This window comes from Pelecanus crispus, chromosome 4 (assembly GCF_030463565.1).
Source record: "Pelecanus crispus isolate bPelCri1 chromosome 4, bPelCri1.pri, whole genome shotgun sequence".
Taxonomy (NCBI): Eukaryota; Metazoa; Chordata; class Aves; order Pelecaniformes; family Pelecanidae; genus Pelecanus; species Pelecanus crispus.
Window position 1 is genome coordinate 2,784,026 of NC_134646.1, and position 117,058 is coordinate 2,901,083.

At 48.2% G+C, this 117,058-nt stretch overlaps 3 protein-coding genes and 1 long non-coding RNA gene across 9 annotated transcripts; 3 read left to right on the forward strand and 1 right to left on the reverse strand.

Annotated features, from left to right (window-relative positions):
• The first annotated feature begins 11,763 nt into the window (after nt 1–11,763).
• On the forward strand, nt 11,764–32,970 carry SEPTIN11 (septin 11). Its single transcript, XM_009490875.2, has 9 exons — nt 11,764–11,802; nt 15,574–15,769; nt 18,270–18,456; nt 20,709–20,870; nt 22,642–22,738; nt 24,516–24,684; nt 29,118–29,250; nt 30,436–30,623; nt 32,926–32,970. Exons 2-9 carry the CDS (start codon nt 15,603–15,605, stop codon nt 32,957–32,959), a joined length of 1,137 nt encoding a protein of 378 aa, XP_009489150.2. The 5' UTR covers nt 11,764–11,802; nt 15,574–15,602; the 3' UTR covers nt 32,960–32,970.
• Nucleotides 32,971–47,293: 14,323 nt separating this feature from the next.
• On the reverse strand, nt 47,294–64,462 carry CCNI (cyclin I). Of its 5 annotated transcripts, none has more exons than XM_009490873.2 (6): nt 64,315–64,462; nt 54,632–54,766; nt 50,957–51,031; nt 50,648–50,788; nt 49,598–49,828; nt 47,294–48,984 (listed from the first exon to the last, which is right to left on the reverse strand). In XM_009490873.2, the coding sequence occupies exons 1-6, from the start codon at nt 64,426–64,428 to the stop codon at nt 48,526–48,528; spliced, it is 1,155 nt and encodes a 384-aa protein (XP_009489148.2). In that variant the 5' UTR covers nt 64,429–64,462; the 3' UTR covers nt 47,294–48,525. The 5 variants fall into 5 exon arrangements, with proteins under 5 accessions (XP_009489148.2, XP_075564767.1, XP_075564768.1 ...); XM_075708652.1 differs by having other exon boundaries at nt 50,771–50,788; nt 64,315–64,439; XM_075708653.1 differs by lacking the exon at nt 54,632–54,766 and having other exon boundaries at nt 64,315–64,439.
• A 17,531-nt stretch (nt 64,463–81,993) lies between these two features.
• On the forward strand, nt 81,994–90,113 carry LOC142593441 (uncharacterized). Its single transcript, XR_012831018.1, has 3 exons — nt 81,994–82,025; nt 82,554–82,680; nt 88,601–90,113. It is a non-coding gene; the product is annotated as an uncharacterized LOC142593441 (long non-coding RNA).
• Nucleotides 90,114–96,580: 6,467 nt separating this feature from the next.
• On the forward strand, nt 96,581–104,531 carry CCNG2 (cyclin G2). Of its 2 annotated transcripts, none has more exons than XM_075708794.1 (8): nt 96,581–96,606; nt 97,757–97,895; nt 98,865–99,002; nt 100,029–100,279; nt 100,449–100,527; nt 100,607–100,705; nt 101,624–101,829; nt 102,343–104,531. In XM_075708794.1, exons 2-8 carry the CDS (start codon nt 97,785–97,787, stop codon nt 102,473–102,475), a joined length of 1,017 nt encoding a protein of 338 aa, XP_075564909.1. In that variant the 5' UTR covers nt 96,581–96,606; nt 97,757–97,784; the 3' UTR covers nt 102,476–104,531. The 2 variants fall into 2 exon arrangements, with proteins under 2 accessions (XP_075564909.1, XP_075564908.1); XM_075708793.1 differs by lacking the exon at nt 96,581–96,606 and adding an exon at nt 97,526–97,561.
• The last annotated feature ends 12,527 nt before the right edge of the window (nt 104,532–117,058 follow it).

Below are 117,058 nucleotides of genomic sequence, written 5' to 3' on the forward strand. Positions count from 1 at the left end.
TAGCCGGCTTAATTTGGGCTGTCTTCACTCGCTGCTGACATGGGCTCCTCCTGAGTTAATTAGCAGATGAAGTTGATGGTACCCATACTTTGCTGTCTGCAGTCATGGAGGTCTGATGTATGGGGTTTGGGGGGGGGGGGGGACACACAACACAGGGGACAGGGAGACAAAGTGATGTTTTCTCTACTTTGGTGCTAGCTGGGGCTGCCTAGGCTGACTCCCGCGGGAGATGTGATTTCAAGTCTCTCATTTCCATTTTGGAGACATCCGCTTGGTGGAACATCTCTGTGACTTTGTAAGTGGCTCCTCTGGCCCAGGCAAAACAATAGTCATGAGTGTTGGATTTCCTTCTTGGTCTGTTTGCAGTCGAGGCTGAGGACGTCTTTTGGAGAGGACCGAAATGTTCAGCCTGGGAAGGGAGTTTGGCTGTGCTGCGTAAGAGGCCTTGGTGGCCTATGCTGCATCGGGGACTTGAAGTTCTGTTATGTCTTCCACATTGTAGTTACTCATGAGCAGCTAGAGTGCGAGGAAAGCCTTTTTTTCCCTTTTTGGTGTGTGGGAGGAATAGCTCAACATAGACTCCAGTGCAGAAAATAGGTATGGGGCAGAGTGGGACTCTTCATGTTTATGCGAGTTGGTTTAGAACTCTGGAGTAAAAGGCTTATCTCTGCCACAACCCAAAAATGGGAGCTTTAAAGCTCATCCTTGGATTCCTTGTGACTAGAGCGTTAATCCTTTCTTCTGGTGCTGTATGTGTTTGTTTAGCCATCTCTCTTGTGCGTTTATGGAATTCAAACACTTCTGAGTGTATGTTGGGCAATTGCTGGTGTCCTGTCCAGGGGTTCTTAACGACTTAGAGCATCACCAGGATTGCAGTGGTTGTCAAATGCCTTTGTGATCCTGCCCCTTTGCAAGTGATGGATGTGGAGAGGGCTGTGGGAACATTTCCGCCTGTGGGCTGCATGTGAGAAAAATGTTTTGTCTTGCACTGCCTATCGAGTCCAGAAATGTTAAGTCTCTGTAGCAGTCTACCAGTGCAGCAAAACACGAGGGGGATAAAAAGCCTGGTGTAGAGTGGCCTTCCAGTCCCATCTTCTCCTACTGATGCTGTGTTATGACTGCTGCAGACCTAGATCAGATGTGCTTTCCTCTGGAAGAACGCTGGCCAATTAACATTTTTGGAAAGACTAAACATAGTCTTTTAAGGGAACCACAAAAATTTGGAATTAATGAGGTGGAGGGAAAGAAGTACTTCAGCTAAAATGGGGAATTGCTCCTTGAAGCATGTCCTATTTATGAATATTTTTGTCTAGGCTTTCCCTGTTAAAGGCAGGAAGATGAAGACTTGGTGAGGGCAAATGGGGAACATTGTTGCTGTTGAGTCAGTTGAGAGCTTGAAGTCTACTGAGTAATGTTTCAAAACTGTCAGCTAAATAATTCAATAAACCTTGACCTTTTCCTCTGCATGCAGATTCAGTTCAACTTAATTCCACTTTCGCTCCTGCTGAAGGCAGAAAACTGCATGCTAAGGCAAACAACGTTATTTGTTATCCTTTATATTCTTTGATTGCTGACCTTTTCTCATTAATGATGCATGACTTCTGTGGCACCCTGCAAGAGCTTCACGTACCATAAGGGGCTATGCACGTTCCCTTTTCCTTTTCTAAGCAGATGCATGGGCTATGACTTCACACTCAGAAAATTAGACCATACCATGAACGCATTAAAATCTGTTTTTCCTGCTTTGTTGTTGTTGCCTGCAGTACTTTGTCAGAACCGCACTCAAGCGTATGCGTTGCTAGTGAGAGTAAAAACAGTGGACTTGTCTAAATCTGAAGTGTTTTCTCTGGGCTTTTATTTAGTATCCCTAGTGTCATGTATGCATGTGCATGTTGCATATGAATTTAAGAAGAGCTGGTCTGAGCCAGCTCTTTCAGTCCAGGTGATACTGGGCTGACACTTCCTTGGTGGTGCTGGACCAGTAAAGTTTCCCTGAGGAATTTCAATGCTCATCTAGCACTTGTTGGGACCCTAAAAGTCCTGTTAGGGATTTTCCAAGGAGTACATTTACCTGCGTCATTTAGGTCCTCCAGTAACTCCAAGACCAAGACAAGTTGCCAGTGTGCTGACCATGTGAAATCACATTGCTGAATGATGGTTGGTGTTTTTTTTTTTTAAAAGCAAAGACCTGTTCATACTCGCTGCTGTGGAACCTGGCCGTTGAAGAAACCATGTATGTATGCATATCCGTGTTGTCTTAGGATTTTGATATGAAGACAGTTATTGTGATGAACCTCAAGTCTTTCATTCCGACTGAAGAGAAATAGTAAATAAATGATCTGAAGCTGTATGCTTTTATATACACAGCTCTGCGTGCCCTACTTGAAATGGGGTCTGCGTGGACAGCTGTAGCGCGTCCGTGTGCAGGGCAGCGCCATGCCATGGTGTCCCCCACCTGCCTCTGAGCAAGCCAGCAGGGCACAGCATTAACGCAGATCCTGGTTGTAAGTCCCAGGGCTAATTAATTATCCAGAGCACGATATGGGGCACCTTTCAGTCCTGGAACTTGCTGAATAGGAGCTGACAAAATGTGCCCTTGGTGTACGGCTGTAGGTTTTCAGGAAAGAAAACACAGGGTTAAGGAACTGCAAGCCAGCCCTGCTTGGCTGTGCCTGCACCACCTTGCAAGGAAAGCTGCTGCTTTTTGTGTTTGGAGCGGCCCTTAATTTGATTCAGGTATTGGAACAGTGCTGCCTTGTTACAGTTTTGTAAGCAAGCCCTATGGGCTGCTTTCCTTTCGAAAAATCTCTGTATTTTGCTCTGGTTGTGTTCACACCCCTAACTGGACTGGGGTTGGTGGAAGCCTGGGGAAGGTTTGAGGAAAACTTGGCAATGGGATCAGATGCTCTGTTCCCGGGTTTGTGTTCATTCTACCTTCTTGTGCCTGGGCTCAGTGTCCCAGAGAGCTCCCTGCAAACGGCCTCTGCATTAGTGTAACTGGGAGCCTTGCCGAGTTCATATATCACACCTTCCTCTGTGTCGAGTCCCATATTGCGCTGTGCCTCCAGCTAAAGGCTTTTCGCAAAGTACGAATCCACTTATTTAACAGCCTGGGATGCAGCTGTTTCAGGGCTATTTTAAGTGCATGACAGTGGAATACAGAAGGAAATGGCTGTTGTTGGTTTTTTCCTCTGCTGTCTTGCTGGACTACATCTGTATCTGTGGTGGTGTGGGACTGCCTAGCCAGAAGGGCTGGAAAAGGGCAAAAGAAAAAAGCAGTATTTCTTTTTTTTTTTTGTGTGTGTCCATATAGCAACATGCCTTCCTGCCATCTCCCACTTAGCTTCTGCCCTACTGATCTGAGTTGTTTTTAACTCTTAAGATTACATGTTCTCAAGTCTAACTAAAACTCGACCTTCTGCAGTGCTTGTGGTGTAAACTGGCCTAGTGTCACAGAGCGACTCGCGTGCCGTATTGCCGTGCAGCAGCTGGTGGTCTGCTGGGCTGCGGTCCCCACCAAAAACACTTCATTCAGGGCTGGTGTGAAGCACCCTCCAACTTTCTCGGCCGTACCCGGCTGAGAGAGGATGGCCGGGGATGCTAAAAGGGATATATTTGCCTTTCCCTGCATGTGGCACCTCAGAAGACAAAAGGCGGGGACGTTGCAATAAATCGCACGCTGTTTTTTGAAACGGGAGTGGAGCATTTCAACCTGGGGAGCCTGGCGCTGAATAGGAACTCCCACTTTATTTTATCAACCTCATACAAGCGGTCAAAAAGGCAGTTAGTTGCACGTCGTCCTCCTGTCGGGAGAGAGATTGGCCAGAGAAGCAAAGAGCATCTGGTTCTCATTGGGCTCTGCCTTTGCATGGGCTTCATTCTTGTTTGTCACATTATGTCTCTTTCCCCACCCCCCCCCTTCCTCCTTCCTCTCTCCTCCCCCCTGCCCCCTTCAGTGAGTTTACAAGCCTTGCTGGAATGCACATATGGTCCTTATCATCCCCAAAGTCCAGCTTTTTTTCTTTTCTTTTTTTTTTTTCTTTCTGGTTAGCAGTTTGTGACATCAGGGGCTGCTAGAGGCGTTAGTCACTTTTACTCCAAATAGAAAGGTCCGTGGTTTTTGGAAACCTATGGAGGAAAATGTCTTTTATGTCAGTTCTTGGCATAAATGGAACTGTTAGCGCTCTGAGCTTGTGCTGACCTTTAGCCAAACATTTTGCATGGAAGACAAACGTTCGTTCCCACTCTCTACAGCCACTTCTGAATTGTCAGATTTTGCTGACTTCCCTCTTCCCAGAAGAATGCGCCTGTATCCTTTTTCTCCATCCTCCTGCTGGGTTGCTGCAGCTTGCCAATGTAAGCAGCTCCCCTCGCCTCCCTGCCAGAGCGCCTTGGAGGCGCGGGAACAGCGGCGGCTCTATCGGCTGCGGGAGCGTTTCCTTGCCGCGTGGCAGGGGCTGCGGCTCGCAATTGCAAGCCGTTGGCAACCTGGATATTTGGTGCTAGATGTCAGGGGAGATGGGCCTTGTGCTGCCCACCCACGCTGCATCTGAGCTGGGACTGGGGCAGGGGTTTCGCTCAGGTGGATTTTCCTCTGGCAGGCACGGTCCGTGTGGGCTGCACCTCGGTAGGGGCCGGCTTGCGATGCCTGCTCACTGTCCCCCGTGTCATCCTGCGATTCGTTTTGGGAGCCAGCCTTGGAGAGAGGGTGTCCCCATCACTTCTGCATGTTACTGTGAGCGTGGCCAGCATCACCCGGTCTCTGAGGGTGTCTCCCCTGAGGGGAAACCCCTTGCTTTGTCTCGCTGGCAGCCTCCTTTGTATCTGTAGAGCAATATTCTGTGCGAGGACTGGCAGTACGAGACCCACACGTACCCTTCCCTGTCTGCTGCCGCTGGGTGCTGTGTTGGCCAAATTGCTTCCAGCCTTCCTCCCACAAAACAACCTTTTCTGCTGTCCCGAGTCTCTGGGATTAAAAGGGAAAACCAGTGCGTTCAAGGAGAGCCTTTTAGTGTTCCCCATGACCTCCACGGTTACTGACCGAGGGACCCAACTGTGGCAGCATCCTTTGTTGACAGTAGTTCTTGTTACTGGGAGTAGGGAGACCTGGCTCCTTGCTATTGCTTTACACAGTGCTGGAGGGCTGGGGCAGGGGACTTACTGAATGAAGCACACTGTAGTGAGAAGCTGCATGCCCCTGAGCAGCTACAGCTGGTGCCAGCTTTTATCCAGGAAGAACAAGACAGTCTACTGAGGTCCAGCCCTTGGGGGCAATAGCTGCAGCACTGAGTCACTCGGTGGCTTGGTGGCGGGGGGGGTGGCGTTAGCCATCCAGCTTGCCTACGTCTGATGAATCTTCATGGCTTGCTTGGCATGTGAATCTACAAAATGAGGATATCTCTTCCAAAGGGGTCTGCTCTCCCTGTTGAGACAGGAGAGGAAGAAAAGAAAGGGCGGGGGGTGGGGGGAATAGAAGACCTCCCAGACTTCAGTAGCTTGTGGAGGCATCTGCGCAAGTCTGCAGACAGCCAGCAGCAGCAGCATGGAGACAGGAACTCCCCCTTCTCCGCTGGTGACACTGATGGTTACCCTAGCCTAAAACAACAACAAAGAACTCCTTCCGTTCTTGATTAACTGATTGATCGCTATGGGCTGTTTTCTTGTGGCGTGACTGCGCTAGCGATGGCAAGGAGGGGAAAGGAATTGTTCCTTCATTTTGTGTTCCCCCCCATACTATTATATTTGTGTTCCCTTGTCCGAGAATTAAGGGTTTAACCATCACTTAAGTCTGCATAAGGAAAGGGTTGTGGGTGCTGTTTCAAGGAGCTTAAACAGCGAGCTTGGCTCTGGTGTAGGCACTGGGAATACTTTGCGCCCTGCCGGCAGGGACTCTGGCTCTCACGTTTAACGTGGGGAGAGGGTACGATAGAGCTGTCTCTTACAGGCTGCTCTCTGCTTCTGTGCTCGCTGCTCTTGCCTGAGCCACCTTTTTGTCTGAGCGGACTAAAGTATCTCCGAGGTCCCTGGCTTTGCATGCAGCATCTAAGGTTACTTTAGCAATGTGGGAACGTGCACCTAGTAACGGGGCAAAAATGTGGCTGGCCTGAGCTGCTGACAACAATAAAAGCTTTCAGAATTTCTCAAAGGTGCCTCCAAAGTCGTGTGGCCTCAAATAACTAAACACTTTCTTCATATTTGTGGTTGAGCTCAATATTTTGCATACCAGCTTTTTTCCCCTCTTGAATTTGAGGCTCATTTTTGTTTTCTTTAACTCTTCGGAGGCCGTGTGAAACTGACCCCCGGCTGCCAGGAGCAGTGGGCCAGGAGGGGCTGAAGGGGAGGATTTTGTCGGCAGCCTTAGAGCAGAAGGGGCTCAGCTGCGAGCTTGCTTGGGTTGAGGGAACAGCCATCATCATGGCTAAGTCCTGAGCAAGGAGAGCAGACAGAGGGAATCAACACAGGTGCCCTTGTGGACCCTCTCTCCTCAGCCTTTTGGGAGTGACACTTTTTTTTTTCCCCCCTACCCAGGAGAAGAGCAACTTTGCTTTATCTCAGGTCAGCTTTCAGACACCTTCTGAAGTATAGGGACATGGCTCTGCTTTGTGTTGCCTCTGGAGAAGTGATGCATTTGTAATCACAGGACCCACCTTTACATCCACCTCCCCATCCACACACAGGCATACTGCTGTTGACTCCAGTGAGGAAAAGAAGTTTCCCCTTATTCCTGCTAGCTCTGCCAAGCCACCGTGGCTTAGGAGGAATGAGCTGATTCTCTACTTGCACGTGCCTCGTCAGCCAAATTGTTTTATAAAGCTTCACTGAATTACATCCAGGCAAACCCACCGTTCGCCACAGAGCATCTGTTACGGCATTGCTTGACCTGTAAAACCTTTGCCACCAGGAGCTGTGTATGAAGAAAACCGGATCCAAAGTAGAGTTGACAGGGCTCTGAGATTGCAAACCCTTTCTTGTCTTACCCAAGGCAATTTTTTCCCCCCTTGAAATTAAGAGCACTAGGACATGGGGTCCTGGCAATTAATTTCTTTATAGTGATGGTACGTAGTAGACGCCGTGCCTCTGGAGGCGCCTCTCTGCTTTACTTACCCCTTCCCTTACCCTGCGAGAGTTAAAACCAGCAGCTGCGACAACGGCATCTGAAAGATTGTTGTTGACCCAAGAAATACCAACTGTGGGATGCCTTGGAGGTCACTCTGCAAAGAAAAGTGATCAGCATCTTTCCCAATAAACAAGCATTATTTGTTCGTGTTGCGCTGTAGTTTTTGTAGGGGTTAGCATACAGCTCTGGAGGTTCAGAATCGCTTCCCACTCATGCGGATGGTATGTGAAGAGGGAGGGAAGATTTGCCCTATAACGTGGGGCTCGGTAAAGGAGACGTGACTGTGTTTTAAGGAAGAGTTTAAAAATAAAGACTGCTTTTGGGATGTTTTACGCTCTCTGACATCCGAGCGCATCCAGACACCCAAGTCTAGCAGCGTAGCTGGTGCAAGTTGGCTGATCTCTATAAAAGTCTGTGGAGCTGCAGTTTTATCCGTGCTGATCTGGTCCATAGCTCCTGAAGCTGCAAGCAAGGAGAGGTGCTTGGCAAACAGTTATTCTTTTAGAGTGCTTCTAAGGGGTCCGTGCTTCCGGATACAGCTGCTTGTCTGTTGGTTAATAAGGCATCTCTTAGGGCTGTGTTAATGTGAGTGGCAGCTGAGGGGTTGTTCTAGTCCAGGAGTGTATTTAGGTGCAGTATTGGGGAAAGAGAGGAGTTGTGCTGAACTCAAAGGCATGCTGAGCTCTGTCCGTTTTCCCAAGGGTATTCATCATTTTCCCTCAGAAGACATCGGTGAGGCAGCGTGATGCTATGCCTTTCCGCTTGGGGTGAAGGGCCTTCGCAGCACTGCTGCCTTGCTCTGGAAGAAGAGCCCCGTGGCAGGAGGAATAAATCAGTGCTTGTAGCATTGCTCCCTTGGCTTGTTGGGTGCCCACGGGGGCTCTGGGCTTGACTCTGTGGGGCAGGAGCCTTGGCCTGTGTTGGCCTTTGCCCACTCTTCAGCTGGAGGCACCCACTTCACAGGGGGGCGACTCGCTTGAGACCAAAACCCAGCCCGCTGACCCTTTCAGGAGCTCGTCAGGGCGATTCACAGCCAGAGCAGTGTGGCCATCTGACTTAGCATCCCGTTGTTTTTAAAACACATCTGTTCTGCCAGACTGAAAGCATGAATCACTTGCCTGTTTTGCTAATTATACACGGAGCAATCATGCTTGTTGCTCTCCCGCAGAGGCTTCCTTTCCGTGTGGATAAAACCTGAGCTCACGAGCTCCTCCCGAGTTTGTGGTGGTTTCAGTCCTTGCCCCCTCCCCAAGCAGGCCTAGGGCTGAAGACTGTAGCACTGTTGAGCTAATAAAGCCAGAACTGCCCAGTCCCATGAGATCGGGCTAATTGGTAAAATTGCCCATTGCGGTTTTGCTGATTGGCATCCTTGGCGGACCTGTGCCTTGGCTAACGGTGCTGCAGAGCCCCGTGGCGGGTCCTGCAGCTTCCAGCCCGCTGTCCAAACCTCTGCTGTGGGGAGAGCAGAGAAAGGGGGCTGGGTTTTTCCTCCTTGTGTCGGCCTCCCTGTAGTTACTGAGCAGGAGTCAGCTATCCCCTTGAAGAGGGTGAAAGCAAGAGCAGAGCCTGGCTGCGGTGGTAAGGTCATCAGCATGCGCACCTCTTTTAATCCTTCTTCTCAGAGAGGAGCAGCCTGCGTCTCCCCCCCAAAAAAGTGCCACCTCTCCAAGTCCAGCTGTATGCAATGGAACTGGCTGTTACGTTGCACGATGCTTTCATGTGTGTGTGGAAGGAGATAATTAGAAACTCTAGTCCCTTTGGCTCTCCTGCCTTGTCCAAAATGCGTTTCTGTGATACTTCTGCAGAAATGCACCTATTTTCTGTATGCGCTCTACTCAACGAGATGTGCTGCAGGCTGGGGAATACTGAGGGAGCTGGAGACTTGGATTTGCATTTCATCTCTGCCTGTGCCTTGGGCCTCTGAGCTTTTCATGAGTGTTTTGGTGTTTCGGGCAGATATCAGACTACACTTCTGCCTCCTGTAATGCAGCACAACTTGTGAAAAACACTTGGCATTGAAAACTGTAGAGATAGCTTTTGTTTTTTCCATTGTTGATGTTTGCCACTTGCGGGGGGGGTGGGGAAGAAAGGGGAGGGAACTGAACCGAAGAAGGTATGCAGCAAAAAATAACTGACACAGATGCAAGAGATGAGTCTAACTCCTGTTCCTGCTGAGTAACTGATGATGAAGCAGTACTTGCTTTCCCAAAATATATCAGGGAGAGAGATATCGGTGCTGTGTTGAGAGATGTTCAACACCCACCTCTTTCTGTGAAGCCTGTGAGTCATGGGCACCTACTGCTTTCTGGGATCTGCTCCGAGCTCCCTTCACTTAATCATAAACCCAAACCCACTGGTGTTTTAAAAATACTAACGTTACAAATATGTAATTTAACCCGTTCTCATCATGCATAAATCCCAGGATGTCCTTCAATTGCCTGGGGCTCTGCCAGAAAAATCACTCTTGCAGGTAGATGAGGTGATGGTCTCTTTTGTGTTTTGGGTTGGGGGTTTTTTTGGTTTGTTGGTTTTGGTTGTTTTTTTTTAACGCAACCTGAGCGAAGGAGGCGGCATCTCTTAATCACCTTAAGGTTCCATGGTATGGTGCTGGTGAATAGCCATCCAGCATATGGAGGGATGGAGGTGAGCAGTCTGGTGTATTGGTGCTAAGCCTTCAGACAGGCCTGCTTCAGCTGGTAAGAGAAGGCTCGGGTACCTACTACAGGTATCAAGCTGCGCGTGCCAGCGGGGCAAAAAGGAGCCCTTCGCCCCTGCTCCGTTCCTCTTAGATGAGGTGATGGCACAGACTTAGCCTTTTTTCCTTTGAGATCTTGCCTTTTTCAGAGAATTTCTCTATTTTCTTTGAGTCTGAGTGGTATTTTCATCAACGTTCAGCCCAGATGTAAACATTTCTTCCTGCAGTCAGTGGCTGGTCTGTATGTTTTGAGGAGGGAAGTGGGGATGCTCAGCAATTGTGCAGAGAGTGGGAAGTCCTCCTCTGCTTTTGATTCTATTTTAACAACCAAAGAGTGTCTTTTTTCCGTGTCTGGTCCCAAGCCCACTGATTTTTGTGGAAAAGAAGCTGGTGCTTCCAGCATCTTTAAACCAGGCTGAGGCTGCCCACGGCTGTAATTTAGCTCAACAGTGTGGCCGAGGTGGAGGGACTCTACTGGAAATGTTTGGGTTTGGAGAAAGGTTAGTATCTTAACCTAAGGACAACAAACTTTTGGAGAAAAATGCTTTATGAAATAACAGCAGAGCTGTTCTAGGGCTGCTGAGGAGGTTTGTCTTAATTTTTTTTATCTGTGCTCAGGATGTTGGCATAACTGTGATTTGCCAGGGAAGAGATAACCGGGCTGGCTTCTTTTTCCAAGCCTCTCTGTGAATTACTGTACAGCTGTTGTGGAAAAGTCCTAAATATAATCTCGGAGTTGTTTCAAACCTCCCTCCTGCGAGGTCTGTGCTGCCCCATTACCCTCCACGAAATGGCCTTGGGGTGTTTGATGTTATCAGCTCAGGCCCCCCAGGCAGCCTGGAGGAGGAGGAGAGCGGGTCACGAGGGGTGACTTGCACCCCTGGAGCCCCTGGCCTGGCTTCTTTCCTGCTGAAGGGCACGGAGGGGCAGCGTGGCAGGCTTTGTAGGTCACACAGGAAACACCGGGAACGGTGCCCTGCTTTCTCACCTCGTGTCAGATGAGGTTATTTGTAAACTAAGGCATCTGCAGAGCAGCGTGCATGCTTTTTTCCCTTCCGGTCAAGGCCTGTAAAAGCTGGAAGGAGATTTAGCTGGCTTTAGAGGCGGTGTTGCCATCTAAGCTATGTCCTGCTGTGGCCATGCCAAAGGGTTGCAGCAAAAGGGCAAGAGCGTGGCATTTCCCTTGTACTGCTGGGAGGATAGAGCAAGTCTGAGAGCGCTGCTCCTTCCCTTTGGCAAACTGAGCCAAGGAGAGCGTGAGATTTGGCTCTCTGCTTGCCCGCAAGGGTTTCTCTCAGGAATAGATTTTAGAGTTGCAACCCATGTCACTCTTTCATGTGCTGTTTGGGAGAGCTGGCTTCACTGGGTGGCTTGGGGAAGCTCCCACGCTGCTGGGGGAGTCTTGAAAGGGGAGCTTGGCTGGTTTCTGCCGTAGAGCTGTAGAGTGGACGCAGAGGAGGCAGACGTAGCTGCTTCACCAATTGAACAGGAATTGGTGTGCTTGCAGCTATGATCGTGTTCCGCTGTCTCTCTTGCGGGTGTCTGCCTAAAAAAATCTTTGGGTAACCCTAGGGATATGTGACGCTGTGTTACACATTGGTACAGAATCGTGGTTTATTAGTCACAGGCATGGAGAAACAGTCCGGTGGTGTTTGCATGCCTTGGGGTTGGGGACGTGTTAGCTCCTGAGCCCTGTGGCAGAGAGCTGGATAGAAGCAAAAGGATAGCACATCTGGGAGGCAAACCTAAGACGCAAAGATCCTATGTCCCGAAAACTTTTGTGGTGTTACACAGATTTGACGGGATTAGGCACAGCCTTCTTCCCTAACAGGGGTGTTGCAACTCTGTTAAATGCCTTTCTTCTTGGTCTTACAGAACGATGACCTCAGGAACCTGTCCCTCTCTGGCCACGTGGGCTTCGACAGCCTCCCTGATCAGCTGGTCAACAAGTCAACATCGCAGGGCTTCTGCTTCAACATCCTCTGCGTGGGTAGGTCATCCTGTGCCGCTGGGCGGTCAGCTCGCCCCAAGGGGTGCACACGTATCCACAAATTAGCACCTTCTCCCTCCTGTGAAGGGTAAGATCCGAGCCAGTGGGGACCACAGTGGCAGGGAAGTGATAGTTTCTTCCCAGAGCTGCTCCAGGGTAAAATCTAGCATCCCTCTTTTCCTTTTCTCTACCTCATCCCCTGAGTCAAAACATGGAAACTTCTAGGTGTTAAAAATCTTCTGTTGTGATGGTCCTGCAGTTTTGCTTTCCCCAAGGGCTGCCCATAAGGAACCTGAGCTAACTTGGGAACTAAATGTATTTTTAAAAGAATGTGAACTTAAATCTGCCGTTCTCTGGGTTGGGTGTGGAGGCTGTTTCTCAACAAATTGCATTCCTTCCCTTCCAGGCTTTGCCTGCCTGTCTCGTTATATTCTTAGTTTCTCCAGTTGGAAACGATGCCATTTTTAGTCTCCAAATGATGTACTTGAGAACAAAGCCTGTCACCTGTTCTCTGCTGTATTTAGTCTGGGTGCTGCAAGTTGGTTTTATAGCCAGAGTTACTGTGTTACTTTTCCAAAATTGTTCAGAGGGTGGAATATGGGGAGGCAACTCCTTCTCTTGGCTGTAGAGATACACCTGCTGTCTTGGCTCTCTCTGGATACTGTGCAGTTGGAAATCCATTGCTCAGCCCTAGGGAGCTGTGTGCCAAAACAGCTTGGACCTATTGGTGGGCCTCTTCAAGATGCCCCCAGAAAGTGGTTCTGTAAATTGACAAAAGTGGTGGGGTTTACTCTTATTTTGGCAGAGCAGTCTACAAACATCATCTTTCCTTTCACTGTTCATTTAAGCGTGTCAGAAGGGAATATTCTCCCTTCTAATCAGTTACATGAATTAGCGGGGAAAAAACCCGAAAAGCTCGGACTGTGATTTTTCTACAGCAAGTTGAGAATTTGTCTGCAGTGCAGGGTGAGCCATCTGAAATCTGGCAAACAAACTAGACTTCTCTCTGTAGCTTTGCATGTTGAAGAATGAGGTAAGAGAATAGTTGTGCTTCTGCACACTCAAGCTACCAGCCCTCATGCGACTCTGCTAGCAGCATGAAACCATTTAAAATTCAGCAGGGAACATCCCGATTAGTAGGCAGCTCTTTGATCAAAATGGCGTAAATTAATTGCCTTTTTCTCTTGCAGTAAATAATTCCTCTCTTAGCATGACTTGATATGTCTCCACTAACATAGCAATTTGGTCCAACTTTTTTCTCTTGTTAAATGTGCTGATCAACCATTTTTTGCCTCAAAGTAAAATTTCACACAAACTGCCAAGGAACAGACATCTCCCCCTGGGGGGGGGGGTGGAACGGGACGGGACCAAACCGAAACTTTTGAAGTTGTGTTTTGAGAAAGGACACGATTAACTTTGGCTTTATAAGGCGAGGCTTTTAATTGTGGCGCACGTGGATAAAAATGCTGCAAAGCCCATCTAGCACAGCATGCAGCAGCGCTGCACTCGCATCAGGAGCTCACTAAAATATGTAGCTTCAGAGATTAACAGTCTGTGCCATCAGTTGAGGACTGATCTTCTCATGTGGGTTGCGCTCTATGCGGGCCTGGATTTTGAGCCATAATGTCATGTCTACTTTGTCTTTCCTCTCTTTCATTTGTTCATCCTTTTTTAAAAGCTTGCTTTAGGTCCTGCAGCTTCCCAGGGTAGGAATGCTGTGACAAACATACCTCTGCTTAATTATTTTACTGGGCTGTAAGTAATCACTTACCTTCCCGAGCCTAGCACGAAAATGGTCACAGTCAAAGCCAGGGAAAGGAACTGTCAAGTATCGCAGAACAACAGTTGCTGAGTAGTGGTATTTGTTTCTGTGGACACAAATGCTGTATGGTTCCCTGAGGTCTTCAAAGTGGGGGCTTTGCATACTTTGAGAGAGACTTTCATACGAGGAGAGCTGCATACAGCCTAGAGAGATGCCTGGGGGCAATCCCACATGCAGGCTTCCCTCTCCCACCTGATATTTTGCATTGCTTTTCAATTATTCATTTCTATTTAACTTTTTTTTGGGGGGGTGAGAGGTTGGGATGGGACCCCCTCACAAGCTTGAGCTGCCCACTGCAGTCCAGGAGGTCTGTCCCAGATCCCAGCATCTCTTCAGTTGGAGCAACTTCAGGACGTTACCTCAGCCCACCCTTTGCTCACAGCACGGGTAGCGGTCTGAGAGTGTAATTGCTAAGAAAACACTTTTGACTTAAAAATGAGGTTTAGGCTAATGCTTTCATCCATGTTACTAATTACACTGGGGATTAGTGAACCTGTAATAGTTTTAAAAGTTGGTATTTAAGCAGTGTGCTCTTTTAGGTGGGGTTTTCTGGGGTTTTTTTTAAACTTTTTATGTATTTCTTGGTTTCAAATTTTCATTGCCCAAGTTTCAGTATGGGTTTTGTGCTTCTCTGGAAAAAGGAACGGAAACTGAGCTGGTGGTTAAAAAAAAAAAAAAAAGATAAAACATAGAGAATCAGATATCTCCTTGGGAATCAAACTCACAGTTGAGAAACTTACAACTTGCTTCTGTAAAGAAAGAACTAGGACTTAGCCTACACTATTAAAAAAGAGAATTAAGTATTGCTTGAGTAAGAACAGCTTCTGGCTGTCCTGAATACAGATGTTGCTGGCAAGGTGGGGAGGTTGGGGCTCTTCATGCCATCAAGCAGGAGATAGCCTGCATCACCCGTCAGGTCATGCTGACATAAAAACCACGGGCAACAGGTGAAGACCGCTGGAAGCAAATGCTTTGATGGGAAAGGAATGATTATTTGTCTCTCTTGCACTGCCAGTGTAGCAAGTCCAGTAACAGGGTTCTAGCAGCAGCAGGCGTTTGCTGGTTCATCATGGAAGGAGTCCTTTCCCTTCTCCAAGGAGGGGGGCTCACTTGGCACATGTCGAAGTAACTGTTGTTAAAACCGTTGTCGTTTTATTTTTTAGATTTTTTTTTTTTCTTCCCCCACTCCTTCCAGTTTAGTACCTTCTCTTCAGGGAGTCTCATAAACCTCAGCCCATCCTCTCCAGTTCCTGCTTTTCACGTGGGAAATGTTAACAATAGTATCGCTGGAAAAGACTCTGTGCCTCTGTGTGTGTGAAATAAGCCCCTTTCCTTCCCCAAAATAATGAAAAAATCCCTGAGGTTGGTGATGCTTAGTATCGCTGGTGATGCCCCTTTCTGCATCCTTGCCTGTGATGGTGGTACACCTCCCTTGAAAGCCCAGCCCATAAAGACCCGAATTTCTCTTGCCATTGCCAGCGCAGCAGCCTAGCTGCTCTTCCCCTGCGGGTGATGACTTTTAGCTCTGAAGGCATTTGGTTTATCTCGGCGTCTATCAGGGGTAGCGGCTTTTGCGTAGCAGGGGCCCATTTCGGATTCACGTCCCCAGCGTGCGGTGCTTTGATGGGGTATGTCCGCAGGGCGTGCTGCGGAGACCCAGACGGCGTGACCTGCGGAGGAAATTAGTTGGAGCACAGCAGCAGAAACCAGAGCTGCTGTCCCTTCCCAGTGTCTGCAAAGTCCCTGGCTCAGTCCTGGGGGACTGGTAAAGATGAGGACTGTCTCAGAAGACAGACAAAGTTCCTGCAGGGGTTATTTTGCTTAGCTGTGTGCCCGTAGCCTAATTCCACTGCTACTGAAGTGAATAACCGCTTAGCATGGCAAATGTGCCTGAGAATGAGATGAGGAAAAGGGATGGGACCATACTAACATTGCCTTTGTGTGCTCAGGCGAAACTGGCATCGGCAAGTCAACGTTGATGGACACTCTGTTCAATACGAAGTTTGAAAGTGAACCTGCAACGCACAACGAGCCTGGTGTGAGGTTGAAAGCTAGGAGTTACGAGCTCCAGGAGAGTAACGTCCGTCTGAAGCTGACCATTGTCGACACGGTTGGATTTGGCGATCAAATTAACAAAGATGACAGGTAAATTTTATTTCTGTCAGGAGAAGGAATCGTTGCACTGACGTGCTCCGAGATCAGAAGGGCCTGACTGGGTGTGGGGAGTAGGTCCCTCGCTGTCCCTGAGGGTGTTTCCTGATCCAGGCAGCCAGCATCACTCACCCTGTGAGACAGGTAGAAGCGATGAGAAACTGAAGAACAACAGATAAACTAGACTACGGAACTGAAATTGTCCTCCTTGTCTCTGTCCAGCTTAGTTGAAGTCTCTGCTTGAGTTGAAACACGTAAATATTTGAAAGCATGAGTTCCAATTGCAGTTACATTGCGTCTTTTAGGGAGCTAGAACTCGGATCATAGTTCCCGTTCGTGCCATCCTGTAATGTTCAAGTCCAAGTGGGTTTTACTTTAATGTTGTACCTAGGTGCGGATTTTCACGTTGCACGTGTGAAGTAAATACTCTGGGCAGACTACACAATCCCTTGTGTCCGTCCACATGGATTCTTGCTGTAGTGTTAAAACTAGTCATTCTGTGGTCACGGCTAATACGCTAATTAATGCAGTTCCTATATCTTAGAGCCATACGTTCCCTTGTTGCCGTAATCCCAACTGTCTCTGGAGTGTTGTTTGCGATCCTTTTCCCTGCACTTTGCCGAGTGAGGGCACGCTGCCCGGCACCATGTGCGCTGACCAAAAGCTATTAGGGCACTAGATAGACAGCGTGAGCTCTTTGAAAACACAGGCTTAACATCAAAGTTTCCACCAAGATCCCCGTTAGCGTGGAGATGGAGCAGATTCTGCTTCCTGTTCTATAAGGAAAATTCTATAGATCTTTTTTTTTTTTTAAAAAAAGATTTTACAATGCTTTATGGCTGTAACACTTCCTTGCTGCTTGACTTGACACCAAAACGCAACTGTTGCCCCTGCTTTGCAGCTCCTGCTCCCCACTAACGCTACAGAGCCAAAACCGTGAGGGGCGTGCGCTGGCTGGAGGGAGAACTCTGCACGTCAGCCGCTGCCATATGCTCTCGGGCGAGAACAAAAGCTGCTCGGAGGAGGAGCAGGTGCTCGGAGCGGGGATGCTCTGCAGCTTGTTACTGCCGGGTCACTTTGCATTTGCTTCATTCGGCAGGCAAGAAGAGCCAGCAGTAGTGGTGGTGAAGCCCCTCCAACTTCCCTCTCGGGCAGTTGGAGAGAGGGGCAGTCCCAGGGCAGCAGTGCTTAGGGAGAGCTCTTGTCCTTCTGCTGTGTCTGGACACATATGGTGCAGGCGGGTGGAATTTTCTCTGTGCTCCTGGTTTATGTCCTCCCGGTCCTTTTTTGCTCTGCTTTTTTTATGGTGCTTTCTCTGATACAACCTCCCAATGTAAGGCCTTACTGCTTTCTTTGCAACGTGCCTCTGTCTGAGGTTTTTGGGCTCTCGTGGTCAGAGACAGAATTTCCAAAAGCAAAGAAACCAGAGCAGCAGCCATGTTACAAACCCACCTGGTGATATTCATGATACCCTCTGTGCCTGCAAATTAACAAGCAGTGCTCAGTACTGTCTTCTGGGGCTCTGGTGCCGGTGGCCCTCACGCAGCGCTGGCTGTCTTTAGCTATAGCTCTCGCTTGGTAAATCAAGTAAGAGTCTGCTCTGCTTCACCAAGGGTTTTGAGCAACTGCTCAAGCAGCTGCACTGGCATCTGGAGCAGAGGGGTCAGACCTGAGCCTTGCTGGCTGCCTGTCAGCAGGGTGTTTCTGGAGTACCTGAAAACTCCTGATGATCTATTTCTTCTTCCCAACTGCTTTTGAGGGAGGGGATTGACGCTGCGGTGAATCCAGCGCTCAGGGCAGCGGCAGTGTTGTCTTGGTGCCTTGGTCTCCGTGCTTTGAGAGCTTCCTTGGGCTGGAGGTCCTAAGGCTGCCCTTGGTGGAGGGAGGAAACTGAGAAGTTCCCTTTCCAGAAGCACAGTCAGTCAGATCAGGACATGTTACACTGCACCAACTTTTTTCCTTCAACAAAATAGTCCCCCCTAAAGTACACAAACAGTGCAGCTGCAGCCTGTGAGCAAAGCTCAGGAGACAATTCCTGCAAAGTTCCTTTTATCCCCTTGTGAATCTTCCTTCCTTCTTGAGATCACAAACAAGCTTTTGGACAAGCCTAGGGTAGGTGGCGGTTTCATGTTAAAATTTTCCCGTATCGGATGATTCTCGGTGACGTTGACAGAGCAGCAGCTCAGACTTTAATTGGCGATACTGCAAAATATATTCTTTTTCTGGGTAGCAGCCTTGTGTGGTTTCCATGCACCTAAAGTCCAGGGACTCTGCTGCTTTATTTTGTTAACATGTCCATAATACTATCCCTGTGCATCAAGGGAAACACACACTTGCGAAGGAGGGACTGTAGGTTGGGCGGGGAGGGTCCTAAGAGCAGTGTTTGTCCCATAATGTCCAGAGCACCCATGAAGCTTCCTGAGTGTTGATCAATGGCCTGTGTTGTCCCAGCAGCGAATGCCCTGGTTTTCTGTGCCATGTTTTCTCTCTTCAGCTACAAGCCTATAGTAGAATATATCGATGCGCAGTTTGAAGCCTACTTGCAAGAAGAGCTGAAGATCAAACGATCCCTGTTCAATTACCACGACACCAGAATTCACGCCTGCCTATATTTCATTGCACCAACCGGACACTCGCTGAAGTCCCTAGACTTGGTCACCATGAAGAAGCTCGACAGTAAGGTACTTGCTGCTCGTGTTATGACCCTCGCATGGTCCTTCTAGTGCTCTTGTCATCTTGCCGCAGGCTTAGTTAAACCTGCTTAGAAAAATACTGTCTGTCTTCTAGCAGCGGGGAATTGCAGAGGTGCCACGGGAAAACTTTACCTTGGGCTAGCTGCTAGAATGGGTCATTATTCACTGATTTATAAGCTGCAGAGATTTATTTAAGAGTTTGGGCTCCTACCCTCTTCGAGTCCCATCCCGGGTTAGGAAGCTTGGCCGCTTGCTCCACAGCTATGCTACAAAGTTAGCAATCTGACAGCAGGAAACTGTTTTTATGAGGATGCATTAGGAGACCACCATTCTTTCTGCTTCCCTGTGGGTTAACTCAGCTGAGTTCAGTGACAGGCTAGTTCACAACTGAAAGATCAGTTGGCTGTTGAAAAGAGAGAAAAGTGTGTTTCCCTTCTTAAACGCATAAATAAAAATGAGAGCTTGAACTCTGCTAGTTCTAGTACTCAAAGACACAGTTGCCATCTCTATTTCACTTTGTCCAATGGATTAATTAGGTTCTTGTACAAAACCTGATTTGGTAAGTGTGTATGAGATGAGAAGTACCTCTAAACCACCTTAGGTCATCTTACTAATCAATGAAAAACAAATCAAAATGCTGTGCCTGTGTACTCTGACTGCATCCAGCTAGGCACAAACAGCGATTTGATCTTCTATGACAAATGTAGTGTTGTTCTGACCGTAATCTGATAAACGAGAAGAATCTGAATAAAATATGTTACTCGGCACGTGCTTTTTCAGTTGCCCTCATGACTAGCAAGAATGGGAACCGAGCTTGGTTTAAACCATGTTTTATTAGATACTTGCAAGAAGATTTCATCCCTTTTATTCTAGGGAAAACAACTGAGGTCCAAATGTAAAACCTGAGTATTTAAACAGAGCTTTCTGTGTGCTTCTTTACATCACGATTAAGCCATTTAAATCAGTCCACCTTGCACCTTTTGCTCATTGGATCCTGATTCTGCAGAAGATAAATGATGACAGTGGTTGTTTATTTCCTAGAGTGGCCTATCAATTGGGTTTCATGCAGCGATGGAGAAGGATCCCTGCCCTATTCAACTTACAATAGGGTTACGGAGATTTACCCAAAGGGAGCTAATTGGCATTCATGTTCTGTCTTTTGGCAAAGGGGGATTTAATGACTCCGGGCCATCCTCCGAACAGAATTAAGCGATGTAATATGAGAGGATTTTCAAGTACTGTAGTTAAAATCCCTTCATCTAGGTCAATACCAAATGTTCCTCACTACAATTTCTGTCTGCTGTTGCAAGCAAAAGCAAATCTTGCAAGATCAAAAGCACAAATTGTCCATCTGGAGGGAGCAGAAAGGGGAAGAAAGCAGGATTCCTCATTCTAATGCATTCTTGCCTTCTCCCAGCAAAACCAATGCTTGTGTGGCGCTGGCTGTGCATCGGCCCCTTCAGCTACGCTGAGGGTACCGTGCTGTCTGCCCTCCGCTCCTAGATGGTGTTGCTGCTGCCAGTGTTGCAAACAGCCTGCCTAGGGAAGAGAGTCACTTATCTTTCATTTCTGTGTTAACCCCGTCACACGTTTCCTTTTGGATGGTTGTTGTAGAGCTGTGCAGGGATAAATCAAGCCTAGTCCCGCAGTACAGCGGTGTATGGGAGCGCGTGAGGGCATGCAGGTGGAGGAAGCGTGCCTGTGTTACTGCCAGTGCCCGCCCTGTGTGTAGCGTGGTTGATAGGGTCCATCTGATTCCACCTCCTGTGGGGTAACGCAGCGCTGCTGCCCACCCGGGTGTCCCTGATAACAACACCCGAGCAAATGCCCACGAGAGGCTATTGTCGGAGCGTGCCACTTGCAGTAATCCAGCCTGCTGCGGTGTCGAGGAGAAGTGCCTGGGTGGTAATTTCCTTTTTTTGGAACAGCTTGTAATAATCTATGACAGCATTTCCTGTCCAGCCAATTCAGATGAGAAGGGGAGTACGACAGGACAGGAAATAGCATGTTGCCAAATTGCATTGGACTTCTTTTTAAGGCCATCGTTGCTGCTGCCTGAACATCCTGTTGAAGGCAGCGGTGCTGTCAGCAGCAGCCCCAGGGAAGGTCTTCTGCTGGCGGGGCGGTGGCTGGTGGCACTGCCAGGGCCATTGCTGCAGGTTGCACGCTGCTCTCCGTCCTCTCCCAGTGACGCAACGTGTGCAGTCCTGTTACGTGGAGGTGCTGTCTTTGTCTTGCAGGTGAACATCATCCCCATCATTGCCAAGGCTGACACCATTGCAAAAAATGAGTTGCACAAGTTCAAGAGTAAAATCATGAGCGAGCTGGTCAGCAACGGCGTCCAGATCTACCAGTTCCCGACGGATGAAGAGACGGTGGCTGAGATAAATGCCACGATGAGTGTATGTTTTTTTTGGGGGGGGTTTTGCTTGTCTTGGTTTGCGTGGGCCCATCCTTGGTGGTAGGGCACATTGTACCATGTTTCTTTTGGCTTTAAAACTGCAGTGTAAGCACAGCTATCGGGCTGGCCAGAAGGCTTTTGGAGCTGGAGATACCTGTCACGCGTGGGCTGCCTGGCCTGACGTGCTTCACTGTCTGACAAACGCTTCTCCTCTGAGCATTTTTTTCATATCCTTCCCCTCTTGCAGTATTCCCCTCTCGGGAAAGGAAGAGGATGGGAGGCAGGGCCGTGACGCGGTCAGGGCAAAGGGCTGGGGTTTGGGTTTCCTGTCCCAAACGACCACTTGTTGCTTAGTGGGGGGTGATTCACTCCTGCCTTTGTTTCGCTTTCCGGTGAGAGCGGGGGCATGGTTAGTGATGTTCCAGCTATCGGCAGGGCCGGTGGCCATCAGCAGCCAGGGCTCTGGCTTTCATCCCCTTCCCCTAGCGATAGGGGTGGGATTTGGGGGCAAACAGGGCTGGGGTAGACCAAACCTTTTAGTGGGGTTTACAGAGGGAAGCAACTGTTTCCCATGGGCCTGACTTGTAGTGCCAGGGGAAGAACCTGAGCTCGGGGTTTCTGGCAGTGACGAGCGTCACAGCAGTGCTGAAGGGGACCCTTGGGTGGCTTTAGCAGGGCACGTAACACCCAAGAGGATGTGCCAACCCCAAAGCAAGTGCACTCAAAAGCAAGTGCAAGGATGAGGTTGAGTTATCTGCATTTTTACAGGGAACGGAGGCATCAAGATTAAGCCATTTCCTTGCAACTTAAAGACTTTTGTGAGTTTCCCTGCACAACTGCTTGTAGGTGGGCAATTGTCATGTCCAGCTGGATATCAGACCCTCTCCAAACCTCTGTATTGCCTCCCTCTTTTCCTAGTGTGTGTTGTGCTCTGAGCAGGGAGAAGCTAGCACAGAGAAGGGACCCGGCTCTGCCAGGGTGCAGCAAGTGCAGTGTGTGTTTTGCCTTCCTCTGCTGGGACACTCCTTTGTCGGTTAATCACATCTCCTCTGCCACTTGGCTTCTTCCCCTCCCATCCAGCCTCTGACCACGGCTTGGCTGACACGGTGCCTGCTGCCAGGGCTTGCGCTCAGCCCTTTCGGGTGCTGTTAAGGCAGGGAGAGCGCTGCAGGGGTGGGCTGATGGCAAAGACCGGCTCCCTCCTGGCAGCAGCCACACTTCTGGGAGTAGATCCCAGATTGCCGCTGCCACGCCCGCGGGGGGACTGGGACACAGCTCGGTGACTCAGATGCGTCAGCCTAGGGCTGGGTCGACACCGCTCTTCCCCTTGCTCACAGCTTTGCCCTTTTAAGAGGAAGCATTAGCAGTTATTTCTAGTGGCAGAAATCCCCTGGATTTTTAGTCTGCCGCCTTTGGGAGGACGTACTTCATTTTCTTTTGTAATTGCTTGACAGTTATTTTTCCTCAGTGTTCAAATTCAATTCCAGTTTGTAAGAACACTTCTGTGCTTAAGCTAGTGATGCTTTGTAATTACATGAGAAATATATACATCTCTGTATTTTTTTTGGACTTCAGAATTTTGGACTTTAAGTCTGAGCAGGTTTGTTGTCCAGATGGTCCTGTTGCTCTTTCTAAAACACCAGATGAATTGCAAAGGCGTTTAAGCAAGTTAAATCCAGCACAGCTGCCACAGTAAACAGCTTTCTTCAGAAACAATCCCTGGCAAGGCAACAAAGGAAATCCCTAACTGTGTTGTCCCTTTCCTTTTGTAGGTCCACCTTCCTTTTGCTGTAGTTGGCAGCACTGAAGAAGTGAAGATCGGCAATAAGATGGCAAAAGCCAGGCAGTACCCCTGGGGTGTTGTGCAGGGTATGTTACCGAAAGCACAAATAAGACCTTGTCATCCCGTCTCATTGTGATGAAAGGTGCACTGATCTCTGGATGGTCCTTAACAAAATCTGTCTTGAGAAAGCAAGATCACAGCTCGAAGACTTCTTAAAATCAGGGCTTTGCAACCTAGATTTAGTCACGGGGGGGGTTTGGCAGGAGGGTGGTGGTGTCAGCCTAGCCATTGGCTTTGGGAAAGAGCAGGGTAATGTTACTAGGAGATGCTAAATAACCAGCTTGAAAAATGAGAATGTAAATCTCTGTTCTCTGTTCCTTATGCTTTTCTGCCAGCAAAAAAGCTTGAGCAACGGGAAAGGCTTGGACAGCTGAGTGGTTCGGTTTGGACCTTGTACGCGAACCTGAATACAGACATGTAGCTGGGGGATTTTCCAGGGAGGTCAGCAGGTGCTCTACCCTCCCAACTTGAAGCGGGAGCAGAACTAATTCAACACTGACTGCTTGATATGTTTTGTCCTGGTATTGTAAACTGCGGACATGGAGCTTAAGTATGCAATCCCCCGTAAAGTCAGCCAAAAGCTCCTTTCTGTTGGAGAGCAGAGTCTGGTTAGGGCTGTGTTTGCAACCCAGGCTGTACTGAAGCTGCCACAGATAGGGCTGGTCCTTGCTTTCCCAGCCAGGGCTGAGAAGTACAGCACTGAGTCGGTGGTGGTCTGCTTGCAACTTCAGCTGTGTATCCAGTTGGAGAGTGGCCCAGCAAGCTGCAGGGGAACGTTTGCAGGGCACTTCTACAAAACTCAGAGTTCTTCTCAATAATACAAGCTGACTCTGAAGCAGCTTCAGACTTACCGTCTTCAGCTGTGTATGCCAGAGGATCATACTGGGAATAACTCACAATTAGGAAAGAAGTTGAGATGTTGGGGAAGTCTTAGACTTGACAGGTATCTTGCTGGGTTCTTGCTGTTCCCAGGAAACTAGGACCAGATAGTGAAAGAGATTTAGTTGGGTACCAGAGGGACTTTGAAGATCTGGCCCTGAACCGCCCCTTTGCGGAGACATCTGGTCTGGTCTGAAGAGGAGCAGCTGGAGCACTTTGTCCCTGGAGGCACACTGCCAAGTTGTCTGTTAGCAGAGATGCCTGCTGCTTCCCGTTGCATCCTAAAGAGAGAACTTCCCCTCCTTGTGTTTAAGCATACCCAAACTGTGTGCCCGCACTGAAGCATGCAGTCCTCTGGCACACCGGACCCTGCTCTGAACAGAAGTTGTTATGGGAAGCCAGGTTATACGCTGTTCGTGTGCTGTGTCCCTTCAGTGCTAGGAGCAGGGGTTTAGGGCTCCTTCCTTACAGTTAGCTGGTAGGGAAAGGGTACAGCATCTCTGGTGGGGTCTTCTCATAACCTCTCCTTTCACCACTGCTATAAACTGAGACTTCGTTGCCTGCCTGGGCCCCTGTTAGGTGACTTGGATTCAGAGTGGGTATGAGTGGGAAGTGAAATCCTGCGTGCAAATGGATCATCACCTTGCCAGTGCAGAAATTCATGGAGAGATGGGAGCTCCGTGACAGACGGGCAACACGGAGATCTTGAAAATCCAGTGAAAAGCCTTGAACTGGTGCCAGCGTGTTGGCGTGGGATGGTTTCACCCCCGGTTCAGCAAGGCATTTTGGTGCAGGCTGAGTTGGAGTTCTGCTTGTGTGCCTGAAGAACTCGCAGTCTTGCTAAATTGGAGCCCGAGTCTGGGGAAAGGGGCGACCTGGCTCTTGGGTTTAACGTTCTCTCTGTGGATGGTCTGTCTTTTGCAGTTGAAAATGAAAATCACTGTGACTTTGTGAAGCTGCGGGAGATGCTGATCCGAGTGAACATGGAGGACTTGAGAGAGCAGACGCACACCCGACACTACGAGCTGTACAGACGCTGCAAACTTGAAGAGATGGGATTCAAGGACACAGATCCGGACAGCAAGCCTTTCAGGTGGGAAAGCGTAACTCGGGTCTTGTATAGCCAGAGAGATTGGAGGTTTTGGGGTTGCCGATGTTTGCCGGAACCAGGGAGGGAATAGCCATGGTCGCTTAGAGCAGCTGAGATCTAACGTGTGGCTCAGGAGGAAAACCTTGTGCAATGCAACCTTGCTCTCAGGGCCTAGGATTTATACAGGAGGCGCACAGGAAAAGCTTGGGTGGTTGAGAAAGCCAATTCTTGCCGTAACATTTTGAAAATGTCTGCAACCCTGCAGCAGGGCCGTACAGGCTTTCTAGAGCCTGCAAAATGTTACCAGGGTGCTTGGAGGTGATGTGTTTTGAGGGCAGGATATGAACCATTTCAGATCAACGTGGAAAGTTTAGGAGGAAGAGGCACATGTCCGTGGATCTACCTGCACCCTGTTGCTGAAGCTGTATCGGTTTTCTTTGCGCCCTTCTCTGAGCGTCCCTTGCTCAAATATAAGCCGCCGGCCCTTGCTCGCAAGTGCTGCCTTTCAGTCTATCTCCTACCTGTTATCTGTCAGCCAGTACTAAGAAGTGTTGAAAGGATTGATTTCTAAATGCTCCTTCCATTTTTCTTCCACCCTTGTGCTTGCTTTCCTAAAAACCTGTGAACTATCCAGTCTTAAGTGAAGTTTATGCTCATCTTCCTACTGGCAGTACTATGAGTGTCATGGAGACTTGAGAGAATCTGTTGAATAGCGAGTTTGTTAATCACTTCAGAAATTCCTCCTGACATTTTTTGCCCTTGGAGGGCAGGTTTTGAGATGGTCGGGTGATACATTAGTGCTCCCTTTCCACCACTGCAGACTCAACTGTGTTTTGCAGCCAGCTTGCTCTGCTGCAAGTCAGGGCTGCATGCAATTGCTGGGCTTGAAAAGTGCAGCTGTGTCCATGCTGAGATGAAGGTGACGCATGTGTTGAGGTTACCCAAGGGGAGATGCTGGGATAAATGTTCTTGTTGACCCTCCTCGAGCTGTTCACAGCTGGCCCAAGGTGCGTTGTGAAGAGGGTGCCGTGGTCTGATGCTTGAGGTTTGGCTTTTTGCTAAATACGGAGTTCGTGCTGTCTGACAGCTTTATTGGTCCGAAGCCCAAGTCATTAGCCAGGGACAACAGCTGTGTGGGAATTTGGGAGGGAGTGTTTGTTTTCTCCTTTCACTTCCTGTTTCCCATTCCTCCCCAACTTTTCCCCAATAATTGCACCCGCTGCCTTAGGAGCATCCCACGCTCCTCTCTGCCCCAGGGGAAGATGGTCAGAAATAAATGTGCATCAGTGTGGGTTTACCCCCGTAACACGTGTGCGCGTCAGGAATCGGCGTGCCAATTCCTGAGACGGCAGCCATGCAGCAGGCTTGCGCAGGTCACCACGGACATGTTTCATCTCTGATCCTCAACAGAGGAAAGCCAGGTGGGCTCCAGAGCATATGGCAGAGCGGGGACCTCATGTTAGTCTTTCTGGAGAACAGCACTCTGGTGAGCCGAGCAAGGTCTGCGCTACAACACGGAGTTTGCATCAGTTCAGGGTTTTATTTGTGGCTTGCTGAGATTATGCAGCTGCGTTTCTTTTGCAGCACAGAAACTCTGCTGGAATCAGTCGAGCCCAGTTCTGTTACTAAGCCCAAGTGTGAAGCTTTATTGGATTTCCTTTCCGGAGAGCAATGGCTTAAGATGGGCTCAGCCCTTCCCTTTGAGGAATCTGAGGAATTTCCATTGCTTCCTGTACACGAGGCCTCTTTTGACCAAGCTTTAAGTAGAAAGGAAATGAAAATGTACAGAATTTCTCCATCTGGTACATGCTAGTTCAGAACAGTGCGCTCCGGGTGCCTCTTCTCTCCAATAAACAAACAAAACCCATGATCCCAAGCTGTTTGGTCGAGGCTGATGTATATCTGAAATGAGGAAAACAGTAGCTTTGGTTCTTTCTGTTCTTCCTTCTGAGAGCAGGGATCAAAAGCATGCCTTTCCCCTGGGTCTGGGCTCTGGGAGCCACAGGGACCGCCGCGCCTCAGCCAGTTTGCATCAGCAAGGAGCCTTTGGTAAATCTCAGGGTAAGCAGGGCAAAAGACCCCGGCAAACCATTGGTGCTGCGTAGGCACTTCTGCGAGGTGTGAAAAAGGGGGGCTGGCAATGGTTGTGAGACTCCCCTCCTTGCTGGCAGAACCCCCATTTTTTCCAAGCTGCAGGACGTGAGGAGGGAGCACTAGTGTCCCTGTAGGCATTTGCTCCGTGAAATGGGGTCCTCTGTTGCACAGAGACCCTGCTGCTGTCCTGTGTCTGTTGTAGACTGGTTTCTCTGCTGCTCTGGTTAATTTTCTCAAAATAATTTTTTTTTTTTTTAAAGGATATTATTTGCAAGGGCATCATTCAGTGTGTGGGTGTATGGTGGGGAATCGAGTTACTCTTGTAATCTAGGTTCATATGTTTGTATACTTAAAAAGCAAATTCCCTTGTCATCTTGGCCTGTGAGAAGCTGCAGGGATCCCAGTTGGTTTGGACTGTTATTCCTTAGGGCTGTGAGTGGTTTTTTTTCATATGCAGCCTGGAGTTGCTGAGCCAGTTCCTCTGAGAACTTTGCTTTTGTGGAAGTCGGAGTCGCTTCAGTAGAGTATTAAGTTTGCTGGCTTTAGGTTAGTGGTAAGTTTTTAAGCTTGAAGCTGGGATTTTCGCACTGAACCTGGGACAAATTAACAGCAAGCCCCTGCCACCCTTGCTCCTGCCAGCCTTTTCCTGCTTGCCCATCACCTGGCATTGTGTTTTTCGAAATGAGCTTTGCAAGAAATTGTTAGCAATACAGGATACGATTAGCAGTGTGCAGAGTTTTCCGTTTCGGTCTGTGAGGCTCTGCTGCTCCCTAGTATAGCATGTCACTAATTGCAGATTCAATTTTTTGCTCGCTGAGCAGTGAAGGCTAATCTGCCCTCAGGGTTTTCTAGACTCTAGCCAGACTCTTTAAAGGGTTTATGAATTTAAGTTTCTGTGTCCACAGTCAGAGGATTAAATCCAAGACTGAATTTTAGGGAGGCTTTGATTTGAGTCTCCTGATCTCTGTCTGCTGTGAGCGGTCTGGTTCTTGATTTAGTTAAGAATCTAAAGATGCGTCTTGCCCTGTCCTCCCATGAAAAGATTTTTGTCATTTTTAGAATCAGCATTTTTGCTTCAATGCATGGGAAGCCGGCGTGGTCAGCTGGAATCGTGCAATTCCTCCAGGGTGGCCAGTGCTGTGCAAGAGCAGCTCTGGGCATCCTGCCTGCGGAGTATTTTAGGAGGCAACTCAAGTGCCCATCCGTTAGCACTGTTAAACCCAAGTCTTAGGTTTAATCTGTCAAGTTTTGTTTCCCAGCTCAACACACCCCACCCCCCCAAAAAAAATCTCCAACAAACAACAAAACCAGGCAACAGAAAAGCCACCCAAAACCCCACCGTGTGCCAGGAAAGGCAAAAGCTTGGCTTTAATGGGATTAAGATGTTCCGTTAGCCCAGTCGTTAATGTATTCCTTAGGCACATGGATGCAATGTATCTGTGTGATATCAGTGGGGTTTTCATTTAAAAAAATGCATTTTCAAAAAGGCATCTTGGGGGAAATAGTTATCATTCCCACACTATCATTATGGCTGAAATATCCAAATCCATTTAAGGAATAAAATGGAGAGGAATTTGGCATCCAGAGTTCCTAAGAGGCTCTGAAAATCTCAAGAGGTGCATGGACAACATATTTTGTGTCCCAGATCTTTGCTGCGGTATCTCAGTGCCGGGGAAGTAACGGGATGCCAAGAAGTAGAGGGGGAACGAAGGAATCCAGTAACGTGGCTATTTGGAGGAGGAATGCTGCTGCTCGTTCGCAAAGGCTTAGCCTCCCTTGACAGCTAAAGGAGAAAGAGAGGTCTCCCAAGGTGGCTTTGTTTAGATAAAGCTCCTGATCTGAATCCATTAGCAATGAGTAGTGAAAATCAGTTTTTCTCTGTGTCAGCGTCATGCTTAATGAACTACATAAAGCTAGATTTCATGCTCCCGATATGCCTGTGTCTGTTCCACAAATCTTGCGCTTCAAATGAAGAGATTCAGGACAAACGGTGGGAGAAGTGAGGAGGTGTGACTCAAGCGGATCACAAGCCATGTGAGCGTCAGGGATGGCTGTAGGTGCTACGCAGTGGCTATTTATTTTCAGGGACAGTCATTCTGCCTGCTAAGTGATTTACAGGATCCTGAAGAGTGTGCTTGTTTTTCCTTGCCAATTTGTCTCCCGCTGCTGCCACCTAGCAAGCTAGGACTGGTTTCAGTGGAGGAGTGCGTGGCTCCCTTGTAGTCAGGGACCTCTGAGGAGGTTTTGTGATGAAACAATGCAGTGAGGTCGCCAAAGGCTGGAAACTTGTGTGCTTGAAACACAGTTCTGACAGGTTTTTTTTTTTTTTCCGTTTTTGACAGTCTGCAAGAGACTTATGAAGCAAAGAGGAACGAATTCCTGGGCGAACTCCAGAAGAAGGAGGACGAAATGAGGCAGATGTTTGTTATGCGAGTGAAGGAGAAGGAAGCAGAGTTGAAGGAAGCGGAGAAAGATGTGAGTATATTGTAACTCAGAGGACTGTGTGTGAGGGTTTAGGCTGGGGCTTTTCCGAGAGAGCCCCGAGAAGGTGAGCATCCAGATTCCAACATCAAGCCTGCAAAGGTGCTTGCTGTGCGTCTGCAGTCTCAAGAAGCAGATACGAACTCGGTTTCCAGTCCTGCTGTGGACTTGCAGTGTGACCCCATCACACAAGTCCTCTGCCTCTTTTTTTGTGCCTGTAAAATGGAGCAGGAGTATTCCCTGGTTTGGGGCAGCTGGAGGGGGATATATACCACAGAGCGAGTGGGAGGTGCTGCAGCGTGACAGTAACGGCGGCTGCGGCTACGTACCCCACAGAAATGCCAGCCTTGCTGTGCTGTGGGAGCCCTCTCTGCTCTCTCACCTCCTCAGTGCCACCCAAAGGAGAGAATATGTTTGCTGCTCAAAGCGATGTTGATTTGCAGTGGATCTTCAGCTGCGGTACAGCCAGTGCTGCCCTTTAGCAGTCGCACCTTTCTGGAGACTTTCAGTAAGTAGATAAGGACTTCCCAGAGGGCTGCAGGTCCCACTCCGTGTAGTTGTAGAAGGATGTGACAGAGCTCTTTGAGAGCTGCCCTACCGTCATTTGCTCGGTTGTGTGTAGGTCAGCACTGATTACTGTGGGACAGAGAAAACCTAGGTGTCCTGCTAGGGGAGGGAGCTGTTTCTGGGGCCCCACGGAGGAACGTGTACTTCCACAGAGGCACAGAGAAGAACCCTAGGGAAGAGTATCACCCTGAACAGCCACGTTTTCTTGCTTTGCACGAGCATGAGAGAGTCCGCTAGGTAAAAAGCAATGAGGGATGGAACGTGGGGGTTTGGAACTGTCCAGAGACCTGTTGTATTCCTGCAGCATCTTAAATTCCCATCATCTATGTGTGTGTTTGTTAATTGCTGGGCTTTTTTCGCAAAGTCAGGCGTGCTTGGGACAGGCCGATAACTTGTTATTAATGCAGTGAGGCCTCAGTGCCAGCGGAACCGCTTCAGGCATCGTTGCTGGGCTTTTTTCGCAAAGTCAGGCGTGCTTGGGACAGGCCGATAACTTGTTATTAATGCAGTGAGGCCTCAGTGCCAGCGGAACCGCTTCAGGCATCGTTACTAGTAATCGGGCTGAAGCGTTCTTCCCTTCCCGTCCAATTCTCATTGTCTCTGTCCCGGCAGCTTCACGAAAAGTTTGACCATCTAAAGAGGACTCACCAAGAAGAGAAGAAAAAAGTGGAAGACAAAAAGAAGGAACTTGAGGAAGAGCTGAACAACTTTCAAAAGAAGAAGGCAGCAGCTCAGCTATTACAGTCACAGGCTCAGCAGGCAGGTTCTCAACAAACCAAGAAAGACAAGGACAAGAAAAAGTAAGCGGATGTCACCCACGTCCTTTGTAGGGTTTATTACGTTTTGGGAGGTTGTTTTTTCTTTCTTGCTGCATGTCTGTATTTGCGTTTCCCCATTACCAGACTGGAAACTGGGCTTTTATCAGCCTGATCAAATAAAATATTTTTTTCTAAAGGGTGGGCCAGGGACATGATCTTAATTTTTCTCTAGAAGAGTACCTTCAAATTTTATGTCAAAGTCTGACTGGTATGGGAGAGCAATCGGATGGTGGAGGTTTGACCTGTGGTCTGTCCAGCGTCTTCTGGAACAGCTCTGGGATGATCTGGACTCAGATTTACCTGCCTGAGCCAATATTCTTCAGGGGGGTCTCTGCCTGTCCTTTCTTTCACCCAAGAGTAGCCTCCAGTTCCCATTCCTTAAGGTTATAGTTTTAAGTAGGTTAGAAACCAAAACCACCGTGTTATTTTTACATGGGAAGTGCTAGTGCCAAAAGTGAATACTTGGAAGCTTGCTCTAAAGACAGGAAGTTTTGGGTGTATTGGGTTTTTTTGGGTTTTTTTTTTTAAAACTAAACTACTATGGTACCGTAATTGCAGGTAAATGGCACTTGTGGTTGTATCGAGTTGACATAATAAGCTAAGAAACCCATACCTTTTAGTAAAGGATAATGGCACTGTTTTCTACTATTTTATATTTGTATGCTAGGAATAGAATCCTATACCCTCCAGTACTGTGAGATTCCAGCAACTTAGTAGGCCCCAAGCATATCTGTGGACAGAGCCTGTCCCATGGTCGGTATTTGGAGGTGGGATTTTCAGCTGTGCTCAGTTTGGACCTAACTCTGCTTCCGCTGAAAACTGGAGGAACATTGCCACTGACTTGGGCTCAGAGTTAAGTCACTGCAGAGCTCAGCTGAAAATCTGGAGCTCTAGGTTGATCCCAAGTGACGTAACTTTCTTGCAGCTTCTGCTTGGAGATGGCTATGTTTAGCTTGCTATTAGTGCAAGAGACCCCTATTTATTACACGATACTGGCTACTTCACCGTGCTTTAAAAACCAGAACACAAGGTCCACTTAGAGGTGATACGTACACTGAAGCCAGGCAAACCTTGCAGAGGCGAAGTAGACTGCGCATGGCTTGTGTAGCGCAGCGAGGCAGGTTACCGTAACAGAGGCTGCTTTGAGGCTTCCTGCCGTAATTCCCATTCCCTTCCTCTGTACCTAGTAAGGGGATCCTCATGCAAGTCCTTTCTGGGTCATGTGTGACGATGGCGCTAGTCGATAACTGCAATTGGGAAAGCTGTAAAGATGGTAATGCAGCAAATCTCACTGGAAAAGGCTTCTTAAACCACCCCCCCCCCCCCCACCCCCCCAAAAAAAAAATGACAGTTCCACGCTTCTCTTAACAGCTAAGAGTGAAGGGAAGGGCTGTGTTCCTTAACAGACTCTGGCAGAGTAACCTACTCAATTAACACTAAGCTGTCGCTGCTGGAAGAACCAAAATGCTAGTAGGGATGTGGTGTAGACACTCGTCTCCCTTGCGAACCGGTGAACTTGAGCCAGGTCTGAGCTATCTTACAGCGAGAGCCTGTGAGATTCTGTTGTATCGCATATATGCTAGTATATTTTTATACTTTGGGAAGTTAGGCTGACGCTCGCTGCATGTCCCCTGTCTCTGCTGCTGGTTTGGTGCTCGTCACTTGTCGCTTCTGCCCCTGGCTTCCCCGGGGAAGGTGGGGAGGGCCTAGGGCTAGTTCCTCAGCCGATGTAAAATTGATGTAGCTCCTATGGAGCCGTGCTGCTTTATGCTAACTGAGAACCTGGCCTTTGGCACCCGCTGAAACACACAGAGTGCTTGTGTGCTGCATGCTCTGCTTGGGTAAGGAAATCATTACGGGCTGATCAGTGTCGTGCTGAACTGTAGAAACAGTAAGTGTCCAAGCATGCTGAAATACCGTTCTGCGGCGATGCCTGTAAATAGGATAGGCTGAAACACCGGTCTTCTCTCACGTGAGAATTCGGACGTGGTGACCTGTTTCCTAAAAAGAACAGAAAATTTTGGAGACCCTTTTTCTTATCTCTTAAACAGAGTTGGTAACTTAAGATTTTTAAGAATTCTGCAGTCAGTTTTTTCACCTCTTAGACATAAGACCAGTGCAGTATATAATGGTCTGGGGAGTTCTGTAACTTTTGGTAGTCAGTGTTAGCTACTATTTGCTTCTGTGAAGTTAGCTGGCACGTGCACAATGTTGTGGGTGTGATACATGGATGTTTCTAGCGACCGTGACAAACGCAGTTTCTGCTTTGCTGCTGCATTCACAGAAATCCAGTCATGAGGAACGTGCACGTGTTTTAGTGTGTCCTTTCAGTGTCGCTCCACACCAGGTGCTGTAACTGCTTCACTTGTTCCGTAGTGTCTGAATTACTAACGGAGGCTTTAAAGGGAAATGCTGATGCTTCTGCCTTGTAGCACACCTTGGTTTTTCTAAAGGCTTTAAGTTCCTCTTTGCCCTCTAATGAAAAGCTGCAGTTGATTTAGGTAAGGCTTTCAACCTTTCTTTGTGCTGATGTGGACTGTGGTGGCTCTTGTGCAGTTGCCAGAGGAAATCCTTGCCATGCACGATCCTTGTAGCCTCCCCAGAAAGTGACTCATGGGAACGCTGCTTTCTCAAGGTGGGGTCAGATTTCTCCAACTTGAACAACAGAGACTTCCCGCTGTGCTGTGCAAGCCGGAGGGAAGGCTCGGGGCAAAATCTGCTGCTGGCCTAACTCCATGAGGGAGAACTTGGCCCTCTTGATTTCCAGACTATTCCTGTAGGAACAACTTGGGGTTTCGTACCTTTTTTTTTCATAATCCATTTCTCAGATTTGCGTAGCTTTTGTGTTTTTCATCTAAAATTGTTGCAGCTCTGACCTGATGACAGAAGCGTGCTGCTTTCAGGACAGCACATATGTGTACCTCAGGCACTTGTGTGACTGTAGTATAGACACGTACTCAAGTACTTTCCCGAATGTGGGGCTGAGCATACTTACCGAGCCCCTGCTGGAATTTTGGGATGGGACTGTGCTTCAAACCTGAACAATCTGGAGATGGTTCCTGGCAATGGACTTGGCAAAACCAAATAGGAGCAGCAAAAAATAGCCTTCTGGTGCTTGCCTGTTGTTTGGTAGATGGCCACATGCATGCATCAACACGTGCCGTTGTGTTACTTGCTCATCCTCAACCCCCTCAGGAGCCAGGACCATCTGTTTGGGCTCTGTTTCTGTTTATTTCAAGCTACTTCTGAAAACCAGATGAAAATCTTTTTTTCCAGTTGTCTTTCTACATAATAGTTTCCAGTCCGATGTGACTGGTCTGGCTATCAAGGGCCATGCCTAGTCCCAAAGCAATCCCTGAGCTATACCACACAGCTATAGCCTGAGCTGTAACACATAAGTCAGGGCCCGGCCCAACACCCTGTAAAAAGAGGGGTTTGCTGATGTCCGAAGGATCTGACTTGGTTCTGAAAGCTGACGTGCTGGGAGACATCGTGGTGCCCAGGTTGGAGATACCCGAGTTTGGGTAAAGGCTAAGGGGGACAGCCTTCTGCAAGAGCGCCCGTGTGAAGTCACCCAAACCAGACACCTGCGACCATACCCCCCAGCCATGCACATTCTGAAAAAAAATGAAGCTTAAAAACACCAACCACTGTTGTGGTTACAGACTGGAACCTTGATTAATTTATGTGGTTGGTTGTGCAGTAGTTCTGCCCCCTCAGTTTTTTCTTCTTGCTTTTGCTTGTCATAGGCTGGAGTAGAGCCCAGCCTTGAGGTTTAATTTCTTTATAATTCCATAATCCATCTGCATGCCCACCCACCAGAGCGGGTTGCTGGTGTCGGCTCTCCCAGCTTTCTTTGATTTGTTTTTTTTTTTTATTTTGAGTTCAATTATTGCTAACTTTTTTGTTTTTTGTTCTTTTTTTAACTTGCAGTGCAAGCTTCACATAAAGCCTGTCAAGCCAAGGATGTTCCTGCATTCACCTGCTTTTGCAGTAATGTCTCTGCCATCTGTTTTCTTTCTTTTTTTTTTTTTTTTCCATTTTTTAACATGAATAACTATTAACTCATCTAATAACATAGTGGGAACAAGAAGGAAGAAGGATTGGGTACAGGACCCTATGCAACTGGAAGTTTAGGGGTGGGCGGAGGGGCAAGGTAATGAAAGCATGTATTTTTCTCATCAAAACCAGCAGCAGTAAATCATTCTTGGCCCCAAATTTGAACTAAGTCAGGGCTGGATGTCAGCAGCTCGGGTGAGCGTCGTTGCCTGGATCAGGTCCTCGGTGCTGCTGGCCTACCCAGCTCTCGGAGGGCTGGCTGCGATAGCCCTGTGCCGAAGGCGTCCCTGGGTCCGCAGGAACCAGCCTCAGGGAATTGCTGCTGGACGAGGGTCGCAGCCCAGTCCCCGGTGTGGCTAAACCCTGGCGTTTAGTCCGACCCATGTTCCTTCCATAGCTAATGTGTTAGAGCAATAGGAGTTGGGGGAGAGGGAGGCGGGGGTGTGTGCGTAGATAACAAAAGCGTAACTGACCTTGCATGCCATTACATTTGCATGATTTTTTTTTTTAATAGTTCCTGGTTTTGTTGTCTGACTTGATCATACTAGTTGGCTTGGATTTATTGTCATGTGCTGGCATATTTTTACAGCCACCCTTCCAGTTCAGTGTAGTAGCTACCTGCTGAATGCTGCGGTGGGAACCAAACGGCGCTGCAGGTGCCTGGGAGAAGGACCGTTTCTCATTACTGCTTTCCATGTGTTACTTGCCTGACCGTAACCTTTGAAACCTCACTTAAAATAGTACCTGGTTTCCAACGTGCATGATCTTAGCAAGACTTAGCCCTTAGGGAATCACATGTCTTGGGCCAGGGGCTAAGACATAGCCTTCAACATCCTCTTAGAGCCTTCAGGAGGATTCCTGCACGCACTTAAATGCAGACTTGCGAAGCTGTGGGATCCAGAATTTCATGTCAAGGGAGAGAGGGCACCTGGACATACATCCTCCGTGTTGCCCACCAGCCCTCCTGCCCCAGGGACGGTGTCCCGTTCGGGTGTCCCTTGCACATGCAAAGGAGATTTAGCATAAGCCAAGCCTCGCTCTGTGGCCAGCACAGCGTGGAAATCAGTCTGTTTAATGTGTATTTTCTATGCCATTGCTTTTCGGACAGACTCTTTCCTTTCCTTCCCAAGAAGTGGTAAGCCATGCTTACCCTATGACTTCGGGATTTCTTTCTCTTCTGCTGATGTACAGCCAGCATTTCCGCTGCTCCTAGCTAGGTAGTCTCCTCTTTCTTTCTCTAAAGCACTCTGAAAAATAACTTTTTCCACCCAAGTCTCACGCACTGCAGTTCTTTGCTTGTTTCTGGGATGGAATTTCTTGCCTCTCTGGGGTGGGGGGGGGAAGGGCAGAACTATCACCTTGTCTGAAGTGTTGGACTGGGAACTGTGTTTGGGTCATCTTGCTTTCTAACCCTCACTGCTTAAACATGGCTTTGGGAAGAGGATATCCAAATACAACGCCTTGGACAGACAGCAAAAATTGATTGGAGATAAATAAGCTGGAAATAAAATAGTTGAGCCTTGTCTCTTTTTTTTTTGGGGGGGGGGGGGGAGAGTGGTGTTTGTTTATTTGGTTTTCTGTTTTGTTTTTTTAAATCACACCTTCTGGTCTTATCAACCACTTTTTGTCAGGTTAAACAGGTTTGCTAGGGGGTTGTTTGGAAAAATGAAACTACGGTTATTGTGGCTTCTGGCAAACCCAGCTTTTTAAAATCTTGAGTTATCAAGGAAGAAGTTTGGGTTTTGGCATAGGTTTTTTTTACAGTCACATCATATGCGCATCATTGAATGCTTGTGGCAGTATGCTTCGCTTCAGCTCTCTCTGTGCATGTCCTCTTTTTAATCACCAGTGTTTTGTGCCAAGTAGAAAATGTAACTTTAACATTTATTTGTCCTGCTTCATTGAACAGCCCTTCAAGGGACGTGTGACAGGAAATCAGCTGAGTCTAGCTATATTTTTTTTTTTTTCCGACAGAAAGCTGTGCCCAAGTGCGTTAATATACTTGTGGTCGGGTTTCTTTCTCCAGCAAAAAGCAGGCTCTTTTGGAGAAACTGGGAATAAATTGTAAACTTGCAAAAGTTAAAGGTACTGTTTTGGTTTTTTGCCAAAGGAGATGTTAATGACTTTTTTTTTTCTTCCTTAAACCTGTGGGCCATGTTTAGCTTGTTACTGCTGCACTTCCTTCTTTTCTTCACTTATGCCTTTTTTCACAGTAGCCCCTGATTCTGCACAGAGTAAATGATACACTCAAATCTAGTTGAACGTTCTTTCACCTTTGCATGTGTAAGTACAGTAGTAAGAGACTCACCCTTTCTGCCTCACTACTGATACGAAACCAGTTGTGTTTTTCTGGGGGGGTTCTTTTAAGTCCGCTTACTTACAAGTGGCATTGTTAAAAAGACTTCAGAACTTTCTGCAATAATCTGCTTGTGCTGAGGTGTTGAAAAGAAGCCGTAAGGAACACGGCATCCGGCTCCTGTTGAATGCCTAAAGCAGCCCCGCGCAGCTTCTCTGCATGCTTGAAGCGAGCAAGCCAGCTGGTGAAACAGCGGACGGGCGGTTGCACGGGCAGAAGCCTTGCTTGAGAGGCACTGCAGCCTTGAACGTGCATTAGGCAGCAATGATAACTCGCTGATAACGCTGCATGTTCCTGACAAGGTGGATTTCGAACCTTAGAATAATACAAAGGAGCCAGAAAGCACACCGAAACGTGTGTTTCTGGGACGATGGTGTTCCCAGGGCGTGAAATGATCCCCCAGAATGGGAAACCAAACAAAACCCGGGTTGCTGAGAGGGGCCGTGATTGCTCTGTAGAGGTGGGCACGCGTGCGTCCGGCAGTCAGCCGAAAAAGCGGAGACGAATAAGGGTTTGCTCCCCCAAAGCCTCACTGGGGTTGCACGGTTCCTTTCCAGGAGGGCAGTAAGTAGGAAGGCACCCTTTGAGCTCACGGTCATGGTTAAATGCATCGCCTTGCATCTCCTGTGGCGTGTGGGGCTGCCGGGGAGAGGGGGGGAAAGCAGTGACGGGCACCCAGCCCGGGCTCCTCTGCGGCCTGAAAACTGCAACGCTTGTCACCCCCTCTGTGTGCTTTTGATGGCTTGAAATCCCGTCGAGGAGATGGGTATCCTCGTGTCTCTCCTAAAGCATGTCTTGATTTAACATGAGCAGTGTTTCTCCAGGTAGCTCTCATTCTGCTTCTCCTAAAATGTCCAAGTGAGAATGGAAATGGCTTCTTGTGTGTGATCATATCAGATCTGTCCATTTGAATCCAGTTACCATTTGCCCTTCTAAGATGTTAGAGGAGCACGTATTTGTCTCTTCTCCGAGGACCCTGGTTGCATTGGCAGTATATGATATCCATGACGCTCTCATCAGCGGGTATCAGCATGGAACTGTACAAATATGAAGGGTTTTTTAATTAACGGAAAATAAAGCTGTGAACAGCAGTAGAAATATTGTCTTTGTATACATTTTTAATATCCTGATTGCCTTAAACTATAGATGTAGAACTTTATTACCTTGCTATTTGAAAATAACCCATGTTTGTAACTAAATAATTGTGTAACCTACATACAGTGTTAATGCAAATTATATGTATGCACCTGTTAGATATTGTCACTTTATTTGATGTTAAAATATTTCAGTTTTTGAATTACAAATTGAATAATAACCTTATAGCATAAGCTCAGTTATTTCTTGTATATGCTTGTGGTTACATACACAAATAGTGCCACCACTCGAAGTGGGGAGAGGAAATACATTTTTACCCAAACGCTTGGGTCTCGGCGCGGCCTTCGTGACTTTACTTTGCTTTGTTGCCATTTTGTAACGGTGCGCCAGGAGGGGACGAGGGAATGCGAGGTTTCCCCACTGGCTGTGTGGTGCCTTTGAGATGCCTCGGTAGGTTTGTGCTGGTGTTTGTCAGTCGTTTTTTTTGTGGTGGTTGTGAGCTTGTTGTCCAAATCAGTCGGTGTCTTGAAGAGGTCCAGGCCTCTCTGGTGTAGCTGGTTTATATGGCACCTCCCCAGCGCGCTCTTTCCTTCATGGCTTGCTTTCATTAAAATGTTGTTCCTCCTTTCTTTTTTTTTTTTCTTCCCCCTCTCACTTTTTCATTTCAATTCTGAACCTCTGTTTCTTTTCTTTTCTGTTTTTCTCTTTTTCTGTAGCTTCTTCTTTATGTAACCGTCATCTTGCCAAAAGCCCCCGCACCCTCTCTCCCAGTGGACAGTAGGGCACTGGAAGAGCCTGCGGCTACGGGCACCCCGGCCAGGAGAAGAGCCATCTCATTCTTCCATCACGTCCGCCCTTCTCTCCTTCCCTTTTTGTTTTTCACCTGTGCGTCTGAGGGTGCGCTGTGCTGTGTGTCTCTGTGCGGGATCTGTCTGCTCCCGGCGCGTCTCCGACAGAATTGAGGCTACCGAAAATGACGGAGGTAACGGCTGGAGGAGAGAGCTTGGCCATAATGTGAGATATTGCACTGTGTTAGGTTTGGGGTTTTTTTTTCTTCCCCCTCCTTCCCCATTTTCTTTCCTTTTGCCATAATATGCACGTGTTGCTGATGACAAATAAAACGACAGACTGTGGATTGAGGGTGAGCGTGCATAGCTGGAGGACTTCATTTCTGCCTCCAGAGATCAAGTCTGGCTGCTTTGGATACCACAACTTCATCACAAGTACATCCCACGCTCCTCTGACATGTGTTGAAAATAAGTCCTTAGACCTAGGTGACTTCTTGTTCTCGGCATGCAGTCGCAAGAAGCGGAGATGGCTGATGTTGTGCACTGTCGCGGGGATGGAGCCTGTTCTGGACGGTCAAGGCCTTACTATTTGCTGCCCAATCTGCCTCTGTATGAGCAAAGTGGGTATCTCTTCTTGCACAGCCAAGCTGCACTGACTTGGACTTAGATCGAGGGCTTCATTTTGTTTTCATGAAGCCCAGTTAGTGATTTTTTTTTTTTAAATAATTTTGAACATGGGGGTAGTTGTATAACGTGTTTACTTTGGTAGTTAATTCGGTCAAAAAGTTTGAAAACTGCTGAAGTCTTGTTTGAAGGTAAAAAACAAAGCTTGTAAACCTGGTGTGTAGTGACTTCTAGCTGCTTTCGGGATGGATGGAAGGAGACAGCCTGATCCTCTTTGGATGTTTTTCATGTGGGGTGATGCACTTTTCCTTTTTTTTTTTTTTTTTTTTTTTAAACCGAATACTAGTGATTTATTCTCATCTGTGAACTTTCATCAAGGAATTCACCTTCTTTAACCTGCCGTGGAAAAGGTACTCTGAAATCATCTGGGCTTTGCCTCTTCCAATCTGCGTGTGAAGCGCAAGCTGCCAAGGGTCTCTGCTGAAATCTGCTGGGGTTTTTTCAGAAGCACAATATTTTTCAGCACTCTTCAGTGACGGGGTTAGATTGCTAGAAGCTCCCTCCAGCCAAGTGGCTATTTTTCTAAAGCGGTGGAAAAACTGTTGATCCTGGAAACAGTTGCAACCAACTAAGTGACTTATACCATCGGAAAGAGTATGAAATATTGGCCTTGTGTATATGCTGTAACAATTTACCTGGTATGTAAATGGAATTGCTGACCCTTGCCCAAACTGAAGGGGTACAAGTATTTGCACAAATGTAGCTTAGGACAAAATTTGCATTAATACCAGAAATGGAGCCTGCTCTCTAGGCTTCTGTGGCCTCAGGTGAGACTTGCTGAGGGTCCGCTCTCCAGCCCCCATGCTTACCATGGGATAGCCACATCAAGAAAACTTTTCACATTCAGCCTTCTGAGGACAAAACAGAGTAGCTAATGCCTGACAGGTTGAGGCCTTGAGGGTATTGCTGGATTAAACCTTGCCTGTGTTCATTCTTCTCTTATTCTGCAAAACTCTGGGGATGCTTTGCTAACTGGGAAGAGGTTGCACCACTTGCGGGAGGGGATCCTTTCTGTTCCGGTGGGGCTTAGGCAGCGGTGCTCTGTGTACACCGGGCCAGCCGTGCCTAGCAAAAAGCCATGGGTTGAGCCACGTATTTTCTGAAGTCGGTCATTAACTTTGCAGCCGAGGGCTGTGGCGGGATTGGGGCATGCTGGTCCTTGAGCCAGCCCTGTGCCTCATGCAGGGCGAGTGTCGTCTCCAGCCCGGCGCTCTCCGCACATGAAGGCGGTCGCTGTTTACTGAGGAAATGTCTGGCCCATTAAAATACCCAGTTTACAAGTGCTGTGTCTTTTTTTCAGTGTTGGTGTCTAGGCCAGTCTGCAGCTTCAGGGACCCCCGCCTCAGGCTTGGGGGCCTTGCTGTGGCTTCTCTGTGCAAGCCCCTCCGTGGTAGCCTCCAACTTGCCAAAATACCTTACTGGTTACTCGCCCAGAGGCCAGCCCACCCGTCGGATGGCTCCTGCAGCATCCTGCGTGGTGAGACCCTCCCCACTGCCCCTGTTTCAGGGAGAGAATCATCTCCTTATGTTTCTCTTGTTCCCTAGACTTTTTTTCATTTAAAAATGGTAGTGTGGGTTTATCTGGTGGTAGTAGGAGTCTAGCCTGTAAATCCCATCACTGTGCTATAGCCTCTCTCTTGAAATAGTCACTTTTGTTATTTACTTCGCTATCATGGGTGGGCACAGAGCTATTCTGCTGGGCTCTGCCTCCTGTCAGGTCACACGTGTTGTGCTGATGATGGTGGTTTAGGACCCAGGCTCGGTCATGGGTGGCTGGCCATTATTTATTATAAATTTTATATTTATTATGCAAATAAGAAGGAAAAAAACCTAGGTGGTGGTGGGTTTTTTTAATCCTGGGCCTAAAGAGAGGCTATTGAGTGCTACTGACCCCATCACCTTACCCATGTAGCTGTGCCCCGTGACTCTCTGAAATCTTGTGTGTGCCGGTAGGAATTCATGACCAAATCTGCGGGCTGGCAACGCTGAAGAAGTGTCCTGGTGGATTCCCGTCCACCGGGTCAGCCCTGGGCTTTCCGAGGAGCTCTCGAGACCTCCGCTTTTAGGGCATTTCTTCTGCCCTTCACAAGTGCTGGGCTGTACCGGAGGAGGTTGTTCTTCAGCAGCTGGAGGGGCTCAGGGCTAGGTGACCCACCAGTAGTGCTGCTGCATCAAGAAGGTTTGAAGAGGGCAAAGCCCTGGTGTTGGTTGACTTTTAAGCTCTAAAGGGGATTTTTTTTAAAGCTTTATGTGAAGAGAAGCAGATAGGCAGAAACCAAATGCCAACACTCACATGAACTGCCTTTATTTTGCAGCTCTAAGAGTTTTGCTGTGCTGGTGCCTTGAGTCCTGCATGCAGCTCTGGACTTGATGTCTCCAGAAGGACATAGTGGAGTTAGAGAAGGGCACTAATGATAAATGGGATGGAGCAGCAGCTTGCCAGGTGAGACTGCAAAGGCTTGGAGGCCTCAGCTTGGAGAGGGAAAGGCTGAGATGAGAGTGGGGATCAGCCCTGCTGTGAGCTGGAGGTTGCAGCAGATGTCCTCTAGAGGTCCCTTGCAGCCTAAATTTATTTGTGATTCTGCTTTACAAAGTCCGCTAAGTTGCAATGGCGGTGGATGCTGAGCTGCTAGTTACCTCATCGGCGCAACTGGAACCAGAAGGGTGCTCAGCTAGAAGGAAATCGGCTCAAAGCATGGAGTAACTTTTTGCAGAGCAGGCAGTAAACTTCTGGAATTTGTTGCCCCAGGTTGTTGAGGCAGATGGTATCATCAGAAGGTTTTGGGGTTGGTTTTGGGTTGTTTTTTTTTTTTTTTTTAAAAGGTAAATTAATGGAGAACAGAGCCATCAGGAATTTTAAGGGGCGGGGGGGGGGGGAACAATGAAACATCTGACATCCATAATCTGGTGGTGGTGGATACTGGGGCAGAGGGAGGGGATCGGAGAGCAGAAAGCACGTACGGGCACTGCAAGTGGTGTTTGTAGCGAGACATGCCTGTTGGATCAGGGGACGGGAGCTGAGCTGAGGGAGCGTTGCTGAGGCTTTCCCACGCCTCGGTCCTTCCTCCATCGTGTGCAGCTGTTAGGGGAAGAGATGTCAGCATGGGGAGGGGACAGCAGTGTGAAACCTGTTTTAGGACAGCCCAGAGAGGTTATTTGTCACTCGGTGTCACCAAATGTCCGCAGCAGAGCTGGGAAAGCTGCTTCATCCACAAGAGTGAATCATAGAATCGTTTAGGTTGGAAAAGACCTTTATGATCATCCAGTCCAACCATTAACCTAACGCTACCAAGTCCACCACTAAACCAATTCAGGGGAGAGTAGTAATTTTGTGTTTCCTGGCTTGGTGGCTGGATTATTTTTTAATGAAAGTAAAAACTAGGAATCATTAAGGTGGGAAAGGACCTCTAAGATCATCAGTGCAACCATCAACCCAACACCCCCATGCCCACTAAACCAGGTCCCAAAATGCCACCTCTGCCTGTTTTTTGAACCCCTCCAGGGATGGGGACTCCCCCACCTCTCTGGGCAGCCTGTTCCAATGCTTGACTACCCTTTTCATGAGCGGGTGCCCAAGTTTAAAACCATGCTTGTGGGCTTAACCCTCTTGTCGCTGCTGGAGGGTGAAAATGAACTTTAAAAATCTCCCAAAACCCAGAGCTTAGGAACAGCTTCCAGGTTGGCCGTGCCCCGTGGCACAGGCTGGCGGGGTGCGGTGCTGTGCTGCTGTTGGCTGCCGTGGGCTGGGGCTGGGTCGCGGCGTGCCGGCCAAAGGGGACTGGGGTGTTGACCTGCTCAAGGAACGAGCATCTCCCCCATGTGCAGCGCCTGCAGATCTCATGCATGAGATAAATACTTCAAGAAGGGTCCCCCAGGCTACGTAGGGTGAAGTATCAGTATCTCTCTGAGGCAGCATCGTGGAGAAAATTGTGGAGAGGTTGCTGCTATCATGTCTTCAAAGCAAACCCTTCTGGGGCATTAAGGGAAGATGGGGTGTCGCAGAGAGTAACGGCTGCGCAGCATGTAAAGGTGAGCTGGGATTGTTGCTCGAAGGCATTTGAAACAAGTAGCAGTGCTCTGCTAAAACGTGGCTGCCGTGCACTCGGGTGCTCCTTGGGTTTTGGGGGGACTGTGCTGAGTAAGAACACGCATGGTGTTATGAGTGCAGTGGTTTTATCCCGGTGCTCCTGAGGGAGATGAGGCAGCAGGGAACCGAGCCTGCAGTTTGAAACTGGTTTGCCTTCCGGCCAGCCGTTCACCTGACCCTGTGCTCTGCTGGGCTCCTACCTTGCCTGCTCTGGGCCCCTGCTAGAGCGAGCAGACCCTGTGCTTGGCACGTCCGTGGCATGAAGCATTGGGGTGCTGTGAAGCTTGTGGGAAAGCCACGTGAACATGAGGAGTCACGGGCATCGGGGGATTTTCTCCTGTGGGTAACGGAGCCCTGGCAGCGCTCCAGGACAGTCCAGCGAACGTTCTGATGCTCAGCCCGCTACCATCGTAGTGAGGCAATGCTATGGGCAGGGGCCAAATTTGGACTGCGTCATCGCCCGGGTTTTTTTTTGTGGGGAGGAAATGTGGGAAGTGGTTTTTCTCTCTGGCAATGCAGGTTATTTCCAAATCAGCTGGACCTTGCTACACGGGGGAGCTGATCTTGCTGGGATATGTGCCTCGCTTTCAAAGGCAAGCTTGTCTTTGAGCATCACCTTTTTAGCCGCAAAACATCGTAAATGCGTACACCGGTGCAGCCAGCCACGCAGACATGCGTTCCCTGGGCTCCTTACTGGCCCCAGCTGGCCTGGGACGCAGGCGGCCGCAGCACCAGCAGCAGGAGGAGAGCTGCAAAGCTGAAGACCGCCTCATGACGTGGCTGGGGTCCCCTTGAGAGCCCCGTGTACCGGCCCTGGCCTCCAAGACCCAGGCTGGCCGCTCCCCGAAGCACAACTCAGCAAGTAGACCCCCGGGCAGCAGGGCTGAGCTAGGTCTGGCTGTGTTGCCCATGGCTCACAGCAGAGCTGGGCACCTGCACTTGGGGCATGGGTGTGGCTTTGAAAGTTCATCCTCTGTATCCTCTGCATCCGTATGCCTTCATGGTGCAGCCAGGCTCTTGGGTGTATGAAGATACAACTGGGCGTTTCCTTCGTGGATACGTTCCATACATGGTGGTGCGTTGAAAGGGTGTGTTGAAAACTAGCGTCTTGACAGCAGAGGTAGAGAGAGAAAAGAGACAAGCTCGCAAGGTGCGTTTGCAGCTGCAGACTGGGTTTTTCCTTTTGCATCCGGAAGAGCAAAAGGCAACGGGATGCTGCTGGGCAACGCAGCCCGAGAGCTGGCCCACGAGTGTCCTAGGGGGCCACGCGAGGACAGCTGCCCGTCAGCAGGACCCTGCAGAGGTAGGTCTACCAAACGGGGGCCAGGTTTTGTCTGTCTCAACCTTATTTTTTGTTGGTGGAGTTGCCTGTATCCAGGCATAAGATAATGGGTGTGGATTTGTGCATGGTGCCAACAAAACAAAAGGGCAATCAGCTCAAACTGGGGCTGGGGGGGTGCCTCTGCGTTTGGGGCTCGGGAGTGTGAAAGCTCCCTTGGCAGCCAGGGAGGTTTGGAGTCCTGGGTGTGCGCCTTGCAGGTGCGTGCCGAGCTGGGGCTGGGGCTTGGCCAGCTGGGTGCAGCACAGGAAGGCTGGGAAGGTTTCTGGGCAGTGACACTTCCCAGCGTTGCTCTTAATACAGGGAGAGCCAGGAGTAACGCTGTGTTCATTGAGCGCAGTTCTGCAGGCAGATTATTATACTGCAAAACTAACTTCGTGACTCTCGCAAGCTGCTTCTTGCTAGAGAGCCACCCCATGCCCCTTCGCTGCGAAGAACAAAGTTGTTCCTTTTCCCCAAAGCAACAACAACAAAGGCTCCTCTCCTCTGGCGCGCCTGGGGCCGAGACAAGCTCAGCAGCTAGCGCGGTCACTGCAGAGCTGGCGCGGGCCGGGGACGTGCCTGGTGTGGGGCCAGCGCAGGGCCTGCTCTTGTCCTGTTGCTTTTTGGGGAGGAGAAAACGGTGAGAAGGAAAGCTCTTACCTTCTCACAAAGCGACTCGCAGCCATGCCTGCAGCACATCTGTTGAACTGCTCCAGCAGCACCAAAATCTCTCTCCTTAACGCCTGGCTTCTGTTCCAGCCAGGCCCCTGCCAGCTGGCACAAGCAAGCGCCTTCCTTGCCTCAGTCCCGTGCCAACCCCTCTCCTGGTGCGCGTCTGCAGATGGGTTTGGGCCCTCATCCTCGCGAGCACCTGCTGGCGCTGCCGAATGGGGTAAGGGGGAGCGCGGCCCTTAAACTGGGAGGGGAGGAGTGTGCGGAGGGGGAGAAGCCAGCGGAAGGTGAGGCTTAGGTTTCTTGCCGTGGGATGACGATGCCGTGGCGCTTTGGCCCCCATCTTCTCTTCTTCCCCCGCAATGTGTCTCATACCTTTGGAAGCCAACTAAAATAAGCTGTAGTCCCACAAAACTCTCTCTGCGGTTTTGTACCGCGCAGGCCAGCATCGTCAGAAGAGTTACAAGGGCCCTGGCTCACCCTTCTCCGACTGCGTACGCACCCGGAGCTCTTAGCAGCAAGCGCGCACACAGACTGCCTTCTGTGCAGAAACCACGGCTGCCTGGCTTGGCTGTCAAGGGGTGTGAAAATTACCTGGCTCTAATCTTTCCCGTGCTACTGTTGTCATATCTAGTGTTGGAAACTGGGGCAGTTATTTTTATTTAGAGCTGTTAACGCTGTGTGTGATTTAACTGGAAAAGGTGTCTGCTTTGAAGAGGGTTTGAAGTAGTGAGCAGCAGTAGCATGGAAATCCTGCAGCGACGGGGTGTTTTGCTACGGGTGCGCTAGGTGAAGCCGCGAGGCTGCGCAGCAGCCTGGCTGGAGAAGATGAAACAGCGGGGAGAGAGAAAAGGTCAGGGACCGGTTATACCGTAAGGACGACAGGAAGGGCTGGAAGGGAAGGAAGGCGCACGCCCCTTGGAGAAATGCGGCCTCGGGAGGAGGTTTCCAGGACACGGGCAGGAAGGGAGCTGAAACCCAAGAAAAGTTTGTCACAGTCTGCGCACAACAAAAAGGATGGCACCTCAGAAGACATGAGGCTCCTCCTGAAGTGCCCAAGACCAAAGCCAGCCAGGAAGAAGGCGAGATGACAGAACAGAATCTGTTCTGTAATCTGTGAGCTTACAGGAAAGAGCAGGCGTGAAGCCTGTACTAAGTTTTTCGTCATCAAAAGTGGTTTTCAGTGGAGGGGATGTCAGGCAAGCAGGAATCTGCAGCCAGCCTGGGTATGGGAAACTTGACCCTTCAAGGGGGTGTGCAGAATGACCAAAAAGGAGCCGGTTACAAGCCAGGCGAGATGGAGCGTCCCAGCCGTGCACCGCCGGGCCTGTGCCCGTGCCCAGCCTGGAAGGGGAGCAGCCTGGGGACTGAGGAGGGAGCAAGGAGCGCCAGAGCTGGGCCAACGCTGGAACCGCTGCAGAGGCTGTGAGGCCATGTTGTGCAACTCCCCTGGCACCCCGGTGGCCCGGCACCCCAAAAGCCACCTTCTCGCAGGTCTGGCACGGAGCAGCTCCCTTGCAGCCTCCGGGTAAAACTAGTCCTGGACTCGGATGAAAAGCACAAACCAAGACTCGGAATCCAGGACAACTTTCTTTATTGCTACCAGAAGGCTTTCATCAGTACAATGGCTCCAAATACAATACCTTCCTCAGGGCTGTGGAGAGAGCTTACAATTGGGACAGGTCATTCTGAGAAACAGAGGTTGTAACATTTAAGAGACAAGTTTTTAAAGGTTCTACTCTTGGTTAGAAGTTACATGAACACAAAACTTTGAGGATTAGGGTCTTTTGGTTTGGTTTTGTGGCTGATAATTACACACCTTTCAAACCTCAGGCGTACGTAGCCGCCCCAGCACCTCACCGAGCAGTGCTGGTCACGTTCTAAGCTTATAAAGGTATGAGGAAAAAAACAGACTCTGCAGAATTTAAGGTTTACGCTTGATGTAAGTCAGGCATTGGTAAAAATCCGCAGAGTGTGCAATGTTTCTTGGAGCAAACAAGGAAAAAATACCGGTTTTGTTCAAGTGATAGAAAATCCATTAACCGCTTTCTGCGTTTGAAAAGGCAAACTGTTTTAACTCGGAGAAGTCTCTGTGTAAGGTACAGAGTGGAGTGGCCGGCTGCCTTTGTGTTCTTCTAGAGTACGTTCACACTCCTGTGGTTATTACTGAAGTGTGGAGCAGCTCGGAAGTGTTGGTTTTGTGTATTTTCCTGACTAACCTTTTGTTGAAATCCAGTTTTTAAATATTACCACATTTAAACACCAAAGTGCTAACAAAACAAAAAAGGTCTTTTTCTTTAGAAAGGAAATGGAAAGCTGTCGTGGAGGTTGGGTAGTACAGGACATCATGCACAAGACTCGCTGAGAATTAAAAGAGGAGCAAGCAGAAAGAGAGCAGGGAGCAGATGGAAATCGGATCAGAGAGGTGTTAGTTGGCTGGGAAACCTGGAACAACTCTGCACGACTGATGTGAGCTCTTGGACATGGAGAATGGGTTACAATACACAGGAGCAGAAAAACAGTGGAACTGACGACACTAGAAAGGAACAATTTCTTGCTACTTTTTTTGTTTGGTTTTTGGGTCTTTTTTTAGATTTTTATACTTTTTTGTCTTTTTAAGTGCTTAAATAGTGGAACTATAATTAGCCGCACAAGAAAAAAAATTGAAAAAAGGGTTGGGATTTTTTTTTTCCTGTTTTTTGGCTCCCTTCAGTTCAGCCTGACAAGGTATGGCCCCTTCTCCCCCCACTAAGAACACAGGATGCCAGGTTCTGCATGGTTTCTAGAGCAGCTATGACGGAGCAGGTGGTGTGCACTCACAGCTACATAACAGACACCGGCTGTAAAGGTGGACAAGGGGAAACGTTGCCCTCCTGCCTCGAGACATCAGCGCCACAAACAGAGCCCATGTTTTCAAGAGCCACTACCTCTGGAGCTATGTCTTCGTTGTAGAGACGCTTGATACCATCGTAGAAGTCGTCCACTTCCATCTCTTCCACTTTACGCTTGGCAGAGGCTTGCTTGCAACCGCTGGGAGCTGGCAGACGCTGGTAGAGCGCGGCTGTACCTGTGACTGGCACTTCTGGCCTGCCGTTGTCCTTGGAGAAACCTGGCCCTGGGACAGAGGAGGGCTGGCATTTGAACGCTCCTCTGTTACAGGTCACCAGGGTATGCTGGAGGGGACTGTAGACATATACAGAATTGGGCAGCAGAGAAGACTGCAGAGTGGAAAGGTGATGTGCCACAAGCTCCCGGCAGTGGATGAGCTGCGAGCTATCCATCTGGAGGGGGAAGACAAGCAAAGATACCGGCGTTGCGGGATCGCTGCCACGGAGAGGAGAGGCTGTCAGCCGGGGCAGGGCTAGGGCTCGGAACACGCCGGCCACCTGTGCACCTCGCTTTGCAATGATACGCTGGAGGCGGGAGAAAGGAAGTGATAAAGGACCACAAAGGCCCCCAGCACGGCGACTTGCTAAGATACGGACCCCTGCTCCTCCTTGCACCTCATGGGAATAATGGGGGGAAAAAACCTGTCGGATATTGAAAGGTTTCACTGTGTATTTTTAGCAGCTTGAGTGTTTGTCTTTCCAGTATGTGTCAGACCACCCCTGTATGCTTGGAGTGAACGGCTGAGCAGCTCACTAGGACTTTCTGCCCGGTGTCTTATTTTCTCCCTGGTGCAGAGAGCGCCTCTATACATCGGGGCACACAGCTCCTCTGTGTCACCTACTGGATGCAGTCAAGAACAGGACTTTGCAGAAGTGTCCCAACCAAGCCTCCCTTCAGGCTGAAGCAGAACCATCCTCGCAAAAGCGCAGAGTACTGAGCAAGACGCAGCCTTCCGCAGCCCCTGGTCCCTCCCCGCTGCAAGGTGTGGTGCCGGCACCCCCTCACCTGTGCCTTCTGGAGCAGCTCGATGATGAGAGCCAGCCAGTCGGGGAGCAGCTTCTCCAGCTCCAGGCTGACGATGGCCAGCGCCAGCATGGAGCCCTTGAACTGCAGCAGCTGGTAACAGGCCATGCAGTGCAGCAGCTGCTTGGTGAGCGCTGCCACGTGCTGAGAGGGACTCAGCTTGGGCAGGATGGTCAGTAGCTGAGGCCTGTTGGACACCGCAACTGCGTGGAACTGAGGGGGGAAACAAGCACATGAGGCAGCTGGCGTCACCGACAGGCAACCCCACCGGCAAAGCCACAGCAGACCTCAAGAACGGCATGCGACAAGTCTTCGAAGCACGAGGATATTCCAGCTTAACCGCCAAGGCAACTTCCACGCCATGGGAAAAACCCAAAGCGTTGAACCTGCCAACAGCTTGGCACGGCCTTTCTGGCAGGACCTGCCATCATACACATATCTGCCTGGGGACCAGGCTTCTCGGGGCTCTGCAAAAGGCTATCCCCTGCCGCCCTTCTCTCTCAACAACGCAGGTTCGGTAGTCCAGGTGTCCTAGACAAAAACTCCTCGAGCAAGCGGAGAGGATGAAATTCAACAGAGAACCTCAGGACACTGTCCTTCCCTTTGTCTTATTGTGCATCTGGTTCTCCGGCCATGTCTTTCTGTAGCAGGCACAGAGCACACCCATCACCCAGCATCAGCACTTTCTCTGTGGTTGTACTTACTGGTTTTGTGCTGCCTGGCATTTAGCTTTGAGCCAAGCCACTAGCGATTAATGCTTAGGGGCAAGGTTTTCGGGAGCTGTGAGTCTTAGTGTGTGGTTTAACATGCCTCAAAACAGGTCAGGTGGCAGGCCCACATTTTGGAAATTGCACCCAAAGTGTCACAAGTCTCTGAAATTCTCTGGCAAGGCTTTTCCTTTCAGAAACTACTTGTACGGAGGAATCACGAACACATCCTGAGGTCTTCGCTCCCCTACAGGTCGAGTTTTTGTCTAGGCACCTTAGTTACACCGAGGGACACCAGAAAGAACGTAAATAGCCCCTTACTTACAATATGAAGGAAATCCAGTGGCGTTGCCATGTGAAGATCCCAGTTCAGTTTATCCAGGATAATCTTCTCCATTCTGCGAATTTCAGCTGGAGAACAACCGCAAAAGCTATCCCGAGCCAACACCTTCAGTACTGGAATCCTCTGTAAAAGCCAACGCAAAAAAGAAACTGGAGAACCAATCATTATAGAAATCACACGAAACACTTCATTCCTGTCCTGGCAAGCGTCGGCCACCATGTACAAGCAAAGGCAGGACTGGAAGAGCATATATTCAGACAATGCTAATGTAATAAGAACAAAAAAAATTACCTCATCTTCCTCAATGGTCTTTGCAGCAAGGAAGAAGCAGCTGATTGCAATACAGTTCAAGTACTTTGGACGGGCCTACGGTACAGAAGAGCAGAGAAGTCTCGGTATGAACGTGATACAAAAATAATGCACAATCCTTTCTGGTCAGATATCCTGAGCCCCAGGGTCTCGGCTGCCCGTGCAACGCGTTCTGGATCAGCGGGCTGACCTCCAGCTACGCTACGGCGGTGGCAAGCCGCGCCAAGCAAAAATCCATACTCCATGACGTAAGGCGGAACAGCAATCTGCCAGCCCTGTGATGGTAACTGGCACCCGCTGATGTGCAGCGCTGGAGGGGAAAGAGCTGGTTTTTTAGGCAGCGCAGTAGAAATACGGAAGGAGAGAATCAGAAGGGCCGGCCTGTCACCTGGCAAAAAAAAAAAATTGCCACTCCACCTGCTTCAGGAGAGCTCTGCTGTTAGTGCTGCTGGGGGCCAGACACAGAATAGGAAGGAAGAGAATTTAAAAATGCTGTCCTTGCCTAGGGAAGTATAAAATACCCATAAAACTTACCGCTTGCGTAATTTTGCACCGCAGTTCTCAAAACTGTGGCCCAGAGATGATCGTGGGAGAGCGGGTCCCTTCTACAGTGAGTTGTTTTAGGCAAGGTAAGTGAAATTTGGAGGGGAAAGGGTGATTTTTCATGTGCATCAAAAACTCCTTTTGTGGGCCTCGGTTGCGGGGATGAGGGAGGAAGCAGGATGCATCGGCTGTAAGTATTTGACAGTCCCTGTGATGGACCAGACTAAGCACACGCTCCGAATACGGCGCATCTGCTGGAGCTTTTGCTTAGCAGCGGTCTTTGCCAATTTGACTGTCTGACAAAGGACTTCACTTCCAACATCAGCGTAAAAACCAGAGAGGCACCGTTTCTAAACCTTGTCACAGCCGAGCAGACCGCTGCAGAGCCATGCCCCCACCTCCGGTACCCTGCTGGCAACTGGTCCTCTTTTGTCCACATTAGGAGATGCTGAAAGCAAAGGTAAGTGAAAATCCTGCACCGAATCCGAAACCCTACTTACAGCCTGAACTGTTGCCACGATTTATTCTTGCTAGGTACATTTTGGCAGATGCAACCGAGCAATGGGGTGGGTGAAGGGTGAGATGCTGCACGTTACACTTGTGCAATGAGCTGTCAAAGAAATCCAGAACACTCTTTCCAGAAAGCAACAAGAACACAGGATGGTGTCCAAAGTGAAGATCTTTACCTACATTCAGCCTCAGTTACTTAAAGGACCATGCTATGCCTAGAGCTTTGGTTTTCTAGTGCTATTTAAATTTCAAGTTAAATACATGTAGAGAATCCACACTTGGGGGCAGAGGGAGTGTGCGTGCACAGGTCTGCTTGTGTGTTCAGGTGTCGCTCAAAGCAAAGAGAATAAATTCCCTTAGGGAAAGACTGGAACTTGGTCTTGACCACACAGGCAGGTTCAAGGAAAACTGTCAAGTTAGTGCAAAATAATGTAAAGCAAAGGACACCTTCTGCGTTGTATTCAGGGAAAAGCAGGTGTCTAGAGCAGGTTCGTATCATCAGGGAAGCTTATTTTCCCCTATATTCTTTCCATTATTTTTTAACAGTAATTTTGTCTCCTCTTTTTTCCAAGTGCATCCCCTCTAGAGACTGACCTGGAAGGAACAACTGTGTCTTTTGACAAAGTGTGTTAAAACCCAGTCACCCATCCTGCTCTCCTACAGGAGCTTCTACCTGCCTGTGTTCACGGTGAAGGGAAGGGACTAGTTGTCTTAATAATAAAATCCCACGCGGTAGCGCCTGGTAAGAAAACAAAAAAAAAAGGAGTTAAGCTGCATCAGAGGAATGATGGCTTTATGGGAGAGGAAAACTGGGGGAGGGAACGCAAAGCCCTGAGCTGTTTGAACAACGCTCACCCAGACAAAACACCTTTCCACATTCCTGCTCGCTGCCTGCAGCACGCAGTGGACTCCTGACTCATATTCTCATACCTGCTTTGCAGACTCCTTGGCTGCTGCAAATTACTGGAAGAAAAACTGTACTTGAGGGCATTAGCTGTTGATTTAAATCTATTTCCCATCTCAGTATTTCAGTAAATCAGCTACTTTGAGATTGCCTTAAAAAGAAAAACTTCCATGGCTTGTAATTAAAACATTATCAAGATTTATTAATATTTAAAGGGTAGGTTAATGGATGATGTCGCTTGCATTCTACCAGACTAAGCCACGCCGAAATGCAAGCACAGGGGCTGAGAATACATTCTTCCGCTTAGATCTCCTAAGCTATACTGCTTCCCTAGCAGTGCTGGTGATGAGATTAGACGCACGTGCAGATGAGACTGCAGATCTGCTGAGCATGGGACGTAACTGAGCAAACACGGCAAGAGATAAGGCTACCCAAAGCCCGACTTCACAACTCAAGGCCAGGGATTTCGGGTTGACCCACAGTTTGTTCAGTCACTGGCGCGGGTGCAAAACATGGCCCGAGCACAGCGCATCTAATTTGCCTCTGTGGCAGACTTACAGGGACAGAAGAGCAGCGGATCCCAGTTGCAAGTAGCCCAAATGCTACTTTTTAATTTGTCTTTCTGTAGTTGCTACGGTGTAACAGCCTGAAAACCAAACGGGCATGTATATTCTGCGTTCAGTACAGCAGGAGTGGACAGCCTGTCACTCTGAGGGCCTGCACCCACGCTTGCTTACCTCGCTCTCCTTCACATCTGTCTGACTTGACATCAGTCTTAGGCTTTTAGTCTGTCAGACTGGCTGTCCAGCGGGTAGTAGAGAAGCTACTCCCCCAAAAAGCAATCACCTCTGGCTGTATCTTCTTCCCCCGTTTTTTTTTGCTCATTTCCCTGCATTAGCACACTTGCCAGGCCCAAACTTGTCCTCAAACATTTGTTTCCTTCAGCTAGTTTACTGCTAGCAGGTGCTCCCAGCAATTCTAGGCGGTACAAATGAGATTAAATGCAGTTAAAAGGCCAGAGAAATTAAAAAGTGAGCAGGGACTTTCCCTGACTCTTCTGTCGGAGGGCACTGGGCCTAGGTTTCTGACTGTGGGCTAGTCGGCATTTCCTTTAGCTTACGAGTCAATTTAGGTTAAGGTACAGACTGTTGTCTTTTTATCTAAAGCATAACCTCTACACAGCCTCTTTTTCTGATTGCTTAAAGGAACAGGTACTCTGCCGAGGCAAACTCAACATTCAAACCAGGTTAGGGTGAGCATGTAGTTCTAGAGGAAGGGTGCTTCTTTTCTTAGTTCAATATACATTTAAACTAATGAGCTGCGTTATGTGAAGGAAACGGGCAGAACAGAGGAAAGAGGGAAAATATTCCTGCAGGTGTAAGGAGTAGGTCAGTTCCCCGAGAACTGCGTGTTCTCATGAAAGGAATGGCTGCTTTCACCAGCTGAAAACAGAGTACGGAAAGAATCCACCTCCAAAAGCGCCTGGTGGCAGCGTGCGGTGCCAGATCCACAACCCAAAATTAAGCTCCTGGCGTAGCGCGGGTACCGTGCTATATATGTGTCTGAGAAAGGAAAGAGGGTGTGAGAGCAGAGGGGGGAAGTTAAGCATTTCCATACAGCCACACCACTAAGGCTGTACACAGAAATAGCCAAGTGGGTGGTAAAAATCTGTTTCAGTTTATGTATCTGCAAATATTTACCTTTACTGCAGCTAAAAACCTGTCCAAAAGGCTGATGGCCAGGGCGAGCGTTTCTGGATAAAGGTGGAACTGGTATTTGAGCTTGGCCAGCCACTGAATGACCTCATCCCTCTGCTTTGGAGAAATGGCTACATCCTGTTGGAGAAAAAAAACAAACTATCCTTACACGCAGGCTGAGCAAGTCGGAAAAGACCAAACATTTTACCTCCGCAGGAGTTATTCAGCATGGAAACAAAGCCTCCTTTGGAAAGGGGGGGGGCCTCGAGCCAGCCTGAATGGCCACTTTGTTCTTGCTGTTACTTACCCCATCCCAAGAAATCTGCCCTGGAAAAGACAACTTTCCCTACAGCAGCCTCAAACATCACTCAGAAATTGCACTGTACAGTGGGGGAAAAGAGGAAGGATGTCTTCTTGTTTCTCAGGTACTGATGGGGTGTTTCTCCAGCTTAGCTCCTAGAGATTTGTTTTGGTTTTTTTTTTTTTTAATCTCCTCAGAAGGATGTAGATGCACAGAAATGCCCAGCTTGCACCAAACCAGCGGTGCTCTGGGAGCCAGGCAGGTGCACAGCTCCTGACAAACAGAAGAGGGCAGGGACCGGGTTGGTGTTTTGAGAGGAAAGGTTTATTTTTCCTCCAAATTAGGGGGGTATTTTTAGCTCAGTATATGTTAAAAAAAGAAAATTCCAAACAGCTTTCAAAAGACCTTTAGCAGTACAGATAACTGTGAACTGGGGTAGCACAGGTACAATTTCACTTTAAAAAGTCTGGGTTTGGTGGGGTGGTGTGCGGTTTTTGGGTTTTTTTTGTTTGTTTTTTTTTTTTTTTTTTTTTACCTTTTGGCCCAAGTCACCACTGCTGATCTGTTTGGAGAATGGCTGAATTTCAACCACATGTACAGATGAGTCATTGACACAAAATCTTTTTCTCTGACTGTCTTCAGAAATATTTACAGCTTTTCTATAGCCTTTGAATTCAACCAAGTAAAGGTCTGGTCTCACTTCAGCGGGCATTATTTGGGGTAATGGTGATTACCAACGATGTGTCCAGAAGTCAGAAGCAAAACCCAACGGCGTCCCTGTGCTCTTTTGGTTACCGCTGAGATGTTTAAGAGAAAGAAACAGAGTGAAATGCTGGCTGACCAGTTACTGTGGAAAAGAAAGCAAAGGGCTTGTGCAAACCAACATCACGGCTGGGTTGTAGCTGTCCTCCCAGCAGTAATGGGGCGGGGAAAGTAGCAGAATTTTAGAAAATTAGAACACCCACTATTGATGCAAAATAAATACTTCAGGCTCCATCTACAACTAAAGTACCTACTGTGGGCGTGATACGGGCAGTAATGTGCTTTGTTACAGGGCTGCTGCCTCTCCTGCCTGGGAGTCAAGAACACGTGTGAAAGCAGAGCGCTGTAGGCAGAGCTGTAATTACACTCGGGCCCCCCTGAGGACACCAGCTTCACCCCTTTTGTTGTCACTGGCAGCATGGCATCTTTACTCTGCGCTTAACTTCCTTACAGGTGCTGAGCTCCACCTTCCCCACCAAGGGGGACACAAGGGGCAGGGAAGGTGGCAGGGCTGGAGCCCCGGGGCTCGACGCTGGGCTCTGGGACAGTGGGAACACAGCTGGTTACCGCTGCTTGCAGACACGCATCCTGCCAGAATGTGGCCACCCAATTCCCTTAGAAAAAGTCCATCAGTAACAGTGCTACTGTAGCAGGGGTCTAGTCTAAAGATGCGGGGCTGTGCAACCCAAAGCTGTTTCTTCTAGCTGAGCTAATAAAGCAACACTACCTCTGGCTGCCAAATGTGCCCCAAGTGCTGTATCGGGTGCTCCCCTGAGGAGAACAAAGTCCTGCCTTGTTGTCTCTCCTGAAAGCCCTGACGGTGCAACGGCGTCGGCAGGACTGCGTGTCTGATCAGCTGGGCCACCGGTCTCAGCCGGGACCTGTGGATGCCACTTGACAACAGCGTGGCTTTTTAAAAAGCACCTACCATTTTTCAGGCGAGGAGAGAAAATTGGTTTTCTCAATTCCAAAAAATAATGATCCTTTCTAAAATGGGTATTGCAATTTAAGGGTGAAATCTGAGCTGCGCTAGAGGCAGGACACCCGCTGCCCACAATGTGTTGCGCTCGTTCCAGAAATGCTAGTTCGGCGCGTGCTGGGAGTATAATGAATATACTACATGGCAGTAAGAGTTTATTAAATGCTCCACTAAAAACATCTTTGGGACAGTGGGATGAGGACCTAGAACGTATCTGGGGAGAAAAATGGGCAACGTTATGTTACCTACTGGCTGTTCTTATAGAACATACTTCTCCCGTAGCAACACGAGGCCTGTACAGCTGAACCTAAAACAGGCAGAAAAGGGAAGAGTGACGGTTAAGATGAGGTTCCTTATTGCTCTATTCATTGCGCCTGTTTTAAAATGGAAGGAGACAAGGCTGTACAAAAGGGCTTGTAACCACAGCCGGGTTGGGACAGTGTTGTGGACTGAAAAGGTTTCAAGCTGGTTAAAGGATTATTGCTTAAAGGATTATTTTGGAAATGCAGTCTCTGGGTGAATCCAGCGGATAAGCTCGCCTGCTTAATGCCAACCTGGCCCCACCCTATCAAACAAAATAAACTTGACTTTCAAAACCCGACTCTGAGTTTTAAAATCACCGCACTGATCCTGTCGCAGCAGCTTTGCTGGTGAAGCCAGCAGGAACGGGCTCGGGCCCTCGGCTGGCAACGGGAGAGCTGGGTCATCAGTGCAGGAGCAACGGGGCAGCAGCCTCTGTCTCTTCCCATTCCTGCTCGTTCCCGGCAGAAACTCCCACAGCTCCTGGCGCTGTCTGTCCCAGCTCCATGCTCTTTTCCCTGTGCCCGCCAAAGCAAAAGGTTAGGCCTTCTAAAGCAGCAAGGGTGGGAAGGGTAAGATCGTCTTTCTATGCTGCCTCTCAGTTTTCAGTCCTCCAAGATACGGCCTTATCTCTTCTTACCCTTCACGGGCAGCGTGAGGCTGAAAGGCAGAATTTCAAATGCGTGCACTGCCTTCACATGCCAAGGCTGTAACAGAAAGAATAGCAACTGTACACTCAGTCCCTGGTAACATCAGTCCTTTCCATGTGAAAAAGAAACGGTGTTTAATCTAAACCATTGAAAACCAACAGTGTATCTAAGCAAGATATAAAATTAAAACAAAAAGCAGCCCCCACACAAAGCACCGGTTTCCTTTAAGGTGAAGGAATGACTGCAAAGCGAACTCTCGTCTAGGTATATGCACAGCAGAAGTAAGGCTTCAAAATAAAACCTGGCTGCTTAAGAACTACCTGGGGAAGCAAAGGGAAGGAGGTGAATCTCCAGCTTTTTTCTGCAATAACATCAATCCTACAGAAAGTCTGTCCACTCCAGTCTCCAATGGCAAATAAAAGAGCACAAGGGTGGGGGGAGAATCCCCTCACGCAGGAAAACTGGGTGAGTTTAAACCTCCTCCCATCAGCACGGGGAAAGCTCCTTACGGACAGTTTTAAGAGGCAGGCAGAAGGAATAAGAACTGGTCCGCAAACCCTGCTGCTACTTCCAAGCAGGGCAAGGAGCTTCCCATGCAAATGTATCGGTGTTTTTTCCCTCTCCCTCCAAGGTGTACCCGTGTCATCCTAAGTAACACAAATAAGAAATGCAGCGCTGTATAATTAATTAAGCAGTGAGGTCGCTGTTCCTTAGTTATATAAAATTAAAAGCAAAAGCACTACAGCAGCTGAAAGTGAAAAAAGTCCCTCTGGGCTGGAAAGCACAAGTTCCTTTTTGGCACGGAGGTACTTTCCCACAGTCGTCGCCTTCTGCTGCTCGCAGCCTCCGCGTGCGGCCAGCTCTTTGTTTTGTCGCCGCAAATCCACCGCTGCAGAACGTAACCCCCCAGGGTGGAAGAGCACCAGAGCCTAGCGCGATGGCTTTAATTAGGGAAAAGTAACCCAAGCCCCGCAACGCCGGGCTCCGTTCTCACACAGCAGCAGCAGGTCGCTCTGAGGCAGATCTAACAACCGCCCAGGACCCCCAGCTGCTGCGGGGGGACCCCATCACCTGCCCCCCAACACCAGCCAGCGCAGACGGAGCCCATCCGGGTGCCGGCGTGCTCTCCTCTGGACTGGCGCCCGTGCCGATATTTGCAGGAGGCGCCGCTTGGCTCGCCCGCAGCGGGAAGCCAAGGAGGCAGCCGCACGGAGCACGAGGGATTTTGGAACTGTTTCGCTCGGCAGGAAACACCCCATGGAGCACAGGCAGGACTCTTGCAAAAGCGCCTGACAGAGGTTTACGGAGAGCGAAGAGACGCAGTGCTGCTGCCGCGCCGCCTTAGAGTAACTTTGACAAACGGCCCCGCGCGCTTACAGCCATTCGCTCACAGCCACCTCTCCGTCTACGCCGTGCTTGGGACCGATGGCGACGTGTAACGGGGCAGGCTGAATGTGCCTGCAGAGCGCGAGATCAACCACTGCTCTTTAACGGTGCTGCTTTCCTCCTTCACCCTGCTTGGTGCCTCCGTAAAATAACAGAAGAGGTTTCTGCAGCTCTTTCCTGTCTTCCACCTGCGGAGCGCACCAACGCCTCCATCCCTCGGGAGGCCGGCGGCAGCAATGGACGGAACGCCGCACGCAACGAGCCCTGCCGGTATCGGCACAAAATCTGATACCCGAGGAGCACGACAGGCCCGGCAGGTGTGCGAACCCATCAAAGCTATTCCAAACCCCTGTGTGAGTGACAGACCTCCGGCTCCTTTTCCAAGCCCAAGATGTGATGCTAATTCCCAGCTTTTCAGAGTACAACAGTGTGTGTAAACCCATCCCTTTTGTTTCAGCACGAACGCAAGTAAGCCGCCTTGAAGAACTACAGAGCTAACAGAATGTGTTTGGGACACACATGGGGAAGCAGAGGGTGTCAGCTTCGCTCTCTTCCTTACGTAAAGCAGGGCTACATCACATCGACCTGCTTCCTGCCATTGTTTGCTTGATGCCTTATCAAGAAATATCCCGCCTGTCGCTCCATCGACGAACATGCTTTTAAACGCGGTTGGCGAACGGGAAGCTCCTGTGAAGGATTCCTGACAGGTATTTTACATAACACGGCACAAGGCCAGTCAGCGTGCCGGGACCGCAGGTGACTACACCGAATAATGAAAGGGCAGCGCCGTGCTCACCGTGTCCCTCATTTTACCACTCCAAAGTGAGCAACCGCAGAGGTCGGTAATTCTGCCCAAGGGCGGGAACACAGCGCCCCATACAAAACACGCAGACCCGAGGCCTCCAGCATCTATGATGGCCAATATCTTGTTTGTCCAATTCCCAAATCAGTGTCCCCAGCCCCATTTCTTAGGCAGAAAGTGGCCTGTGAGGCCTTGGCGATGGTGAGAGGCACACAGAGCTCTTGTTCTGCTTCCCGTTTACCGACAGCCGAATCGCCTTGTAACCGTCCCTGACCCGGCAACCCTGCCGCGGGGCCTGCCGCACGGGACAGGAGGGCCGCAGGCTGTGAGTCAGGCTCCAGAGGGCGAGCACGGTACAAATCACCTCTAAGAATACCTTGAGACTTTAGGAAAATGCAGTCTAAAAAAAAAATGTTATCTGTGAACTCAAACATGACTTGATTTTATTGCTGCCTAATCGAGGCAAAACACCTTAGCTGGTAATTTTTTTTTTCTTTAGTGGCTGCTGTTCCAGACAGAGATGTTTTGCTCTTTCCCCTATTTGTTTCTGCCTAGTCCTGCTGCGGGCTCCTCAGGGAGCAAGCAGGTGACCTTTACCAGGACTGGGAGGCTTCTGAAGAGGGCGGCTGTAAACACCGCAGCCAAATCGGTCCTTCCTTGGGTCTCGGCAGCGCTTGTTTTATGCCAGAGCAACCCCCAGACTGACGCCCGCTGGGTTGCTTCTCACTCGTACCCGCTGGGAACTGGAAGCGCTCTCCCGATACCTTTCCGAAGTGGCGTTTTGCAGGGTTTGCCTACAGTTTAGAGCTCAGGCAGCGCGGCCCCTGCCATCTGCACGGTAACGTGCACGAACACTGGGGAGAGAGATTACTGCTGGGCAAAGCAGAAAAGCTGGGTGCGTTAACCTCACAACGTTGTACGAAAATGGTCCATCGGTCCCCGATTCGCCTGCAGGATAAAACAGGCACCAGAAGGTTAAAAGACCGACCCAAGGTCATGTGCTGAGACAGTGGAAAAACTGGAAATAAACTGAGGTCTCCTGATTCCTCAAGAGGTACAGAGAACAAACGAGAAGACAGAAAGAGCGAGCTACAGTGGGCAAGAAAGGAGAAATGAGAGAACTGACACTGTGTTGCTATAAAAAAATAAAAATCTTGGCTTACACACCTCTGTGCTGCAAAGTTACGTGGCAACGTGCAAAAATCAACCTTTGACCAGTCTTTACTGCTTGATTTCTCAAGCTTTAATCCCATGAAGAGTTCAGAATGACATCTGCATATTGTATAACCCAAGAGAGGTGGGGGGGGGGGGGCGGAAAGAAGGGGGGAGAAAAAAAGGCCAAATACGTTCAGAAGCACTAGGAGGGTTCCACCTATTTTTTCCAGGCTGAAAAGCCCCTGTGACATCTGGCTTTGCTACACTGCAAATACCCGGAGCCAGTGGCCTACATTTAATGGAGGGAAACTAAAAGAAATATACGTGCCAGTAGGAAATGGGAGCTTTCAGACAGAAAGTAAAAACAGAACAGAAAAATCACATACATTATCAGTACCGAAGTCCCCAACAGATTGCGCAGCCGGTACTAAAAATGTAAAGTCTTCCTGTTTCTGTAATGATGAGTTTCTTTCTTCCTTTCAAAGATCTCATCTCTGACATGTATTTAGTAACTGAATTTGTTCCCGTTTTGTTCATTAGAACCAAAAATGTCTCCTAAAGAATCAAAACTGAAAGTTTACTGCTGAAAAACAGTTACGGTGTACCTCCAATCTGATCTTTAGATTTTCTGGTAGACGCACTCACATTTTCTCATTTGCAAACCAGATGACTTCATTAAACCCCTTTCTGTAGTCAGTCTACCTTTGTAGCAAGACATGGAAAGTTACGCACGCTCCGAGTTGCCAGATCTGATAGACAGAAGGATGCAGATTTCCTGACTGGCATGGGAAATAAACAACAGTTTGATACGAGTGAGGTTTTAGGCTGCAGCTGTTTTCAAAAGAAGGCAGTAGATGTTAGGGAATATGACCTTCTTCCAGATATTACAGAAAATAGGATAATTCACACTGAACATCCGTGACTGCAACACTGCCAAAATGAACGCTGCAGGAGGGGAGGAACACGTGACGGTTTGAAAAGTCGGGTGTCACAAACTGTAGGAACAGAGAGCAATACGTGACTACAGATACAGGGTTTTCAGCCGCACCGTGGCACTGCAAGTCCGGATTTCCCTAGAGCAGGCAGCTGTGTTTATGTTCGCTTTTAAAATCTGACCTTGGTACATTCTACACGTACGCACGCACAAAGATTTCAATCCAATTTAATGATTATTTACTGCTAGAAAACATTTAATACTATGGCATTCTAGGTGATAAAGTCAACGTCCAAACTGACATGTAGGAAAACATAAAGGAAAAGGTTACAAAGGCAACACAGTTTTGGGGGTGGAAAATCCAGGAGTAGAAAGCCTAGGGTGAGAAGCACAGCGGGCCAGGAAACGCTCCCAAGCACGGACCTCAGTGATACTGTCGAAGTGCAGGGGAGGAGGGAAGCGATCCTTCATCATCATGACATAATCACACACTAAAAGGACAAATTTGGTATTCATCCAGGCCAGACCCGAGGCTCTGCTATCGAGCACAAACTTTACACTGGCTTTAGCCATCAGGCTGTTTCCATACTTGATCTTACTCTGACTTTTCAAAGCAGGCAACAGAGCTGCCTCCCCGGTTTCATATTCGGCAGACGGCCCGAAGTCCCCTTAACTTCTCTGAGTATTTACCGCTGAGGATGACACTTTGCGAGGTGACGTTACGACCCCCTCGAGATCCCTGGCAGCGGGACAACTGCTCTTCACCGCAGACAGGGCTGAGGCTAGGCCTTCTGCTGCAGCGACAACTCGAACGCGGCACAGGTGAGGAACCTCATCTTCAAAGGGCAACAATGCAATCCTGCAAGGGAGGGATTGCTAGGAAGACTGTCTAATGCAGGTGGTGGTTGCTGAGCCACCAGAATCAGCTTCGCCAAGGCAAAAATGCAAGCGCCTTGTCCCTGCGAAATCTTCACACGAGAATCTGGTTTGGTTACACCCTCTTGAGTCCCTAACCTGTCTTGTTATACTGTAACCTTATCTCCCTACATTATAATCACTAACCCCAGGAATACTGCCAGGCTGGTTTACCATAAACCAGGGTCTTACACTGTACGTGCCCGAAGACAGCCACCGCTACAAGGTACTCAACACCCCTCACAACATACTCAACACACTCAACAACCAACGGGTGACAACCAGGTCACTTATTTGGAAACTGAAATGTGGATTCACAAAACTAACAGTGAGCCCCTTAAAAACGTATTTGTTCCTACACAACAGCAGTGGTTTCTCGTTCGCCAGACAGAAAAAACAAGCGCCACGCTGATTAGCTTTGACAACAGCTGACATACTTGCGTGAACATTTTACATGAATCAAGAACAGCAAGACTGGATCTGAGCCCACTGGCGTGGTTATTTCTGCCCAATCCAGCCACAAAGTACCAGCAACTCAACGACAACTGTCCTCACGTTCCATGTTTTGTTTTAAACAAAACTTTGCAGAGTTCACAGAATTTCTGAGCGCACATACTAGACAGACGCCTCCTCCGCAAGGAGCGCAGACACAATTCAGGCTGGGTAAGGCCGTGAGCGACCTGGTCCAACCTCCCAGCTGGCCCTGCTGCAAAATTTGAGCAGGAGGTTGGACTACAGACCCCCGCGCTCCCTTCCACCCTGAATTTTCCTCCAGTCCTGTAAGAACATTCCTCACTGGAACAGGCCAGCGCCTGGCTCTGCTTCCCTTGACACCAGCTTGCACCCTGCTCCATAAATAGTCCTATTACAGTCAGTGGGCTTCTTCCTGAAGTAGACAGTGCCTTACCAAGTCAGATCCTCATCTGGCTTCAGCTGATACGGCTACAGGCCACCCTGCAGAACTAGGCTGATTTACACTAGGGAAGAATCCGGCTCAGCATGGGAAAAGGCGACAAAGTCAGGCTGTCGCTGGGAATATGCTGTTTCAGGGGGAGGCCTGAGCTAAGCTAGCGCTAACGGTTCATGTGAGAAGACGTCACTTCACGCGGGAAGCAACCAGCGTTTCAACGCTGTTATCAGTGAACTGAGTCCAAGAAAATGAAGCTGCTTTTAAGAATCGTTGCAGAGTTGGTGCCCGCTAGAAATGTCCGTTAATTATCCACACAATCTGTAAAACTAGTTTACTTGAGACGCTATATGTACGTTCTTTCACAGGCAACAGCAGAGATCTAACACTGCAGGCTGTGCAAGTGTGTTCTGTACCCCTGATTGCAGTTGTGTCCCTCAAATAAAAAAGTCATCACTTACTTCAGAGGCTAATTTCCCAGGTCTCAAGCAGAAGGTAACTTCTCATGCAACAGATTCAGTTGTTCACATAAAAATACACCAGAGGATAGGCTCATGCCTTTACTAAGGTGAACGATGTGAAGAGGAGACATTACCTGATTGGGCTGAATTTTCGGCACATGTGCTTTCCACATTTGAGCTTCCCTAGAGATTGCCGTCTCCAGAAGGAGAGACAACCTCTGGCTCTCCAGGGGTCCTGAAAACTTCATGGTAACCCTTGGATCCACCTGCCACCCAGCTGGATACAGCTACCTGCAAAACCAAAGACAGCCTGGTGAAATACTGAGCCATGCCTGGCCGGTAAACTGAGCAAAAGAAAGCACAAAGGTGACTAAAGCTGCAAGAAATGGCACAGGCTTATCTGTAACACAGTGAGTAGGTACTGGGCAAACCCACCCCAGGAAACCCCAACCAGTCGGCTCAGATTCAGATGAAGCTGGGTCGAAATCATCCACAGGTCTCCAGCACCTACGTGGGCTGGAAAGCCCTGCCACTTCGAGGTTTTCTGCTTCTACATTACGTAGGCAATCAGGCAAGACCTCTCCCGCTTCAGCAGCACTAAAAAGTAGGGGTGCTTTACGAAAAATACTTGAGAAGAGGGAGGAGCTGTATGACAAATACAAAGGGGATCTCAGTAAGTTGGTTGCCCCGGCCTAAATCTCGCTGAAGTTAAAACCAGTCTACCTGTGACTTCAAGGGAAATTAAGACTGACATTGAAAACATTTTTCAAAAATCCCAGCCTTGGGAGTCTGGTTGGTGCCAGCCTTACCCCGGTACTCTCAGCAGCAACAGGAAGTTCTGTGCAAAACAGAGGAACGCTTGTTCGAGAATTTAAACGATTTACAAGCTGAAGCCCGACAAAAAGATCAATGTTGTCCCTCTCTGCATAGTATGGTTTGTAGCTTCTCACAGAAGCTGCACCCTGTTTCATGTGCAATGCAAACGTACCAGGGAGTTCAGGAAGGGTTCTCTTGGGTCTAATCACTCTGAAAAGACGTTAGAACCACAAAACTTTAGGGCACGTCTCTGATTTTAGATAGGAAATGTGTTTTCAAGGAGGAAAAAAAGCAGCAAGCCCAGTGACAGCCTTTGCAAAGCATGAAATGACTACAAGCCGGGTTAAGTGACGGAGGAAATTTCTGCAAGGCCTACAGCATTCAGAAACACCTGCTTCCACTGGCAGAAGCAATGATAAAAAAGCACGCAATCTAAAGCAAAACACCTCGCTACACGCAAAACAGAAAGAAGGGGGGTTCCCTTGGCCCTAGTACAGCCTCACTCAGCAGTAACAATGTGTCAAGAAACTTGTAAATTTGAAATGAAAAAAACCAAAGCAGAGGCAAGACTTTTTTTTATTGTTTTTTTAAAGACAACAGACTCCACCACCTGCTTTCAAATGGAGAAGATGGTCCGACTGAAAAGGTTATTCAAATTGTTCTCACCCTGCCTGCCATTACTCTGGCCGCAAATTTCTTGACAGTATTAAATCACTTAGGCAAAACAATTCAGCCCTGAAGGGTAAATCCATGGGAAAGTTACTTAAACTTTAAATTCCTTCTGTGAGCTCTTGTGAAACCCGCAACAGGTGGATATTGGCCAAACGCTAACCAGGCTGTTTTATAAAGGCTAGCTTGTTAATACAACAGTTGATGCTGTATTTACAGGAAATAAGGCAACACGTTGAATCGGAGAAAACAAACAAAATTCACAGTGAAAACAATCAGTTTGTTATAAATAATAACAACAGCAGCTCTGAACAAATGAAGATCCAGAGTGCTTTCACAGAGTCAAGGGAAACTTCCCTTATCAATTTACAGGAGTTTTCAGTGGGTGTGATTCACACGGAACCTGCGCCAGGCCTGAAAGCGCCCTCAAGTCCCACTTACAGCCAAGCAGGTTCTAAGTGGCAAATAAACAAACGTCAAGCCTCTCAGTCCTGAACAGAAACCCCTTTTATATTAGATTTTTATAAAACAAATGCTTCCCCGTGAACAAAGGAGAGGCTGTACTGGCTTGGCATTCCCCCACAGAAGGTTTCCAGCCCGTCAGCGTAATGACTCAAGGTGACTGGGGCCATATACAGATTTTTCTGGCTGGAGGGAACACCTCAGAGCCACGATTCCTGAAAGGGCTCAAAATGCTCTGCAGCATCTCTCAAAATCACTTCCCGTCAGCCCCCCAATGGCTAACTGGGTATCACTGTGGACTGAAAAATCCCTATTAAAAGCTCCCCTCTTTGACAAGAGGGGGAGACTGCCTGCGAAGAGGTGAAACTACGTTCCTCTAAACAGAACCGTGGCTTGAACTGCAGCTTGTTTATGTGCATTTACTCATTCTTGCGTGTCTTTTTTTAAACCTCGGGATGATCCTGACCACACTGATCCCACTGGAAATGGGGCTGCCGGAGAAGCTGAAGGGGAAACAGGGATGCACATTCCCAGCTCATTCCCCCAGGGGCTTCATTAGCACCTCATTATCCCCCCATCAGCCACCCCAGATTTCCCCGTGGGCTGGGCTGGTTCCCAAAGGCCACCATCAGTCACCATTTCCAGAGCCATCAGCTCTTCCAAAGGAGGTGTAAAGCCCTGGGAAATGAGGAAAGCGGTGATGAGGGCTGCACCCCGGCACCGATGGAAAAAAGCAGTTCAAACTGCAGGTGCAGGTGAAATATTTATTTTGTCTGGTTGAGCTGGGGGACCCCGCACCGGGGAGCATAGCCTTCCCACCTTGCAACTCAAGAGCTGCAGAAAAGGGGTTTCTCCAGGCCTGTGCAGAGCAAAAGATGCTTTTTTTTTTTTTCTTTATTCATTTATTATTCAACTGAGCCTGCAGATCGTCACTTGCTACGTACCAGGTAATACTAACCGGGTAACATCCAACAGGGTATCAGCTGCAGCCTCTCAGGCCACACCTGGAGAAGACGGCGATGAAAGGCGTGCGCGAGCGCTCGGCGTCGCACAAGGTGAAATACACGCACGGAGAAAAACGGCGAGCTTAGGACCAGACCCAAAGTTGGGCCAAACCGGCGGCGAGGCCAAAGCCGGGGACAGCGAGTTCCTCGCTGCGCGCTTGAGGAGCAAACGCAGTAGCTATATTTATCTCGACCACATCTCCTAATATGAAATATTGATGGTCCTTTCTTCGTTCTGCAGGACAGAGAGAGTAATTACCCACCTCTCAAATCACATGAAAAATTTCAGGCCACAGTGAGCATCCTCAGGCACCTTTTTTTTTTCTGTTGCGACTGACAAACTTTCCCACTGTATTTACAACACAAATGGGTTTCACAGGCCTCTGGGCCCAGAAAAGATCTTTTAGTCACCCTGCTCCCCTTTTAGGTTGTCCCTGTACTGCCTCGACCGGTCAGTGGCCCCAGCAGAGAGCTCAGGGGTGTCCCTGGAGCACCCTTAAATACCAATGGCCCTGCAGGGGACATTTTTAGTGAGCAGTGACAGCAGCTTTTCTTGAGTTGCCAAAGGGAAAACAGAGGGGAAAATAACCTTTCCTTTCTGAACTAGGGAGGTAATTCAGTGAGGGCTGAGGCACAATAACCTTTATAAGGAAAAAAAGAAGAGGAATGACGCGCTTGAAAGTTTCCCTTGGAGCAACAGTGGTGCACAGACTTTTCCAGCACCGAGAGCACGCCAGGCAACTCGCCAAGCACCCCGAGGGCTGAAACGAGTTTGCATCTAAATTTACATAGCTCTTAATCAGATAAATGCATGCCATTTTTAAAAAAAATGCCAGCATGCTCTACATGTATGCAGTGCTTCACAAAACACAAGGAAGTCACTGCAGAGCGAGCACTTGCTCCGAGAGGATGAGAAACGGGACGGCCGGCACAAGCTTTCCAAAATCCAGCGCGTGGAAGTCGGGTGAAGACCACAGAGGGACCGGACTCTCTTCTCTCTGCTCAGACCAAGATGATAAAACCTGAGCGTGGCAGAAAAGCAACATCAAGGCTCACAGCAGCAGTAAAGATACTTGTCAACGTAGCAGGTATCTGTGCAGAGAGCTGCAGTACCAACAGGAGGGCTGAGCCTGCCCTGACAGCAAACATTTGCTCCAGCCAAAAACTTGTACGCGTTTTTCTGCGACCAAGTCCGAGAGACCTGCGACCGGAGGAACTGCCGAAGCTGTGATGGTCACCATACACTAACTCACCCTAGCTTTCTGCTTCTGTTTCCCCAATTTAAAATTAAACTTTAGCTCCAGGGTGGTGTGGTTTGGTTTTTTTTTTTTCCCCCTTGTGGTCACTTTGGGAGTCTTTAAACCACTGTTCAAACAGTTCTTAAAGTTTCTTAATCTTCACTGGGAGACCAACTGGCTACACTGAAACTTTTTAAAAAACAGTTGGAAAGTTAGTAAAGGAGAAGTGAGCCAAGTCAACCCCTTGGCTTTGTTTTGACGTCTCCTGTGAGCAAGGTCACAAGCTGCAGGTTGAATCTTGCTCTGAAATTAGAGAGTCAAAACTTTGGTGTGAGGTTTTCACTTGTGAGAGGCATTAAAAATCACCTGCTTATCCATTAAAAATACCCCGACTAGGTCTGTAAAATGTAACCCAGCTTATAAAGATCTCTCTTTTTGATCCAAGTTTATAGCTAACCTTACTCAAAGAGGTACTTTCAGTTTCCCCAGAGAAGTTTTACTCTGTTAAGTGCTGCAGGCTACAGTTTTCAAAAGCAGTTTTGTGTCTGCAGTAATTGGGGCTGACAGCTACCTAGCCAGAAACACTTCTAGGGTTTGGGGAGGGGTGTGCATCTGTGTAGGATGCAAAATAGTCGAATTTTTTTTTTTTCAGGCTTTGTAATCACTTGCACTGACAATAAAAAGTGCCTCCTGCAGACAAAAGATGCAGTTACAGCAACGCGTTACCCACTGGCAGAACAAGCTCATAACACAGTTCCTGATTTTCCCCTGCCTCCAGTTGCAATTCAGCTGTGCCAATACAACTGCACTGTAAATAGGATCACTGAAATCATTCAGGGCAATAATAAAAACCTCTTTTGTTTTGGTTGTGGGTTGTCTTTTTGGTTTGTTTTGGTTTGGGTTGGTTTTTTTTTTAAATATAGATCATTTCATAAACAATTAACAAGATTCCTAGAACTAGAGACAGCCTAAAAACTGTTCTCTTTATTTTGTGCATAAATCCAGGTGGGTATTCTGGACAAGAGGGGTAATTCCAACAGAGCTGAACCACCACACGCATTTCTGCAGACCTTGTAGGTATTTTCAGCGCCCAGCAGCCAAATCTGTTTCAGCTTTAGCAAGCAATAATAGAATCTTACAGATGACCTGAAAACAGACTTTTCTGGGCGGGGGAGGAAGGCGAAGCAGAAGGAAGAGAGGAAGGAGACCGAATTCCTCCGAGCTCCAGCCAGCCATCTGTGATTTCAAATGATCAAAACATAGTTTGCACTGCTAGAAGAAATCATCTAACTGCAAGTTGCGATTAGAAATTTCAAAGCTGCGGGCGGCGGGGGGGTGGGTGGGATGGATTTTGTTTTTAATTTTAGTAGCTGGGGCTTTCTCTTAGCTTAACTCTTTCCTCACCCAGTGTCAGTAAAGCAGTCTGGAAATTTATGCCGGGCAGAGGTAAATGCCTACAGCGTTGCTTACATCTGAGAAGAAAAAAAGCAGCAGGCATAAACTACTTTTACATTATTCCTGTGCCACATAACAGTTCTAAGAGGACAACATTTCTGTGGTTTAGAGAGTAAAATTCCCCGTGAATGCCTCACTCCTGGAAATCAATGCCTAGCTTTCCATCTTTTCAACTTTCCAAAGCCCAACCTGATGCCATAGCAATAAGCGGAGGGCCGGCGTGGGTGAAGACGAAGTGTTTTGAGTTGTAGAACGTCAATCCTGTTACAGCCCGGTTACTGGAACTAGCTTGACAGAGTTGTGAGACAATATATGAGCTTTTTCACGTTAATGAGTGGGAAAAAGATGTTTGGGAATATAGTTTCAAATGTCAACATCTAAATAAGCAAGTGTATTTGAAGCAACGAACTTGACTTCTACGGAGGGAATACTAATATACATTAAAATAAGAACGCGTTCCCCCATGAGAAATGCGTTCGTATCAAACACAAATATACCACAGGTACGCATATGATATTGCACTTTTAACAAGGAGCGTATTTGACTTGTGTATAAGCCAGCCAACAGACTTAAATTCGGAAAGAGGTAATTTTATTCAGGCTGGGAACCGAAGAGGGCCCTTGCCATTTGTCTGTGTGACTCACCCAGAGCTAACTCCCACAACCTGCTACAAAGGCATGTCTGTGAGATATTTTGGCAGCATCCTCCAGGCAGGCTCATGTACATCACACACTCGCCACTTCTTTTCCTCCAACCAGATTTTTCCTGGGAGCGCAAATAAAGTTGACCTCATTTTAGTGCCGGTTTTCCAAACTGAAGAATTTTTCCAAACATTTTATTAAAGAAACCCACCGGTTAAAAACACAGGTCTGCAAACTGCAAAAAGAGAACGCAGAGCAATGTTTTGATGGGAGGGAAGGGAGGCGTTTTAAGTCTGTTTTGAAACAGAAATCCCAGGGCCTATTTAGCAACTACAGAGGAGGAGCAGGAGCCCTCTGGAGAGGGCTGCATCATGACCAGCAGCAGTACGCTCTTCTCACCACCATCTTCTATTTCTAGTCTGTTCAAAAAAGAAAGCCCAGATGGAATTTGTCACAGCACCATAAACACGTTTAGATTCATAGAGCAGTGCGGTAGAAAACATAAACATCTTCGGTTCTTCACAGTATTCCCTAAGGGCAGCAAAAAAAAAAATCGTGAAGAAAACAGGGGGAGTAATTCAGGGCAAAAAAAAGAAAAAAGCCTGGATGAGGGCATTTTTAAATGGGAGGGAGGGTGCCACAGAGCCACTGGTGACGGCGGTGGTGCAAAGCTGCTGCCTGACGGCTGTCACTTAGGCGGTTTCTGCAGGTACAAGCCTGAGTCGTTCTTCCTTTTCTTTTTTACAGCAGCCACCGCTTTGTAATACCTATGCCTGCTGCCCAGCCTTTTCTCTCCTACACCCGGGGACCATAAACCAGACTAGTTCTAAGAAATCTCTGCTGTACTTCATTCCCCAAGCCTCATGATTGACACCAGGGTTTTGCTATGTAAGGGAAGCTTAAATGGCATTTTCCAAAGTAGGGACTTTTAAAAAACAAGGTGGAAGATGAACTCCTGACTGAACTTTCAGACAATATCACCATTCTTCCCTCCTGGCGAGACAGGCGTGCTTCCAGACCCATGCCTGCCCTACCCCCTTTCTAATGGCTCCGGTTGGAAATGCCGGAGGAGGTTTGCATTTCCTTTTTGTCTCGGCGACTGCCAAGATGAGTCCGTCCAAGCAGCATTTGCCCAGAAAGGCCTTTGGTCAGCAACGGCTTCAATTTTCTGTGCCACAGCTCGCGAGCGATGCAAACAAGCTGTTTCAATCACAGCTCTTTTCCCTTTTGAGGCAGTGCGTGGCAGCATACCAAGTAAACTGGGGATAAAAGGTAAACTCGGAATCCAGCCCTAGGAGACCAGCTCCAGCTGCATAACGTATGCGTTTGATGCAAAGAGGAGATGAAACTCAATATACTTTCATGAGTTCTGCTTTGAGATTTTGGTTTATTTGAACCTAAAAATCAAAGGAGAAGTTATTAACTGATGGAGGCTGTTTGCTTGCACGGATTAAATTAAGCAAAACCAAAACCCTTGCAAACCAAAACCCCTCTATGACATTTTATGACCACTTGCAAAAGAAACGCTTAAATTTTATACTCTTTCAACACCGTGGGCTCATCATCTGGCTGCTGATACGCACGCAAGATGCCTCTTGGAGACGTAAACTCCTCACAACATTTATTAAAATCAGCCAAGGGACTGGGGCTAACGTTTCGGTGGGAACGGGCCCTGCTATTGTTCGGCAGGCAGATCTCAACGCTCAGAAACAGCCGTGCTGCCAGGTCAGGAATGTGAGCCTTTATTGTGTGCACTGGGGTATCGCATCGAGGGCGGACAGCCCTCGTACGGGACGATTTGCGGTCATACGCCGAAAATGACGGTGCTACCTCCTTGTTCAGAACTGAAGCACGAGACAGGTATAAAGCAACTACAAACGAGTGTTTGCCAAAATGACGCCCGTTGTTTTTATGCTGTTTCCAACCTAAATGACGGGTAAATCTCAGAAAGCAACGGCTGAGCCCTGTACCAAGTTGTCTGTACACTGTCAGCAAAGGAACAAGCACAGCTGCCAGAGGCAACCACAGAACCATCGAATCGTTTAGGTTGGAACAGACCTTTAAGATCATCCAGTCTAACCATTAGCCTAACACTACCAAGCCCACCACTAAAGCAGTTAAGGGGAGAGTAGTAATTTCATGTTTCCTGGCTTGGTGGCTGGATTATTCTTTAATGAAAATAAAAACTAGGAATCGTTAAGATTGGAAAGGATCTCTAAGATCACCAGTCCAACGAGACCTTCTGGATCTTTTGGGGACAAGGTCGAGGATCATTAGGGAACACCTGGGAACCCTCTGAGAAACTTGAGGGTGCTGCTCTTGCTAGCAAGGATGAGGTAAGGGAAGCCACAAGGCCATGGGCCTGAGGAAGCTCTAGAAGCTTCTAATGAGCATGACCAGCTGCCCTTGACCCAGGGTGCAGCTGCCCCCCTAATGAGGGAGGGTCAAGCACTGTTTTAGCCAGTGCTTGGGTGAGGTCTATATAAGAGCCAGGCCCAAAGCACCACCACCAAATGCAGAAGCTTATTTAAGAGGCTGCTGTGAAGGGGGACTTGGCTAGATCTGTTCCAGCATAAACCAGTTGCAGGTACAGTAGTGGCACACCACGGGGCTGTTCCCCCAGCAGATGCTGGAACAGCTGCCCCTGCCAGGGTAGAGGTTTTGATGCAGGCAGAGCTTTGGGTGGTGGGTGCAGCCCTCCAAGCACTGGGCTGCAGGGAGTGTCCAGGGCCTCTTGCTGCTACTGGGAGAGATGGCCCTCTGTCCTGTGGGAGGTATGTTGTCTTGAAGGAGCTGTGGTGCCAAGTGAAGGAATTATAGGAAAAAGTAAGCAGGCTGTGCAGCATCAGAGAAGTTTTGTGGGTGACAGACAGGATCTCCTCTGGGACTCGGCAGCTTGAAGAGCCTCAGACCTCATCTGCAACAGAGAAGCAGGCAGTGCCTACCGTCACTATCAAGGTAAGTGAAACCCCTGGAGAAGTGGAAGGCTGGAAGCTGGTGACTTTTGGCACTCAAAGGAAGGTTCTTGCCCCACCTAAGGGCTTACAATTACAAAACAGGTTTACCACCCTTGAAGTTAAAGGGGAGCCAGATGTGCCTTTAAGGAAAAGATACAGGCCACCTGACCCTGAACCATGTAAGGCCTCTAAGAAGGTGTGAGTGACTGTAATGAGTGATTCCTTGGGTAACCTGGGAGGAATACAGAAACCCTGAGCAGCCAAGGATGAAGTTAGGAAAGCCAAAGCCCAGCTGAAACTGTATCTGGCAAGGGATGTCAAAGGCAAGAGGGGCTTCTATAAGCACACAGGTGACAAAGGGAAGACTAAGCAAAATCTGGGCACGGTAGTGAAAGTAGGGGCTGGATGAGCAGACAGCGAGGAGGGCTGAAAACTGGCTGAAAGACTGTGTCCAGAGAGCAGTGATCAGTGGCACAAAGTCTAGCTGGAGGTGGTCATAGTGGTGTACCCCAGGGGACAACACCGGGTCCAGTCCTGCTTAATGTGTTCATTAATGATGTGGGAGATGGGGCAGAGTGTACCCTCAGCAAGTTTGCAGGTGATTCCAAACGGGGAGGAGTGGCTGATATGCCAGGGGATCACGATGCCATCCAGAGGGACCTCAGCGTGCTGGAGAAATGGGCTGACAGGAACCTCATGAAGGGTAAGTGCCAAGTCTTGCAGCTGGGGAGGAGCAACCCCGGGCACCAGGATATGCTGGGGGGTGTCTGGCTGGAAAGCAGCTCTGCAGAAAAGGCCCAGGGGGTCCTTGTGGACACCAAGTTGACCACGACCCAGCAGTGTGCCCTTCTGGCACAGAAAGCCAGTGGTATCCTGGGCTGCCTTAGGAGGAATGTTGCCAGCAGACTGAGAGGTCACCCTTCCCCTTCCCCCTGCTCAGCACTGCTGAGGCTATGCCTGAGTGCTGTGTCCAGTTCAGGGCTCCCAGAATGGGAAAGACATGGGCATACTGGAGAGAGTCCAGTAAAGAACCCCTAATGTTATGAAGGGACTGGAGCATCCCTCCTATGAGGAAAGGCTGAGAGAGCTGGGATGGTTCAGCCTGAAAAGAGAAGGTTTGGGGCGGGGGGAATCTTGCTAATATATATGAACACCTGAAGGGAGCATGCAAAGAAGACGGAGCCAGGCTCTTTTCAGTGGTGCGCAGTGACAGGACCAGAGGCGAGGGGCAGGAAATTAAATACAGGATGTTCCCTGTAAATATCAGGAATGCTGCTGTACTGTGAGCGTTGGCAGAGGTCATGGAGTCTCCATCCTTGGAGATACTTGAAAAGGCATCTGGATGTGGTACAGGGCAACTGTTTTTAGGTGGCCCTGCTTCCGCAGGGGGGCTGGGACAAGATGACCTTCAGAGGTCCCTTCCAGCCTCAACCACTCTGTGATCTTAAAGGCTTTAGGTTCAAAGCAGCATGGTTTTGAGGGCTCAGCTGTATGCCAGAGCAGCTCATCAGTTCTTCAGGCAGCAAATGCTGAAAGCAGAGCAGGAAGGCTTTAAAAAAAAAAAAAAGGGGAGGGGGGAGGGGGCAAACCAAACCTGGCATTATGTAATGTCTCACTGCTAGTCTCCTAAAAGCAACACACGCAGAGCATGATTCATTTCTCCTGTCACCAATATAACTTGGTATAAATCAGCAGTAACTTGAAGGGAGTCACTCTGAGGAAAATCAAGCTCATGAAGTATGAGAGTGAGCAGTAATTTCATAAAATAGGGCCAGAGGCTTTCAAGCTCATAAAAGCTAACTCTCTACAGGCAAGGGCCAACAGGCATTCAGAACCTAAAGCATCTTGCACCACCTTTTGAGTAATGTAATCCCCTGAAACCAAATAAATACAATGCTTCTATGGGCAAAAACACAGAAACAGGATTCAGCAGTAGTTCTTTTTGTCTTTCGGCAGTAGTCAGTCATTAACATAAATGAACAGCAACAAAGCCCAACAAGTTTATACCCAGCTCAACACCCACATCCAAAAAATGTGCAACTACAATGGCTTGATTCCTCCTGACAACAACAAAGGAGAATTGTATCTGAAAGCATAAATGCTCACGAAGGCCAAGATTTTACTTTGCAGATTCTGATTGGCTTCAGGGTAAACTATCAGTGATTACAGCTAATATCAGGATACAGTGTGAGGCACTAAAAAGAGGTAATTACGAGGAAATGAGGAATTATCTGCTGTTGAAACAATAGATCAATTATGAGGTACAGCACAGTAGCTGCAGAGCAGCATTCTTAGGCTCTGAGGGTACTGTCTCCTCTTTCTCATCAACCAAAGAGAACCCACAGTTATAAAGCTTAATTATCCTCCAGGAGCTCAAGCTTGCTGACTAATTAGCCTCTTGTTGAGACAATAACGAAAAGGACCTAATTCCAATTGTCCGCAAAAATAGGATGGCACAGGCACAGTCCTGGCTCTTCCCGATGTACTCATCCTCCCCGCCCAACCCATATGAATGCAACAGCCTTGCTGTCCCAAGTTCTGGACAGCCTAAAACCAACAGTCCTCGGCCAAAAATAAACCCAGGGAAGGAAACTTTGGGAGGTGGGGGTACTGATAAAGAGAAAACAGTATGTCTGAGGCAGTATGTAATGGCAGCCAGTTCTGCTGCTGCTTCCACAAAGCCTGTTGTGCGAAGTCCCCCTTTGCTCCTACCAATGCAAGTACAGACACATTTGCGGTGCTTTCATCGATGAAGACGAAGCTGCATTTGATGGTCACGTTATTGCAGCATCCTTAAAGGAAGCAGGCTTTTCAGCTGCATGGCAGCAGTTAGGGGCAGCTGAACCCCAAGACTTACAGTCAAAATTGTTAGGAAGGTAAAGGTTGAAGTTTTTGGGAGCCAAGTTTGTGTCTAACAGATCGCTGTAGTCAAGAGCTACGCCAGCCAAGGAACAGGATCTTGCTGTATACAGCAAAATACCACCAAAAAGGCGCAAAAGCCTCTGGCAAATGGGTTTATCCAGCACCTCCCATCATCCCGGTGAAGAAAATGTTTGATGTCTGGGCTGATGAGCAAAATGGAGTATCTGCAGTAACATGTTATTCACGAGTGAGCTTTTAGATGGGTTTATTGCATCGCAAGTGCAAATACCCGTTATGGTTAATAAACCAGTGTTGATAATATTTGCAGTTAGCAAACAGACAGGAAGGGAAAATTTCAGACCACATCTGTTTCATACTGAGATTGGAGACACCTGAGACTTTCCTTCCATCTGAATGACTCCACCTTGCTTTTTTGGCATTTGAAAATAGCTATTATTGTGCTAAATTCTCAAAGAAACTACTATCTGTTCTCAGTGAACCAGAATTCCCCTTGAAATCCACCTCCTTGATGGCCAGCCTGGATTTCCTGCTGCTTCATCGGAGTGTCCTGGTGAGAAGTACCTGGGCTTGTACCTTCTCTCGCCCCACGAAGTCATGGGAGCAAAGGAAAACAGCCACAATTTGTTCCTGGGCAGGTTAGCTCTAGGCACCCATTTTGCATCTCACAAGGGAGCACCTTCAGATACCACAACCGTGTTTTACTCAGTCTGGAGATGCATGCCTTGTCCTTTACTCACATTTTGCTCCCTACTTGGGCAACAGAGTCCTAAGGGTTATCATTTGGTGGTCAAAATACGATATCTAGTTTTCCTGAAGCTGCTGGTCTCGCCCAGCCTTTTTAAGCTCTATCTCTGGCAGGCTACGGAGCAGTGTGAAATAAAGTGCAGACTGTGTACCTATCCATTCTATCACCCAGTTGAGATGGATAATTTACATCAGCATGACAGCTGCACCTAATCTTATTTCCTAAAAGGTGCCATGTAAAAACCTGTGACTATATGTGCTCCCAAAAAGCCAGTTCAGCGTGAGGTCAAGATTAATTACTGCTTTGACCAGTGCATTCCTGCAGGTGTGCAAAGGAAAGCAAATTTCACACAGGGCCTGGGGGAAGGCATGTTCCACCACACGAACACCGCTCACATTCTCCTTTTTGTTGCCTGCACCAGGTATGCTAAGAAGCAGCTGAGCACAGAAAATTGGAGAAGGGAAAAGGTAAAAGAATGTTATTGTGGGGGAGATGCTCAAAGCTGTAAAAAGCTCAACACTTGGGTCCACCTACTGACTTAAGTTTATCCCAGGACAGTGACACAAGCAAAGGTAGCAGCATTGAACTGCCTCATGCTTGGACTGAAGTCTATTTAAATTGATAAATGTCTGTAAATACTACTGTAACAAATAATCTGAAAATAGGAAAATAGCCTGTTTTAGAAAGTAAATGTCAATTGCACCAAAGTGTTAATATAAAATGGCAGACCCACAGCTCTGGATACTGCATTGCCCTGGAAAACATAGGTCCCCACACCTGACTTGTCCATTCCCTCAGACAAAGTCACCCCGAGGCCTCTCGGATGGAGGGATACGGACCACTGAGCTACGACTCTTTCCCTAAAACTACACCTGAACCAACCCCAACTCCCCTTCACCACCTGGTTGTGCAGAAGAGTCCAGAAGGGAAGGCTGCGCAGCTGGCCCCAGACTGCGCTCCTGGCAAAGGCCGGGGCACGTGGCAGGGCCGATGATCTTTGTGGGGCCAAGGCTGCGCTCTCCGAGCAGCCAGCAAACCTCCGGCTGCACTGAGGCACGTCGATGCCCTCAACTGCATCCGGGAACGGCCGCCGATGGCGAGACCAGAGCAGAAACAGCCCGCAGGAGCACTGCTCTGCTCACCGCCGGCTCTCATCAACTCCGGCTGCAGCCCCGTCACATCCCAAACGTGAAACTATGGGAAAGCCCAGCCCCAGCAGGAGATGCTCCCGATAGAGCAATGAGAGAAACAATCTCAGAGTATTTTTAAATAACGACCCAGAGCAAACAAAGCACAGGACTCTGCAAGAACACAGAATGGACACCGTAAAAAGAGCATCTAAGACCAGTTCTGCCATATCAAACTATACACAAGCTCTTACATAGGGGTGAAGGATAATTAGAAGTGTGTGTGTATATATATATACACACACACACCATGTGAAAGTTCAGTTCCTGCTGGGGAGAAGCCAAAAGATCAGCTTCCCGCATCCCACGCCAGGGTCTGTGCCTGCACAGAGGAGAGCGAGCCGGCCCTCAGCTTTACAAGCAAGCCAAACTACTTTAAAAACAAAACTGAATCACTTGCAGGAATCCAAAATCAACCCCTCCAGACAAGGAAAAGGTGCCGTGATTTGCTTTTTGAGAGACAAACTCCTACCCAGCCTCACCGTGCAAAATCCGGGCTCCGTGTGTACCTGCACACGCATCCCCCGGCTTTAAATTGGGGCTGCAGCTGGGGGGTAGCCCCAGGGGAGTGGGGGGCCCTGGCCACATCTGCCACTGCGGCAAGGAAAAGGTGAGATACGCTCCGGAAATATTTGGTTAATTTTAAAAATAAAAAAAAAAAAAAAAAATCTCACCCTTTGGTCTTTGAAAGGGGCTGTGCCATGTACAGGCTGTCACAGTATGCTGTGGAAAGGATATTCTGGGAGCACGCAATGGCACCTTTTTAAAATTCAGGCTTGAAGCACTCTGCCTTCTAATACCCTTACTTTTAAGAGCAGGAAAATGCAGGGTTGTTCCTTTCCCCCCCTCCTTCACAGGGTCAAAAGGGGAGGATAAGGGAACAGGTTCTTCTGTGTTCAACAAGTTTTCAGGAGGATTTTTTTTTTTTTTTTTTTTTTTTTTTTTTGCAAGTCTGCTTTTTACCACCGGCATGAAATAACGGACGGTAACCTCACTCCTTTATTTCACCCCTTTGGAGATAGATTTACAAAGCACACCATCACTCTTCTTTTAAGGAAACTTCTTCCATGGCCGGTGGGAGGGCGAAGAAGGGAGGGAGGAGGGCGCAGCGCTGCGACATCCACCAAGACAAGAGAACAAAACCAAATGACGCGCGCCGCGAAGAGCCCCGCGCCGTGACGGGGAGTCACACCTGGGGCACCGATGCGCTGCTCGGCCCCACAACGCTCGCGGGCACCCACGGGACGGGATGGGGGCACGGCGTGCACTGCACACGCTCCCGCTGCTGTTGCGCACCCGCGTGCGACGGGCGTGCAGGCCTTGCACGCGCAGACAGACATACAGACAGGAGTGTTGCATGGCGCCCAGGAGCGTTCCACGCGTAACGTTTTGCACGCCCGGTGCGCAAGGTGCACAATGCACGGCTTGCAGGCTGCACGGGGCGCGTGTGCTTTGCAAGGTCTTGTGCAACGCACGCACTTGCTTTGCACACTCTCGTGCAACACCCGCGCTTTGCACTCTTGTGCAAGGCCTGTGCGTTTGCTTTGCACACTCTCATGCAACGCCCACGCTTTGCACACTCTCACGCAATGCCCGTGCGCTTGCTTTGCACGCTTGTGCAATGCCCATGCTTTGCACACTCTCGTGCAATGCCCGTGCTTTGCACACTCTCATGCAATGCATGCACACTTGCTTTGCACACTCTTGTGCAATGCACATGGCCGCCTGTGCTTTGTGCACTCTGGTGCAATGCACTGGCTTTGCACACTCGTGCAACCTGCATGGGCTTGCTTTGCACGCTCTCGTGCAATGTGTGCGCTTTGCACGCTCTCATGCAACACCTGTGCACTAGCTTTGCACGCTCTTGTGCAACGCCTGCGGGCGCCCATGCTTTGCACACTCTTGTGCAACACATGCGGGCTTGCTTTGCACTCTCTCGTGCAGTGCGCCCGGGCGCCGGCGCTTTGCACCCTCTTGTGCAACGCCCACGGGCAGGCTTGCTTTGCACACTCTCGTGCAACGCCTGCGGGCGCCCACGCTTTGCAGACTCTGGTGCAATGCATGCGGGCTTGCTTTGCACGCCCTCGTGCAACGCGCGCGGGCGCCCGTGCTTTGCACCCTCTTGTGCAACGCCCACAGACAGGCTTGCTTTGCACACTGTCGCGCAACGCGCGCAGGTACCCGCACTTTGCACGCTGTCATGCAACGCCCACACTTTGTGCACTCTCGTGCGACACGCACGGCGGCCGCCCGCCCTTTGCGCGCTCTGGTGCAATGCACCGGCTTTGCACACTCGCGCAACCCGCGCAAGCTTGCTTTGCACGCTCTCGTGCAACGCCTGTGCACTTGCTTTGCACACTCTCGTGCAACGCCTGCGGGTGCCCACGCTTTCCAGACTCTGGTGCAATGCATGCGGGCTTGCTTTGCACACTCTCGTGCAGCGCACCTGGGCGCCCGCGCTTTGCACACTGTTGTGCAACGCGTGCAGGCAGGCTTGGTTTGCACACTCTCGTGCAACGCATGCAGGCTTGCTTTGCACGCTCTCGTGCAACGCGCGCGGGCGCCCGCCCTTTGCACGCTGTCGTGCAACGCCCGCCCTTCGCGCACTCTGGTGCAACGCACCGGCTTTGCACACTCGCGCAACCCGCGCGGGCTTGCTTTGCACGCTCTCGTGCAACGCGCGCGGGCGCCCGCGCTTTGCACCCTCCGGCGCACCGCCCGCGCGCTTGCACACGCCTTTGCACACCGAGGCTGCGGCCGCACCGCACCGGTGCGCTGCACGCACCTCACACTGCCGCGCTGCCTTGCACACGCGTGCACACCCCCACCCCACCCCGCACCCCCGCTCCCGTAGCGGGGATTCCCCCCCCCCCCCCATCCCCTCAGGCCCCGTTCCCGCCCCGCGGGCTCACCTCCCCTGCGCGGCGGCGGGGTGCCCGGCGGGGCCCGGCCATCAGCACCCCATGGCGGGGTGACGGGCGGCGGGGCTCCCCCGCGGCGCTTCAGCACCGTGCGGGCCCCATGTCCGGGGCGGCGGCGGCGGCGGCGGCGGCCGGCGGGCTCATGTCGCCATGGCGGGGCCGCGGCGACCGGGACGATGTTGGGGGGGGGGGGGGGGGGGGGAGGCGGGCCGCCGCCGCCGCCGCCGCCGCCGCGCGGGGGGGGGAGGGGGGGTTAAAATAAAATAAAATACAAATTAAAAGGGAGGGGGGGGAGCGAGAGGCAGCCCGCAGCCAGCCGCTTCCCGGGGGGAGCAGGGGAGGGAAAGAAGGGCCGGCGGGGCCGCCTCCCCCTCAGCCCGTCCCCGCCTCCCGGGCGGGCGGGGCGGCCGCTGCCTTCAGCACCACGGGGGGGGACAACGCCGGCGACCGTTGGGGGCGGCCGTTGGAGGCGGCCGGGCCTCGCGGCCGCAGCACCGCCGCTCCCTTCGCCCCCCCCCCCCCCCCCGCTCCCTCCGCTGCCCTCCGCGGGCACACGCTTCGCCGCTCGCCGCCCACGCCGCGGGAGCGGCTCCCCCCGGTGCGGGAGGCGGCGCGGAGCCCGTCGGCGGGCGGCGGGGAGCGGCGGGGGGGGCGCGGGGGATTCTTTTTTCCTCGGGCCGCCCGGCGGAAGGATCGCGCGGAGGTATATCGCATCTCCGCCGTCCTTCCGCCGCGCCTGCGCGGCTCTGGGGGCGGGTGGCCGCCGCCTCCGTGCCGGCGCTGAGGGGGCTCCGGTTCCCGGTTCCCCCGCCCCGACCCCCGGTGGGACGGAGTCGTGGGTCCCTGCCCGGCCGGTGGCCGCGGAGGGTGAGTGGACCCCCCCGCCGGCAGTGGAGGCGGTCCCAGCGCGGAGCAGGCAGCGGGGAAGGGCCGGGGGGCGGGCAGCGGGCCCCGCCGCCCCCCGCACACCGCTCCCCGCCGGGCAGGGCCGGGGGTGCTCGGCGATCCCCGCCGCCCCCCGCTCCCCTGCCTTCCCTCTGCTCCTTCCGGCAGCCCCAGCCTCAAAGGAGGTTTCAGTTCGCCTCCCTCAGTGACACTGTGGCAGCAAGCGGGTTAAAGCTTTAAAGTTTCTTTAAAAAAAAAAAGCGAAACAATAAGCAAAGGCGTTTATTTACAAACATCTTGTGCGGGCGCTTTAGTAAAAGCGTCGAGTTCTGGCTGCTTTGATGTCTGCACCCGGCCTGTGTTTGCTGTCACCCCTCGAGTTGCCTTATTTACTGCCGTGAGAGATGTAAACAGCAATTTGCTTGCTTTATTTACTTATTTACTTACTCAGGCCTTTCCCCAGCACAAAGGCCTGCAGGAGGGATTTACTCTCCTTTTTCTCCTTTCCAGATGGCAGGCTCGCTCCGGCAGTCCCACTGACATAGCAAGATAGAAGCGCCTGGGAAGTAGAGATACTTTCTCACAGCTCCATTTCTTCCTTTTGTCCGCTCAGCTTAAGAACTGGACAACTAAACTCGTGAGTGTTCAAATTTTTTGTAATGTAATTTTTTTTTTTTTTGTCCCCCCGGAGGGGACTTGAGGTGTGTTGCAAGACTCAACAGTAAAGATCAGCTACAGAATAAATACTTTGCATGAAAATCTTGGCACGGCGAAGATGAGTGGCAAAACCTTGCTATACCACTAGAGGTTGAAATTAACAGATAAAAGCAAGAAGTTCAGAGCAAAGGCAACTCGTTTTCTTTAAACTCCTTCCAGTAGCTGTAGTTATTAGCTGTTCAGACAGCACACCAAGGAGGATTTCCTCTAGAGATCATAAGCATAGTGACATAAATCAAGCGTATAGAGAGCATAGATTTTTTTTTTTCTATTTTTTTCCTGACAAATTAACTCTGAATGAGTTTGCTCAAAATTCATCTGCCATAAGCTTTATTTAACCCCTTCTCTAGTAACTCTCACGCCGATGAAATGCTATTTTTGGTGCAGCAACCAGACTCCTCCATGCATAGGGTGAACTGCTCTTTGAATCCAAGCTTGCTGTGTGCTGCTCCCTTCCATTTTTCTTGTTTTTTATCTTAAAATAGAATATCCCTTTTAGAACTAAGAAGGCACAGAGAAGGGCAAGTCCCTCTGGCATTTCCTCTAGCTTTCCCAATTTCATTCTAATTCTTCTGGGTCTCATTGTTTAAGGATCAGTGTTTAAGAAGCCTGTAAAGCTGTTAGGGTTTTCCAAAATCGGTTGGCCCGCTGGTATTTTGTGGCAGTGACCGAGTGAAGATAATTGAGCTGATGCTTCTAGCTGGGAAATTCTTGCTGGAGGTCTGACCGACACCGTCCCGAGATTGTTCCACTCCCACAGTTACAGCAGTTCTTGCATATTCTGACTCTTTGCTCCAGGGATTTCCATCAGGGCCCTTCCCATTGCATTTCGCATGTCAACGCTGGGAGCCCGAGGCAGTGCGGCACATCCTCAGACCAGCAGACTGTGGAATTGATGGTTTGGCAGGAACCTCTAGTGCTAACATACCGCAGCAGAGTTCCTTTTATTCCTCTTGTGCTGAATATGCCCTCAGCTGCATATGTATGATTACAGTCCTTTGTCCTCAGCAGCAGTAGGAAGGGACAGTTGAGGCGGCACCCAACTGAGTTGAAAGTAGTGCAGTAAACTAGGCAGCTACTGGATCGATACTCCTTCCGAAGGAAATCCTGGGGGCTAAGGAGCGAGTCAACTGGAACAGGAGGCACCTCAGAGCAGGTCATCCTAGCAGGGTGGTCACTGAAGGCCAGGTCTCCCAGGACCACTTCCAGCCTCTGTAGGAGGTGGCCTAGGTCTGAGCACAACCACCCGGGGGTCAAAATAGCAGCGCAGTTGTACACGCTCCGCAAAGAAAGACGCAGCATGTGCCCAGAGCAGCTGAGGGTTATGGTGGGCAGGCTGCCATAAGTAAGTGGCTGCCAAGGCCAAGGGATTTAGAGAGGCTGCTGAGAAAGAGATGGACGCAACCAGCGAGAACTCTGTGTGTTTGGGCTTGTGGCCCGGGGAGGAAGCAAAAGAGGCAATATTCAACCTAGGAAAAAAAATTTACCGGGTGAATGTAATGAAGCGCACCTGGAGGAAGGCCATTACACCATTACGGGCAGGTGTTCCGCATGCAGGGGCTTGACGCAGCCTACAAAAATCTGAAAATCTGGCGCCTTTGGACAGTATAAAGACCCGAAGTGCCGTGTCAGCCAAGGAAGAAGTACACTTCAGGAGCAGGGAGAAGGCCCGTTCATCCTGGGGCGCGGAAATGAAGCGCGTCTGTTTTAAAGACACTTGACAGGACAACTGCGTTGCCACAGGCAGTGGGGTACGCTGTCTGGGTGTGCAGGGGGCTTACAGCGGTCCGGGTTGCTCTGTTCATAGCAAGATTAAGTGTGTCCCAGCCTGGCTCCCAAGAGAGTGCGACGGCATGTGAGCATAACTACGCAGGTGGCCACTGCCTTAACGCAGACAGGGCTCTGGGGAGGTGACAAACCAGTAAATATTACACCAGTGAGAGATCCGCGTTAGTGGAAACAAGGAAATCCCACATATAAGGCATTTGTAGTACCCGACTTTCAGCTTACGCAATGCCCGATTTTGCTACCGCTGAGTGGAGGGAAAGAAGGGAGGCTCCCAGATTCACAGCCAAATCCCAGTATGTGGAAAAGGGAAGGACATGTATCTTTGCAGCAGACATTTCTATCTGCACTGTTTAAGCACCCTTCAGAGGGAAAAACAGATGGTCTTGTGGTTTGGCTCTGTGTTCTGCTTTGGAGACCCAAGCGCTATTCACTGCAAAACTTTTGACCAGTCAGTTAAACCCACAGATGCAAAGGTTAATACTCATTTTCATAGCCACCCAGCTTGCGTGCACGCAAAGTCCAGCACGGGCAAGCAAGCTTGCTGAGTTCAAATATGTATGCAGGCAGCAACTTAAGAACAAGGATAAATTTACCCTCATGTCAGGTTGGTTGTGAGGCTAAATTAAAATATTTTGTAAAGCATTTGAATATCCCGAGGGGCTAGAGGCATGCAAACTTTTTTAATAATAATTGCTGTTTGGATTTAGTTGGTTGAGTTCAGTGTAGTGTGGCAGAGTAAGTCTAGTTATTCCTGTGTTTGTGCTTTGACTCCAACCATTATATAACTTGTCTGTAGTTATTGCTAACCTGAGATCTTTAAAACAGCGAGCAAGCGTTGATCAGCCCAGGCAAGGCAATATTGTTGTTGGTTTAAAGAACAAAACACACAAAACCTTAAAAAAAAAAAAAAAGTCCTATTGTTCTTTTCCAAACCAATCGCAGACACAAAACTTGGTGAGTTGCAAAGCTCTCGTCAGAAAGTCAAATTCATCACGAAAGAGGAAGGGCTTGGAGCGTCTCTGCTGCCTGCCCGTAGGCAGGCTGAGCTTGGGCCGTTGGTAGAGGAAGCCTTCGCAGAGGCGTCTGAGCGCTCATCGAAGCGTTCAGGAGAGCTGTGTATGCTGACAGCACTGAAGAAATCTCATACTGAGGCTTACTCAGGGCTCGGACAGACTTCTTTTCTTGGAGGGAACTCTTTTTTTTTTTTTTTTTTCCAAAGACTGTAATGAAACAGGCTCTCTCGAAGCGGTTTTTCAAAAGCTGCGAAGAAAGTTACACTCTGTTTTCTTTGTCTAGAGGCACAGTTTGTAGAACGATATTGTGGAACACCAGGAAAAGCAACAGAGGGAAACGAGGCAAATCCTAAAAAGTAGTTTATGGTGAAATTACTTGACAAGACTTTGCTCAGCTTCCTGGGAGTAAGTGCTCATCAAATAAAAATCATCCGCACATAGGAACTTTCAAAGAGGAATGAAATGGGTTTGAGCACTGAACTGTCTTTGACCTCTGTGAAAACTGACCTATCCAAAATCGCTAGTTATTTTTGCAAATCTTACCCTTTCTGTGCAATGAATCGATCAATGGAATGCTAATTTTCCAAGTAAGTAGTGTGAAAGTCAGTACACACAAATTATAAGACTGTTCTGCCTTATAAATACATTAGCTATGCTTGTTCCTACAGGCAATAATGATTTGCCCTTTGAAAAAAAAAAAAATTCTGGTATTCCTGAAATATGTGGCAAAGGAAAAAAAAGAAACTAGATGCACGCTCCTTCATTTCTTTCAGCTTAAAATGTAGATTTCCACTGCAGCTGGATAGACAAACCCTGGCCTCAGTGTCACAAACAGAATTCAGCTGTTCCATGCATGAAACTGAAGCTAAATTGTTGTCTTGGCATGGCACAGGAAGAAGCATCTGGCCAGTAAGAGAGCAAGCAGCCCCCTTTCCAAAGTACGCTACGTTGGTTTACTTTTTCCAAAGCAAATGAGAAAAGAAGTAACATTAAATTCCCTGTCCAAATCTGTGTCAGCTTTAGGGGGAAAAAAAAGTTTAACAACAACAAAAAAAAGATAGCTTGCACACTAAGTGTCGCTGATACCTAAATCCATTTTTTAATAAAGATAACAGAAAGAGCAGCCATGGCTGCGTGTAGCATGCACAGTCAACAACTTGTGCAGTTGTGCAGTCTGTTCCGTCTCTTTTAAGTCAGTTGTCAGTTTTAGTGGGCTCCGTTAGTAGCAGCTATCACCTGTCATGCAGGGAGAGGCGGTCTCAGGTACGTAGCCACTTGGTTTTGATTGTAAGTCCGCAGAATCGCATATTCGAAGAAGTCTGTTGACATTAGAAATCATCACAAGCTGAATCGCAGGAGTGCCAGATCGAGTGTAACATCTCCACGGCCTCTTAGGACTTCATAGCTGTTACCACGCTGCTTTCTCACAGTCTCTCGCAACTTCTTCCTCAAATCAGGAATATAAATTATTTGCTAGGGAAACAGAAGTCTTCTGTTTGAGCTGAGGAAGATTCCCTTACTATCTGCTCCCACCACAGAGCTTCTTGAGACACCAAGACACATCCATCCAGAGCAGTGGAATACATGCTTACATTTAGCAAATGAAAATCCTCTTTCACATTCAGTGCTTAATTCAGAGATGAGAACTGCAGGCACTAAATTAACCTTTTTTACCTGATTTATTTTTACTAAATAAACAGCTCCACAATGTAATTTTCTCAACCAGAACAGATACCTTGTGCGGTTTGCTTTACTATTTGGAAAATGTTCTAAATCTATGCCAAATCTGTTCCATTTCGCTTGGTAATAGTAAAACCTTCAGACTGTGCCCCTCACCCTAGGGATCACACCTGTAAATCAATCGTTCTTCCTAGAAAATAGATGACTAGTCAGAAACCCGTGTCGCAACATGCGAGAACGCCAACAGCAGATCGGAATGTATCTCTTGTATCTCCTCCTCTCCAGCATTTCCAATTTTACCCTTTTAGTATCGACAGTGTGAATGATACAGTGAACAGCTAGCTGATCGTAGTATTTCGTGTACAATTCTCCTTAATTTTGTTTCATATATATGATCTATGTGCCCAAATCCAAATTACTATAGGGGAAAAAATCCTTCTTAGTTTAACTGTCTGTATCCAAAACTTTTTGACCTGCCCTTCTAAAGGATAAAATGGTGCCCAGTTTTTGAAAAACTCTCTTCAAATAGTCATCATCTGCCATTAAGTTTAATTCTTGTATAATTTGATTTGGAGAGAGGTGTTTTCTTGAATGGCTTTCTAAACTACAATAGAATTTCTTACGGCCTTTCTTAATGGTGCTAGAAGCAAAACAGAGTGGCAATACGGCAGTACAGGAGAAGCAGAAAGTGGGATTTCTACTTTCACAGTCCGAGATCAATGAGTAAATGGGCATTATAAACGCAAAGGTGTCAACTGCAACAAATAGTCATAAAATCAGAGAATAACTGAGGTTGGAAGGGACCTCTGGAGGTTTTCTAGGCCAAACTCCTGCTCAGAGCGGGGCTAATTTCGAAGTTAAATGACGTTGAATAGGTTTTGTGGAACAAAGACGATTGGTAAGTGCACGGGAACGGGCATCAAGGTAAATCAAGGCAACACCAGCTGCGTACCCTTGCGCGTACCTACTCCAAACAAGCCTTCAGCTAAAGCAACTTGATCATGGCCTTCAGGAAGGGGGACAATGCGAGTAACGGTACCTTAAAAATTTATTCTCTCTGGCTCATTTAATACAGGTTTTCTCACGTTTCTCCCTTCCAGGACATAAAAATTCCTTTCTTTTCTCCACGTGACTACTTAAAGGCAGTTCACCTTAATCACCTGACTATGGTTATACTTCACTGTAGACATCGTCATCTATAATTGGGTATTTTATGTCCTGGAGAGTTCATATCAGCATCGTAGGAGTTTATAATCTTGCAAAATGTATAGTATTTCTGTGACGCTCGTATACATGCCTCTTTAAATGGCAATTTGCCGCCCGCTAACATAGTGACTTGCACTTTTCTGGGTGGGTCAGGATCACGTTCGCTGACGCTCTTTTGGATAGAAGAAAGGTTGCAGATTTTACAAAAGTGACATATGCTCCTGTTCGCTAAAAATCACCTGGCAGCTCAACTGGATACAGCAGTCTTCGTTTCCTGTCCTCACTCCAGAATCCTTGCTGATATGGCCTGGCTTTTCTTCCGCTGAAGGAGATGGGAGCTTTGCCACGGGCCGCAGTGACAGCAGGAGGAGAGCAGACACAGATTAGGCGAGGTGTTGGAGGATTTTCTGCATGCTCTGTAAGTATTTAGGGAAGCGTGTGATATGTGATCCTAAATACAAGGTTAGGCAGTTTGAACTCTTGAGTTAGACCCAGATATTTCCAGACAGGCAGAGCTACCTACTGACCGTACATCTGAGAAAGTGCGTCCGAATTACTTCTTCTGGCAAGTATCAAGAGTATGTTAGTGAAATGTGCCTGGATATGGTAGCTTAAGATAGAACTATGCTGGAAATGTTCCTGCAGCTGTTACTTGGAAAACATCTGTGGCACTGTGCACGGAAATTTGTACATCTCTGTTCACGCTAGCACAGAGCAATTTATCTTGTGAAACAAAGTATAAATTATTATTGGGAAAGATGAGAAGGACATCATGCACCAATGGCCATGCAATGACCAAAGGTAGTTATCGTTTGGAAAGAAAGGGGGAAAAAAAATGGAATATTCCATTTCTGGCACAGGAAATAAAGTAAGATCGGCAGATTCTGCAAGACTTCCAGAACTCCAACTGCTAGTCATTTGAGTAAGAATAACCAATCCACTAGACTTGAGGGTTGAAATTTTATACAATTGCAGTTGGAAAAACCCTCCTGTCTGATAATTTGTGACAGTCTGTGTTTGTACGGTCTGATAAAGGGAAGAATAGACAGGTTGACATGCTTTCTTATTTACAGTTAATGGTTATCCCTATGCAAAGTATAAAAGATGTGGCCCCAAAGAACTCGATTTTAGCAAAAGACATACAAGAAGGTAAACTTTAGAAGCCCTGGGAAAGGACAATGAGATGTATTTTGTTCACAGCACATTAGATAATTATGGGATTTTTCATCTCTTGAGGCTTTCAAATTAAGCCTGGGTCATTAGAAGGTGTGCTTACTGAAATGTAACGGCCTGTTGTATTCAAGAACTCAGACTGGATAATCTGAAAAGCGAGCGTGTAAGGAATTGAGAATGTCTTTGGTAACGCAGCAGAGAGCGGCAGGATGAGGAACGAGGGGGGATATCTGACTGCTGGCTAGAAATTTGTCACTGACCGCTGCCGAGGCAGGGTTTCTGCTAAGAGCCGATGAGGCCTACGTTGCAATGCGTGACCCGTCATGTCATCTCCCAGTGGCCATGTATGAGCTCTGTGATACAGAACGTCTCTACTTTGCTATTTTACCTATTTTTCTCTCACGGTACTTGCATCGCATGATTAAAAAACAGAAATCAAGACGGGAGTACCTTCCTATTGTTTCGTGGATGCTTTGTGCAAAGGGTCTTTCGGCCTCTTAGCGTTTAATCCAAATTATGTAAAATGGATTTGCACCATGTTAAATCTGAAAATAAATTTGAAATATCCATTCCCAGTGCTCGTAACCATATGCCTCCTAGCAAATCATTTTATTCAATGGCTGCCTGGTTCTACAGTCAGAAAGGTGACTGCTCTTTTTTTCTTGGTTTACTTTTAATGACTAATTTAAATTCCATTTATGCAGAATCCCCGTGATTTTGAAAATGCCTTCTGAAATTATGCACAACTACCTTTCTAAAAAAATACTTTAAAAAGCCTGAAGTACAACATTGCCTAGAATTATCTTGTCAATTAAATAAAAGAACCCACTTGAAATAAGTGACAAAAACATACTGTGAATGAAACGCACCTTCCAGTAACAAATCGTTATTAAAAGAGACCTTTAAGCAAACTGCTAGTTATGCGGTCATGCTTAGACAAGCACAAGGTTATTGAAACATACAGCTTCCTTTCAGACAATTTAACTTGCACTGAAGGCAAATTATTGCCGTAAAAGCATTGAAGCACGTTGCTCGGGCATTTGGTGTCATTCTGTTGGCTTCTAAAAGACTACTCTCGCCGCACGACAGCGTCAGTGGGATTGGAATTGGGTCTGCACCTTCAGCTGCCATTACAGATACTGCCTGCAATGTCTTCCTGCAGAAAACTGATATATGCATCGGATATTATTATCTAAAAAAGACAGGAAGCAGTATTTATTTAATAGACTTGAAGATGCAGTATAGCTTTCTGACAACGGCTGTAATGGAAAGGAGTGAGATGAGCCGGCTCACAAAGGAGCTGCGAGGGGGCTAATACAAGGGGCACCTAAACCCCCCCAGCGTGGAAATCATGAATAATAATGGTATTCACTGGGTAAGTTATGAAATGTGTCACAGATTTGGAGTGTTCCCCGGTTCCTTCCTTTTTCTCAGCTCACAGAGAGTGGAATTTGAACAAGGTGGGGCAACAACAACCGGTGAGCAACAAAACTGCAAATATTCTTGACGTGGCACTGGTGAAGTCATCCACGAGTGCCTTGCCCTTCTCACCCTCTTTACGTGAGGGTTTGCACTGGTGCACTAGTTCCCCCTTCCTCTTCTCATGCTGGAGCTATTTTCAAGGCCTCCAAAATGAGATTTGATATTACAGAAGCAGGTTGCGTCGGACACTGCGCTTGCAAGCTTGGCAGTTAGCTCCTTAACACCGCTCTAGATCTTTTCAGCTCTGTGTAGAGAGAGGTCTTCATGGAAACACAGGCAGAAAATCAGGCTTGCCAAAGGGTGCTCTTCACTCTCCAGACATTTCCTTGCGCTCTGTCGGTATCGGGGATCTGTGGTTACCAGTATACCGTACGTACATGGGCTCGCTCAGAGCCATGAAGTAATAGGCAGGGGCCTATCCACTGTGGTATTCCTGGAACAAAAATCCTTTTGCATCAGTGAAAATTCTCAGTGAAGACTTGGAATTTCCTTCCTGAATCGAGATTTTAGCACTACAAGCAATTCAGGTTTTTTAGCTGTGTTTGACAAGTTTCACGCCAGCTACTGTACAAACAGTAAGAACATTTTCTAGGAAAGATTTGTTTCCCAATAGACTTTTTGATCGCTCCCGTCTAGTAACCTCATCTTGGGAGTCACAAGTTAGGTTTCTCTGTTGTCAGAGGGGATTTGGAAATGCCTCCTGAGCCAGTCTAATGTCAGAAGTACCTCTGATGAAACCAGATCAAATGGGTGAGGAGGAGAACGCTGCATTAAAACAGCAGAAATCGGATGAAAACAGACCAAATGTTAATCGACGCAATGAAAGTGGAGGTCTGAAGTAGTCCCCTTCAGCGCTTTTTCTGGAAGTCTGATGCTGCTCCCTCGGTGGTTAGCTGTAGTTTGGCCTTCTTTAAACTAGGAAGTTTTGCGATTTAAGTTAACAACGACGCACTTCCTCTTGTCCCAGGACTTTGATGCAGCTGTGCTGGTATAGGGGTACTTACACGAACATAATGGTATAAATATGGTAGGGGTTTTTTTTCAGTAAACAAAGTATGTGGTGTCAGTACATGGCAGCTTTATAACAGCTTAAATGCATGCATAATTATATATGTAAATATCTATAGGATGTACAAGAATGAGAGATGCTTCCTCTAAATGGACACTGGAGTTCTAGGGTGTATATATAACCAGCTCTGTATACAACCAGGGTTCTTTGCCTCTGGCCTGTCCCAAAAATGCAAGCTGCTTGGCTGAAGGTGCCCTGCAGTCAGCCGCGTGTGGCAGGCGTCGCAGCTTAATAAGGATCCCAGCGAACAAACGGCGCTTCCAGGCTCACTCTGGATGCGTCTGAAAAGCGTCGCTGGATGCCCGTCAAAAAAACATGTAAACTTTGCCTTTGCAAAACAAAGCAATACACCGAAACGGCACGGCTGTGCTGTTATAAATTTTCTTGGGGAGGGTAACTTGCGTTTCCCTTTGTGGAGAGCTTCCTCTTGTAATGGAAATTCCTCTCGCTTAGCCAGTAACACCGTTAGATGCCATTTCTGCGCCGGTTTGCCGTATGTTGCAGCAGCAGGACAAAAATCACAATCTCTAACAGCCTACGGTCTGTCCTAAACTTACTAAGTTTCCATTGATTTGTGTTTGGGTCTCGTCAGCTCAAAATATTTCCTGCTAAGTATAGCTCCCTTCTCCTGAGCAAACAAGATGGGTTTCTTTTTTCTGCACTCTCCCTTCCTAATTTCAACAGCTATTTTGAACTCGGGGTGTGGTCAGTGAGACAGACCTACGTGCACTGCCATTGCTTGCCTCCAGATTTGTTCGTGTTGCCAGTGAACCTTTTCCCCGACACCAACCTCGTATTTGCATTAATCCTTGATCGGCGAGCCTTGCTCTCCTTCCGCCTTTTAGAAAGCACGTAATAAACCTGAATAAATTAATTTATTTATGAATGCTGAACTTGACCAACTTCCACGAGCACAAGGTGAAAAGCGTGAAATTACGCTCCTCTGTACTGAAGACAGGAGCTGTGCCGGTGGGCACGTTTACGCCTACGGCTACTAGAGGATCAAACGCTGCTCTCCTTCAGGGGCTTCTGTCAGGGGAACAAGTTTTAAAATCTGGCAGATTTAGGAATCAGTTCATCTCCTAGACTTGTTCCCTCACAGAGGGCCTGGTGAGAGGAAGCCTACGCAAAGGCTTCAGTTTTGATAGCTTTTATCGCCGGGTGCTGGTCCCACTGCTTCTAAAAGCAACAGAATCTGCAAAATATTTCTCAGATGCGTGTATATGTATGTACATATACATATGCATGTAGCCTTTATACGTGTTTTCTAATATGTATATTTCTGTATAAGAGTAAAATATACACACTGAGGTTATTTTATTTGCTTAAAGAACCTACCTTTACTCCCCTCAGTTAAACAGAAAACACCCAACTGTCAAATCATCCCATTTAATTAAAAGAGAGATTATTTTTCGATTCATATGATGCCTCTTAAGGAGTTATGAAAGAATAAGCAGCTCTCAAGGGGGGGAAGGATTCTAGGGCTAATCTCATTTGACACAGGCTCTCTTGATGTTTGATACTTTACCCGTATTCTCAAATGAGCTAGACTTACGTTTGAAGAAAACACTAATTTGCGTGTGAGCCGTTATCTCTTCCATCACTGCGGAAAACGAGGATGTTGGCCAAACTAGACGCATTTTTTTTCTCCCCCCAGGATTAGGTGCTAAGTCCCTAATCATCATCGAGCAGCAGTTTGGTCTTTCGGGAAGAGAAGTAGTCCCAGCTCTGTGACTTCTGCCTTCCAGTTTTCAGCGTTTTCAGTGCTGCTGCTTTTCTTGTCCTCCATAGCAGTATAATGGGATAGCAGTGGGGCACTTAGATTAATTAGCGGCCGTAAAGCTCGTGGAGCCCTTTGGTTAAGTGGTTCAAAGGAAAGTATTGTTCTAAGTGACCCCTGTTGTTCTTACCTGGGTGTCCAACTGCCGAGTGGGCGGACTGCTTGTGGCTAGACTGTTAATTACCATGTGTCCCTTAATCATGAAGGTTTGTAATCCTGTTTCAGTTTGGAAATCCACATGCCACAAGGCCCAATTAACGTCTCTGACATCATCGCCTGCCAGTCGATACACAGCTATTAGCCATCCATAACTATTGCCGATGAATTGCCGTGCAGACGTGCCGGGACAAGTTTTGCTGAGCCATATGGGAAGGTAGTTTAGCAAGGCTAGTTAAAATAATACCTATTTAATTTGATGGCATTGAAAAGTCTCCCGTCTCAACAAATAAACGACAAATATTTTTTGTCGTTTAGTTTAAAATTTGTTTTACGGAAGTTAAGGCTGAAGTATAAATCTTCCCTTTTATTAGCATCCCAAAAGATTTCAGATGGGTTTTCCTCCAGTTTTAATTCCTTTTTTTTTGTTGATTTCACACCAGCCTTCCGGTTCAGTATCACTCAAGAATTCCCCTCTCAAAGGCTGTCGTCACTGTTTCTAAATAATGAGTGCTATAGCATCTGTAGCTAAGGAATTCATAACTTTCTTTTCACTTACTGCCTCTTTAAGTTCCCAAAGAATGTCAGGAAGGAATTGCTATTCTGTAAAGCCCAGCATGTTACAGAATAGATAAATTGTGTTTTCGCGTAATACTGGAAACACTTCTCATTTCTCCCCCCACATACATGCTTCCCTTAATCACAAATAAATGCCACATTGAAAGAAAATTATTCCTTGCATAAGGGAAAAAAACCCCTAGATTGTATTTCTAGACCTTACCTCGACTTCTGCTTTGCCCACACCACTTGATTTTTCTGCCAGGTCCAGACAGCACAGGGAGCAGACTACTTTTCCCTGTTTATAATTCCAAAGCTGATGACTGCATCACTTAGAGTAAAGATCCTTGGGTTTTGGGGTTTTTTTTTTTCCTCAATCCTACTCAGCTCTTTTTAACAAATCAGTTAATTACAGAGGAACAAAGACGGGGCAGGAATCCTTCTCTCAACGTAGAAAATGAGCCCTTGTGCTGCAAGGCTGCAGAGAAAGCGCTGTTGAGCTGTGCTCGTATAACAGATTCCCCCCCCCTCAAATGACATGATATATGAATGATAATTTTGCAGAGTGTTCTATTAGGTTTAAATTAGTAAAGGGAAAGGAATGTGTGTGTTCAAGCAGATGTCTGAATCGGCATTTTTAGAATTGTCACGCTACGTGTTTACAAAACGAACCTTTTTTGCTGTTTAGGTAAACCGAAACGTATGTTCCACTATGTGCAGCAGCCGGAGGAGGAAGAACATCCACACTCCATCTCTCTGATGGCAAGAAACATTTCAGAATGTGGGGGAAAAAAAAAAAGGGACTGCTGAGGGCATTTAGATAACAGAGACCGGAGCTTGGAGCCTCATCCTATAAACTTCACCTAGATGACGCCGCTGTGAGGAGTCAGTTTGACGTCAACTCCATTAACAGTAATCGTTGTTCAAACTGGAGCAGATATACAACTCTTACTTCTGAGCCTAAAACTCCTTTTATCCCTTGAAATACTGGCTTCAGTCACAAAAAAGAAAAAAAAAATCAGTCGGCATCCCGGTTCATTCACCTTGCGGGGATGCTGTGTTTTAAGGGTGCTCAGATATATCTGATGGAACCTACACGAGCGCTGGCCTGTGTCGGGAATATCCCGAGGAAAAGTTGTGCATGTTTATGGGAATCTAAGAGTGCTTGTCATCAGAATAAACTTGAAGAAATTGGCTGAAATTGGCTGAAATTGGCTGAAAAAGTTGGCTGTCATCGCTGGCATAGCAGACAGGAACTGCTCCTAGAAATAGAGATTGGCATAGCAACATTGTAGAGAAGGCGGCTTATTTTTCCTGACTGCGACATTTAATAAACATTTTCTGTTTGTTGAAACTGCGGAACCTCACTAAATCAAACTGAACGCTAATCTGCTCGAGTCGCCACCGCAGACTTTTGTCTCTGGTACGTACACATCACGAGTCACTGTGGTTTCGTTGGTTTTGTCCTATGACATTTGTTCCTTTGTGTTTGCCTACGAAAAACGGACGGAACACGTTGAAACAGCCCCACAACTCCTCCAGAGGCTGATTTATTTTGCGGGAGCCTGTTTTATCTTGTCGTTAGGGCTCCGTTAAGCTGCCGGCCAGGAAGCCCTTTGATGCAGCCTTGGCGAGGGGCTCGGGAGCCGTTTTCCACCTGAAGCATCGGGCCTTGGATTCAGCCTCCGCACAAACGGACTGCGATTATAAAGAGAAGCTCGGAAGCGCGCATCCTAAAAGCTCTGGAACACCAGACCGTAAATCAATTTGACTCGTGAAGCTTTTAAATGGGGCTTTTACATCCGGATGGGCGACTTGAACCCTCGAGAAGCAGCATCAGGAGAAGGGTCCCACACAGACACCCCCCCCCCCCCCCCCCCCCCCCGGGAGTTACACCCACGGGCGAGGAGCCACCACAGGCCGCCCCGCTCGGGGCAGCAGGTCAGCATTCGTCTTTATTACAACGCAGGGGAGCCGTGGGGACGGGAGGTCCGAGGGGAGCCCGAGGGGAGCCCCGCGGGGCCCGGCAGCCCTTGCTGTGGAGCCGGGCTGGGCGCCGGCCGCGGCCCCTTCAGGAGCTGTCACGGTTGCCAAGGCCCAGCAGCTGTAGGCGGGGCAGAGGTAGAACTCGTCCGGCCAATCGGGAGAGACCCAGCCTCGGTCGGCGGCCAATCGCTGCCGCTTAACAACACCCCCGCCCCCGCGGGGGGGTGGGGGGGAAAGCGCGTTGCCGGCCAATCAGCGGCTGGGCAGCGCGGACCAATCAGAGCTGGGGAGGGTTTGGGCGGACTTTTTAAAACGCGTCAGCCGCCACAGCCCCTCTGCTCGCGGGGCCCTTTAAAGGAGTGTTGCGGCTCTCCATGTCTCCCTCCGCCGCGGCCTAGCATTCCCTCTGGGAGAGCGCGCTTCCACCCCGCTTCCCGGCGAGCGGGAGCGCCGCTGGCTGCTCGAGCCGCTCCCTGACCTCCGCGCTCTCTCCGGGCGTCCCTACGGTGCGCGGTTGGAAGGGGACTATTTTACTTCACCGCGGCGCCTCACCGGCCGGGCCTAGCAGGGAGCGCTCCGCGCGGGGCCATCTGCCGGCCGCCAGAACAAAAACAAGGGGGCGGGGCCGCGCCGCCTCCATTTTGATGCGGGGCTGGGGCGGCGGCGGCGGCTGCGGGCCGGGGATGGTGCCGCTGCCGCGGGTATCGCCGTGACTGCCTGGGGGAGGCGAGCGGGACCCGCCGCGGGCGGGGGCGCAGGCGGCCCTGCCTGGATGCGGGGTCAGCGGCGGAGCCGATCCGCGTCCGGGCGGTGACGGGAACCGGGCTCGCCTCCCCCCCTCCCCGCCGCGGCGGAACCGAGGGGTGAGGGCCGCGGGGGGGGGCCCGGTGTCCCCTCACCACCGCCCCGGGTGAGTGTGTCGGCAGGGTCGGGCTACCCCCTCCTTGAGGCGTCCCGTCGGGTCCCTTTGTTCGCTTCCCCGGTGTTGGGGAGGGGGTTTCCTCCGAGGGGGGGGTGAGAGGCGCCCGGCTCCCTTTGTCCGGCGGGGAGCGGCGTGGGGGGGCGGCGAGCTGCCAGCTGTTGACGATGCGTGTCTCCCGTGAAGGTAAAAGGATCCGGAGGCAGGGGAGAAGATGAGCAGCGAGGTGCTGTGGCTTTTCAAGCAGCTGAATCTCCACCTGGAGCAGGAGGGGCGGTTTCAGCCCCGGGAGAAGGGGCTCAGCCTCATCGAATGTGCCGCCGAGGTGAGGGGGGGAGCGGGGCTAGGGGGGAGGCAGCCTGCTCAGGGCAGGAAATAGGTTTTTTTTTTAAAAAAACCCTCCGAGCTGGAAGGGAGACGTGCGTTAACTTCGGAAAGTTAATTCTCTCCTCTGTAAACGCCGCCTGCCTTTTGTTTTAGCTCTATTTTAATCTGTAGTTACTAACATACGCTACATTATCAAAAAACTATGATCTGCAGGGTAAGTACAATATTTAGGCGTTTAATATTTATTATTTAAACTTCGAGTGGACACAGAACCAAGAGAAGGGTATTATTTTCATCTCGGGAGCTTTGTACCACTGCAGGAAAGCTGGGATGTCAAATAGGCAATTAACAAATGGGGAAATGACCAGCTTTTCATGAGCAGGGTCTAGGGAAGCAAACCTAGAAATGCTCAGTGCTCAACAGCGAAAAAGAAACTAAGCATAAACATGTCACATTAACGACCAGACTTCCTTACTGAGTTTAGGGCAGGCTTACATTCCTTCGGATGCTTGTGAGTTTCTTGGAAAGGGCCTTAATGTTTAGCAAAAAAAGTCACTGAAATCAGTTTGCTTGCTTATTTTGAAAGCGGAACATGTGTCGCTTAAGTATTGACATGCAGGAAGAGAGGAGAATAACCAGAGTTTGGTCATCTCTGTTTCCGTAAGGTCGCTGTGTATGCATGCACTTGGTAACTATTGTCTTAAAATAACAAGTGCGTATTTGGAAATGTGGTTGTGCTGGGTATTGCACCAGTGAGACTCAGGACCTGGCTGTAATATGTGTGCCTTGGGTGTGTTTTGAGTCTCAGGTATCTCAGCTGATTTTTTTTAAGTTGTGAGAAATAAAGCATTTACAGAAGAAAATAATTGCTTCCCTTTGATCTAAGTAAAAGATGACTTAGGGAGCGAGTGGTCATGGTCATGACTGCTGCTGCTGAATAACTCTGATTTTGCTTCTCTTGTCATAGAATGAAAATTCTCTGTGTCCAAGACAAAGGAATGCGAAGGTGGAAGATCTTTGGAGTCTGACCAACTTTTTCGGTTTTGCAACTGAAACGTTTGTTTTGGCTGTTAACATTCTGGACAGATTCTTGGCTCTTATGAAGGTATTTTGGGGGGGGAGGACCTGCTAGAGTGTCAGCTGTTCCTGTGAACTTGTCTGACAAAAAGGGGAAGGTTGTGATCTATGAGATAACTGTGGCTATTGCCTCATTCTGTGCTAGCAACATTTCTGAAGTCCTCCTTTGTAAACTTGAAGTTGAGTACAGTTCTTACATGAAAGATGAGCTTACATTGATGTGATTTAACTGTTCTATGCTATGGCCTTTTTTTCCCTGCAAAGGCCAGTAGCAGCATGGTTTATTTCCTCTAACTCATCTGTAACCTTCACCACGTAGATGTGAAAGGCTAAGAAAGGAAGAATTAAGAAGGAACAAAACAATTTGTGTTGCAGACTATCTCTAGGTACTGTGTTAAAGCTTAGCTTAGCGCTGGAAGTAATACTAAACAATCATCTCCTGGATGTTTTTCTTTTTGTGTTTGTGCTGCTTTGTGGCAGACAAGTTGTTAACCTAAACCAGTTCCCCATTATTAAGTTGGCAGAAAAACTAAAGTTGCATCAGTTCTCTGGTCTGACTGTCCTTGAGGTTGCACAAAATGTTATGCTGGTACATGGGAGAGAATAGCAGAGGTAGGAACGAGTTGCGGAGGGATAGGACTGCCTACAGCGGGCTCAGGCTGGATTTGTATAGGCTTTAAAGGGGGGTAAGTGAGCACTGCCGCTTGGAGAAGCTGGGTATTACAGTTCTCACTGCAATTTATTTGTTGGGTAGTGATGTGGAGCAATTTCAGTAGAGGGTGCTCAGCTGTCAAACTTCCTCTGACTTAGCTGTGGCAGATTGATACTGCTTTATTTGCTCTACCAGCTGTGTTTTGCTGAAACTAATCATGACTAGGTGAGGTGTATGAGCTGACCAATGTCAGGTCTAGTTGAGATAAGCGAATCTCTCTTTCTATTGAACTGTGACTATTCAAAACAGTTCACCTAGGCCGGGTGAGCTGTTGGTGTTGCAGTTTGATAAGCACGGTGTTCACGGGGGGGAGGTACTCATAGTGCTTCCTTGTATTTTTAGGTGAAACCGAAGCATTTATCTTGCATTGGAGTTTGTTGTTTCCAACTGGCTGCCCGAGTAGTTGAAGAGGAATGCAATATTCCATCTGCTCATGAGATCATCCGGATCAGCCAATGTAAATGCACTGTGTCTGACCTGAAACGGATGGAAAAGATTATTTCGGAAAAGTTGCACTTTGAATTTAAAGCTACTACTGCCTTAACCTTCTTGCACTTGTACCATACTATTGTACTCTGTCATACCTCAGAAAGGTGAGTCGAGTTGCATGCTGGTGGTGGTCTAGATGTTTGCTAAGCCCTTTTTCTCTTTGCCTCTTAAATGATTATGGCATTGGCTGTAGAGGAGGCAGCTTCTTAGTTTTTACTCCTGACAAGTGAATGCTTGTTGATACAAATGCTGCTTCCCTTGTGTGTCTTACAGGAAAGAAGTATTGAATCTCGACAAATTGGAAGCACAGCTAAAAGCTTGCAACTGTCGTCTAGTCTTTTCTAAAGCAAAAGTAAGTAGAAGTAGCTCGCTTTGACTTCTGAGTAGGTTTTGATTCATGTCATGCTGAGTAGTGTTTTTTGTCCTTCTAGCCATCTGTCTTGGCCTTGTGCCTTCTCACTCTAGAAGTTCAGACTTTGAAATCTGTTGAGCTGTTTGAGATCCTTCTGCGTGTTCAAAAGCATTCAAAGGTAAATATTTTCTGTGGATTGTTCTTCCAGTTGTTGGGGCTGGTGCAGTTACCGATGTACAGTGTTATATTTAAGGGACCCCCGCTGTCGGTGTACAATCTTTACAGGTACTGTCTGGCATCGGCTGAAGTAAGCAGTGAAATGGGCCTTTAAGCATCTGCCTGCAACTCTTGTAGCTAATGCTGTTTGATTGGTAGAATGCCAAATGCAAAAAAACCCTGCTGCTTAGAGAATGAGGTCAGGTATAGTCATTTTGCACGGGCACATCTGGCAGCTGCCTGGCAAGCAAAAAGGATTATGGTTTAAAAAACTGGCTTAAATGTATAAAATCAGAAGAAATGCTGACCTAATGCCTACACAATACATGCTTTAACAAGCAGCTGATTTAACTTGTACAGTTCTGGCTGTGTGTTCTAGAGAAACTTCCAGTTGGTTCGTAGGACTATGACTGCTGAGCCGGGTTACTCTTTTTGCCTGAATAACTACCATTGGATTTATAGCTTCTAGCTGCATGCTGTACTGGTTGATGGTCTAAAATGAGCTTTGCACTCCTGTAGTCAAATTGAACTAACCCAGTTTCTTGAGGGTTGTAAGTAGATCCTTAAAGTATGAGATTATTCCATTTGAGAATGGAATAATCTTGGTTTCATTTTTCCTTTGGGAAGTGATAATGAAACTGTTAACAGCAACTGACAGGCAAACTGTCAACTCGGACTTCAATGTGGACATTTCTAGGAGGTGCATAGGAGTTCACCTTCAAAAGCAGCCCAACTTTGACAAAGGTATCCCAGTTATGACTCACTTGTGTTTTGACTGATATTTTTTTTAAAGTCTTTTCCGGGAGGGTAAAACGGAGGGAGAGGTTATCTTCAGAGCCTGTGTGTAATAGACTAAATAGGTTCTTTTTTTGCTTTTCAGATAAGTGATAGTGACCTACTTTACTGGAGAGAACTGGTCTCGAAATGCCTAGCAGATTATTCTTCTCCTGAGTGTTGCAAGCCTGATCACAAAAAGCTAGTTTGGATTGTTTCGAGACGTACAGCCCAGAATCTACAAAACAGTTACTACAGTGTTCCTGAGTTGCCAACGATACCGGAGGGTGGATGTTTCAATGAGAGTCAGAGGTTGGTAAAACTGAAACCAGGTGGTTGATTTGCTGGGTATTTTCATTTTCTGGAAATGGTCATGGCAACTCTGTGTAACTAGGCTTATTCACTACTGCTTGGGAAAAAACCTGCTAGTTTGAAAATGCTGGTGGACTTAAAATATATCTTAGAAAAAAAAAAAAAGGGGGCACTGTCATTGTGGTGCTCAAAGTACAAGTGCTTTGCTGGGTGGGGGTGGGCATTCCTTTTTTTAAGGCAGGGAGGCTTGCAAAACATTTAAGTCTTCTAAAGTAATTTATATTTGTTATCTCAAAACAGTGGCTTCTCAGTTAGTAGGAGATTTTTGGCATTAGAAGAAAGGAAACTGTACCTTGTTATACTTTAAACCTTAGTGCTGAGAAGCGTTTAGATCTGGGATGCTCTGCTAGGAACAGAACAGCTTGCAGGAAGACACAGGATTGAGGATTACTTTGCTGCTTTCAAGGGGCTGCGCTTTGTTTAAATTACCTTTCCTACTGTTCCTTCTTCTAGTGAAGACTCCTGTGAAGATATGAGCAGTGGAGAAGAAAGCCTTAGCAGTTCCCCTCCGAGTGATCTGGAAGGCACCTTCTTCTTTGAACTCAAACCTAAAACAAAGTGGCAAACTCTTAGCTGTAGGTCTTAGCATTTAAGTCTCGATTGTATTAGGTTGAGATTTTTAAGGCACCATAGAGTCTTTTGGCAATAATAAATGAGGTGGTAATCTGTAAACTCTATTAAGGCAAGAATTGCTGTGGTATATCAATGCTTTGAATGCCTGCCTTGGGTTTTTTTGTTGTTGTAATTTTAAGGAAGAAAAAAAATCCCATTCAGGTCCCCAGTTGAGCAAAAAAGTTCATGTATAGTTCTGTCAGCAAGCAAAAACGTAGCCCTTTTGCCGGCGGTCCAAAACGGTTAACAGCCAAACACGTGAGCAGCGTGGCCTGGCAGCAGTGAAGGCTGATGGCGTCCAGGGCTGCGTTAGCAGGAGCATAGCCAATAGATTGGGCGAAGTAGGTTTCTTCCTTGACTTGGCATTCATTCTCATTTGGAACAATGTCCAGTTTTGGGCTCAAGACGTTGAGCAACTTGTGCAAGTCCAACAGGAAGCTGCCAAGATGGTTGAGCGATTTGGGGTACAGGACCTGTGAGGAGAGGCTAAGGGAAATTAGCTTATTTAGCCTGGCAAAGTGGCCTTTGGGGGAGAAAATGGGATTGAACAGCAGCCTTTTGGTATCTAACAGGAGGTTGCTGAGGAGGAGATGATTTCAGGGTCTTGACAGAAGCGTGGAGCAAGAATGCGAGGCTTTTGTTAAATTGAAATGTGAAGCTCTCAGTTAATGCAAGAAGTTTGCTCCGTGGGGACCATCCAGTGTGGGAGAGTGGACCAAGAGGGGCTGTGCAGTCTTTGTTCTGGGAGGTTCTCAAGATCTCAACGTGACAAAGCCCCGAGCTTGGTTTGAATTTGGCATTGACCCTCCTTTGAGCAGGAGGTCGGACCAGAGTCCTCTTGAGGGCACCTCCACCCTTTAGTTTGGGATTAGATCAAATTGGCTGAGTAGGTTAAGTGGAATGATACGTGTGCATAGCACCAGGCTGAAATGATTTACCGTCAAATGGGCCAAATACTGAAACTGCTTTAAGGCTTTATGTGCTGCGCTCCTTTTCACCAGGCTCTTGAGTTGTGTACTCCAAGCAGATTTTTCTTTAGACCTTGGTTTTTACAAACTTCAGGAATCCCTGTTTCACAACAGGAGTATGCATGGCAAGAAGGAGGTTTCCAGTCACTGCTAGTTTTCACTAAAGGGCAGTATAACGAGTGTGGCAGGGAGTAATTTCATCTTTTCGTTAATACAGATGTTTTCACACTGAAATTCGCATTGTGTACTTCAGTGTGTTTTAAAATCTTAACTGTTAACATGTCAATCCATACTCTTAGCTGAGACTTACTAACATGGTAAACCTTGATAAGTCTACATTCCTTTTAATAGTTAACCCTTGTAGTTGTTTTGCAGTATATTCATGTTATTGATTGAGTCATAATCAGACTTGTTTGCATGCTTATGTAAAGCAGTTAGTGCAGGAAAAGTTGATATTATGCAGTAATATCAGGTAAATGTGACGTTGATGAAGTAGTTGATGTAATGGTTTTTTACTGAACTTCTTTTATCGAAGCACAAACTGAAGTACGATTGCGTTTCTCCGTATTGAGAACGTGGCTAGGTAGCGAGCGGGCTAATTAGCTGAGAATAATGGTGTGAAGTGTGGTGCCAAAGTAGGAATGAAGGAGCGAACAAGCTAAAGGCTGTTTTGTAGGTGCAAGCATTTTAGAATGGTAAGAGCACTGCCGTAAGTTCTTAACTGTTATGTGATTTCGGTTTTTATAAAAACACAAAAAGTTTACAAAAATGTATATAAAAATGTAAATGAAAAAAAATGTACAGAAAAAAAATTTAAAACAAAAAATGAGCAGAAAATACTGTATTTTTTTACGTTCTATGTAACTTTTTGTAGGTATGTTGCATGTAGATAGTAATTTATTGTGTACTGTGTATGATATAAATGCTGTACATGTGAAGACTTCTTGCCGCAAGTCTCTGCGCCTGGAAGCTCACTTCGGAAGTAGAGTTACTTCGGTTACAGGTAACGAACCTACTGAGTCTTGTTGAGAACAAAAATAAACCAAGTGCTGTATTTGTTAACTGGTGTGAGTTACGGTTGGTTACTTGAAGCTTTTTGGCTTGCTTTTTGGTTGTTGTTTTTTTTTTTTTTTTTGCTGTATAGCTTGTATGGTACTGAAGCTGTGTTCCAGGTTCCCCAGAAGTTCTGTTAGGCAGTTTATTAAAAAAAAAAGAGGAGACACTCTTGTCTGGCTTGCTACTGGATGTGAATCTCGTCTCAGCTTTGCTCCTATCAGTTTTAGAAGCTAGTGCGAGGTATCTTCCGTTTATTAAAAAAAAAAAGAGGAGACACTCTTGTCTGGCTTGCTACTGGATGTGAATCTCGTCTCAGCTTTGCTCCTATCAGTTTTAGAAGCTAGTGCGAGGTATCTTCCGCTTATCACCCAGCTGCAGCTGGGCTCTGTTGTGCCGGAATGAGTGTTGGGAATGGCGCATTTGCACATCTGGCAAATGGGAGCTCCCGCTAGTGGATAAGGTAGGGGGTCACGACAGGCAAAGCGTTCCGGGTTTTGCTGGATTTGTGGTTGCTGCCCTTCCCAGTCTTCTGAGGGAAACCTGGTCTCGGGATGTGTCTGCATCTCGGCAATCCGAAACACCCACAATAACTCATCAAAGGCAAACTTGAGCTAGTTTCCTTTTTGTCTCATCCTGCCCATCTTCCCAAAGTATTTCCAAATGGTGCCTGTGTTGCAAAAATTAAGGAGCAAGAGGCTGGGAAGGGTTCTGGCTGGAAAGATGTTCCCAGCCCTAGCCAGACTGAAAGAGGGAGTCGGGACCTGCACTCAGCTGCCTGCTGAGATGGCTGTAAGCATCGTGACAGACCTATTGCACCCTGTAGCTTGACACAGATCTTCCCTCTTTTTGTTCTTTTCCTTTCTTGTGCAAGGGATGGAGTGAGAGAAAGCACAGAGGTGCTCGCTCCGCCAAGCCAGCCTGCCTTCCAGCTCTGGCCGCCGCTGTTGCGAGGGGAGATCCTGCCTCGGATCTTCCAATGTGAGGGCAGGGTGTGTAGGCTAGGAATGAGTAGGGTGCTGTGAGGCTGACTATGAGTGCAGGGAGCACGTGTGGGAAGAATAGGGCCACTGCTACTGTTAAAATAATCCTCAGGTTTTTTTCTTTATGGCCTTCGTAGCTATTTTTTAAATACAGAAACACTACAAGGCTTCTCACTTCCCACATAGAACAGATGAGGGATGGACACTTGATATTCCTAATTTCTGTATGAAATTCCATCCAACAACTCACATACACCACTGAAAGTCAATTATGTGATGGAAGAACCGTTCACCTTCGAAACACGCACTGTAATGTTTTAAGAGCGATGGCTTCCTTGCTGGCTGTTGTGACCGCTTTGAACGTGAAAGCTGCTGCAGCGAAGACGTTCAGCTTCTACTTCAAAGGTGCCCACTCGGGTCGCCTCGGTACAGCAACCACCTCGCAGATAATGCGTGTGCTGCGTAGGTGGGCTGTTAGGAAGGTGGGAAGCCTGGCAAGGCAGGGCAACGTCCCCGGGTTCACTAACAGCTTGTGAGATCAGTCTGTTTAATAAAGCTTGAGGTAACACCATTCAGCCCCTTTCAAGTTTGTCCCAGCATGAAAAGAAATTTACTTGCAAGAACATTGTCAGGTGTACTTCTGTGGTTTGATAATTTAGGCTCAACTTTGATTTTTGCCGGGTCAGATAGCTGTGTATCCCTCAAAGGTTTGCCTGGCTTTGTTCAAATGCTGGTGGTTGGCTTGTTTTTTAACAGCAGAGCTGTGCGTGGTTTTTAAATGCTGTTTTGGGCTTGCTTGTACCGCGAGGTGAAACTTGGAATGCTGGCAGTCTCAAGAGTTTAAATACGTGCTCATTTTCATAACTGCTGTGTCAGTAAGAGTGGTTTGGGTGGGGGCTGGGGGGGCTGAAAGGGAATGTTGCTGTGGGGAAGATGTCCCCAGGGGCAGCCCCTAGCTTGTAGGGTTTTCGTATGAGCTCTGGGGTGTTGCTCCCTGTGCCTTTGTGAGATAGCGTGTTGCTTAACCCGTGTCAAGTGTAGAGCTGAAGGTTCACATGGGTGTAGACGAGCCCTGGTTTCTGAGAGGATCTCGAGATGTTATCGTGCCCCTCACCTGCTCTCCTGTGGCTGAACTGGGCCGCAAGGGATCAGTCGTGGAACCGCTTCTCTTCCTAGTGAATTGTCATTCCGTAATTAAATAATGACAACGGCCTTTTAAACAGGAAGCTCGACTTCACCGCTTGCTTACGTAAAAAGTAACACGGAGTGATAAAGCCTTTCAGCATAAATCAGTCCGTGGGTTCAGACCCCGGACCTTAACAGCTCCTTGCTTTTTCTGGTGGGATAAGTAATATGTTGGTCAGTGCTTGGAGCAGGCTCTGCGCTTGACTGTAGCGTGAAAGGCTGAACCATGCGGTAAAGGAAACAGTTGATCTAAAAGACACCGCTGCCTCACAATCTCATACCATTTCTTTGCTTGCTTGTGAAGGGGCTGGACTAATAGGTGAATGCCTTATTCTTGTGATACCGGTTAACTATCAGGGCTTCCAAGCTCGGCAAAATGTGAATCCGTAGATATTGTAGCAAGACCAGGAGCCAGCTTCTGCAGCTTCTTGTTCCATGTACATTGCACAGGGCCTTTCAAAAGGGGAAATGTCTGTGTTTCTGTTTCCAATCAACATCTAACTCGCAGCTGCTGTCTTCAGCTCCCTAAAAACTTGATGCGTGTGAGATGGGTGACTCAAAAGACATTTTTTAAGGAGGTACCCCAGGGACCAGCAAAACGTGCTTCGCCTAGCATACATACGCTCGGAGAGCGAGATTGCTGTGCGCAAGTTAGTGGATGTGTTTACACACGAGCAGCAGTTCCACCAACACTGGGGAGGGACTGGGCAGGGGAGAGAAATAGGAGTGGTTGTGTAAGTAAGGTGTAAGTACAGCTGAGCAAAGCCTGTGCTGGGTGGTCTTGGTTATCTGAACTGCATACCACCTTCCAAACAGTACAAGGCATGGGTTTTGACTTCAGGTCTCGACTGTCAGGTTTTGAGCTCTTGCTCTGAACTCCTGTTGTGTAAAAGCTTTTCCGGAAAAGAGTCAAAATATAGATGAGAGAATGTCTGAACAGATATGCTGACAAAACTGCCATTACTACCTAGCTGCTTCACAAAATGGCCACTGTTTTTGCTCAAGCAGAGTGCTGAGTAGTGTAAACCGAGAATAGTTAGCGGTGGAGGTAAGCATGGGGAGTCATCAGCTGGGACAGCCGAGAGAAACTGTGTATAATGATAAAACATTAGACTAGAAGGTGTTAGCTCTAACTATGGTCTCTATCTATTATGTATCATATGAGCAGATAATCAGTGTTATTTCTCTTACAATACATGTTGCAACTGTGGTGTGTCACATAGCCTTACTTCATGGCTTAATCCTGTAAGTATTTAGTGTAGTGCATATACTAAAAGGGGAAAGTTGCCATAACAACTGAATGAAATCAATTAGAGTAATAAGCAATTAAAATCTCATCCTTAGTGTTGCGTAAACATAGCATTTTGCTCATGAATTATTACTTATCTTGCCTCTAGACCTGTATGTTCTGTTCCTGATTTGCATTCTCAACAATTTTTGATTTAATGAAGCATTTCGTTTCTCCTTCAAAGAGTGCTGGTGGGGTTTGTTGGCTGCAGCAAGTACGTCTTCATCGGAGAGATGTGAACGCTATTAAAACATCTAAGTGAAGGAAGCATTCGTGATGGGATTTCCAGAGCGCTCGGTGCTGGCTTCATTCCCACCCAGTCAAGTCAAGGGGAGAGCTAGCCTATGGTGAGATATCTGTCCTGGACCTAGAAAAGCAAATGCAACTCCTTCCTCTGTCACACGCTTCCTCCTTGACCTTCTGCGTATTTCTGAATCTCTCGCTTCCTTTGTTCCCCCGTCAGTAGAAGGAAGATAGGAATAGCTCCTTACTGTAGGTCTCGGCTGTCAAGGATAAAACAGCTGAAAGTGGAGAACTACGGAGCTGTTGTGGAAAGGCGGGGTGTGTAAAGGCCCATGAGTAAGTAGGGTTTGCAGACTTTGGTGGCAGTGGAGCTAGGCCGCCTGGTTCTTCCCAGCGGGGCCTTTCAGTGCTCCTATATAAAGATGTCCCCAGGCAGGGATTCGCACTCAAATGTAACGTTGCCTTTGCTAGCATGGCAGGACCGGTGTTATGCCCGGCTGATAACACCCCCCGTCTGCCCCAGTCGCTGCGGGAGGAGGTATTCAGCATTTCCCAAGTACAGATATGCCCATTTGCTGGGAAGGTCCTGTGCTGTGCCTTGAAGGGGACCCTTTCTTTAGCAACCTTGTGCGGGCACCTAGAGCTTTGCCTGCTGCGCGTTGCCTGTGGATATGTGGATCAACCTGAAGAGAGTTGCAGTTGTGCAAGTTAAGCAACGGTGGAAATGCAACATCTCTGTTTACTTTGCAAGGGCCTGCATGCTTGTTCTCGGAGGATTTCATGGAGCTGTGGGTAAAATGTTTCAAAGGTTAGAGTTGCACTTATAATCCCAAGTCTCCAAGGAACTTTGGAAAACATTACTGTGGTTTGAATAGCAGTCTTCTCATGTACAGTGGCTGAGCCAGGGATCTAGGAAGTCTTTTTTTTTTTTCCTCCAGAGTTCAATTATTAACTATGTTAGGGAGGAAAAGGACTTGAGGTGATCCCTGGTTTTGGCTTGCTATCCTGCCAAGATTACAAAAACAAAGGCTGGTAGTCTAATGGTTTGTGTTGCAGATGACCGGAAGCTTGGTGCATGTTGCATGCCAACTCCTTGTCCAAGACGTTGGCACGGTGTCAGACAAATAGGAGGGGAAAGCTGTTCTGTGACAAAGAGCGGAGTAGCGTCCTCCTCCCTCGCTGTATCAGGAGAGCAAAGGGACATTGCGGGCCCCAGCTGATGCTCTCTGCTCCTGCAGCAGCTGCCTGCCGTCCCTCGCTCAAACCGTGCGGTAAGAAGTAATTTTTGGTGTATTGCTCACGAGGCTGAGACCTCTTCTTGGAATGCCACTTGGAAATTCCGCAGTGCTGTCTTACCAGAGGCACCGTCCAGTGCATCCAGAGGCCATCTGTCTAATGCCTTTTGCTTTTCTAAGCTGTTGTTCCATTAAATGGAATCCTGCCACCTTTATCCTGTCTGGGCAATTGGGAAAAGCCACATGCTCAATGCCATAAATGCAACATGAGCTACTTGGATCAGTTGCGAAATCAAATATGGCTCTGGTGAGGGAATTTGGTTTTGTTCTATTCTCAGGATGTGCGCTTTGATCGGTTACCTCCACAGCCTACCATTGCCACTGGAATAGCTGTTGCAGTATTCTTACAAGCCCAAGGTAGGGATTTGCTCTTGCACCCCAAACTCTCTAATTCCGCCTTAGTTCTCAGGGTGTTGTTTTCCTTAACATCCAGCAAGTGATGGTGATGACGCATACTCCTGTGATCTGCGTGCATGTACGCTGTCTGGCTCTTCGTGCTTATGGAAATGGGGATTTCTGTTTCAATGTAAAAAACATGTGCACCTTATCCTGCCAAGTGGAGAGGAATGCACAGTCATATAACATGCCGAATGTTTGTCCGTAGTTAGCCGAGTGCTAGACAGCTCTTAGTTAGGCTTAGCCTTTGGATGGGAGATGCCTTTGCCCAAGGTATGTTGAATAGGGCAAAGGTCTCTGAAAATAATCCCTCGTGGGAACATTTGGCCTGCGGGGTGGTTTCCGTGTGAGGGTCTGGGTCCTGAGATTTTCTTGTCTGGATGAACAGAGCGTGTCTCATGGATATGCTCAAAAGTAGGGTGAGAAATTAGTGCCATTTGCTTTTCTCCACAACTTTTTCCAAACAAGATAGCTGTAGTATTAATATTGGGACTGTACTAGAAGCATTCTTTCTTTGATTTTTACCTTCCCAGTGCTTGCTATTAAGGCTGATTTGGGGGTAACTGGCAAGGCCTGAGGCATTCTATTTCTATGGTCAGCCGATGGACTATCCTTCAAGTGTGCACCATGCCTTAAATATCCAAGTGGGGGAAAATGCACTTCCTCTCTTCTTCCACGTGGTTTTGTTCAGGAGCTGATAAAGCCAAGGATCAGTGCAGAAGAGAGCTCTTCCAGCGATGAGCACTGTGCTGAGGCTTTCCGGTTTGCAGTGAGACAGTGCAGAAAATGGTGGAAATACTGGTGATTTTCCGCAAGTTTCTAACAGGAACAGACCTTTTTTCTTCCCCCCCCCCCCCCCCTTTGGCAGCCTACAGGATTATTTTAGTTATCTAGAGGAGGGTTTTAGAGGCGGGGGGGTTGGATTTGTCTTTCCACTCCGTAGCTATACATCTTCGCACTCATGAAAAGGAAGAAAGAATACTGTGCTAAGTGTTGGACCCTGCTTATAACATCTTTGTGTATTTACCAGCTGTGTCCTGACATAGTCACTGCTTGCCGGGAAGTTTCTAAGGCTGTGGCCATGGTTTTCTAGGAAAGGTCCCATCTTCTTTGCTGTCATCCCCAGCCGTATGTGGTTTCCTACAGACTGGAAAGGTTGGTTAAGGCATTCGACTGGCATAAAGATGATATGGGCTGGATTGCTAGCTTTGTCTTGGGTTTTAAACACGACTTTTGAGTAGCTGCTGTCCCACCCTATAGTTTAGCTAATTGTTGTCACATTTGTTAAATGAAAATTATAATCTCTCCCTATCTTTTTTTGTGTGCTTGGCGTGTTACTGCAGTGAACCAAGTGCTGTGCGCTTACTCGCTGTTTATGTAGTGCATCTTATTTCCATTTGCATATAGCAGTCTCACCTGGTACCTTCGGATGCAGCTAAATACAAAAGATCACTATAATTAAGGCTGTTTCGTTGGCTACAATAATGTCTTGTTTCTTATCCTCTCATCTACTAGCTGTTTTAACAAGAACTTACCTGTGGTGGTAGCTTAGCACTCTTCTCAGGTCTCCAAGATGAATATGGATTAATTCCTTCCAGGGGAATAACAGCAGCTTGAAATTCCACTGGTGTCTAATCTCTGCAACAGTGCCTCTGCTTCTCTGCTTTCTTCCAGTAACCTGGCAGCAACACTTGACTCCTGAGCACCTACAGCCACGTGTGATCCTTCAGCTTTTCTTCTCTGGATTGATTTAGCATCAGAACTTGTAGTCCACAGCTCCTGCTTACATGTCACCGTGCGTTCTCCAGCGTTTCCCTCTTTCACCTCTCAGCTCCTCCAGCAAGGTGGTCCTGGAGGCAAAATCTCACTCTGGCTGGACATTCACGCTCGCTGGTCGAGAGCCTCCAGCCAGATTCAGTTACCAAAGACGTCAGGAGCTGGGACTAGTGCTGTTTTTTTGTCGCCTGCTTCCTTTCTTCCCCAGGGACTGTTTCAGCACTCCTAGGACATTAGGACCTGAGAGAGCAAAATGCAAACAGCTGACTACGGGCTTACCAGGGCCAAACCTGCTGCCCAGCTCAATTAGGTTTGATGATAACAGGGTGCTCAGGGTGCAGCAAGCAGCTTTTGCTCAGCAGGGGATTTGGCCCAGGATATTTGCTGATAGGCTTTGATCTCGCCAGGCTGTAGTTACAAAGCAGAAAAAACATTGGCTCTTAGATGTGTAGTTGAAGCAAAAGCGGGCAATTAACCTGTCTGCTGATCAGAGAATGGTACTGTAGAAAGAGGGGACCTTTTTATTCCTACTTCGCTGATCAGATAGGCCGCTGGCAGCTGCACATGCAGTAAGAATGTATTCATAAATGTAAGTTTGGGGAATTAGATGCCATTAAGCAGGAAGTGGGACCAGCCATTCCTGTGCAGAATGCTGCTGTTCAATGCCTGGGTTTAGAAGAAGTTGCTTTAGGACATCATCTCTCTCTTCCTGAGTGAACCCCCTTGGATCCCTCTCTTTAGCATCTCCAAAAAGAGACAATGTCTGTCCAAGACAGTGACTGCAAATGGCTCAGCTGTGGCCTGTTAGCTCCTTTAGGGTGACCTTTAGCTCCTTTAGGGGGGGACCTTTAGTTGCAGAGGCCACTGGGTGTGTGCGATTTTATGGATATGCCCTGCTATAAAAAGCAATCAATGCATCTCCGGGCCTGAAGGGAAGAGTGGGAATGGCTGCAGCTCCGAGAGCACCATGTTGGAGTACCGGGAGAGGCACGAGCCACCAGCGTGAGTATACTGAGGACATGAGCAGTGTGGAAAGCCTTGCTCTGTAAATTAGGAGTATGGAGAAAGACCTCAGTAGCCAGCATTTCAAAGTGCCCTTGGAATGAGAAGGAAGCCTGGTAGCCTTCTCCGGAATTTATGGAGGCTGATGCTAGCATTTGTAAAGTTGGACTGTGGCAGGAGCAAGGGTGAATCTATGCTGTGACCCACGAAGAGGCACCTGAGCTGGCTTTGCAGGTGTACCCTGAGGGGGGGAGCTGAGGCTGCTTACTGCAGCTTTTTGCCATTTCTTACCATCCCCTTCAGAGCAGCAGGCTGCTGTACAGGTGGGGACAGCATTCTCTCCCAGTTGCATAACACTGAATTTGTAAAATCTCTCAGTCCTTTCATTCTTTTCCCTTTTTCCATTTTAACGCTGGAAGATGAGACGAACAAAGCCCTTCAGCCTCCCTTTTTCTAGAATTCATCTGACTGCCCTGGGCAGGCTCTTCAGCCAGCCTTCTTGTTAGAGCAATGTTCTTCAAATGCAAATAGCGAGCTCTGTTTCTGTCTAAACGGGCCCAAGTGACATTGTTAACGTTTTGCAGGGCTGGACTTTCCCCAGGTGCTCAGCACTAACCTGTGCCCCGCTGTCCTCGCTGATGCCACCGAGGGCTGTCTTGAAGGTCCCACCTTTACACACCTAACTCTGCCTCCGTAAGAAATGCACCCTCCGAATGTGTATCCATTGCACACAAAGGCAGAGTTGCAAGAAGCTTAATGAGGGCTTTGCATTTCATATGGGATGCTCTAGAGGCCAACCTATAACTGGCATGTAGTTCTCAATCAAAAATTTTAGGATGGCTTCAGATTTCTACAGATAGCAGCTGAACGCTTGACTTACGTTAAATGAAGTCCTATTTATGCTGTGCTGGGTGTACCGATGTGCATTTTAAGCAGTGTTTATTTGGAAATTTCTTTTTTGTACTGCCACAAGCTGTCGGAAAGAGACTTTGTGTAACGGAGACCTTGCTAACTCTCTTGCTCTGTTTAATGGGCTTTGACCACAGTTGCCATAGAAGCCTGCCTTCTGAATGCCCCCGTGATTCATCTGTTACAAAAGGTCCACCTGAAGTCACAGAGCTGAACTCTTTTTTCTATATAGCTTTCAATCCTCAAAGGGTTAAAGCCATGCCGGCTCTGGTCATAAATCATTTTCTGCTTCACTGGGGTTCAAGCTGTTATGTTATTGCTTTCTTTAGATCTTTCCAGGCCAATCTTTTAGATGCTGTGGCGTGCAGAGCATTTAGGTCTGCACTGGCCATCGCTTGATGTTGCTGCTCTGTGATCAGTTTATATCTTTTGGCTTTATTTCTTGAGCCGTGAGCAGGAAATAACTCCTTTTTTTAATAAGCAATAGAGGATGACAGTGCTCTGTATCTGGTACTTATCCCTCAACTGATGTCCTGTGTGCCTTACAGTATATAAAAGGCAAATAAAATGCTTTGTGAAATGTATTGCTGCTTGGAGGTGTTAGGTTGTCAGCTCTGGAGATCAAAGTCCTTTTTCAAGTTGCTAAAGCAGCACACACTTTTCTCTACTTCCTCTTGTCCGTGCTTCAAACCCGACCTCAAGAGGCTGGCTTTTGAGAAGCATGTTTATGCTGTGGAAATTTACCCAGCTGAGTAAAGCCACTTTCCTGCCTGGTTGGAAAACCCCGCACATGTGCACACAAAATCTGGCCCGGTCATTTGCCAAGGCAACTAGTTCTGTATGAAAGAAGCTGCACATCCCCGGGCTACTGCCTCTGTCGGTGTTGCGTGTGTCAGGCTCAATCTTGGCTACAAAATAGTGAAAGGACTGGATTAGTCCTTGTGTTTTCGTGTCACTCACGGATACCCAGGATTCACTATTTCTGGAGAAGCTGAAGAAGGCGAGGTAGGTAGCTACAGGGACTTGCTTTCGCAATGGCTCTTCAACACATTCGCAATAAATCTTAAGTCTGGAGCACGGCCAGTTTGCGCTCGGGCTGCCGGTCCATCTTCATTGGCTCCCCTAAGCACTAAGATCACTAATTTCCCCTAAGATCTGCCTACTTCGGGCTGGCAGGTCGCCTGTCTCCTCCAACAGTGACGTGGGGTGGGCTGTAATCGCGGAGCTTGCTGTTGAAGCAGAGATGGCTCCTTCAACACGATGCGTACACGTTACACGTAACTCCTTGAATACTGCTCGCGTAGGACTGTTCAAGTTCCAAGCGGAGGAGATTTATGGAGGTTATTTGGATGTGGAACAGGAGCAGGATTTTTCCACCTATGTGCAGAGAATGTGATTTTTCCAGTAGCTGTGCACCTCCATCTGCCACTTCTTTCTGAAGGAGTTGAAGAGATTCATGAGCTCTGAAACTCAGGTCTCGTACATCGTAGGGTTATGCCAGAGGGAAAACTTTGGATGTAAGACACCTAATCAACACCTGAGTTTTGCAAATGCTTGCTTGAGTAAGTTCTTATCTTAGTAACAAGTTTTTTGAAAACAAACAAGCAAGCAAAACTGTCCTGCATTACTGTGGGCTGAATTAAAACGAAGTCGTAATACTCCTGAACTTCAGGAAGTCTGAAATTCAAATCTGCACGTTGAGACTGGGCGAGTCTTTTAATTTCCATTTCAGAAGCGGAAATACCCCACAGTAGATTGAGCGAGGAGTAATTGGCCAGACCTAGTGTCTTAACAGAAAGTGTTGAGCAGATGGATATAAGCAAAGATCACAAGGCGTAAGATGGAGAATATCTATTTTACCATTTTATCTTCAGCCACAAGCATTTTTAGAGCTGTCTAGTGATGCTGATTGCTTTGTTTGTATGTGAATGGAGGAGGATGGAAGCTGGAGCACAATTTCCAGAGAGCGGGGCCTTAGAAGAAGCCATTTCCCATGCCCTATCAAGGCCAGAAAAGGAACGCCAGATTCTGGACATGAGACTATCTCATTAAAGGGCTGAAAATAAACTATTTTGAAAAGTGTGTAAAAAAAAAAATTTCAAGGGTGACGGGTGAGTCATCTCCAATGGGGCATGCAGCCAAGCCCATCCTTGAAACATGGGTCCCCCATACCATGAAGCTGTGACAGTTTGCTCTTGCATAGCCAGCCATCATGCTAGCACTTGGCTCCCAAAATCCTCGCCCAGCAAAACGCTGACTCGCACGAGCCCGGTTAATGCCCCTGTGGAACAGCCTTGGGCCTGGTCTCCAGCTCTGGGCTTTGGGCTGATCCCATCAGCTTTGCGAAGGAGGTCGGTTGTCCTGCGTCGCAACGTAGTCCGCTGTGTCTTAACGTCAGAGTATCACCAAACAGTTTGTTTTCACTTTCCTTTCGCCTTAGCTGTAATTTTTTTTCCTATTTGGCTCCAGTGCAGTATTTCTTCTTCAGCTCACTGTTGCCTTCCCTGGCCTTCATCAGGTAAGGTCTTACTTAAGCGACAGGCTTGTTGTGGTTTATAGCAGCCTGTATGGCATATGAAAACTTGGACTGGGCGAGCGCTTCTTCCCCCATTTCTAGCATAAGGCAGGCGTGCAAATCTTTTTAGTACATGTTTAGAAAGGTACCTAACCGTGATTGCTTACTTGAACCTCCTGACAGCACGGCTGTGCCCTTCTGGGTTAAAAAAAAAATCAGGACAATTTACATCCCTGCCAGCGGTTTGAAGCGCTCAAAATGCTTTAAGTTGTTGAGGCCAGCGACACTTTCACCTTCCCAAATGATGAGAAACGAAAGTGAGATGGGAACAAAAACTTGGTGTTTTTTTTTATCTTCCTGGAATTGGGTAACTCTTGGAGAACAGGTTCATCTATGACAAAAAAAGCAACAGAGGCTGCCTTTGCTATTTACGTGGTCCCTTGCTAATGGCAAAATACCAGCACTCGTCATGGTTAAGCTATCTGACTGTTTCCATGAGAAAGATTTGGACAGAAATCCAAGCTGAGAGGTAGAATTTGTAGTTTTAAGTCAATCACCACAACGGGTAGTTGCTGATTAACGTGTCCTTGCTTACCCGTGGCAGATAAATTTGCAGCAGCAGATGTAACCCCACGGGACACCGTTACTCCCTTAGCCTTAAAGGATGTAAGCAAGCAAGATGTACTGTGTCTCGCACCGCCAGTGGAGCCTGTGCCCAGCCTTGCAGAGGAATTGTTGTTTTTCTCCAGGGCTGTTCATTTACTGTCTTCCAGTGAAATTCCTGCTGACAGCTGGGAAAGATCCAATCCCGTGTCGCCCGGTGCCTTTCAAGCCCCTTCTTTCAAGCACACTTGATAACTCAGACGCAGCTGTTTTGCAAAACCAAGCCGATCCCTTGTTCGGAGTGTATTACAAAGATCGGAGGCCTTTCTTTTCCTCCCTGC

Excerpts from the sequence above, each read along its gene's own strand:
- SEPTIN11 (XM_009490875.2), top strand. The coding sequence starts at position 15,603 with ATGGACACTCTGTTCAATACGAAGTTTGAAAGTGAACCTGCAACGCAC. Across the intron at positions 18,457-20,708 it reads TGAAGAAGCTCGACAGTAAG|GTGAACATCATCCCCATCAT; the intron begins GTACTTGCTGCT and ends TTTGTCTTGCAG. Across the intron at positions 22,739-24,515 it reads CCCCTGGGGTGTTGTGCAGG|TTGAAAATGAAAATCACTGT; the intron begins GTATGTTACCGA and ends TGTCTTTTGCAG.
- CCNI (XM_009490873.2), bottom strand. The coding sequence starts at position 64,428 with ATGAAGTTTTCAGGACCCCTGGAGAGCCAGAGGTTGTCTCTCCTTCTG. Across the intron at positions 54,767-64,314 it reads CGAAAATTCAGCCCAATCAG|GATGTAGCCATTTCTCCAAA; the intron begins GTAATGTCTCCT and ends TTTCTCCAACAG. Across the intron at positions 50,789-50,956 it reads AGACCATTGAGGAAGATGAG|AGGATTCCAGTACTGAAGGT; the intron begins GTAATTTTTTTT and ends TGGCTTTTACAG.
- CCNG2 (XM_075708794.1), top strand. The coding sequence starts at position 97,785 with ATGAGCAGCGAGGTGCTGTGGCTTTTCAAGCAGCTGAATCTCCACCTG. Across the intron at positions 100,706-101,623 it reads GTGTTCAAAAGCATTCAAAG|ATAAGTGATAGTGACCTACT; the intron begins GTAAATATTTTC and ends TTTGCTTTTCAG. Across the intron at positions 101,830-102,342 it reads TGTTTCAATGAGAGTCAGAG|TGAAGACTCCTGTGAAGATA; the intron begins GTTGGTAAAACT and ends TCCTTCTTCTAG.